Below are 122,472 nucleotides of genomic sequence, written 5' to 3' on the forward strand. Positions count from 1 at the left end.
ACATGTAGATGTTGGTTTTATTTTGAAGTCGACCACCCATGCGGGCTCCTTACTTTCCCTGGCTTCACCTCCACTCGGTCTCAGTCTCAGAGCTCGCTCGGCTCGCAGAGACAGCAGGATGCCGAGGGGAGCGCTCCGACACGTTTTGCCGTCTCCCGACGTCGTCCCTCGGTCACGGCGACTCTGATGGGCGTTTTTATCCTCCTTTTACCGTCTTCGACGCTCGGATATTCTCGCAAGCCACGAAATGAAGCGAATGAATGTGAGCAACAAGAAGTATCCCGTTGTTGTGCCTGTCTCCAGCATCACTCGTAGTCAAGTACTCTCTGTGGATGCAGTGCCTCAATGATGTTTTCTTTTTTTTGTTTGTTGTCTTTTTGAAAGAAAAAAAAGAAAGGATTTGATGTAGTGATCAGTAGTGGACTACCCAACTTTTCCCCAGCTTTTTTGTTGTTGTCTTTTTCGAGGTTTTCCGACTAAAGAAGAAAGATTTCAGGATAAAACCAACTCCGGAAAACCAGCGACTTGTCATCTGCTCCTGGCGGAATAACCATTCTTAGCGGTTATTCGCCTTTACAAGCATCTTCTCTGGGGTGGGAAATACGGCGGATGCTTGCACCCCCCCCTTTTGGTTTTTTTGCTCGAGTTTTGTCTCGTCTTTGTTTGTCTTGTTTTGTCCCACAGTGGCATGAAAATTCATGAATGCGTCCAAGGACATGTATACAAATTACGCATGCACCGTGACGGTAGTAGGCTGTGCGTAATATCATATTATTACATCTGTACATCATGAATGCAATCACAAAACACATTCAGAGTAATTTTCTGTGTTTGGGGGAGGTTTAAGTCGATTCATCCTCACTGGTTTGGTGTGTGCGCGCGCGTGTAGGTGTGTGTAGGGTGGGCGATGTGGCTATGGCAAGGTGGACGAATAATATTTTGAAAAAGAGAAAAAAAAAACATTCAGAAAACCCAGTTCAGACGAAAAAAAGTGTATCATTCTGCAATCTGGAGCAAATATGAAAACATCTCTTGCAAGTGTTCGCCAACATTTTGTGCTTCTAAAGTTGGCAGCAAATTCAAAACACATTAGAATCAGCTCCATGCCTCTTGCCATAATTAGCGCCCCTTGTGTGTGGATGGATCAGGAGACGGAATCTGCGCGCAAACATGCGCGTCTGTGCGCCATGTGCCGTGAGTGTTCGTGCGTCCTTCGTGCGCACTAACGTTCTGCGCGCGTGTATGTGTGTGTGCAGCCACGCTGGAAGTCGCCTCCCATGTGGCCGTCGGGAGTGGGGAGCAGGCAGCCCTGCCCGCGGGAGTCGGCGCTGCGCAGGGCGGCCGTCAGCGGCAACATCAACGCCCTGCCGCCGCACCACGTCCCCACCGGCCGCAGCGTCCGGGTCTTTATCTGTGCCAACCCCGACGGTAAGACAACCCCCCCCCCCCCCCCCCCCCCCCCCCCCCCCACCCACCTCTCCCCATCACCCCTCCTCGTTTATTCATATCACAGATGTTCCAACTTCAGTGAGGCACTTAAAATTATTTGCAGCGGAAAATTAATGTAGTGTGATTTGAAAGTGTGCAGACCCCCCAACCACAAGTAAAAATTGCAACATCAGCTCACACCTAACTGCTGTATTCTAGTGCAAGCTTGAGATATTGTGCCTCACTGTTGCTGTAGATCTCATTAAAAGAAAAAAAAACAAAGTCGCACTCACATGAAACACCAAGCCATGACATTTAAAAGTCCCACTTGCCCTCATGGTTGCATTGGAGGAAGTCCGAATTGAGATGATATGACAGCGAGACTACAATCATTTTGTGCATTTTCCGATGATGCAATGCATAGATTGCCCTTAACAGACAGAGCATGGCATGAGCAGGGTGCAAGACAGTGAGGTCGTGAGGGAGACACCCAGTTGCAGCTCTGTATTTGAATATGCCCTCTGGGCAAAGGGGTAAAAATAGTCTCTGTAAAACTGGAGTAAACAAGGAAGGAGAAGTAGAGTAGGCTATGAGAGACAGAGGGAGAGAGCGAGCGAGTGAGAGAGAGATGGAGGGCAAGCCAAGGTTTTTAAGGTTTGCTCTTGTCAATACGTCACTGTCATTTGCTTTCCCTCACTGAACAAATAACTGCGAATCCTAAAGAAAGAAATCAAGAGAAGCCGAATAGCTTGACCTCAGGTCATTGCACTGTCCTGTTCTGCAGTGGAAAGTGAGGAGTCTGTGGATTGTTTCGCCACCTGTAGCTGACTCAGTCATACAGACCGTCCCATCTCTGCATGAATTTAACGCTCCGGTCCACACGTGGATGGAAAAACCACGAGGGAGCTATTCCAAGTGCTTCATTTCCTTCCATTGGCACATATGGAAAGACACACAGCTCAGCCTCAGCTCCACTAATTATGAACTGCTGCTTCCAGTGAAATGGGCTGCTGGTACACAGTGCTGCGTCCTCGTAATGAAGCAAAAGAGGTGCAATCTGCCTGAAACTTCTCTTTGGGAATCGGAGATCATAGTTCGGTCTGTCAGGGACGTCAATGACATAACAATTTCCAATGCCTGCAAACTTTTCTCGTGACAAAACTCCAACAAACAAAACTTGCTCAACTATTAACATGACCTCTGTCAGTCAGCACTGAGCCGTACTACAGCACCGGTTTCTCCATGTTCACTAGAGGGGGCTGTCCATGCACTTATTAATACATTCACCTTACTGTACATGTACAATGTGCTCCAATCAGCCATTAACATGTATCATCTATCCCGACACTGTCATTGAGATCTCATCAGACTGTAAATATAGTGAAATAAGGTGACTTTAGAAGCTCCATCAAACCACATGTTGTTTGTTCTCGTTTGTTGTTTTCTAGAGGTTAGAGCAGCGAGCTTGCCACTGGAAGGTGAGGGTTTGAATCCCAAAGAGTGTCCAGCCTTAAACATGTATCAATTTCAAACATGTAAATCACTTAATCTGCTGCGGCAAATTAACATAATCCCTCAATTATCTGGTAAAACTCCTAAAAAGATGTTTATTACAAAGTGGATTTATTTCATCCGTTTGTCCTTAAAAGTCTCTACTGGTTATCTACAAATGGAAATTGTTTGTGTCAAAATACTGACATCTCCTGTTGTAATTTGTCATACTTCAACTTAAAAAGTATGAAATGGTGGATTTAAGTCATATCACTCTTGTGCGTCATACGAGTGGCTTTAGCTTCCAGTCTGTTCTTACTCCAGGTCTTGAAGTGTTGGTTGTTTACTCATAGCATCAATATTTCCATAAAGTCTTTTGAGCAGATTGTTTACAGGAACATCTCCATTACACTAGAGGTTTCTCCATGATTCATTTTACAGTTTGCTGACAATTACTTGATGGTTACACAATGTGCTTCCGGAAAGCCTTGCAACTAAAGTGGGGACTCTCTGACCTTTTGTATCCGTCGAGTATTTATCGTCTCACTACTTGTAGAATTCAGCATATTACGGAGTAAAATGCAGCTGTATCACACTTAAAAAGACTTGCTGAATGCCATCCAGGCTCACACATGCTTCTTAAGAGGAAGCAAACCGTACATTAATGGCGTAATTTCACCGTTTGTAACATGAGATATTAGAAAAGTGACCAAAAACTATTTGGAGTGATAATAGGATCAGTATGATTGCTCTTTTCTGGGGTCTCTCTCTAATACATGCAGGTCCCTGAATTGTTATAGTTTCTGAATAAAATGAATCAGAAGAAAGCTACTGTACTCTCATAAACCTGCCGGATTTGTTTGTACACTAGTAAAAGTCTTGACAGCAATTCAGAGGAAGAACATTAGATAAAATTGGAAGAGAAAAACCCCACAAAAACAAACCAAAAAAAAAAAAACCCTTTTGGATTTCAATAAAGGATACCAATGCCTGGATATGAAGCTCTGGCAAAAGCAGACTAACAGATTCAAGAGACTGGATGCATTCCTTCCATGTTAATGAATCATTGAAGCTTCTGGCTCAGGTGGATGTGTGTGTATCTGTGGATACAGCAGATCAATTAAAGAAAAAAACCCGGAAAAAAAAAACCTATCTGTTCTTGCCAGTAGCCAGACAACTGGGAGGAAAGCCTTATGTGATTTATTTTTCCGCGTTTGACTGCAGCGCATTATGCATCCTGTCTCATCTGTCGATATACGTGTGTCTGAGCGTTCATGGAGATCCATACGAGCATATCAAGACAACTCCATTACCTTGCTGTAGCTCCCTCGAGGTGGGGGGGGGGGGGGTCTGGCTCTGGCTGCCTGCTCCAGCCAGCCATTTGTATGCAAGCTCTCACTTAAGCTGTTTAAAGTTGATAAAAGCAGGAAGCCTGGGGGATATGATCCATGAAATCATCTAACCCTCCAACGCACCGTCATCAAGCCTATAGTATGTAACCACGGAGGCCAAGAATGACATTATGTTTGTGCTCACAATTATCCCCAGCATTTTGACAGACTCGTGTTTATCTGCTTTGGTTTGTATGTTCTAAGCTCAAATTTTCTTTACAAATCCGTCCCTCTGTCTCCATAATTATCCACTTCTTTTAATTGAGTCTGGCGAAAGAGAACAAAGCGGAGATTGAAAGCGATGGCAGGGAAGCGAGAGAGAGAGATGACAGGCGGGGGAGCCTGTGTCAGGGGTGGCTTTTGTTTTATAAATTGCCCCTCCTTGGCCAGAGTTCGCCGGGTTTTTGGACGAGGCCGGCCTCATTCTGCAGCAGGCGAAGTTTATGACGCGTGCTCGCGAGCTGATTTCTCCTCTCTGGTGGCGTCCTTGCGCCTCCTTGCCTCTCCTCCTGAAGGGAGACTCGCCTGCTCTGACTGGTTTGGCAGCAGCTTTTAGTGACCTCTCAGAGTTTTTCCCCGAGCGCCGTGGAGCAATCCTGCGGCCCCTGAGGACGTCCTTCTGAGAAATTCGGCGGCTGCCTCGTCAAACTCCCTGCGTGTTTTGAGCCATTCCATGGCGCCCGCTGTAGAAATAGCTCATCAGGGAGCGATGGTGAAGATAGCAAACAGCCCGCAAGGTGCACAGGAGCAGAATTACATAGTGATTATCGTCCTGTAATTAACCTAGAAAACTAGTGCAGTTTGCAAGTAGTATATAACTAATGAGAAATGTATTTTATATGCAGGTAAACGGCCCCACAGAGATGGAGTTTGGGGGCTTTTATTGTTAATCGACTTTGAAAACAGCCGCATCCAATGAATGTTTCATTCAGTCTCCGAAGATGTTCAGGCCTTTTAAAGATGCTTACTCTTATGTGAGTCATTATTCATTTTTATTAATGGACTTCTATCAGGATGAATGTCCATTCAAGTCAATGTCAAGAAAGAGAACCCGGATTAATGACCCCGGTGTGACTTGGAGGAATGGGGTTGGGGGGTTATACAATTTTTTTTAACCCTTTGAAAGACCCGATGTAAATTCTTGTTAAAGTTTTCTGATTCTGATTTCCTAACCAAGGGCATCCGAAAAGAGACGTGAAAGAAACCCTCGAAATTACAGCCGACCTGGAAACATGCCTATTGTTTTTATCTCATTGCTCCAGTGTTTGTATGTGAGAAATTTGTTTTTGTTTTTATGGGCACTCCGAGGGTCTTAAAGGAACAATAGTTGGGAAACATTGCTTTAATAGCGAAATTAGTGAGTCAAACATCTGCAACATTCGCGTCACACTGAGCAACAATGAATGCTTTCCGGAAAAAGTTCATGATTTTCTCATTCATTCTTTTGTCAAGTAACACCACAGCCTGACATATGACGGTTGTGGAGAACCTACATCAACACTTACTAGCTGTTGTATTACAGAACATAGCACTACGAAGAGTTGGCTGCTTGTTGTTTGCATGACTCAGGCTGTGCACTGATCCAACACTGATGAACTATTGTATCTCGGCGCGTTTGTAGTCATCCAGTTTTCAGGTTTAATGAAATAATGGCTGTCACTAAATAGCAAAAAAAAAAAAGTACTCCTTCAGTAATGGACTACAGGAGAGGGTAGAAACACAGTTGAGCAGACTGTGGCATTATTATAGAAAGAGTCATAAATTCACATCTTGGATGTTTTAGCTTTACTTTTGTACGATAAATAATAATATGAAAATATGTTGTCAATCTTTAATCTTCCGTTATAAGAGAAAAATTGGGGCAAGGGTATAGCATAGATCAGGGAGGGCCAATTTCCTGAGGATGAACAATTTCGACCAATGAGAATGCCCGTTTCATTTCACTCTTAGACATATTAGATTCAAGATTGTGATCACAGTTCGCTGGGAATGACTCCAACAGAAAGTCACAGTCGGGGTTTAAGTTGGGAAAAAGAGAGACACTTGGACAGTTTGCCGAGAAATGCGATGTGCCTGGGAAAGCCATTTGGAGTTTGGTTCCCGTGGCTGTGTACCGTTGTCAGATCATACGTTGAAAGTCGAGAAACATTCAGAAAAGGTGTCTATCATTGAAAACCTTAAGTTCATGATGTGAAGAAGTGTGGACTTAATGACGCTATAATGACATCAGAAAGACTAAGCAGATTATCATTAAATATGCTTTTTTGTTCCAGGTCTTATTATATTCTTCTTCTACAAATACAGCTAAAATGGCATTAAAATTGGTAGAAATTGCTTAAAAACCTTCCGCTGAAATCATTTTATCCTGTTGCTATTACTGATTGAAGACAGAAACAGTGAAATAGAAGAGTTTAATAAACTCAGCCACTATAAATGAAACACGCATGTTTTGATTGTAATTACATAGCAATATCATTCTACCTGACCAGGTCTTTAAAAGTAGCCAGGAGTGTTTTGTGCATGCGGCGCAAAAGAATGACTCAAGAACAAACTCGACAAAGAAGCTGCCTTTCAGGAGCACTTTTCACTGTGTTTATATCTCGGATTGAGTTGCGCTGCACGTTGGCGACGGTGCCGAGCGATGAAAGCATTCAAACAAACCGCAGGGTCACGTCGAGTGTAAAAAGCATGAATCGGTGGATGTAATCAAGGCAGATCCAAACATCCTGTTTGAGGCTTTGCCAGGAGGAAAAGGGGCTTGAATTACCCGATGACGTACAGTGTCCATGGTTACCTGCTGTCCTGTACGCCGAAGAGGCTGTCTGAGATCTTCAAAATCATCACTCACCGTCACCGAGCCGTAAAATGTCTTGTGACCAAACGAGTGCACGTTCAACCCTAAATGCCCCACTAGTCGTGTTTGAAGTGGCAGCTGGCTGCACAGCTGTTACACAATGAACTTGTTATACTCCATTTTTAATGTGAGGTGGACGAACACAAGCTTCACCGCTCTGTGTTATTCCATCACACACAAATTAAGTTACTGGCAGAGTAACCCCCCCCCCCCCCCCTTCCCCCCATTACTGTATTTTGCCCTTTCCCCTCCCTCCTCCACGCTCGTCACTGGGTACGGGTGGTGGCGCATTAACCTCTGGTGGATTTCCTCCGTCCTGAATCAGTGATATTCACCTAACCTGTAGGGTGCGGGGGAAACACAGGAACATCTGGCCTTTATGGATGGCTGGTTTTTATGCCGCCACAATTTGCCTCCAGCATCTTCCAGGTCATTCGGTATCGATTTGTTCACCGAGTATGCGTTTGCATGATTGCGGCACATTACAGACTTTAAGCTTTTCCAACAGAGATGGACAATAATGACAAAGACGCTGTCTGCTGCCGTTTCCACGTTTGGTGGTTCATTCCCGCCATTTTCTTGCTGCTAGTTTGGAGTCAATATCCCACAAATCTGCTTCATTTCACGACGTGCTGACTTCCAGAACATAGGGCAACTTCCTCTGAACCTAAAGAGTAAATCAGCCATTAGACTGTCTCAGATAGTGCTGATAAGCTCGGCTATAGTTCACAGCAACACAGTAATAATTCAGCTCCGTTCACATCAATCACAGAATTCCAGTGGAAGAAATGTATAAAAGGAATGCTTCAGTCACTTTCAATTTCCCTAAAGTAGTTACTTCATTTGTTTGATATAAAGTGTTCTAATTTTAATCAAGTACTTGCATTTATTAACGAACTCCATCCAGCTAATTGATGAGAGGAAGTAAAGAAACCTGTAAAGGCATCATCATGAGTCAGGATTTTATTCTGATCAAGCCAATCAAATGCCGCTGTTGGTTTTTCATCTGCGTCAGCTCATTAATTCCGTAAGAAAACACAAAGTGATCCCACAATTTTCAATTCAATCTTTTTTTTTTGTCCAGTCTCCATCTGTTCGTCATAGTTCAAAACACGCAGTTGACTTGCAGGCTGCGGCCACAAAGGCACAGAGCACACGTAGCCAAAGGAAGCAGTCGAGAGTCCAGACGCGACATGATGTCAGTCGCCATGATCCGATTTTCTAATTTAGGTCCCATTGAAGCAGGACGACATCAACACTGTCCAATCAGTGAGTTGCCTGTCAGTTTTGTCTGATGTGATGCTACACAGGCTTTTTGTTTGTCTTTTGGTGCGGCCATGAACCAGACCTCGGCTGTGACGCAAAGATAGAAATAGTTTGTTTATAACAGAGTAATACCTAGACTTTTTTTTTTTTTTTAATTTGTTTTCGGAGGCGAAATATTCACTTGCAATGTAAAACAAGAAAAAAGGTCCAATGTCAATTATTCAAATACACACAAATATCTTTTTTAAAGTAGTAGGGGGAAATATAAACTTTTTGAATCCAATAACTGCTCCATCGGTAAATTCTATTCTTAGTTTCTATGTTATACGAACTATAGTTGCATATGCCCTCGATGTGAAAAGTGCAGACGACAACAAAAATGGAGTTATGCAATTCTCCTCTTGATTCTTGCAAACAGAAAGTGCGGTTTCATTCTTGTCATTACAAATAACACATCTTTGATACATGTTTCAGGTTTTGGGGCATTTCTTCAACTTTTTTGTCCAGCTTGTTTATAATTTAGCATAATTTTACTATTGCGACCTTTCTGTGAACGATGTTTGGATACTCATTGTGATTATTCAATCAATCAAAATCCATTTGACCATTTCCCTTAATTGTCGCAGCATAAGATGAAGCCTTTCATCATGTTTGTTGACATTCAAAATTTTATTGCACGATCTATTACTTTAATACAAAATCGAATGCGTCTGAAATGAATGTCGGTCTTGTGTTGGCGCCTCAGCGCCGACACTACAGAGGCGGGTTGCATTATTATCCCGGGGAGCAGAGATTCCGCTTCCAGGAAGACGTGTTCCTGATGAATATTTTAAAATGTATTTATTCAGTACTGTCAGGACCACAAACAGAATTCAGCTGACCTTTATGGTATTGAGGTGGCGGTAGAAATCTCGGCAGCAGAGATCCTTAAATCCTAGGAAAAACCAAGCCTTCAAGCACCTCAGTCTCTCACACACACACACACACACTGTCACCGCATTGTTGTGTTTGCCAGGACACTCCTCCGGTGGACTTTGCGCGCTCCCTCTTTTAATCAAAGATCTCGGAGCAGTTGTGTATGAGAAGTGCCTCTGGAGTGTCCGTGATGAGAGCGCAGTGATTGCTTTGCCAGAGCCTCGTTGATGAGATGTGGAGAGCCCGGCTGTGAGGTGACCGCAGTGTGGAGGACCGGCAAAAGCCGCATCAGTCGAAAATAACTTTTAACGGGGAAAACTTCGATCAATTTTTGAGGGCCACAAAGAAGGATCATCTTCACGACCCGGAGAATGAGAGGAGACTTTAAGGAGGTGGGGCGACGGCAACTAATATAACAAAGAGAAAAAATAAATGACTGTATCTGAACAGTTAATCTGATAACCCTTTTCAAAAGGAACAGTATAACATTTATATCAACTGAAAGCGACTGAACAGCCTGAAACTCAGCAAAATGACACACTATGGCACAATTTGTTGCCTAAAATTCCTTTCAGTTCAATTTCTTGCTAGAATTCTCTGGATTGATTACACACAACCGAGTTCCACAGTCCAACTGTGCCAGCAGTGGGAGTATATATTCATTTTCAAGGTCACAACACATGAATTCGATATTTTTCTCCACATTTTTTTTTCTTTAACCATTAATCACCCATAAAACCAGTAATCTTTTTGGGTCACACTAAGCAGCGCTGGGGGCCACATGTGGCCCACGGGCTATCAGCTGTCTGCTTTACATCGTTTTCTTTTTTTCATTGTTTGATTCAGAGTTTTGTTTTGAGTTGTTTGCTGGAATATTTGAATACCGAGTCGGGCTGAGATGCAAAAATATCACCTTTTTCCAAGGTGTGATTTTGCAAAAGTTTGAGTCAGCCTTTTTTTTTTTCCTCACTTTTTCTATTTTTATCCACTCTGCCCAGTAACAGCTGGAGGAGTTGTGTCTTGAGGTTACATGTACTGTACATACCGTGTAAGTTTGTTTTGGTGGTCCATTTTTTTGTGACTGGAATATCTCAGTTTGCCTTCTAGTAACCGACTAACAGTATGAGAGTGGCGTCAGTTTAGTGCAAACAAATTTTTTGAAAGCCAAAAAGACAACCAAATGAGATTATTGTGGACTACAAGAAGAAGAAAACCAATATTTACCCATTTTCAGCCTCGCTAAAGAGAGAGTCTGGGATTTTGGCTTCCTGGGTGTGCACATTGAAGACTCACAGAGGCACTGCAGTTGAAGGATAAAGCACTCCAGGGGGTCGTCACCACGGCCCAGGTAATCACCGGCTGTCTTCTGCCTTCCTTGGATGAACTGTACGGCTCTCACTGCCTCGGGAAGGGACAAGATGTAATCAAAGACCACTCCCACCTCAGGCATGGACAGTTCCAACCGTGTCCATTGTCACATATTAAGAGGTCGATCCAAACCAACAGACAACCAAAAGTTTTTCCTGGAAGCAGCTGAAAACACAACTTTTTGAAAACATTCCGACTCCATTTTTGATGGAAACAACGGAAAACGCAGCTTTTCTGAAATGCTGCTACTGCGCATGCGCTCTTTGGCCATAGTAAATAGTATTTCTGCACACGCATGAGCAGATGGACAACAACAACAATGGCGGACTGTCCAGACCGTCATGACTCCCAGTCCATATTCTCCTGGGACTTGGTAGTTTTGTAGTTGAGAGTTACCCTGATAGTAATCCAACGATGCACATGTGTGTGTTGTTTCATTATAAAACGAACCAACAGCACCTACTAGTGGCCCAACAGGAAAACTATTATAGATTTCAACATTTCTGCTGATTCTGTGTAAATAAACATTGTTTATTCACTTCTAAATCTGTATGATTCTGCACGGGACCTGAAATTGTGTACTTTACATTAAGGATGATATGTTGTTTGTGACATGTGTGTGCTGTGTCAGTGGACAGATCTTGATTGAACTGAATCAGGTCCACAGGACTTGGTCCTATGTCTTCAAGACATTTCACTTCTTATCCAAGTGGTTTCTTCAACTCATATCGTTCCCTTGACAAGGCGGGCTTGTCCACTTGGGACACATGATTCAATTGAGAACATGTATGAACTCATGGATGGATTTTCTACTGTTATTAAACCATTCTACCTCAGAGACTACACTTCCCATGACAATAAAGACATTCAATTCAGTGTTTACATCATCATCAACAACAACAAAAAGAAAAGAAATTAAAGCTATAGATCAATAAATGAAACTAATGTGGCACAGTGGTCCTGAAGTATGTGCTGAACCGGTGGCATGAAATGAACACAGGCAAGGTGCAACTGTGGGATTATCTGGTCGTCGTACCTTTAAGCACTGGACCGTTCTCCAGACAAATCAAACAATTTGAAGACATCCTCACGGGCTTGTCTTTCTTTTTTTCCCCCCAGTTTGCACAGTCTTGTCCAACAATGATGGGCGCGTAAGAAAAAAAGACGAGAAGAAAAAGCTTTGAGGACATTTGGCTGTATATTTCTGTTCAATTGACTTCCCATTAGTTCCTCGGAAAAGGATAAGAGACGGCAGGAGAAAAGAAGAGCGAGCGAGAAAGAAAATAAAGAGAGCTGACAGGATGTATCTGAAAGGGAAGATAGATTGGTCTGCACTCTTGAAATAAACAGATTGGAAAATTGGAAGGAGGGACACACGCTCGGCGAGGGGAGCCGGCGAATGTAGGATCCAGTCTTTGTTCCCTGTGCATGTGGGTGTGCAGACAACGCGCACACACAGATACGTCAGGCTGCCATAACTCATCATCATCCCACAAAATAAAAAAAAAATTAAAAAAAAGAGAAGGAGAGAGAGAGAGAGAGAGAGAGAGAGAGAGAGAGAGAGAGAGAGAGAGAGAGAGAGAGAGAGAGAGAGAGAAGAGAGAGAGAGAGAGAGAGAGAGAGAGAGAGAGAGAGAGAGAGGTGTCTCACTGTTATCAGCACATTACAAACAACAACAACAGTTTAGTCTGTCAGGTCACATCCAGGCAAAGAAAAAAGCAAGATGCTGATTCTGATTGGACCCGTTTTTTGGAAGCGCGAGACAAAACCGCGAACATCTAAATTCCATAAACGCTGCCATTTTCCTGCGGAAGTGCCCCCTCGGTGTCGCCGCGCGGCACTATACGTTTACTGTAGCGTGATGCATCTCTGACAGAGTAGGGATGAGAGCGGCACCGATGCAGCGACTGCCGTTTATTTCATTTGCATACTATTACAGCCGGTCGGTTTTGATTTGACATTTCGCTGGGATAGCTGTGGGCGGATACATGCACGGTCACGGCCCAGAGCCTTACTAAAGATAGACGAGAGACGGATACGTCAGACTAAATTTGCGGGCTCCTCCACTCACGCCGCGTGTGACACGGTTCGCGGCTGACGGGGCCCGTCCGCCATAGGCGCGCGCGCGCATGTGCAAGTGCCAGTCGGTCGACTCGGCGGTCTGTCTCTGCTGGGCACGTTCTGTTTTTAACTATCCGTCCACACCCTTGAGAAAAACGGGAGGGAGGAAGAGACCGGGGCCTGTCAAAATACATTACAGTAACCATTTGGAGGAGAGTGAGAAAGTGATGAGGGGCGGGGGGTTGGGGGTTGGGGGTTGGGGGGGGGGGGGGGGGGTGGGGGGGACACGACAACAAGCCGTGGGCACTCGCTCTGTGACACCCCGGCTGTCCAACATGATCTCTGCCTTCCTGATGCTGGATAATCTCACGTTCTTCAACAGTGTTAGTGACGGACGATACAGCAGGGCTTTGCAACCTTCATGCCCAAATGAGACGCTTTAAACGCTTTTGTATTTTTTATTTTTCGCCTTTTAGCTTGTGGATCAGCATTTGAATCATTTTTGGTATTTTGGCTGTTATAGTTAATTTGGTAGTTTTGCACTTTTACCACTCAAATCCATATCGTGGCTAAAATATCTTTAACACGTAAGTTGTATTACCTGAGCCATTTGGGGTGGGGTTTTTTTTTCTTTTGCTATCTTTTTTTGGCCATTTTAACTATTTGTTTTAGCTATTTTAGGATTTTAGTCATTTCAGTCTTTTGATTTTGTAGCATTGTTGACCATTTTACCCTCCTTTCTTAAGGAATTTTAGCCAATTTTGCTGACTCTGGACCGTTTTTTTCCCCTTAATGTTTGTTCATCCTGGTTTAACCTCTTTTTATCGGTATTTCAACTTGATCTTTTTACCTCAGTTTAACCTGTTTAAGCTATTCTGGCTTATTTAGCTGTCTTAAGTGATTTTTGAATTTTTTTAGCCAGCCTGATCCATGTTAATGCTTTAAGTTATTTTCCCTTTTGTAGCGATTTTTGAACAGTAGGTTTGAAAATGAATTTGGCATCCAAATAAAATGTTTTGGATATAGTTTTCTGAAGCCATAACAGTGATGCTGAAAAAAAAAAGGGTCCTTTTTAAGAAACGTACAATTATTCAGTCTGTCTGTAAAGGCTTCCTGTCTGAATGATCAAGTCGCAGGTGAAGGCTGAAGTGATCTTAGAGGATCAATGTCACTTCTTTGCAGGTCCGCTTTGGTGCGAAGGCCAGCAGGTCATTCAGTGAGCAGAAAGCAAAATGTGCTCCACCTTTCTGTTTGCTGTTTGCATGCAGATGTGTTGGATTGAAATGTGATAGACATGCATGGCTTGTAAATCAGCAGGCTAATATTAGTTGACACAGATATTATTTGGATGTAACATATTCACCTGATTTATTCGGATTATATGGCTGTAAAATTCTCCATGTGCATTTAGAAATGTACTTGACTGCGTATATACAGAGCCAAGGTGTTAATTTGTATTTGTTGTTTAAGGAGCCATAACTAATCTATTGTAATGACTTTCAGATTTACATTTTTAGAAATGCACCATATTAAACCATTCAAATATTAACTTTAATATGAAATACAGTGAAAAAATAGACCACCATGATGATTAGCTGGATTTTTCCTAGGGGAGCTTGTGGAGACCAAAAATGGGGGGGGGGGTTGATGATTATCTTTAATTAAGATGTGTGACTGCTTAGGCAAGGCAAGCAATTGACAGTGCTTCACAGAGAAATAAAAGAAGTACATTAAAGTTTTACAAATAAATAAAAGTAATACATTAAAGCAAGCAATTACAAATCTTAATCTCAAGCGATTAAGGGTTTAAAAATATAAAACCTCATCTTTTCGGATCTACATTTTGGCTTTGGTTGCGGGTGGAGACCAAAAACAAAGCTGAAGATGAACGGCCTCCGATATACGAGTGTCTGCTCAAAGTTTGAACTGCTTTATGAAAATGCTCACACGTTTCCTGCCTTTCGCTTTCAGACACAGAAGCAGAGCGGAACGCACTGAAAGAGCACGTCTACCCCAAGCTACGAGACTTCTGCAGGGAGAACTATGGGATTGAATTCCAGGTGAGCGGCTGCATTCCCATTTCGCTTTGATTTACTGTATCGCTTGTTTTTACCCTCCTGCCGCTTCGGAGACTTGCAACTTCCGCAGCCTCAGTTTGCCTGTTAAGTGCCTCCAAATCTACACTGTGGCTTACACAGCTGTACAGTGCCGGGAGGCGAGCGAGCGGCGTGCAGAGGTTCCTGTCCCTTTAAGCGGACAGAAGGCCAGCGGAGATAAGGCTTCCATCAGTGGAGGCTGGCACAAATTTAGCTGTGGATAAGGCAGCATGATGCAAGGGCTTTCCCTTTGTTGTTGTCGGAGAACCGCTGCATTCTCCCCATGGTGTCCGCTGATCGCCATCATTTGAATTGCAAATCAGCGTCCGTGTACACAGAAAAGATTGCCATCAAGGGGTTTTGTTTTGTTTAACAAATCCAGGAGAGCCCTCAAGTCAGGGGGAGATCTCCACCATAGATTGTTCTTGGAAGGATTTGCGGAGATTTGTTTCCGATGGGGAGACTTGTGACCTCTGAATTGTTTCCGAAAACTGCAGTTGGCAGGGTGTTGGCCGCTAATTGTCATTGCACGCTAAGAATGTTTGGATCCCAAATTGCCTCGAGCACACAGCATTTCAAGCTTTTGTTGCAAGACTTTAATACAGGAGTGTTTAGAAAAGCTTTGTTAGATGCACGAGACTTTTTTTTTTTTTTTTTAAATTGACAGTAACACGGTAGATTCTGACTGATAGAACTGTCTTTTTTTTTTTTTTTTTTTTTTTTTGCAAAACGCTGCCAAAAAGGCATTGCTCAATTTCCGTATTTAACATATTACTTGCAATTATCTGTTATGTAATGTTATGTTATGTTATATTATGACCCCCAATTGTAATTAAAGTGTGATTGAAACTGGGCACATAAGGCGTCTAAATGGGAATCGTCTATCTAGGAATCGTCTATCTGGGAATCGTCTATCTGGGATGACACCGAGCAGCACGAGCACTGTGGAACTCTCCATTGTTGTTGTGCTGATCTGCTCAAAAGCGATTCACATGTGGAGTACTCCCTGTTTGAGAGACATTGAATTTACACGGAAGAGAAAACCGGTGCCTTTCACAAACGCTGCACTCTGGAAGCTGTTTTCAAAAGCGACTCCAGATGCGGTCTCTGTGTGGAAGCAAACATCCGAAGCACAACTAATGCTTACCATTTTCACTTCATGTGGCCCACTTTGGGCGCTCGGGCTGCACGTTTGTGAAGCCACAAACTGCTTCTCTAAAAATCCGGTTTTAATTCTGAAGCATCCACTCAGCGGTCATTTGGCACATTCTTAAATATCCATCCCCGCTGTTTCACAACCAGAACAGCCAGTTACCGAATAAAACACTTTATTTTGGCACTCGGAGCCCTCCTGCAAAAGCTAATTCGGCGCATGTTTTGAAAGAAACAGCAGGCCTATGTAATAATACCCACACAGCCAGCTGAGTACCTTTGCATGAATGTACAAGCAGAAGGGTCGACGGGTCAAAGGTGGATCCCCGGACAAAAAGCCACACCACTGCTCTCAGATAGCCGTGTGCAGTGGCGACGGGCGAGATAACCGAAGAGCCAAGCAGGGAGGTTTTTTGGCTCGGCCGTCTTTGGCCACGTGTCTGTCTGGTGATTCAGCTCGCTGTGATGAAGCATGAGCTGAAATGATTATGCAGAAGGCCTGGGAGTTAATACTATGACTCACTTACATTGCTCGCCATCCTCCGTCCTCCTCCTCCTCCTCCTCCTTCTTCTTCTCGTCTGCCCGAGCCCCTCACTCCTCATCCCCCACCCACACATATGAGAACTGGCACCTCGGTAAAAATTTACTCCAGCTCAATAGAAATTCTTAATCGTACATTTGACTCCACGTTATACGTCTTACAGTATATCTTTTCCCGGGTCGCATCCATTTTTCTGGCTTTGGTCTTTAATTCATGTGCAATCCCGCCTCCCCTTTTCACCACACGCATGGTGTCTCTCTCACACACTTCCAGTGACACACATATGCCAAGCTGATGAAACCCAATTCTCTCCAGTCCCTCATCGCTTGACTCAGTTTTCTATCCAGAACGTTCCCGTAAGAGGATGGAGGGGGATCGCGATAGACGGAGAGGAGAGGAATAGGGCACGGAAATCCTGCCCAGGGGCCGAGGGCCGCGTCCTCATTCAGTCAGCGCGCTGCAGCAACGAGGCGATCAGGCTCTGTGAATCATTTTTACCTTCTTATCCGTGTGCGTCCTGCTCTGTCTGGCTTTCATCACTCATTTGTCTGCTCGCGTTTACTTACGTTTGGAGTTTATTTGCAGAATGAGGACCACAGAGAGGATATATAGAGGATCGGGATCAGGCCAGGTCTCGGCACGTCTTTTATCCACAATGTTGCTCCAGTGAGAAGCAGCAAACTTCCTCCGCCATGTGGCGATTTTACGGTCGCGTCTGGTCTTTTAGGCATCCAGCGACCAAGTCACCACATTTCCTTTGAATCAAACCCAAATTAGCCGGCATGGTATCGGCATCGATCACCCAATTAGACGACGAAAGTGAGACCCGTGCTGTGTCGTAATCGCGTCAGGACAAAAGGATTTTCCCGACATGACACGCAGACCGTGGACCGTTATTTGCAGGATCAAATTACATGCATTACTGCTCCTTTCAACGGGTGGCTGCTCGTTAACAAGTCGGTGCGTCGTGTCACTGCCCCTGCTGCCGTTCTCTCACTGTTTGTTTGGACCGACCACAATGGCGCCAATCTAATTTGGCTTTAGCGTATTTACAAAGGGTTGGTGAAATGGCCAATAACGAGAGCAAGTCCCCGGTTTGGTTTTAAAATGATATATTGGCGTCGAACAGAAAGAACAGGCCAATAAAATCATGCTTTAATGATGTGGACGGGGATTACATCTGCAACTTGTAAAGTGGATCATCTCTGCCGTGGTTGTTGATCACAGGGAGTCTGTTTAACCCATTATAGACTGGATTTGGTACCTTCTACATTTCCTCCATACTTAGAATTCTCAATAAAATGTGAGGAATAAATTATTTTATATATAGTGCCTCTACATATAAAAGTGATGCAACATGTACCTTCTCTAGTGTTAACAATGCATCCATTGCCACTAACTGGTTACGTATAGGACACTTTATGCACACAAAAAACCCCACTATTATTACCTCAGTTCAAAAATGAATGTGAAGCCAATCTTTTACAAATGTCCATGGAGAAATGTTTTTCAATTTAGAGAAATTCTTAGAGTACAACTGCCCATTTTTGGTCCATTCACTGCTGCTGAACAGACAGTGTTTCACTATAATGGTACTCAAGGGTGTTTATCAACACAGAGTATATAAAGTTGTGTTAAAAATACTTAAGTTAAACAATGGGCTTGTAATTATGAGGCATTTCAGATGGGGCTCTATAAAGTTAATAAATGTATAATTTTTCAATCAACAGTGTTTTCTCCGTCTTGTCGTGGGAAGTTAGGGCCTATTCTAGCTGACTATGGCTGAAGGCATCAGAGACCTCGAATTAGGGTTGGAACTTTAATGTATTAGTTAATTAATCAAAGTGCAGAACATTCCTTAGTGCACCTGACAAAGTTCCTTTCAGTTCCTGTCATACCGATCATACCTATAATGTTCATTGTGTTCAGTGTCGTATCCCGTTATGAAAGGAAATGTTGAATGATGCCGCCTTGGTAGGCAAACTACAGCCATCAGGTCCAAAGAGTGTGTGAGTCTGGTGCGATTAAGGCCAACAGCATTTATTTTAGATTTATGTATTTATTGAAGAAAAGTTTCAGTTTGGAAAACCATGTGATGAAAGTGTGGATAAGGGCACAACCTTGTGCAAAATATGCAAAAGTATATAAACTGAAACATGTAGCTGAAAGCATGGACGCCCACATTAGGGTTATTTCCAGTGTTGTTTTTAAACAGCACACAATTGACAACAGAAGTTTAAAGAAACAAACAGACAAACTGTTGTGGGAAAATGTGCATTGATTCATTCATCTTCCCAAATTACTTAGAAATGGAAAATATTGCTTGGTTGTATAAAAAACTGGAACGTGTTTTTTCCAATATGATTCAATAATGATTATCTTGTATTAACAAAAAAAAAAAAGCAAAAGTTATTCTTTCGAAAAATAGATATTTTATCAAAGTAACCAGAAATTATATGAAAACATCTGACTTCTTTTCAAGGACTTCATTTATTCAAAGTTTTTATGTAAACATTTTCATCTCATAGCAGGGTTGTACTTAGTTCAAGGTTCATTTGGCCTTGGGGGAGTCTTTCAGTGTTTTTTTGTTTGCATGTTCTTCTTGAGTGTGTGTGCAGGTTCTCCACTCATCCCCCCCAAAAAGATACATTTGAGGCTAATGGATTACTGTGTGTGTGTGTGTGTGTGTGTGTGTGTGTGTGTGTGTGTGTGTGTGTGTGTGTGTGTGTGTGTGTGTGTGTGTGTGTGTGTGTGTGTCCTTGCACACACCGAGCTGGGATCTGCTCCAGCACTCCTCTAAAAGAGCCGCTATAGAAGATGAATGGATGACTCATTCCTGCTCTCGTCTTTGGTTCCCCAACAATAAAATTGCATTGTGGGTAATCCTGGCTTTTAGTCTTGTGATGATTTCAGTTTTGGTGATTTATCAATTGAGAAAATGTCTTAACAGGTCCAAATCAATTATACATATGTGGATGTATTTCTACTGTAGGATTTCTACATGTAAATATATATATATTTTTAATAATTTTTTATTTTATTATTATGTGCATCTGCAGCTCCCACCAGAAGTGCACTTTGCTGTTTAAGTCATTGCATTTTGTGCTTTTCTGCTTCTGATTTCTGACCTGAAGCCAGCTGGTTTGATGTAATCAATCGGATTGATCATCGGCTTATTTTGGTGAAAAGTTTCCTAAAGAGTAAAAGTTTTTCCAATGAAGCAGAATTTAATAATTCCACTTAAAAATGTAGACCCGTATATCTCAATTTTGTGTTACTTAGGAAATGAAAGTTTCAACAGATTTCTGCACATGATTCTATAGAAAAGCCGACAGAGCAGCATTCTTGACAGCACATTGCATCCAACGTTAGATTATTGACTGATCCCCCTACCACATGGATTACACTATAGATTTGCTTCTCGGTCCACTTTTTTTATTGTGGAAATGTCACTTTCTCGTCCCTCACTGCTCAACAATCCCTCGCCCCGGTCTCATAGCCCATCTTACATTTCTCGCACTCATAAATCATCTTACAACACAATCACTTCCTCCCACGTACAGGAGTTAAACTGAATCTCGGGGCCACTGGAAGCAGCTCTGTTAATAATGTGGTTCGGGTCTCACTGTGGTTGGCAAAACTTGCTGGCTGTCACTCACACACACACACACACACACACATACACGACGCTCATACACTGCGGCTCTAATAAAAGTTTCCCAGCCACAGTTGTGCAAATCTGCTCATCGGCTGTCACTCAGGCAGCTTTTACATCTCCAAACACATAATGGGGACACGGAATGAGAGGTGAACGACATCTCATAATGCTTAAGAAAAAAAAAGAAAAAGAAAAAAAAGACCCTGTTCATGTAATCTATTATGACTGCGCTTTAAAAGGATATTGTGAAAATACAAGTCAATATCTCATCACCTTCATAAATAATATAATAATAAACTGAGTGAAATATTTTTTAGTACACAAAGGGAGTGACCCTGCATGTTTTATTGGCTTTAATTATTTTTGGAGTTGCAGAAGTCATACCTGTTCAATCAACCCCTATATGTCTTTACTGTGACTGCAGTCAGGATTAACTCGCATACATACATAACCAGAATATACAGTTTGTAAAAACCAGAAAGCACAAGATTTTAAAAGGCACTGGTACACTCTTCATTACACATTTATGGACAATTTTACAGCAATAAGATCTTAAATCTAGTCAGTCTCGGGGTAAAGAGGACATGTTGTGTTTGTTGGATAATCCCTTTTACAGGGATCACCACAGGAAGCAACTTGCACTGCAGACTTGGGCCTCGTTTACAGGAAAAGGTTTCAAGTGAAAAGGTTTTTGAAAACAATGTCGAGTTACTCTTAAATGGCCGAAACGCTGGAAACGATGTCGTTCTCACGGTTTTGTGTTCAAAAAAACCTCACACATGCGTGCAGAAAACAACACGTCAAAAACATTAACAATGGCAAGTACGCGGGCACTCAATGGACAGACAACCAAGTTGGATTGATATTATAGTGACTCTCAACTGTAAAACTCAAATAAAGGAGCTTTTTCCCCCCGTTTTTCCACAGCGACAGCGCATTTTCCAAAAGATTTATTTTCATTGGCTCCAAGCGCTATTGTCGTGTAAACGGACACCAAATACACTACGGACCTACAGATGACGTGTTGTCGCAGTATTAATCTTATCTTGAAATTCAAAGCGCGAGTGCGGCCTCGGTTTAGTTGGATTTTAAAATAGGTCGATTTTAATGGTATATCCACTTCCCCTTTCGGCAAATCACAACCTGTAAACACATATTTGAACCAAAAACATTTCGCATTTAAAAAAAAAAAAAGAAGAAAATTCCTTCTCTTCTGTGTCTTTGGCGTACAAAACTTAAGAGAACGAATTCGAAGCATGGCTTGAAACCAGTTCGTCACGCTCCCATCTGCTCACCTGGCTGCCGTACTTCTTCGTTTTGTGTTTCTCATCCTTGCCTCAGTCTGTTTCTGTCGCTCGCTGGCAGCAGGCCACCGTCTCCATTCACTATCCGGCGCCCAGGCTGCTGTTCTCTCTGCTCACTCTCCTCAGAAACACATCAACATGCCCCAGCTGCCTCCGCAAGAACGGTGCGGGCAATCAAGAAGGATAATCAAAAAAAAAAAATCAAATAAGAGAAAACACATCTCAAGCTTCACTTACACTCTTTATACAGCCCACGGGAGAACCATGCATTCAATAAGGAAGGTGTCTCATTACTTCCACCACCACGCGTTGCATTTTCCCTCCTGTCAGTTTAGCTGTTATCAACGAAGAAGCTTCAGAAAAAATACATTTCTATCAAATCCGGTGAATGAATACACCCGTGAAATAATATTCACGGTAGAGGTTAGAAAAATGTTTTGATAATTGAAAAAAATTGTATTCGTCTTTACGTGAGAAGGTGTTTCTAATGAACGTGACCAAACTGTGAAATGATGAGGGTAATTACAAGTCATCTGACAGAGAGGCTTGTGTCAAGTTACACGTTCTTAATGCCCCACGCCAGCAGGGTCAGTGCGGTTAGGGGGAGCTGATATGGAGGCTGCTCACTGTGATTTCAACCCAGTCAGATGGAAGATCGACAATTGTGACGAAATGTGACTGGTTTGGTTCAGTGCACATATAATTGTCAGGAAGCAGGACGTGAGATCTGCTCAGCATCAGTTGTTCTACTTGAATGCGCCCGATGGCGAATAGTGGTCATTGTCAATGGAGGCCGCTTGCAGCTCAGTGAAGGTTAACATCGTGCAGTGAAATGTTGTCGTACCGAAGTTTATGGAATCCGATCAGGTTTGAATTGTACAGTCTGTAGAGGCTGTTAAAGAAGTGCTCTTTTAAGGATCCAGGGCGTGGGAAGTCGTTTTGTGTGAGTGAGCGTCCATTCTGCTTTTAGGCCCTGTTTATACGACGTTTTCAAGTGAAAATGGAAAGCTTCCATTACGTTTTGGGCGTTCAGTGTCCAGAATGTCCGTGTACTCTAAACGTGTTAATGCTGACAGCATATTGTTCACTGTGCATATGTGTGTAGTCGTATTACAAAAACTAAACAAGCAGTACTCACTCGTGGTCCGACATGACAACGACATCATTTCAGCATTTCTGCTGTGTCTTTATAATTGGACGTATTTTGTAACACGTTGCAGTATAAATACCAAACATTTCTCCATTGAAAAATGCAAAAACAATGTGTTTTCCAATGAAACGTCGTCGGGTAAAATAAAATCTCTGCTACTACAATAGTGTTTGAAATGATCTTCAAGCTAAACAAGCTTTTTTAACTGAAAAGCTGTTCATATGGCGTTCCATATTATGGACACAACCTGAAACTTGAGCACAATATGTCCTCTGGTGGTATTATTCCAGCGATAAATATAAACTGCAGACTTTGCCTTCCAAATGCCATCAAGTAACACCCACACTTACTCTTCTTCACTTCTGGCCCTTGAGCAGGCGGAGCTCTCTTCAGTCTTCCAGCACCAGACTGAGCAAGAGCCACCTTTTTTTTTTTCTGATTTTCTCCGCTGTCTGCAGTTCACTCACTTACTGAGAAAGACCGATGTTGCCCCAGCTATACACTGCAGGCAATGCTTCTCTGATTAGAGAAATGAACGGACTCGGAGCAACTGGTTCCCCCGAGCGCGAGCGGTGCATTTACACCGTTAGAGTCAACTTGCAGAATAAATGCAGTCGGGTTTCTGCTCAGTTAAGATGCAGAACAGCCTGCACGCCCCAGGATATCCAGTTTGTAAAACACTTTCCTTTTGAAAAAGCTCATATTTTAACTTAACGGTCTTTGGCGTCTTGTAGGAATGTCTACATTGATTAGGCCGTGGGCGCAAAGAGAGGAGATTATGCAGTTGGGCTGAGAATATATCAGTTCGCTGTCATTTTCAAGAAAAATCTCATTGCTTCTGGGAGTTTTAACTGAACAAAGAATAAAATTTGATCGTCCCACAGGCAATATTAGCTCCAGGGAAATATGTCTAATTTAAAGGCTTTTACTTAAACTCGGCAGTTTTTATTATGGCTCAGATTTATTTCTTTGTGCCTGCCTGAGGATGACTCTTTGTTTCAGCTCGTACTCAAGTTTTCAGCATCAGAAAGAAGTGGCATTACTCTTGTATCCCTACAGCAGGTGTATTGGATATCATAGGTCAGGCAGCCCACATTGTTCTCCTTTAGAAATATAATTTTTTGCTTTTTACAAAACCTAATGTGAACAACAAAGTTGCCAAATATTAAAATAGTATAAAGCCCAGAGGCTCGTGTTTTCAGCAAGACGAATTAACTTTAATTTCCTTGATTTCTGCATAGATTTCTCATAGAACTTCCAGAACTTCCAGTTGCAGGCTTAAGCCCTATTTGCGCGACAACGTTTTCAAGTGGCAATGGAAAACTTTCCGTAGCGTTATGGGCGTCTGATTTCCACGACAATGGTGGTCGCAGCCACTGAAAACACAACTTTTGTGAGAACGGCTCCCAAGGTGGAATTTTGGAAAAGCCTCAGACTCGGTGTAAGCTCATATTCTTCTCTCCACGCTTGTGTATCTGGTCTCGTTATAAAAGCAAACAACAATGCCAACTCGTGGCCTGGCATGCCAACTACTTTTCTGAAACGAAAAGGCAAATTGTGTTAACAGGGTCAAAGTTTCCTGTGTTCCCATGAACATCCCTGCCTTCGATTGTTCAGCTCAACAACATAGTGATGTGTTCTGTCCCTCCCCCGATGGACTAGTCAATAGCTGTTAAAGACTGATTTTGGCCTGAGAGCCTTAAATTCAACACCAGCTGCTCTACAGTCTGCAAAGACGGATATTGAGGTTTAGTTCACAATTAGTCACCAGTGTTTATTTTTTTGGGACTTTGGGTTTATTGGTTAAAAGGAGAATCCAAATTAGGCATGTATTCATTCAGCATTCAAGCGCCTCCATCTGCTCACTTAAGCAAACCAACGTCAACATCTATTTGGAATATTTCTGACAAAGCTTGGTGTCCAAGGCACGGCGTCTGGACCAATGTGAGAAATAAAAGTCTACACTTGGTTTGATTGTCTTCACACTCGCACTGGAATTTCAAACGTCAGATCAAAAGATGGAGAAAAAAACAAAAAACAGGGTCAGCTGTTGAGACTTATAATGTGAGACACAACTTTCACAACTATGGCTAAATGTGACTTAATGCATGTTGGATTTACATGGAGGGTTTTTTTTTTTTTTTTAATCAGCTAAAATACTCATAGCTAATAAAAACCACAAAAGAGTAGCAGAAATACGCCCCCGGGTTATCATTTACGATAACCCACAAAGCTGTGACACTCCATAAGTTCATGTGTTTGATCACAGTTCAATCATTCTGAGAACAACTTTTTAAGAGGTTTTGGCCTGCTTGAGCGATTCAACCGGAAAACCCGAGATGTTTGACAGCCCCAAACAGATCTACTGTTCTTCCCATTGCCCCATGCTGTGACAGCTTTTTCTTAAAGCCAAGCAAGTGAAGTTTCCTCTCAATCAACTTGATTAGATCCAAGATCTGAAGCCATGTCCTCTTAACTGAGCAGGCATCGCTTCTGAAGTAGACAGATTAAGACGCTTCAGGAAGAGGTCTCATATTAAAGTCAAACTCTGGGCTTAACCTCCCTCTGTGTGATCCACCCTGTGCTTGTGTTTGTATTTAATATCATCGCGGGCATTTCCTGTTTGGCTTTGGATTTGGTGGTAAAACCTGCACTTTCTTTAAGCAGCACGAGGGCAGCATTCATCAAACGTTCTTAGAGATTTACTACATGTTCTTAATAAAAAAACTGCCTGCAGTGGAGAGCTTAAGATATATTTATGTTGACGCTGGATCTATTTTTACTCTTGTTTTTTTTGCCTCTCGGTCTTTCTGTTGGTGGGGGGGGTTTTCCCGCTTGATTTCATGCCCTTTCTTCCTGGGCATCTTGGGCATAATCCCAGAGTCTAATAGTCTAACATTCAATATATATATATATAAAAAAAAACGTCTTCTCCAACATTTGACCCGCTATAGGCAAACGCCTTCCAAGGGCATTAGAAAGCTGCTTAGCAGAAGCCGCTTCGTCTCTTACGTAAGCAACGGCACCCTTCTTCCACACTACTACAGTTTGTGGGAAAGAGTGGGGAGAGGGGGAGAGTAATCAGAGTGAGTAACAGCAAAGACGGTGTTGGCGTGAAAGAAGAGAGAAAGAGGAGGGTGGAGAGACAGAAGGAAAAAGCGTCAGCCAAATCCAGTCCCCACTGGAGTCGTTCTGCTTCTCACTGCGCCTCCTTCGCGTTAAAGCTCCCCTTAACTAATCCCTGCCACCAAATACTTTCCTTCTTAACTTCATTTACGTGTCCTTGACTGTTTAGGATGAACATTCCTAGATCGTTCCTCCCCTCTTCTTTTTCTCTACTCCTTCATCAGCCTCCACCCCCCCCCCCCCCCCCCCCCCCCCCCCCCCCACTCCAGTGATGCACGGTGGGGGACGGGGTAAATTCCATCAGTATTTTCCTCCCACGCATATGCACGGGATAGATATGAGTAATGTCTTCAGTTAGCTTTTAATTAGCGTGCATCCTCCCAATCACCTGCTGAAACCCAGTAGAAACCCGCCGTAATCAGGGGCGCTCATCTCACTTCATTCCTCCTCCCGCCGGTCCTTGTCAACACAAGACCGATTTCAGTCCCCCCCCCCCACACACGTGCGCCTTGGAAGTAGATTAGTGACACTGATACACAGTGACTGATGTGCGAAGCAATGTTTTTCTCAACAGGCTGACATGAGGGATGCTTATCATGTGCGCACACGACTGAGTGTGTGTGTGTGTGTGTGTGGGGGGGGGGGGGGGGGGGGGGGGGGGTTCTGGTGGTTCAGGATAAGGAATAAAGATCTTTTAAGTTTGTTTAATCATGCTGGGTGTCATTTTCTACGTCATTCAGATCATCTATGATTCTGATTGAGGGGGTAAAATAAAGTTTACAAGCATCAAGAACCAACATAAACAGCTCAGCCAGAATTTCTATATCATTCATAGAATTACATCATGAACGTGGTGAAAGTCATAAAGTCTCACTCAGATCTCTCAAATCTTTCAAAAACAATATTCATAACTGTTGATGGCCTCTGTTGGACCAACATGCCAATATATATGAATTTACGGATGTCCTTGTTTCAAGGATCAATAGAGTACGCCTGAACATTACCTCTTCTTAAGGTTTTGGAAAACATTGTGGTTTGACTTCAGTCAGTTACACACGAATCTCTCTTCTCTTTAGCCTTGTCGATAAGCAAGAGAGAGTAGGTGATGTGACTTTGGGAGTGAAACATGGCAGTATAGCATGACACCACAACAGTCAAGCTCATGCTGCTCGTACCAACACACGAAGAGGCAAAATGTCTCCCAAGCTGTAAAAGTCGAGACGCATACTCCGGGCCTCGGTGCTGAGATGTTATATGGTCCTGCCACTCACTGCTGTCCTCTGCCAAACTGCGGATGTGTCAGTCATTGTGCCAGGCTAAACTCATTTGAACTGACTCGTCTGGTGAGCAGCAAAGCATGAAAGAAGGCAGCGGTCCTCGCTTGCTGAATCTCTTTGGCTTCACCTCATCTCCTTGAAAAACCTACTTTTTACTCCTGGAGCTCTTGCAAGCTTAGAGTCAGACCGGCTTGGAAAAATGCTTGCTGCTCGAAGAAGAAGAGGAAAGAATCATGTGATGATGCACATTATATATTTGGGGGGGATGAAACCTGAGCCTCCAGGCAGCAAAGGCCATCAGGCATGGCCATCCATCCATCTGTACTGATAGTCTTTATCCTCCAGGGCCGCAGGGCATCAGGCGTAATGCATCTTACTGTAAGCTATGTCAGGCCCCAGCCAGCAGGGGAACGGCCACTGAGACTTAACTGGCTGCCAATAGGAGGGCTTGTCGTCCCCTTAGACACACACACACACACACACGTGTTTTCTCTCAAGTTCCTTCTCCGATGGGAGATTCCCACGGTGGTGTTTTTACGGTTGGAATCATCTCAACTGCCAAAAGTTGTGACGAATTTGTGTGTCATATATATTACATATTATCTTTTTTATATTATTATTATTTAGCAGGTCATCTTATGAGTCAGTTCATCGACAATTGTGGTTCGAGTTTTAGCAGATGTTTAAGCTTAGTGGTTCCCTAACAATTTCAGCAGGCTTTTTTTTTCTTTTTTTTCAGTAGTTACGACAAATCTGGAAATTGAACTTTAACATAAATCTTAGTTGGAGCATGAGACATGAGCAACAACATGACCATGCGTCATGAACCAAGAAACACTACACATTATGTACAAAAGGAACAAACAAGCGGTCATCAATCCCTGGCGTGATAAAACATCTAGTCGCTGTCGATCCCTCTATAGATTCACCTACTTAAGGTTTTGCACTCGGTCTCTGGTTTTCAGTAGAAATCCGTTGCATGCATTTCCTCTGCACAATACACAACAACGTTACTCTTGTTTGTGTGTGTTTAGGTTGTGGACCTGTACTGGGGCGTGGATCCAGAGGAGTGGGACAGTCCAGAGCTGCAGAGACTCAGGATGAAGCTTCTGGAGGAATGTCTAAAGACCTCAGCTGGACCGTGCTTTGTAGTGAGTATCACACTGCACAGGTTGCAAGAAAGCAAAACAGGAAGCAAAAGATTCGGAAGAAGAAAATATGCTACTTAATAGCTTTCATGGAACTGTTTGAATATTCATTCATAACACTACTATAGTCCCACATGAACCCGATTGCAAATTTCACTCAATGTTGTTGTGAAAGTTAAGAATATATGTTGCAAAATATAGATCAGGAAACAAATATATATATATTCACTAGAGGTCAGGTTGCCATTAAAATTCATTATGCAGCAGGAAAAAAAAAAAAGCTCATCTTCACATAATTAAAAAGGCTGACCAAGTTATGGTTTACACTGAAAAATGAAGATTTTGAAGCAGATGATAAATTCTGAATCAATTGAAAAGTCCTGCACATGATGCATCTGCCACAACTACTCTATTATTTTTAGTGTTGTTGGTGTAGCTTTACACGTCCACCAACTTGTTTGCATTTTACATGCATTTGAAGATCTCACAGTATTATGACATCGCAAGATGATGTTACAAATCGAATTTTCATCACAGATCTGTCCATGACATGGTTACATTTAAAGAGTTCCTGCAGCCTTTCAAGTGTTTTTTGTTGCGGCGTTTGAATGCAGGATGTGTGTCCAAGTGATGTGCGCATCTATTCTGTCTGACAGTGGACAAGCGGATGATGCAGAGTCCTCGTTTATCCCTTTTCTCTTCTGACATGTACAGCCGAAAGAGAGACGAGCCTGCCTTTTGACAATAAAAAGCAGCGAACGAACAAAGAACAAAAAATTGCGCAGATGTGAAAGATTCTGCGTCATCCGTCAGTGCAAACGATAAGAAAGTGTCAAAAGTACAGAAAATCCACTCGCGTGGACTTGAGGTCTGCCGCGAGGTGAGAGGCTGTTGTAATTACAGTTGACATTTCAGTGATCTTTTTTTAGATAATTTCAGGCCACGTTAAAAACGGGGGCGAAAAAGCAGATGCAAGGCAAAAGGGATGAGGAACGGGAGTGTGGGGAAGAAGTAGGCAGGAAGAGCAATTGATGGTGAATTATTCAAATGGAACAGATCCGTTTCCAGAGGTTGAAATTGAGGTGAGAGATCACAGTGAGAAGTAATGCATTATGGGTACAACAGGAAGGCCCCTGGTCTCTGGGGATCATAATCCCCATCCCCAGAGTGAGTTTTGTATTTCCTCCTTTCTTCCACCCTGCATGGATCGCTGCCTCCTGCAATTCTTATTCAAAACTTGTTACCGTCCTTGTCGGTCTCAGGCAGCCACACAAATACACTTCGCTGTAAATAAATCTGCATCTTAATGAATCATTCTAGTTTATTTGCGGTGGGAATATCCTGATTTCAGATCTACATCATCGTGTAAAGAAGTCTGTTGCACTACACTGACACATTAATTCATTTGTCCCAAAAAAAAGCTGATTTGTTTGGCTGCTGTTCAGTTAAATGTGAACTCACACTCAACAAAGTGCATTCATAGTTTCTAATTTGGCATCTAGACGCCTGCATCATCACTCTTCTTGAGCATACACCAACCTCAGCACAGTGGAAGTTGGGGATTGAGCCAAAACGCCCTCATCTGCAGATGAGATGCAGTTAAAAAGATTTTCGAGAAAGCTTGTGAAGGGCCTTGTGAAGCTTCGGGTGTCACAACGAGCACCTGTATCCTGTATAAAACCACTCGTAAATCAACGGCTTGGAGACACCATAAAGCATCATAATCTTGAGAATGAGTCCAGTCACTGTAGGAAGCTGCCTCACATATTAGAAGGGAAAATCCTGCATGTACACAAGATAGATTGCAGGAACGTTCATGAGACGTGACAAACCACACAAGCAGATCTGCAGAAAAGACAAAAAAAAAAGCAGCCAGGGGCTTTCATTGATATAAACACTTTAGACCAATCAGCAGCACAGCATCAGTGCACAGATATCGGTGAAAGAAGTGTGTCTTCTGCTGCTCCCTGTTACGCGGAGTAGCATTTCATTACAAGTTGCACCACAGACTTAAACCAGATAACATTCCTGCCGTGAGCAAGATTCAAACTCAGCTCCCCCACACTCAAGGTCAAGACTTAATCCAGTGCACCAGCAGAGGGTACAGCTCACAGATGTTACTGTACAAGCCCCCCCCCCCACAAAAAAAGTTAAATAAATGCTTGCTCTTACCTTGTGCTGCAGCTAGAACTCTGGTATAATCCAAATTAGTGGAATCCCAGGTGGTAAAATCCCAGGAGTAAACTGTAAGGAAACTCCAGAAGCAGCGCCTGGATCTTAAAACGTTGACAGCTTCTTTTAAAGCTCCATATGGGGGAAAACTGCATTAGTTTGCAGAGATACACAGCTGACAGCACCTGACAGAGGGCCGCCGTTAGCTATGGGGGGGAGGTTAGATATCGTGTGCTGCAACAGGAAGCTGCCATGTGAGCAGAGCAGCATTACTTAAGGATTAAAAAAAAAACACCGTCAGGAGGGCAGTGAGAGCAAGGCCTGGTGCCCAGCTGAACATGATGAGCTGATTGGACCATTGTGATAATGCATGTGTGAAGGGAGCGACGCCATCATTCATTACATATAAATACAACACCGCAATAAAAATAAAGCTTCTCATAGACACGTATACAAACACTGTTTCTTGCTCCATCTTCAATTGTTTCACACGATTGATAGTGCCCAAGTCCCGTTATTGTTCATTGAGCCAACAAACAAACACGAAAGATATCCAGTGTCAAATTAAGCAATGCTTTAATTTTTTAGCTTAACTCAAGATAAAAACTGATACTGATATTGAACTGTTGGGTGTAAGTCCAAACGGGTCGCACACACGGAAACACTCAGATGGGAGTTGAAAGGAGGCGACACAGGTGCTCCTTTTGTGCTTCTGTTGAACATGGCGCACCGATTTAATTCATCCCCCCTTGTCCTCATCAGCCTTCGTCCCTGCTGCAATCTCACCATCTTAACCCCGACCGAACTCCGAGACAACAGCACACAACAGCGGATGCAGACGTGCATAAACACAGGAACCCGTGCATTTTGTTAACTTTCTTTTCGCACTCCGATCCACCTTTTTGTTCCTTCCCCTGCTTTAAAGCAAGCACTCATCCAGGAGCTTCTTGACCCGAGGTGTTTTCTCTGTGACTGAGATTGAGAGGTTGTATCAGTGAACTCTAACTAACTTAAGGGGGATACGCCGAGTCTTTAACACACAAGATGTCCATCCCTTCTGGCTGGTTAAATCTTTAATGACATATTCAGCCGGTCTGCTCTCTCTGGTGAAATGGAGGACTTTATGCTGAGGAGACCCACAAAAGCGCCACAGAATTAAGGCCCCACTCAGACTCGTCGGAGCCAGCTGCCGTGGTCCCAGTGGTCCCCGCTGCCTGCCTCCCTCGCCGCCGTCGTCAGTGCCACATGGGCCGGGCGGCCCCGTTTCCAGGACCGGGGAGCTCCGAGCGGCGGTGGCGGGTTCTTTGATCAGGGACTTGGATCCTCCTGTATGACAGTTCTGGGTTGTCTGGGCCATCTCTGAAGCCCCGTTGTTTATTTTTACTGGGTGGAAGACCTAGATTTATTTATATATATGTACATCTGTGTGTGTGTGTGTGTGTGTGTGTGTGTGTGTGTGTGTGTGTGTGTGTGTGTGTGTGTGTGTGTGTGTGTGTGTGTGTGTGTGTGTGTGTGTGTGTGTGTGTGTGTGTGTGTGTGTGTGTGTGTGTGTGTGTGTGTATATGTGTGTGTGTGTGAGTGTAAAATGTCAGCAGAGTTTAGGATCTTCTTGTTTCTGCAACAACATACAGTTTGTGTGCAGGCATCCGTGTACGCAGCTGTGTATAATCGAGGCGAATCGCTCTTGTGCATCCATTTTTCCAAATTTGCTTGGTTTAGTTTCGTCTCTGTCTTCATTGCTTTGAATTTAACTGGTTATGTGCTGCATGGGAAAACAGAGAGGATGTCCCCCCGGTTTCAAGACTGAGGTTTGGGCCTTGTCTGGGGAATCTGATTCTCAAAAAAACATCTGAGGTGAATTTGTGATGCAACATTGCTCAGAGGTGTGAATGTGAGTGCATGTGATTCCCGTCCAGAATGTAGCCTGCCCTCATCCACTGTTAGGTGGGATAAAGCAATATATATGGTGATGTGCTGCCCCTAGTGGTCTTGACACTTCATTACACTCAAAATATTACCAAGTACTTTTATCTCATTTAAAAGTGTAACTAATCAAAGAGAACCTGATTACACTTTAGAAGCATGATTAAAATAAATGTCGAAAGTGACAAAATATCTGTTGTGAAAAGATTAATTTGATTCGTATTTTAACTTTCCCTGAATTGCATTTAGCTCCTTTTAACTAGAAGGTTTGGTTTTACTCAAATATCCACTAGGAGGCAAACAATAGCTACAGCTATTTTTTATTCAAAACTTTAAGTAATAATAGTAGTCAAGTCACCTATATTTATATAGCACTTTAAATCAATCACAGCTGAAACCAAAGTGTACATAAATAGACACAGGAGCCTAAAAACATAAAGTGCAGGGAATAAAACAATAAAATGCAGTCAAAACAATAAAATAACAACAGTAAAAACAGGAGCGGAGCATTAATAAAAGATGAAACCGCCATAATGTAAAACTATAGGCCATTTTAACGACACTTTTTACCCAAGATATCAATTTTTTTATCTTGTTCCCAGAGGATATGGTTTTATAGGCCATCTGATTAGGAGCAAAAATCATTGAACTTGTAATAAGTTAAGTGCGCTTGAAATAAAGAAGAGAACATCTGGGATATATATCTGAAAAGGCAAACATTTCCTTGGAATTAGCTCTTCAGAAAACCTTAACCCTTTTGAGCGATATACTAAAGAATGAGATCTTCTCATCTTGATTGATGCAGATACCATATTTATTTATATCATTCATCCACTCAGTTAAAGTGTCACTAACATCCACATGGCTATAGGAGGAGGCTTGAAAGGCAGGCCACTCTGTGGGGTCTGCAACAGAGCCCATGAGCAATGAGCAGGGGAGATAAAGATAGAAGAGAATATCACTGAAAAGCAAAAATTTCATCTGCATTGATTATTGATGTTTCCGCCGTAGGGACACTTACCGGGAGAACAGAGGTGTGGGATTGACATCTCTGGCGTAGGTGTGTTGCTCGCTGTCACAATGAATCTGTGCAACAACAGGGAAACCCTCGTAAAGCTCCTCCGGGCGCGCACATTGCACTCCACAAATTATTCAGTGCTGTGCTGAGCTTCAGAATCAAAATCATAGCTTTGATATTGAGTCAAGGCTTCAGATCTCTTTCATGTTTTCTTACTTCTTGGTGAAAACTCTTCTTGTTAGGAATTCACAGCATTTTGTATTTAGAAAATAAAAATTTTCTCTCTGGCCATAGATTTCTAAGCACTCTTGCCTCACAGGCAGAAGATGCCATGTTCATTTCCAGGCTTGGTCGGCATTTCTGTGTGGAATTTGCATGTTTGGTTTTCTTCAGGTTCAACAACGAGCACTAAAATTGACTGGAGGTCTGACCATCTTCACTTTAAATTTTTTTATTTTATATTTTTTCTGAAAGTCAGACTCATTTTACTTTCATGCCCTGATATGTTTAAAAGCTTCCTTCACCAACGCATCTCACTCCGTGCATTTCATTTTACGCTTGTTGAGGCTCAGCGCCAAAACTGATTACTCCATTGAGAAGCAATAGTGAACCAGCGCTCAACTTATATTATTTCCATCACATCATTCTAATGTAAAATGGCCTAATGCATGCAAAGCAGTCTTTTGAATACTCCTGTTGGCACGTGATGTTATAACGATCACCCACAAACCAAAAGTGAAATCTACTGATATATGCATACGATTTACATGATCTTTGTATATCAGGCGCAATAGGCAGCGTTTGAAGATATATGAAAGGGTGGAAAACCAACTCTTTGCCCATATTTGTGAGAACGAGTGCTGTGTTGACTTAGTGCTCGCGTACAATCGAGATTTAGAGTTGTATTACTTCATGAGACGGTTCACGGTGAGATAACCCGCGTTATATTACTGGATGTGTCTGTCATTCTTTATGAGTGAGATCCAGCTGCTGCAGCGGGTGTCAATGGGAAGGCCTCACAGGATCTCAACACAGGTGGCGGTGTTGTTAAACACACACACACACACACACACACACACACACACACACCCCACACCTAGGTAAGAGGGGCTTTTCTCTAACCTGTCGATGCAATAAAGCCGGTTTCCATGGCGATAGCAGGGGTTGGCATGGTGATGGTGTCATTGACCCAGAGATTAAGCATGACAATGAGCCATGACTCTCCCCCCCCCCCCCCCCCCCCCCCCACCCTTTCTTTCTTTCCTTCCTCTCCTCTCATCTGCTCGCCAATAGTCTCGAGTTCCCTTGTAGAAAAACAGTAAAAACTTGATAAACGCCTCAAGGACGCGTATCGGCAGACAGTGCGCGTCTCTCCCAGCTTTGCTGCCCGTGTCGCAGCTTTACTTACTGGGTGTAAGAGGATAGCGAAGGATACTGTGGCTCTTCTTTTCCCTCTGCCGCTTCGCCTCCATTCACTTAACATGATGTAAGTGCGAACGTGATAACCCGGTCCGGCCGGTTAACGTCTCATCTCAAATGATGTTTGAAATTGTGTCTGCATGCCTTGTGCAAAGATTGCTCTAATTCAAGCGTTGCATCATGGAGAGTCTGAAAGGTTTATGCAAATCCGTGCTCCAAGCCCTCGTCTCAGCAACTTTTGGGCGACGTGGTGTTGAAACTGAGGCTTGCATGCATATTAAATCTGCCTGACCCGCCGTCTCACGATAAGAATGCTCAATAATAGAGTAACTCTAAAAAAGAGTGGCTGCTCGGGGTTTGGAAATCTTTGAAACGCAAAATTCTTTCTCTATCTCTTTGTCGGGATGAATACAATTCATGCTGCCCAATATCAGCTATTTTCTAGTCCATCTGAAAGACTTAATAAATCTGGTCCCATATGGGAAGTAAATCTTTGAAGGAAGTTTCCAACCTCATTTTTATTTTGAAAAGTGATTTTCTAACAGGAGGAATTAGATTTTTTGAAACAACAAAGTACACATTTCTGTCTCATTTTGAAATTAATATACTTAATTTTTGACTTCATAATTTAAGGATAACATTGTTTTAGGCACCTTCCGGGGCCTTTTACGTATGTGTAGCTGGGTCGTGTTTTTAGGAAGCCTGCCTTTCGACTGCTCTCGAACGCATGTACTGTAATTTGACACCAGCGTCCGGTGAACATCCTGGTCTCTTTCCTCAGAGAGAGACAGACGACACACTGATATTCACTCCTACATGTGAATTAAAGTCACCAATTGAACTCGATTTGGTGTTTTCATAGTGCAGTACAGGATGCATGTAATGCATGCACAGCAATAGCATACAAACTCCACATAGTTGAACTTAAACCGGGGATACTTTCACTGTGACGTGACAGTGCTTAACCACTACACTGCCTCGCAACCCAGATTTATAATTAATTTCAAAACAATTGCATGTTTTTTTTTTAATAACTCCACTGTAGTGTTTTCAGAAAACATCCCTCCAGTGCGAGTAGTTATTGGTACTTTTTTTGGGGGACTACTTCCAGTGTTGCATAAATACACATTTGTTGCTCCGGTGAGAGTTTACAACAGCACGGCGGTGTGAGAGGGACTGATATAAAATATACTGCAGCGCCGGTGCTCCCTGTAATGAAATAAAATGTCAACCGGTGTAACCACTGATGTGTTTTTCATGCTTTCTTTGCTACGGCGCTTGCTCCGAGGCACTGAGAAATATCCGGATTTGGCTACTCAGCCAGGACCTGTTAGACGGATCAGATTTGGATTGTTTGTGTAATTTGTTGACTTTAATTGGCAGCACAGGTCCTCAGAAACACTCTGTAAAACAGTGAAGTGTGCCGAATGCAAAAACCAAAAAGGCCTGATTGACACGTACGGGAGTGAAACTGAAAATCCAATATTTCTCGTGATCAGATCATCCGATTCTGCTTGGAGGCTTATTTCCATCTGCCGTGCCAAAGCTTATGCAGCAAATACCGAAACAGTCGAGTGTGTGTTCCACTGATTAATTGAGCGTGTGAGTGATTGATTTGTTAATTCATACTGTAGCTGTGTACAATATCTTATCAGCCTCTCCCAAATGGCTCATCAGATAAAGTGCACTTAGTAAGAGTATAACCCACCACACACACACACACACACACACACACACACACACACACACACACACACACACACACACACACACACACACACACGTAAGAAGGACGAAAAATCTGGCGCAAGGTTGGAAGATCCAGCTACAAACTAAAGGTGTGTTTCCCTGCTCTCTGTTTGCTGCTGTCATTTTCGATTTTATTATTTATTTCTTTGCATCGGGCTTCTGAAGTGTAATAAGAACTGCTGCAACCCCTTTAGAAATAAAGATATGCACATATACTGTATACACACACACACACACACACACACACACACACACACACACACACACACACACACACACACACACACACACACACACACAAGGGTGAAGTTCTAGCTTCCAGCTGCCATACAGTAATCCACTTAAGGTGGCCTCATTCCAGGTCTGCTCTCCAGCACAGGCAGAGTGCTACGAACCAGCCAGCAAATGTTTGGAAATTGTTTATTTTTCACAGTCTGTCTTCGGTAAGTCAAGTGGATGACAGAAGTGACAGCAGATTCGGATTGGCTATTGAGCGCCTGCATTTATTTATTTATTTTATTTTTATTTATTTTGCACGCTCGATTTTGCTGTTCTGATCGGAGGCACCAGTTAGTTTTATCCTGATCTCAATCGCACACTTACAGAGGCGAGCATCCACTCCATTCATCCATTCCGGCTGTGTCACCGCAAGGCGAGCTGACAGGGAGTTTGTCAGCGGCCGATCTCGCCTCTCTTTCCTCTCCCTCTCGGTGTTTCTGGAGTTCAGCCCGGTGGCTCCTTCCACTGCAGCACTGTGAGTCATGGAGGGCCGCGGAGGGGCTCGCAGATGGAGTGACCTGCAGGGCAGCTCAGCCTCCCTGAAGATCTGAGGCGCACCTGAACACTCGCATGTTGCCTTCGAGTTAGAAGGGTGTTATGCTGATGTTATATAAAGCACGGAAGTCACTCCCTGCTAGATTGTCTGCGGGGAAATCTGCAGGGAAATGTAGTCTGTCTTCATACTGAGGGCAGAATGTTTGGTCCAGTCCTGAGACAAACATTTGGTTTAGCACACCAGTTGTTACGCGTTTGCCTTAAAACACGGAGCCAGTTAAAAAAAAGCCAGTGGCTTATTTATGTCTATTTTACTAATTCTATGAAATAACCTGAAATATGACTAATATACATATTCAAAACCCCAAAACACAATCTAAAGAACAATAACATAAATGATGACACATAAAAAAATCTGCAAGGCCGAGACATTAGTTGACTTAATTTTCGCAATTTAATTTTTCAAAATTTCGAGTTCAGTGAACAAGTACATATAAACTGTACTTTTTCACTGTCAGCCAACAAATGTGCAAGGTAACAGATGTGAGACACGATGAAGAACTAATAGTTCATCGGTGGTTTATACTTTGAAAAAATTGCTCATTTAAATGTAAAGGAAATCTGACTTTCAACTATAAAAGTACCAAGTCCCAGGAGAATATGTGCTGGTAGTCATGCCTCTCTTTAAATCTTTTTGGCTATAGTGAGAGACACTTTTTTTTCAGCTGAAATGATTTTGCATGGGTAATTTGACGCCAGCCTCATTGGCTTGCGAGTAGATAGAAATGTTTCAGTTCCAATTAAGCCTTCAAACCATTCGGGGCCTTTTTTTTTTTCTCAGATTGTTCAGATTGACCTGGTTCATCTAAAGTTTGGCCATCCAACACCTGATATTGTTTGACGCCAGAAATTATGTTTCTGTAAGGATTGGTCCCGGAGCATCATATGAGGACGTTATAATAAACAATAGAATGTTGTTTCGTAGTTTTTTTCAATTGTGCTGAAGGTAAGATCAGTCACTGAGTCAAAGGCTCCCGACTGAAACAAGGAAATTAAACAAGCCTCTGTAAACGTACGCCTGGGAAATCTGAAAATATTAACCGACAATGAAGAAATGCAGCCCTTGATGTTGAGCTGTGATCACATTAATAATTGATTATAGACTTTTTTTTTAGATGATAACAATCAGAGGGAAATGACATTGCTTTTCCATTTTCGTATCAGAAACTCGTTAGTGAATGCCGTACACATGGAAATGCTGCTGCTGATGTCATAAATGGTAGTGACCGTACACTTTGTTGACACTGGGGCATTTCGGAAAAGTTTAACTCTCAAAGCCATTTTCAAAAAAGTGCTGAAAGACTCGCTACGGCGACGGTGAACAGCCAGTGAAAGGTTTTTATCACAGCCTGCAGCTCGATGCAGATCTTTGATTTCGGAAGTTCCCATTGATTAAAGGACAAAATCTAAACCCCCATTGAGCCAAAATACCCAGTTAATTATTTCTTTATTCAGCTCTTGACTCAATGTAGGTTAGAATCCAACCTGTGACATGAAGATAGTGAGTCGCCTGCTCTACTTACCTGTTAAACTCTTTATTTTGACAAGAAGAGAGCACAGGGAGTCACACACAGGGGGAATCCTCACCTTCTCTCTTCATTTGCAGCTCGCATTGTTTCTATCTTTTAAATATGCCCGACTTTTGTCTGACTCTCAGATTAGCCTCTGGCTTCTCGCTTTATTGGAGACGCCTCTCGTCACAGGAGTGCTTGTGCTTTTAATATCCAGCGCTCGTTTGTTTTCATCTCCATCCATTTCATTTTCTGTATTACTTTATTTAACTCAGGGAGCGTCCCGCTCACAATCAGGGAGAACATGCAAACTATTAAGGTTCTCAAGCCAGGGCGCATCGTTGAGAATTCTTATTTAGTTCTCTTTAGCATTGCAGGATTTTATTTGTACCGTCTCTGCTCCTAAATGTGCTGCACTGACCTTGCAAGTGGCACCTCCTCCTCCATAACAACTGATCCTCTACACGGCAAATGTCCTCTGGTTCCAGTTGAACCTTCAGGACCGAATTTTTCCGACACGGGAGTCGAAGCCGTGCGCACACGAGCGCGTCTACCGCGGGCGTTTGTGTGTTTCTCCAGACGAGTCCGTCCTACGGGGCGGCGCCACATGCCGTCCTCCGACTCCGCTTGTTCTCCGCATCTGTTCCCACCGCGAATGCCAAGCGAGCGGGCGCTTCCAACATGGAAACGGCTTTGAAGCGTCATTGCCCGGAGCGCGCCAGCGTCGCTTCCCCGCTCACCGGAGCTCTCGGGTCGTTCGGCCCGCCCCTCCCTCGCGCTCCGCGTCTTCGCCACGGGGCCTTTCGGCGCACGTGAATTATGACACATGGAGTAAAGATCAGCTGGTCATGTAATGAAGGGGTTCCACGCGTTCTTTTTATTATTTTTATAACCCCCCCCACCAACCCTTCTGCTTCTTTTGTCCTCCGATGTGACTGACGGAGAGCATCAAGAACCGAGCCAGGAAAATGGCCCTGATCGTTTCCAAGTGCATTCAGAGGCATGCGGCTCGCTGCACGTGGAGTGGGAGACAGTGGTGGGATGAAGGAGCGACCATTGGACTAATTATACAGCTGCTGCGTGGAGTGTTCTTCGTCCTCCCTGGAATGATTGTAGAGAGCGATTACAGCTTTTCACCTGATGTCTAAAACACGGTCGTGATTGTGATGACAGTGAGCTCAGCGCGCGGCACAGAGCGTACAGAGAATGCGATTTCACAGTCTTTTCACAAATCCACACATATCTCACTTTAATTAAAGCGTCAATTTCTTTCATTTTAAAAATAGCCCCATCTGTTCCGTATGAAAAGCAAATCTGCTTATTTCCTTAATAACACTGATTACTGAGAATTTGAAAATTTTTGCCAAGGCTGGGTGTTTTACATAACAGATCTTCTTTCTTTTTTTAATCATTCAAACATTTGCTTTGTAGCAACACAACTCTTTTATTTTCTCTCTTTCTTCTTGCACCCAAATAAAGAGCACAGAGACAGTCTCATGACGTTCTCCTCTGTTTCAGGTCAGATTTGGTTCAGCTTCAGTGGTGTGCAAAATCTAGACATGTAACTCATTTGACTGAGACCCGACCTTCAGCACAGCAAAATGGACAGAGTAGCGCCTCGGGCGAGAAATGCGGCATCCCTCTGTAAACTCTGCGAATTTGGCTCAGTTTTTAAAGGATTGCAGCTCGAGGTGGAACTATTCACTGACCACACAATCTGATTTAATTATATTTCCTCTGTCAGCAATTTGGAATGCGGCATGCAGACTGTCGGAGGATGCTGCAATTTACTCCAGATCCCCGAATGCATCATGTGCAGAGTATTAAGCAGATGAGTCCTTTCATGCAAATCCTTGATAGATGTTACAATTTACAGTTCAGAATTTGTGACTGTCAAATGCCTCCCACAATTGAACTGTAGCTGTGACATGTCCAGGTCATAGTTGGATGCTTCAAGAGTCCTTTAATGCCTCACTAGCAAACTATCCATTCATGCTCCAATTTACATATCTACAAGAAATGCCTCGCATTCAGGCTTTACTGATGTGTGACATGTGGACTTTCTGCAGATATATTTACATGTTTACTTTCAGCATCTCGTGATAATCTATAGATGACAAAATTCTAATAAGCCGATCCTGCACTTTACAGAAGTCACTAAAATGCTTCGTTCCAAGACTATTCTTAGAATCTACAACGTACAGAGTTCCGTTGAAGGCCTCTTATGTAGATACCTGATTTGCAGAGTTCGTTGATGAGCTTCACATAATGTCTGTTTGTAAATGCTCTAATTTACAGGTCTGCTTTGAAAGCCCCGCGTGCAAGCTCCGTCCTCTATTTTACAAGCATGCAAGCAGTGCACGTTTCTGTAAGTTGAGGTATACATTTGACATCTGGAGAAACAAATGAACCAGCGCAAACTCGGTTTCTCGTTTTCTTTCTCTCATAATTTGTCACCGCGAGCATGAATGTGTCTGATCTAAATTGTAAGCTGCACACATGTGCAGCTGAGAGTTGAAGCAATTTCCACAGAGCTGTCAGTAGGCACCGCGGCGTGCACAGAGCGGAAATTATGGTGGCAGCTACATCGGTGATGTCACAAACTGGCTGGTAGATGTCCCAACCGCACCGCAGACGCTGCGCCCGTGGCTTTGAAATTGCCTTAAATAAGTCGTGCTGTGTGCATCATTGACTCCACTATTCACCCTGTGCCACGGAGCCCTAAAACACCTCCGAACAGAACCCGTCTCTCTTTCTCTCTTTCTGTTTCTCATCGTCCTTGCTCTTCCTGCCATCCTCAGGGTCTGGTGGGAGAAAAATACGGCAGCATCCGAGTGCCGGGAGAGGTGGAATCAGCAGAGTTTGAGATGATCCTGGATGCAGCCGTGGAGGCAGGGCTGGACACACACATCTTGGAGGAGTGGTACTGCAGGGATGAAAACTCTGTGCCACCCGCATACTACCTCAAACCCAAAGCCCAAATGCTTAAGAACTACCAGAACTCTGTAAGTCCAACAGATGTGTGGTGAATGTATTTTTGCAGTTATTTAAAGAACTTATACACACATTCAACTCTGTAGCGATATTCCCGTTGCACACCATGAAAATGTGGATTGAAGTTGCACTCCAACACATTTTCAGCTCAAATAAAGTTCTGCTGAAGCCACATATTGGTTTTATGTTTTAAGTCTTAATTTCAGAAACTAGTCAGGATCAGGGAGGCGACTTTTCCCAGCAATATCTGGAGTAAAACTCATCAATATTTCATCAAGACTTACACCACATCTATTGAGAGGACTCTTTGTAAGTGTAACAGACGTATTGGAACTGCAAAATCTCCTATGTCAGCACTCATATCCGCAGTCTTCACACAAGCATGAGCGGCATCACTCAGTACATGAACCACAAAGTTCTCTCTGCCCCCCCACCCCCTTCTATTCTGCTCAGATGGAGTCAAGCAGTGCAGCCAAGACCAAGAACGACAAGGCCTGGAGGAACGTGTCTGAGGAGATCAAGAGGATCTTCCGGACGGCGGTGCTGCAGCTCCAAGAGAAGGGGACCATGAAGGCCGCTCAGGCCAAGAAATTCCTCTGCTCTGGTTAGTCTCGGCTCGACTTGTTCTCCCTTTTTCATCTTTTTTTTCTGACAGATCTCTTAAAAACACGTTTTCAAGTAGGAACATGTCCACTGGACCATGGCATATTTTTTAACCTTTCTCGTCTGTACTGGTGCTCTCTGAAGTGATTGTTCAGCTTCAAGTTGAAGAACTGATTTTTGTTTGAATAGAATTGAACACTTTCTGCTTGAGTTTTGTGAGATTATTCTCCGGATTTGATCATATATTCAATACGTTTCTCATAATTTATGATCAAAATTTCAATCTCCACATACATCACTGATAAAAATCATTACTTTTAAGCATTGATTGCTGCAGCGAAATCAAAAATTAAGAGAGGAATTTGCTACTTTACCTACAAAATCAACCTTAAACTACATTGCTGTGATGGTAAAAAGTGGAAATGTTACGAAATCGATGGAAAAATTCTTGAAATATCTTATAAAATCTTTTCTTTCACTTTTTCCTCACATGCAAAATGAAAAAAAATAGCATCTTTTATTATTCAAGTCATGATATCATAACACTTATGTCCATTTTCTATCCATTCAGCCACGATTTGCTGGTTGCGAGAGACCGTCCCAGCTGAATATGGATGAAAGCAGTGCACGCCCCGGACAGGCTGCAATATTGCACATGCCTGATGAAGGAATAGATCTGATGCTGAGTTTCACACCGACGATCGATTGTAGAGCCAGACGCACGGCGCACAGCAGCGATCATATTTGTAATGAGCGACACTGTTACAGGGTGTAAAGCATCGCCTCGCACCTGAATTGATAACAAGAGCTGAGATGTAATCAGGATGTCGTCTCGGCCTCGACAGTGATGGATTGATCACATTTTTTACTTCGCAGTTATCTGCCAGAGACACATGTAGCCATGTCAGGACCGAAGTGAATGTGCGCTCTCTCAAAGGAATAGTACAGTGACAGGGGTGGGTGTGGGGGGGGGGGGGGGGGGTCACTCTGTCACTTTGTTATTGATTAGACTTATATATGTTTAACCAGACATGCGAGTTACTAATGTACAAAACATTAAATTAAAAGGTTATCTTGCTTTTCTAGTTCATTGATGAATGAGTGAATTGCTCCTATTGCGTCCAAATGCCTTCTGTGTACAGTAGTTGGCATGTGGCCCTGGCACAGACTTAACTTTTTTTTGTTTGTTTGTTTTTTTTATAATTTTCTGCTTTTTTTTGGTTCATTTTGCAATTCCTATGTGAATAATTTCATGATTGTTATTCATGTTGGATGGATGCTCTCCAAATACGATCAAACACCCAAAGCTGCTATTCTCCTGATGTAGTCTGTTATTCCTTTTCTATATTTTCACTCAGTAAAGTTGATCTGATGTGCTCTGTATCAGACTGTGGAAAACTTTCCGTATGGGAATCACCCAGTTATGACTGAATTGTTTGGGCAGCGCTGAACTAATCCTTCAAGACATCTCCTATTGGTTTTTTTTCCTCTCAGACTTTTATTTATGGGGCACATTCCCGAGCGCCACACCACACAATGGAATCTTGTGACAAATTTGTGTTTTACTGGCCAGACTCTGCTCTCAGCCTTTCTAAATTGGAGAAAACCAGAATACAGCTAATTAAGCAATTGGTGTTGAAGTTTCATAATGGCACACGGTGGGGATGCGTCTCCATTGTGTCAGGAAACTGCCGTTTTTATGCACTTTAATTGAGCATGCGGGGCTTTAAACAGTGTTTAATCTCATTGTATGGAGGAAGTTGCGGCGTCTCCTGGAACTCCCACTTTTCCTTTCACACTTTGTTTCTTCCTCCACCTAATTAGTGGCTATGGTGTGAGCAAAAGTACACAGGAGATGCTGGCAGCAGTTCAGTCAGTGGGCCCCTTTTGTGGGAGAGCTTGTGATACAGTGCAGTTGTGCTAGATTATGTGTTTTTATCAGTTTTGTTTCTTATAAAAAAAAAGCTCAAGAGAAAAAAAAAAATCTAATTGGTGGCTTGAAGCTTCAAATACCTGTCGGTTCTGCACATGAAAGAAATAGATTTCCTGTTTGTTTTTCACCTAAAATAGTGAAGGATGTGTCTTAACTCTCATTTCAGCCTTGGAGGACGAGTTAGACTTTGCCCTTGGGAAACAAACTCCAGCCTTTCTCAGGAAATGTGTCTGCTACATTCGCAAGATCTCCAACTTCGACCGCTTCGCCAAGCTGCCCGACATGACCAAGTACATGGACATCGTGGTCAGCGGCGACCGAATCATGCGCAACCAGGAAGCCTACGAGCGCCTTCTGAAGGTTCGAGACGAATTCATCCCCACGGTGGTGGCCGCGTCCAACCTCCGCGTCTACTCCTCCGTCACGCACTGCGACATGAAGCTGGGCTACTCCCAGGAGGTGGAGAGTCACTACGTGGAAGGTCTGTGCAAACAGTTCTACGAGGACATGGTGGACATCATCCAGGCCACCGTCCAGCAGAACTTCGACACGGAGACGGACCCCTTGTACGACGAGATCCTGCAGCACCTCTCGCTCTGCAAGACCCACGCCGCCCTCTACGAGTACAAGACGGAGTCGCTGGATTACCTGCAGGAGTATCTCATGCCGTCGAAGGGGAGCAGGATGAGCCCGATGGTGGTGTACGGAGGACCCTGCACAGGAAAGACCCTGCTGCTCTCAGAGGCCGCCAAACAGGTGAGGACAAACGCCACCGTGGTATTGTTCTTCCTTTCGTGGGGGTCTCCCGGCCGCCTCTCTCTGGATTTGGCTCTGGCTGCGTTTTCACCGCTCGCGCTTGTCTGTTGGTCTGAACTGAGCATGTGTCCATCTTTGTACAACAGAATATGAGGGGGCGTGCAACTGTTCACCTCATCAAACGCTCGCTTGACCATCTGTGTGTGTCTGCAAAGACATGGTCCACTGCCATGCACACATGTCGCTAATGTCCTGTGAAGCCATGCAAATGTGTGCGTGTATGTGTGTGCACACATTACTTTTTAAAACATTTTCCTATTTACCGGTGAAATCCAGAAAGTTTGCCCAACACTGATTTCTGAGGAGACCCACGGGTACCAAAGTGTCTGTGCTTGTGTGTGTCTTAATGTCTCTGCACGTGTACCCAGTGCTCCGTTCACTCTCTGGCATTGTGTGTGCCATCTGGCTGCCCGGCGACATTAAGATCGCACTATAGCCAAGATCACACTGCAGATAGCCACACATCCACCGCTGCTGTCCAACCTTTGGACAAACCGTCACATTTTTCTTCCATGACACGTTTCATTCATACGTGACACAAAGCAAATAGAACAGTGAATAATCAGGAAGGATCCCCAGGGGACAGCGAAAAATTCAAAAGCGAATCTTGATATAAAGCGAGTGACGTGTTGATTTTAAAGGTCTAGCTTCAGATTAGCAACAATAAAATGTCAGATGTGTCAAAAGTGCACACATTTCTCACTTATGCAAGAGTTAGAAACTTCATTCAAAGATTGTAAAATTATAGATTTCCATAGTGCAGAAACAAGAAAGTATCTTCTTAAAGGACATTTCCTTTGGCTGTTTCTGTTCTTTGACATTTCTCTAAAATAAGACCCCAGATGTGAGATGGAATTTTACTCTGAATCTGATTTATTACAAAGCTGCTAGTTGCCCATGTTCCAAACATTGTATTCCATGGGTTTTCTCTACGGTTCAGTCTTTATCGTCATGCGTATAGCAAAAACAGCCATTTTCAATTCTGACAGAAGTGAAAGTAAAAAAAATTGGTCCAATATTTTTATTATCATACTTCCTAGTACTTTCATCATTAGGCAGTTAATTTTGACAGAAAAAAATCTCCCTGCTGATTGATTTCTCTGGATCAGAGATCCTGGAGAACATGAAGGACCTTCAGCAGGTGGTGAGGGAGGTCGATCAGAACAAACATCTTGAAGAACTAACCAGAATTGTTTTCTGGGAGAGAGATCCACACAACCTATAACCGGTTTGCTTGACTATTTGGATCTCATGTGAGACGAAGTCCACCCACCTTCCACAGGGATTGAAAGCGAAACTCACACTATCAACTACAAAAGAGCGCACCAATTTGTTTCATTTATTTAGATGTTTTTATTGTTTGTTTTTCTATATTTCTTTTTTTACATGTTAAAAAATAAATCAATAAACCAAAAGTGGAGGTCAGTTTGTTTGGTCCCCAAATGAATAACCTGCTACCCTCATACCCTGTTGGGCTCCACAACACTGCAGCTATTTAATTCATCTTCGTTAAATTTAATAAACATCACATTCACTTCCAAAAATGTTGAGAATATAAACACAGTTAATTTGGACTTTGAATGATTCCCATCAGTTATCCTATCTGGGTGCCTCTGTTACGTCCTCTCCGCTCCACTGTGTGCTGACCTCCTGTCTCCACGGCGGCCTCTCCGCTCTGACCTCGCCGCACGTCAGTGGAGTTTGGTGAAGGAGCTCAGGCAGAACACAGAGCGCAGCAGAGAGGCTGCTGCATAATAATAAATTAGACCGCAATGTTAATCGGAACAGATAACAAAAGTAATAATTTCAGAGTCTATTAATTCTCCAGTACATTAAAATTCAACCCTTGGGGCTAGTTGAGTGCTTGGTTTTGGTATTAGCTCCTTGCCACAGCAGACTGTAATGATAAACAGCTCCGATGAAGTAGTTCACCTCATCATTTAGTAAAAAGATTGGAGGGAAGGATCTGTGTCTGAAATTACATCTGCAGAATACAAATTCATGATTAAGTATTTAAGTCTGATCACAGATTATACGAGTTCTTTTTGACTTATGTTTTACCTACAATATTGTCCTGTGTATTTGCCTCCAGGCGTTTACTATGTACACAGAGTTCAAACAAAAAATAGTAGCTTAAAGTCCTTTGTGGGATTTGTGATTAAAGCTGTGCAGAATAAAAGCAGAATTGCTCTGGGACCACTCCTCACATCCAGAAGGTGTGATTCACACCTGGCCTGTTTGGTTTGACTCATTTGAACCCCGCAGCATTTCTGTCTTCATCTCGGAGCTCTGATCTGGTAGATTATATGAGTCTTTTTTCCTCCTCACGTGGGCCTGAGCTTTAGTTTGTTTGCAGCGTGAAATCAACACGGACCAACCACAGTATTTTTTTTAATTCAGCTCAGATATTTGGAACTGCTAGGACTTATAACTTAGAAAACCTTGATTTGGGGAGGATAATGGCAATATCAGAGTAAGAATTTATATTTTTTTTTTTATTTGATAGAGCATTTTATACAGATATAGATAGTACTTAGCAATCATAAGATAAAGACAGTGGAGATTAGTGCAAGACGATAGTGTGATAAAAAACGACTCTTAAATGTCCTGATTTGAAAACCTTAGCTACCTGTTGGGGTGTGTATTTGAAGTAACTGAGAAATGTAAATGGATGCCAGGCCACCCAGAGCTTTATATGTTTGAACAAGTTATCTTGAAATGGATTTGTGTTGGTAAAACAAAGTAATTGAATGGGAGATGCCATTACTAATGGCTAGTATTCATTTTTACACTTTCAGGCGCTTTGTGTTACTATCGTGCAAGAGTTGACCGTTTTGCATTTAATCAGTGATGGCAGATGTACAATCACATCTGCAGACTAAAGCTCACACTTTGATGTCCTTTTAAAAGTGAGTGAGGTTGTCAATTTTGTCTCTCAGTGTGCCCACACCGCTGTTAGAATAAACTTCACACCTTCCTCTCAGAAGTTTTGCTTTTGCTTTAATAAAATGTCAAGGAACTTTTTATGTTCTTTTTAATTGTAGTTTTAAAATCTCAGCAGCCCACCGCATTTGACTTCTATCCCCAGGCATCAATGCAGTTTTGTGAGTGTGTATAAACACATAAAACAGCTTTTCACATCATCAGCCAAATCAAACACAATTGCACATTAAGAATTAAAAAAAAAAATGATGTGGCGATGGTTAAGTTCAAGCGACTGTATTGGCACAATATACACAGGTTTGTAATGGTTTCCTAATTGTGCAAAGGCTGATTTAGCACAGTTAGAGAATATTGCTAATGCAGAAATGAGTCTTGAGGGACTCTGCCGAATTTGGGGACATGAAAATGGCTGCCATTCACTATTTGTGAGAATGGTTTTAATTAAAGATATGTGGACTTTCATTCATGGGGGATTTAAATAGTCAGAGACATTTGTCACTTTATGATCCCAACCATGATCTCAAAGGTTTCTAAGGGATTAAATAATACCAAATAATATCAAAAAGTATTGATATTACATGCAGCAGTTTGTTAAAATCGTGTTGGATGATGGAAAGTTTATATATATTTTTTTAACAGATGCATGCCCTTTCATATTCAGTTTTATAAATGTAATTGCTGCCATCATTTCTGGCAAACAGACTGAAACACCCATGTAAAATCTCTCTGAACTTGTGAATACTCTGATTCTCTCTTTTTACTCTCCCACTCTCAAACAGTCAACGCCTCGTACGGAGTAAGCGTCATCTCTGTTGCCCTAGAAGTGTCAAATAACATCTTAACACTTCCCGAAATCTCTGCTGAGCCTTTTAATGTATTCATGAATGATATTATAAGGTCAGGGTACACTCAAAATTAGAGTTGTTCTCATTCACAGAGTAAATCTCACGCTAAAGTAAAAGAATTGAAGAATCTGCATTCAGGACTTTGAGATTATTCAAGAACATTTAATAATTAACATCAGTAAATTGTATGCATGTTTGTGCATCTAATGAAAGTCAAATTTGGTATATTGCCACTGGTTAACTGGTTAGGATTGTATTAAAGCCCCAACTTTCAATGTCAGGATTCTGGTTAGACTCTTGTCCTGTGACCAGATTAAGAGAAATACAAGTCCATCGTCCTCAAACATTATGAAATGACGATTGTATTTACTTTGCATGTATGTATTACTTCAAGAAATTTTCAGTTTGAAATGCATGAACTCTAACCATGCCTTCTCATTGCTGTGTTTCAGGCCTACACATGGCTGCAGAAAGAGATGGGGCCTGAATCTGACCCAGTGGTCATCGTTCGTTTTATCGGCTCCAGCCAGCTCTCCACAGACCTTCGAACCCTTCTCCAGAGCATCTGTGAACAGATTGCAATAAACTACCGCTGCCTGATTCACTTTTTGCCTAACAAGATTCAGGAGATGAGGGAGCTCCTTATCAACCTCCTTGGGGAATCATCGTTCCACAGGCCTCTGATCATCGTCCTGGATGCTCTTGAGCAGCTCTCAGAGGCTGATGAAGCTCGCAAGCTGTGGTGGCTCCCCATACACCTGCCTCGGACAGTTCGCATTGTAGTATCAACGTTGCCCAACAAACACGGCATTTTGCAGAAGCTCCGTCAGCTCATCCACGATGAGGGGTATTACGTGGAATTAATTCAGAGAGACCGCAAGGTCTGCAGCCAAACCTTAAAACAGCAGCTGCTGGGGGTGAAGAGAAAGGTCACCTCAGGCCAACAGATCTATGTCAATGAGGCGCTTGCCAAGTGTACATTGCCAATGTTTGTAAACCTTATCTACAGAGAAGTAGTTCACTGGAGGTCTCACAAAGATGTAGATGACAGATCACTCTGCTCTACTGTGCATGAAAGCATAGAGCAACTCTTCTACTCTGTGGAGAACAAGTTGGGCCAGAGATTTGTCTTCAGAGCGTTAGGGTACATCACCATGGCCAAGGCTGGACTGACTGAGGTTGAACTTGAAGATATCTTGTCTCTTGATAACATAGTTCTTGGCGATGTAATTGTCGCAACTTACCTCAAAAACCCTCTGAGGATCTCCTATGACCTAGTTGCAAAGCTCAAGGAAGAGCTCGAAGGCTATCTGGTAGAACGACAGGTGCGAAACGTCACCTTGATGGTCTGGGCCAACAGGCACCTCCATCTCATAGCCCAGAAATTGTATCTCAGCAACGAAGAGGATGTCCACCAAATGCACAGCCTATTAGCAGAGTATTTCCTCGGGGCATGGTCAGGTGGCAGAAAGAAGATCTTTACATATGACAACAATCACTTCACTTCCCTGAACATTTCCCATCACAAAAACCCTCATCAGCAGCAGACTCATGAAAAGCCATCTTCTGATAAGTACTCCTATGACAGACAAACCCCTGAACAGCCTTGGGTGTTCCAGTGCAACCTGTTGGAGCCTGATATTTTCTTTGTCAATCACAGAAAGATGACGGAGCTGGTGTACCACCTCACCAGGAGTGGGCGCACTGATGATCTCATGTTTGGGGTCATCATGAACTTCAGCTGGCTATACACAATGATCAAGATTGGCCAGTTTGACAAGGCTTTATCAGACATTGACGTGGCTTACAGCTATAGTCAGGAAAAAGAGCTGAAGTTTCTTGCCACCACGCTCCGTAGCATCAAGGTGAAAGTGCTGAAGAACCCAGCATCGTTGTCTGCGGAGCTGCAGCAGAGGCTTCTGCCAGTCGTCACCTCCCTTCCAAAGCTCAGACACCTCCTCCTCGAGTGTGACAAAGATGGCCCAAAATACTGCTCTATTGTGCCTCTCCACTCCTCAATGGATGTGACCTACAGTCCAGAACGGCTTCCTCTTTGCGCCAGCTACATGCAGATTGTGGAGATCTTGCCCACTTTAGCCCCAAATATAGTCCTCGTAGCACTAGAAGACGGATCTGTCAGCACCTGGGACGTGGAGAGCAGACAGCTTCTTCGGCAGATCGACACGGCTAAATCGGTTGTGCTGGGAATCAGGCTTACTTCTGATGAAAAGTATCTGGTCGTTGCAACAACCAAAAATACACTGCTCATCTATGATAATCACAAGTCTTGCCTTTTATCTGAGGTTGAAATAAAGGGGTCCAAGCATGCTGGCATCACCGGTGGGGTTGCCTTTATCAATGGTTTCACTTTGTCCACCCATCATGCTTTGGCTTGGCTTGAGGCCAGCAAAGATGTCAATGTTATTGACCTCCTCTACGGCTGGCCTCTATACCAGTTTCATTGCTGGTATGAAGTGACTTGTGTCCAGTGCTCGCCTGATGGAATGTATGCCTTCTGTGGCCAGTACCTTAATACTGCATCCATCTTTCATCTGGGAAATGGAGACAAACTGGCCACAGTGACATCTGAGTTCTCTGGTGGGTTTGTCAAGTCCATCCTTGTTCTGGACACCCTCCACCAAATGGTGATGATTGACAATGAAGGGAGTTTGTCAGTATGGAACACCAAAGAGATCACCAACCCAAGGCTGATGGAGGACTATGATTGCAGAGGGGATGACAGTGAAGTGGTGGGCATTGAGCTCTCTGAAGACCAGCGCGCCATTCTCCTTTGCAAAGCAAGGAGTATCGAAGTTCTGGACACAAAAGTCTGGAAAATGGTAGAGAAGTTCAAAGCAAAACGCACCGAGCGCTTTGTTGCTGCTGTTCTCTCCAAAAATGGACAAAGCATTGTGGCCTCCATGGAGAACACCTCCTCCATCTTTGTCTGGAGAAGGGACAGTGGACAGTGCATGGCTAGCCTGATTGAGATCTCAGGTGCTATCGTTAAACTCATTAAATCAGTCCATCACAACCTGCTACTATCTGTCGCCAGCAGTGGAGTTCTTTCTGTTTGGGACATCGATATCATCACCGCCATGTCCAACATTGACAAAACAGGCAAGAAGATCCAAACCTTGCAGCTGTCTGGCAGAGAGGACTATGTGTTTACCATGGACGGCTCAGAAGCCGTCCACAAGTGGAACTTTGGCACTGGCTTCATTGAGACCGTCTTCAAGCACGAGGGCATAGTAGAGAACTGTGTCCTCACCTCCTCAGGGGATCTCATGGTGACTTCAGACGACAAGTCCAGCCAATACATCTGGCAAACTGCGACAGGAGAAAACATCTTTCGCATCAATGGACAAAGAATATCACAGCTGCTAATCACCCACAATGACCAGTTTGTGGTGTCCCTCTGTGAGCAGAATGCCTCTAGAGTGTGGAGGCTGGCCACCGGGCACAAAGTGTGCAACATCTTAGTCACTCTCCAAAATGCACTCATCACCACAGCAAACACTTTCTTGGTGGGAACATCCAAAAACAAGCTCCTTGCTGTCAGCCTGTGGTCAGGGAGTGTATCAAAGAAATTTGTCTGTGATGACGGCATTACCATCGTCAACTTCAAGCTCATTCCTGACTGTCCAGACTGTGTCGTCTTCATCACGTCCACAGAGACTGTCTTTATCTGGAGTGTTGCAGATGAGTCAGTGTGCAGGCGAGTGCAACTGCCAACCAACTTTCTGAAAAATCTTGAGGACTTCCAGATCTCACCCAATGGGAAATTAGGAATTGTCTCAAAAGGCGATGAGAATATTAATGTCCTAGACCTTCACAGTGGGAAGCTGAGGCTTGTCCACGCTGCAGGCATAATCTGGCGTCAGAAATTATCAAGAGACGGACGTTATCTTGTCTATGTCTGTTTCCGGAACTGTGATGAAGATGACGACGCCGGTGTAGTGTCCAATCTGATCGTGATGCGCCTTGCGGATGGTAAGAGCATTGGAACATGCTCACTTTACAAGACCCCCACCTTCCTGTCTCTCTCCCAGCGAGCACTGAACATCATCATTGGCTTTGAGGATGGCAGCATTGGCACATACACTGTTGTAGATCGAGTGGATGCCGCCCTGAAGATCAAGATAGCCACGTCCAACAGCCGACAGATTGTCAACAATGCCTCACAGAAAGTGCGACCCAAATGCGGAAACCATTCCTTTAAAAGTGTTGCCGACTGCACTTGGAGGGAGTCGACGGAGGTCTTCTCAAGGGACAGCCCTATCAATGTTTCAGACTCTGGAGAAGGTGAGTCAACAACGCCTACAAAAAAGACTGAACTGCTGCAGTCATAGGTGAACAATCGGCGGAGGGGGGTTGGTGGAAAGGGAGTGCGGAGACGGGACGAAGCTTTGAATCTCTGGGGTTGCAGTTGATTCTTGTTTACAGCCACGTGATTCAGCTGCAGATGTCAGCCCTCTGGGTAGTTAACGGGCCGACCATTAAAACGCTGCACTCAAGTTATGTATTACTTACTTCCAACTTGTGATACTCTTTGTTTTACACATGAAGACTGTTAGAAAAAAAGAATACTGTTTTTGAAAAGAAGAAAAATGTAATTTCTGTGAGTATTAGGTTGCCATTATGTGTCCTTTTTGCATTTGAAGAACAAAGTTATTATTCAAATGTCTCGGTCAAGCATTTTTCAAAGCCATTCCAGTAATTTTTGCCACTTTCATTGTACCCTATATTTATTTACGTTGTGCACATCAAGCCATAATGTTAGTCTTAAAAGAATATATTTATGTTTGTATGAACATCAGGCCGTACTGTACAAAAAAGAAAGAACTATGAACATATGTACATATCTCTTTTTGGCTGCTGCAATTTGTGCAACTCCTTAAAAATGTTATGTTGTGCTTAATGCAATCAAAGTGAGTGCCTGGAATTTTAAATGTTATTTATGTGCAGATTACAAGATTTATGAAAATGCAGGGACTTTGTAAACACAGTATACGCACCGGTACACGATACTTGCATTGACGTAAAATCTCAAGTGATCAGTGTGGAGTTCGAAATCCAGTCAACAACCCGACAGGTCGATGGCATTGCTCTTTGTAATGATAGCTGTAGGAATTTGTCGGAACAGTTTACGTGAGTCTGATGCGAACTTACCTGCGGTGGCATCAATATGTGTGCTGTTCGTTTTATGGGATACACCCCTATTGAGCATACAGTGTAGCATAGCACCATACACATTCACGCCTTAACCAGTGTACTTGCTTTAGGTTTAGTGTGTTCAAATGTTCCAGTATAAAAGGACAGAGTGATTCGCCGAGTGTTCCGCTGAAACAACTCGGCCATGTGACTATATTTAGAAGTTTAGACTGTAGGTGTAAGCACTTTATAAGTGGTTTGTGAGAACTTATTGGACTTATTTATATGAAACATTGTATAAATAGTTTGAAGTGATCTAGATTTGTCTTCAAAAGAGGTATTGGGTTTGCTTACAGAAACACAAAGGCCATCCAGGTACTTGCAGGCTACAGGTGACACACTTGAAAAGCTCCAGTCTCTCTACTATAAACCTGGCAGCAACAGGAAAAAAAATTTAAAGTTAAATGAAAAAATGAAGGTGCTGTCCTCTTAACAACCAACTTCAAAGATGAGCAATTCGGAAATCTTCGTGGCTAAAAAAAATATCAAGAGGGTCTCGACATTTTTAAATAATTTCAAAGCCTGCGGTTGTTTGTCAACCTTTGAAAAACAATGAAAAACAGCGAATGTGTGAGAGGGAAAAAATATATATATATTTAGATTAGGTTGCTTTTGTAACATCTGAGCACAGACTAAAAGCAGAAGTTGCATTTTTAAATGTACTTTTCTACATGTACGTGCACTTTCTGCTTCTATTTTGAATTCTTTGTCACTTTTTTCCCAGCTTTTTTTTTTTTCACCTCAACACAGTCACACTTTGAATTTCTCCAGTAGAGTTTCTTCACAGCTTTACAGAAGGTGATATACCACAGCGGGTTTTGAAATTCTCTCTCATTTCACAAGCCCCCGATCATTTTGACCCTCGTTTGAGCCGGAGGAAAACGACTCGGCTGACATTTTGACAGGCTGAAATTAAAGCTCTCAAGATCTGCTGACAATCTAAAGGAACACTTAGGAGGCTGTGAGGTTGTAGCCTTGCAGGTGCAGTGATAGATTTTCGTAAAGCATGCATGTAATAACCCAGAATTTAATTTGTGTTATACAGATTTGAGCTTATCATTTGGTAGGCATGTGAGAAAAAAAAAAAATCAACACAAATTTCACTCGGACATATACTTTATGAAGGGCTATTGCATCTTATTTTAGGTTTCCTTGTTTTCACCTTTTGAAATATAAGCCCTTGGATAATTTCAAACTGGGTAGCAGCACTGAGCTTTAAAATGCTTTATTTCCCTCGAAACTCAAGAGTTCTCAAAACAAAAAGGAAGATTATTATTATATTATGTAATTGCCAAAGTCCCAATTACAGTTTGTGTTATATTTTGTTGACCGTCTCATTTGTTTTTGAGGCTTGTACTGTAATTATATTGTTACCAAATTGTCTCAGTGTTTGATTGTGATTTATGATAGAGAAAATGTGCTATCTTTGCTAAAAAGTTTAAAAAGAGTCCTCTTCTAAAATATATTGGAATGCCAGTTTAAGAGTTATATTTGAATGTGTCCATATGGAAGCCAGTAAATGGTATTATTGTATGTTAAGTAACTTGAATGACTTTTAATAACTTACATGTTTGCAACTCATAGTTGACACACTGGTAATGAATGTTTCTATGGTATTCTTTGTATCGTCAGGACTGACTTACCTGTTTAGAGATTTATATTTTCATAAATGTTGTACTTACATTTTGTTACAGAGTTGTTTAACTGGGACTCAAACAGAAAAGAAACTTATGTCTGAAGCAATATGAAACTAGTGTGTATGCATTGTTTGTATGAAACATTTTAATGTAATAAAATGGTTCACTTTTTGCCTCCACCGCATTTGGAGTTTTTAACTCGGAACTCGAGATTTGTTCTAAAGCGGTTTTTCTGCTCCGAGACAGTAAAGTGTTTGGTTATATGAGAGGATGGAGGCTGATGTAGAAGAGCTAATTGACTACAATCAGCCCCGTCCTGAAGTACATCTCGATTGAAGTTAAGTTGCAGTGCATGCTTGGAAACCAGCTTTTTTTTCTTTTCTTTTTTTCCCCGAGTGAGGAAAACACTGACGGTGCTGACCTCAAGCACACACACACACACACACACAAACACACACACACACACACACACACACACACACTCACAACAGAGCTGTAAAATGATTTGATAGGCCAGTAATTGCTCTTCCGCGCTTGATGCCAGACAAGCGTGGTGAATATTTCTCCAACACTGGCTGACATTGTCAATATAATTAGGCGATGCATGTGCAAGTGCACCTGCACAAAGTCTTGTGCCAAACACACACACACACACACACACACACACACACACACACTTGCAAGGTAAACACATCCAGGATCAAGCTGTGATTGGCCAATAAAATCCTGTTGCTTTGGGCTACCATTTTAATTTCCCACCGGTGTCACTCTAAGCCCATCTGTGTGTGTGTGTGTGTGTGTGTGTGTGTGTGTGTGTGTGTGTGTGTGTGTGTGTGTGTGTGTGTGTGTGTGTGTGTGTGTGTGTGTGTGTGTGTGTGTGCGTCCTGTCTCCACAGCAACATCATGTCCACGGCAGTCACGGGCTTGGCCCCGCCCCTCATTGTAGTGTCGGTGAGCTCATGTCTGTTGGCTGTTGGGACTGCTTTGCTTTCCAGTCCTTAGGACAACAAGGGCTCGACTATCGCTAGCACATTCCACCTGCAGCGCCTGCACAGGCATATAATTACACCACTTGTTTGTCGAACAGGAGGTCTCCACAGGTCACACGGTGCATTTCTGTGTGTGTGTGTGTGTGGGTGGGTGGGTGCGTGTGTGTGCATGTGTGTGTCCTACAGTACGTACAGACTGACATTGCCTCTTCTTTAAACAGGCCTTAAAATAGCCGCTTCCCTGTCAGCAGCATTTACTCTATAAGCCAAACTCCTCCTTTTGTCATCTCTGGGCTTTTTTTTTTTTTTTTTTTTTTTTCCATCTGTAACCTGTGTTTTCAGCGTCGGGGAAGCCTATGACTCACCCATCTCTCCCTCCTTCCCTCCCGCCTTCTGTCCTCCACGCTCCAGCAGGCCAGATAAACCAGTCTCGTCTAAACACTTTAACTTTACTTGTAACTGGAATTTAAGGAAAAAACCCAGCACAGTATCACATTTAAAATAAAGATTTTTTCCTTTTATTTTTCTTTTTTTTAATAAAAGCCTCTGGATGCTTTGTTTGAGTATCCTGTGTTTGACTTCACTAAAAGCCTTTCCTCAAATATTGGATGTTTGCAGAGGGGAATCTCACCAATTTTCAGGTTTTTCTCGTTGCTCACGCACAGAGGGTTCATTCTATCTGCGGGGTGATAAATCCCACCAGAGAAGCACGCCAGATGAAGCCACCTCTCAACCCATCCCCATTAACTCGTGCTCTCTCCTTGCATTTCCCAGTCATGTTGACGCTTAGACCTCAGATAGGAAATGATAACTACCAACAAGACCTGACCTAATTCCTCTGAAGCATGCTGTGGGGTGGAGAGAGAGAGACGCTGATGCGTGAAGGCTCTCCGAGTCTGGCGCTCTATTTGGGTCTCGGGTTGAACAGGAGGAAAACGGGAAATGTTTTGGGGAAGATGTTTCCTCGTGATAGGTTAAAGGGATTAGAGGGCCCACTCTTTGCTTTGGGGTTTGATCAGCGAAGGAAATGAAGCATGGTGATAAGTAATTGACTAATCCCGAAAGAAAAGCGCCGGCGTAAAAATGATTAACTCGGGGTAATGTGCTCAAGGTTTTGTTGAAGATCACAACCAGGATAAATCTCCCTTGTATTCTCTTTAATACAACTTTGAACAACGGCTTTTATTTTGAGGTAAATACCTGTACAGCTGTGACTCAGTTCATTCCACGTACATTAGCGAGCGCTGACGCGTCACAGCCGAAGCCAAACAATGCAGATGTTTACCATGGGATCAGAGTTCTTAGTTTTGCTATGAAAAGCTTCACAAAGGCGACCTGACGGTAGGATTTAGCGAGCTTTGTTGTGCTGGAAAGAGAAAAAGGTCACAACCACAAAGTCGCCGATTTCTTGACCTTGGAAACAATAGATGGGAAAATAATCAAACCACAAGGGCTATTTTTTTCCTCTGACAGTGCAGCTAATAGTGGAATTGTCTCCCCATTCACTCTGGTTTTACCCTAAGCCCGCTGGATCAAATAACAGCTAAAAATAGCTGAAGGTGGGAGAATGAGCCCCGTTTCTTTTTCCTCTTCTCTTTTCTTTCGAAAGACATTTTGACCCCATCAATTCTCACACTGCACATACTTGGAAACACGCCATTCTGGGTTGAAATGTGGGCATGTGAATGTTATTAAGTGATGGGAACCAGCCAATAAAAAGCATATTTCTCGTATTATGTCGATGCTTTTCATTCGAAATAATGGGTAAGTATTGATCGACAGTCAGTCAATCGAACACTTCATCTCCATTATACCCAAACAATCTTTGTAAAAATATAATCTAATCTAATAAGATAATTGGAAGATTAGAATAATGGAAATATTCTACATTTTACGTAGTTTCAATACAAATTTGCCTGTTGTGGTCTGGATTCATCGCAGTAGTTTAAAAGGATCAGATCATCTTCGTCTCATTTAACATCCAAACTTGTTCAAATGTTGTGGCGAATGCGTTGATTTACTTGACAGACGTTGAGGTTTTAAGATATATGATTAGAAAAATTGAACTCTCCATGTCAGTGTCACTCTTCGCAAGAGCTTTGCCGCAAGCAAAATGGTTGAGTAAATAAAAGCGGGAAGCAGCGGAGTGAAAACAGACGGATGGCACCACTGGCCGTGTCTCCGAACACGCCGAGGCGGGCTGTTTTCCATCTGATGTGTCACATTGTTGTCATGTTTTGTGCGTTTTCCAGAATGTTAGATGCCAGCCTGTCAATTGCAGGGAAAAAAGAAACACCTCCACTCTGCTTTGAATTATATTCTAATCATCAAAATGCACACCTCCATACCCCCCCACACACACACGACTGCCATACAACTAATAGTACTTTTCTTTCAGTTTTTTTCCCCTCATTATTATTGTTTATAACATCTCTGAAACAAAGCTTCCCAAAAACTCGGCCATTGTTGTTTGACTTCAGGGATTATCTTGCTTTGGTGTATCTGTAAATAATCAAACCGGTTTTTTTGGTTTGTGCGTCAGGTGAGTGTTTGTGCACCAGATCGCACACGTAAGTCACCTGTTTGCGCTGCAAAAATAACACCGTCAGTCATTTCAGATCCGCTTAGAGACGCTTAAGCAGGATGGGATTGTTTTGTTTGAGTGACATTAAACATGTTCTGACGCAAGAGGTTCCATTCACAGAATAACATAGGGCGCTTCATGTGGGGAAATCTGTCTCTTTGGTCAGACTGACTCCAGGAGCTGAAAGTATCTACTTTTTTTTTTTCCTTTCCTTGTTGGACAGCTTTGTTATCCGGCTTTTGCAACGTGCAGAACAAGTGCTGAGAGGTTATTTCTCTCTAATAACGTCCAAGTCATATGATCAGCCATAGTGGTTATGAAGAGAGGCAGGTCGGGTTTAAACTGCGTCAAGACCGAGGGAGGCTGGGAGGTCAACACAGGAAAGTCGCATACATTAAAGCTGGTGTGGTGTTCAATCTTGACATTTTCCTTCAAAATTATGGCTTTTTTCCACAATAATCTGGGATAAAAATCAGAATTCAGATTTCACTCTTAAAATTTTTTGGGGCGGATGACTCTAATCGCTTCCATGACATATAATGTTATGTTATAGGTTTAAAAATGCGAAGGCTTGTAAATAAAAACAAGGAATGTACTCAGCATGTCAGAAAAAGACTCGAAATTGAACAAATCGTAACACAAAAACAAGCACAAGAGTAGGTGTCGTTTAACACGTTTTACTGTACCGATGAGTGCACTGGAAAGTTTCAAGAACTTTAAACTGATTTAAGACTAAGATCAGTCACTTTCATCAAAATACAAAAAAAAAGAAATCATGACAACAGTTTGAAATAATCACAGCCGGTTACAATCGTTCTGAATTGTTTATAATAGCTTCATTTCTATGTCTTACCCAGCAAAATCATTGTGTTGCTATGTTGCTGTGATTAAGATGGTCAAATTGGAAAGTGGAAACTTCCCATCAACTCAACTAATCCCGTTCTGTCTTTACTGAAAATGAAAATGATGATGAGCTTGTCAAGCAAGAAGTTCTAAAAAATTGGGGTTTACTTCTTTATATGTAAATGACTTTTTTTTTTCATTATACTTGTTAATCCTTTACACTGCACTCATGAAAATGTAATCCCGGGATTATTTGAAGGGTATTTCAAGAATCATTTTCTACTCATTGAAGTCTTTTCATCCATATATCCTTTTTACATGACTCTGAGCAAAGAAAGACACATTTCTCCAGTTCATCACAGGACAAACACAATAACGAGTTATATTTTGCACAATCTGCGAGACACACCCAATATTCGATATTCATGAAAAATAAATTGATTGTGTGTGTTCTTTTTGTTGCACATCTGTGATGTAGTGTTGTAGCACTCCAGAGCACATTTTCAAGGTCATGCTCTTGAATCAGTTCCTGTCTCTTAAAAGCTTGATCTTGTCTTGGTCTCAGGATGCTGCGGTCTTGGTTTTGACGGTCTCGGGTCCTTGAAATCGTGATCTCATCTCGGTCCAGCCTGGGCCTCGACTTGGTCTTGGGTTTGGTGGTCTTGGCAATAACACTGCTGTAAGGTGTAATGCTTACAGTGGCCCATTCACGGATCAGCAGCCACAGCTGTTTTTATACATGAAAATCTTTTTAGTCATGGTGTCGCAGTGTTTATTGCTCTCGCCTCACAGCAAGAAAGTCTCGGTTCAAATACTGGCTGGTCCTCTCTGAGTGGAGTTTGCATGTTTTCTCCAAGTACTCTGGTTTCCACCTTTAGTCCAAAAACATGCACAATTAGCCCCAATTTGCCCCTAGGTGTGAATGTGAGTGTGTGTGTGTGTGTGTGTGTGTGATTGTCTGTTTCTCTGTGTTTGTCCTGTGAAGGACAGGTTACCTGTCCAGTGTGTACGCCACCTTCACCCATAGTTATCTGGGACTGGCTCAAGCTGAGCTGAGCAACACCCTTGACCTTGACCCAGTGTTGTGTATGTGTAGTTAAATGGGTTAAAGGCATACGAATAATATCCCCAAGAAAGATGGACAACGAATACAAACACTATAATTGAATGTTGTGTAATTTCATTAGTTCATTAGATTTTCAATATAAAAGCAGGAGTCAGCTCAACCTGTGTGATCAACGACAACTAATATTTATACTAGTCCGAGAAGTTCAGAACAGAAGTGCCACGGCTTTGTCATGATTGACACAATGAAAAAATAAAATTAAATAAAACGCTAAATGACGTGAGATGTTGGGGCGTGCGAGGGATGCGCGGAGTTTTATTGTGACGTCCTCCGCCGGAAGCAGCCGTGTCGCGCGGCCGCCACTTCACCGTGGTCCTCCCCGCTGTTCCACTGTCACCTCCCACCGGCAGACCGCGGCCGGCAGCGGGGACATGGCACCGAGGAACCACCGGGACGGGGGTACTCTTCCCCTCAAGCCACACCGAGGCAGGAGAGCCGCTTCCACCTGAACATGTCGACCACCTCCCCCCCCCTCTTACCCACGTCGTGACATTTAAACAGCGGAAGAGAAACGACTTAAATGACATCCAGGCGTTTTTGATACCTGCGGCTAGAAGTGCCACACCTTCCCCCGTAGCTCGACAGGTAGGTCCAAACCCTCCGGTCTGCTTCTTAATGATTCCACTATTCTTCAGAGTTACTTCTAAAAGTTGTTAAAGTGTGGTTTGAGGCTTTCTTCGAGCGGCTGATCGCAGCGACAGGTGGAGGTGAGTTTCAGCCATATGGCGTCCGCCCGCCTCCGAAGAACAAACATGGAATTGTTACAGTCAATAAAACACAAGAAAAGTCTTTTATTTTTATTTGTATTCTTTTTTTTTTTTAACCATTATAATAAAACAGTTTCCCTCTGACACAGCAAGTTGTGTATACACACCCTGTTGCACGTATAAAAAGTAACAGAAACTACACTAAAGTTGATCCACATAAAAAATACTTGATAAATAAGTGATGTATTCCCCATCCATCTTTCACTAAAAAGTGAATAAAACTCGTGTCTCGTGTCTGATCGCTGTTAATGAAGTCAACATAGAAAATCAGGGGTGCATGATGGCTTTACAAATATTTACAAGCTTTAAGTTACTCGAATTCAGGGGTGGAAGTAATTACTGCAATAATACTTATGTACTCCCGTCAATACGTTTATTCTGATCTTCCAAGGTGTATTTTTTTTAATTAATTAATTTATTTTTGTCTACACCTGGTTGCTCTTGAGAAAAAATGTGCAGGTGAATTAAAGTGAGTGTCTGCTCGTAACATTGTTATTACATGTTATAGAAAGTAAATTCTTTGTGTAGTTTTATGGAAAAGTACAATCGAGTGGCAGTAATTTGGAGTACATTTTTCACCACACCTGCTGTCATTAGATATATTTATTCTACTTCTATCATGACAGTCCAGAGATCCATGTTATGTAAGGTATACTTAAAACATTTGTTTGGCCAAACAAGAACAATACAGGACAGAAATAATGTCATTTAATAAAAAGAACTTTACAATGCTAAATATTTGAAATGTGTTTGATAGACTTTAAATTTCAGTTTATTTAAGGCCAGATTTTAGGATCAGTCGACACTAATATAATCGCTTTGTAACATTCATTTGAAAAAAATATATATATTTAAACTTTAGACATTAGTTGATTTTAGGCCAAATTGTATGATTCAACGCTAGTATCACTCCAGAAAAGGCTTTAAATGTTTTCTATCCAGAATGTATTTTCACTTGTTTCATGTTTTGACAGCATCAATCCTACCAAAACGTTTAAAAGAAATGATCAATCTCATGATGTGTTGTTGTTGATGGCAGCTAGATATTTCCACAACACCCTGCGCATGTTGTGCAGGTGGGGTTAATAAGTTAATGGAGGCCTGTCGTTGTGGATGTTTGCTCGCTCTCTCTCTCTCTCTCTCTCTGTGGGTGGGAGGTGGAGGTGGTGGAGGAATAGCACGAGCGCTCCTGATTGGGTTGGCTCATGCACGCGGCCTTGGGCTGTGTTTGCACATGTAACACGCTGCCCGGCTGAACCCCCGGGGTCAGGGAAGTCGAGGGGCCTGCAACCCGTCTGTCATGTCCAGCTCTCCTCTACATGGCGTTGACGGCCACCTGCGAGCAGCTGCTGATAAACCAGCGTGTCATATGTACCTGTGGGATTTACCACATGGTGACTGAGTGACTTCCACCCCGTGCACAGCTGTGGTTTTCTTGCCTTCAGTCGCAGGCTCCGCCCACTCGGCAGCATCGTTAGACAGAACAAGGCATTACAAAGTCTATGCAAATACTATTTGCCCATTGGCCGAGTTCGCTCTGCACCAGAGCTGCTGGAGGAGAACACCTGAACCAGGATGTGAGCGTATGAAACGGAGCTCCTGCTGGTGTTCTACTTTACAGGAGAGAGAATCACTGGTACAGGTGGTCTTCCTCCTTAAATAGTTGAGGATGTGTTGCTCTGTGAAAGCGTTTCTTTAAAAAATTAGGACTTTGTGGTTGGCTTTATTGAGTCTGTAGTGATATTTGTGTCTATTTTATCCCTGTTTTATGTTTCCAAAGGAATATATGTAGCAAAACACTAGTTTTACAATACAGATTTGCGGTGCTGTGTAATCATTCAGTTATTTTTCTTTAATAACGGCATGATTAAAAGGTTATATGATAGTTTTATAATGTAGTAAGAAAGCAAATGGGGTGATAGGAGTGGATTAAATGAAAAAATTGTTTGTTTAATGGTAAGTAAAAAAAAATTTTGTTTAATGGTAAATAATTACTAGAGAAGTAGAATGACAAATACTATTGAGTGGTAATAACAAGGGTTCTAAATGTTATGCATTTGATATAGTTATATACACAGTTTTATAATAATAATAATAATAATAATAATTTTAGAATATGTAATATGTAAACATATCCTTTCAGTCCAATAAACAGTCATGAAATAACACTTTAATCATCCATTTACTTTTATTCATATTGATTATTTCAATCTTTTGTGAATAATACAACTTCATATAAAAGGATGCCGATCTGGCTGATGACCCTGCAGCTGACCGGCGGGCACTGGAGGGAGCTGTGACAGGCAGAGATGCCCAGCAGGAAATTACACCCTACCTATATGTTTACTCAGTCTTTTGTGAATAATACAACTTCAAATAAAAATCTGCCGAAAGAGAAAACAATCTCCTATCTTATCCAACCATTTCACATAAATTCAGAACATCACTTGCGCCATTAAGTTTGCTGAATTCCTATAATATTCTCAAATGAACCATATTGCCACGCAGTCATCCTTTCTAAATGCGGTCGCAGAGTAAAAAGTGCGACTCCGGGAGGAAGAATGAACATTTTCTGCAGGCTGATAGTGGCGCTGGTAAACTTTGGACGTTAGACGTGTGAAGATGTTTGCCTTTTGAAGAAAAACCTCTTTTCTTCATCTTAGGAGTTTTCTGCCTGTTAAAGATGAAGGGAAAAACGCAGTTTCCCGCTATTTAAAGAGAAGAGAGAAGAAAAAAAAACCAAAAGTCTTCTCATCGGCTTGTTTTCTCGCTCAAGTAGAATCGAAGGCTGGTGGGTCAGGAGGATTCACGGGAGGAAGACAGCAGCAGGTCTGTTTGCAGAGAGAGAGAGAGAGAGAGAGAGAGAGAGAAAACAGGGGAGAGAGAGAGAGCTATTGATAAGTGCGGGCTGCTGGGTAATGGAGAGAAGACAGAACCTGTTTTCATCAGACTGCTGCCCAAGGCCATCTGAACAGGGATGCTTTGGACAAAGCACATCATATTACACACACACAGAACTGCCATGAACAAACACACACACACACACACACACACAGAGCGAGCTTTACGACAGGTGAAATTAGAGAAGGCGTTACATGCAGTGATTAATAACTTATGTAATGACACGTTAGAACGTTGAAACTGCCGATGCTTGTAAGACTTGGCGAATCACGCCACCCTGATTCACCTCCGCGCGTTAACATTACCCTCATAAGGGGTGTGAATCCACAGTTTCGGACCGTCGCCGGTTCTCTTGCCTCTTTGAGTTGTCACCACCCGGTGAGATGAATGGCTCCAGTGTTATCAGGTGTGGCGGGTTATCTCATCTTCTGTATATGCAAGTTATGAAAAGTGGGACCAAAGCTGCGATTGTGACGGCAGCATTTTTTTTTTTTTTTTGCAGTCATTCAAGCAGCTTTGAAAAAAAAAAAAAACGTGTATTGACATTTGGGCTGGATTGTTAAAGCCTGGGAGCTGATAAGAGGTCTAAATTGACCACCTTATCGAGTGCTGCAGTTCTCTCTCAGCACGGAGACGCAGAGGGTCACACCACGAGGAAAACCCAGCCAGTAATTGCTTTGTTTTTCTGTATTACTTTGAGATTGTGTTTTAATTTAACGAACGCCGGTGGAGATAAAAGCCCGCCTCCTTGTTGATGTTTAGTCCCTCTGAAGTCCCACACAGACTGTGAAAACCGCAGCCTTATTAGTTGCAGTTGTTTTCTGCGATTTGCGCACGCTGGTTTTGATGAACTGCACAGTACGTTCGACTGGATCGACTGGTGAGAGAACCCATGCAGAATCATCCCGGACGTCATCGACATGGTCCTCTCGGGACTTGGGGAGATGAATTAACAACGGAAACAAAGGATTGAGTATGGAAGAAGAGAGAGAGAGAGAGAGAGAGAGAGAGAGAGAGAGAGAGAGAGAGAGAGAGAGAGAGAGAGAGAGAGAGAGAGTTTGACGGCTTGACTTACGACTTCATTCATCCTTTAGTCACCATCCATCTTCTGAAATGCTTCATCCAACTTGCTGAAGCCGTTTTCTCACTTTCATTTGTCTGAAGACTTGTTTCTCTCATCGGCTCCCATCGGTCGCAGTTTTACTGGTGCCTTTGTATTAAAATCATATTGATAAATTATGTAAATATGCAAAAGATATTGAGCCTATGCTGAATTTCCATAAAAAAACATCCGAGTGGAAGGACTTTGAAATGGATTATTATTAAATTCACAGGCCTCCAGACACACAGGGAATATATTTTGGTTTCTATTTGTGTAATATTTCAGTTTCGCCATCAGTCTGGCCATTATTTTTTGTCCTCCCTCCGACAATAAAAACAAGATATTGAGTTTGCGAAAGAAAGAACTCAACAAGTGTGTTGGACAACACAAAACTTTTTCTTTTTTTTTTATTATTTCAGCAATCTGTCGTTCATGATGCACTAATCAATTAAACGCTTCTTCCCCCTCCGCCGCCATATGCTTTAATGCCATGTCACCTTTATTTATCTTCTTCAGCGGGACTCTGTTAAGCTGCAAAGTTGAGGCGATAAAGTGGTCATTTCTATTTCACCTTCACACCCCTGCTAAAGCTGACAATCCGGGAGCGGCTCTGCAGTCACAGTTCAGTCTCATGACACACACACACACACACACACACACACACACACAAACACACACACACATCTCTCCAACTCCGGCTTTTATGTTTGAAATAAGAGGCGAAAAAAAAGTTCATACAGTTTCACACACAAGCTAAACCAACAGAAGAAAGAAATTCCACAAATACAAAAACAACGGCTGCAGCATGTGTAAAGCAACTTAAATAACCTTATTTAAATCAGTCTGTTTAGGCTCTACTTTGGACAGAAACGTAATAATTAAAATAGGAACTTAAGTACTTGTGCAGCGACACATTCCTTATTTGTCTTTGCTGGGAGATATTCAAATATTGAGGAGATGTATCAGCCTCGAGCTCAATCATTGCACCGGATATTTCGGAAAAACATAAATTTTTCCCACTAACCGAGGTGAAATTTTGAACTTCCTTGTTGTGCTTCACGTAGACACAAAGATATTATTTTTAAGCCGATGAAAGAAATTGGGAGGCTGGCGATCGTCACATCTGAGGAGCTGGCAGCAGGGTCGGTGTGCATTGACAGATCGATTCATCCTGTCTGGTCCAAGATTGATCCTCCAAAGTACAACAACAGGAGTGCGTCGAAGTAGAACATCAGAAAATTTACATGAAATAAACCAAATAGCTGAAATATTGATCGTGAATGACGCTGCTGCAGCGTCTTGGTCTGTCGGTGAAGCACGTGTGACAGAACCCACCGTAGAAGGAAGAAAAGGATGAAAAACACATGAAACAGCAGACGGCGAGCTGGATGTCAGACCTGTTGGCCCACTTTTCCATCACCACACCCTTCCCCTGTCACCCACATGAACATGACCCCCCCCCACACACACACACACACATAAACTCCGCAGTAATTGCCAATTATATAAATCATGACTCCTACACTGTGACACGCTGCTTACATAAACCAAACTTCTGTTTGTTTTAATCAGGTGACCGAGCCGTTGGTGAAACAAGCGACGCCTTTGTCGAAGCCTCAAGCAGCCGCTTTGAGAAACTTTATTCAGTTGCAACCAGCAGAAAAAGGCGAGGGAGATTTTAGTGTTTTTGTCTATAGCCCTGGCCTGCCTGTATTTAGTTTTGAAGTGTTGGTATGTATAATATTTGGACCAGCAGCTCAGGCCCACAGTCAGTATCGGGCACGCAAGAAGAGGTGGAGGAGGGCGGTTGGTTATATTGAAATGTCATTAGCGGTCAGAGATCAGGTCGCTTTAGTTTCTGTCACGGTATCAAATACCACCTTAATATAATATTAGAGTTGATTTGAGCTTTTAAAACATGTTGATCTTGCACGCAAAGGTGTGTGGAAGTGTCTGAAAGTAACACAATGAAGCGTATTTGGATTCACCAATATGCAAATGCGGGGAGGAGAGTTTACGCTCACGGATCATCTATTAACATAATCGCATGTCATTTAGCTTTATACCGTATCTCAGCAAACCAGGCTCTTCGTTTACCTCTGGCTTGGCTATGCCCAATGGTTAAAAATAACCTTCTCTTAGTAACAATGGCTGTGATTTTTTAGAAGCTGTACCTGTGGGAGGTTTACCAGAGAGAGCAGCGGCGCAAAGGTTTAAAATAGCTGACACCTTCGTGGTTAACTTGCTGTACTGCCTGGATGATGATGATGACGATGATGGGTTCGCTTTGGAGACAGATTAAGATGTCAATTTGAGTTGTTTTGATCCCCGTACCAAACGCTTTCTTGTTATTTACTAGACTAGATATGCGGCTCCATTACGTCAAGCCAGACCTCCCTGAATGAATAAAGCAATTATTTAAAAAGTCAGAACTGAACGGTTCCAATAACCTCTAACCTCCTGAATATCATTCAGCTTTTTTAAGTGTCAGCTATTTAAGTTTGTTGCGGTTGACGTTGAATCTATTGGAATAGTCTATCATTATGCAGTTTAACTGTAACTGCAGGTGATTCCGTCTTTAAAACTGTGTCACTTGTTTTTCCACCGGCCGTTATGGTTTCCCGGAAATAGTCTCTTATTCATACTAGTTGGTTGTCTGCCCTCGATTCGAGCTGGAGTCATTTTACAATTGCTGTATCATCCACTCGTGTAATGAAACCCTTCATTTAGTATTGTTACGAGAACAACCGCTCCGACCACACACACACACACACACACACACACACAATAGCTCCTGATCCCAAACAAAACTAGATGCAGGTGAAATCGCTTCTGACCGGACTGTTTCCAGGGGAAGAATTATTTTTGGCCCTATCTGTTCGGGGGAAATTCTCCTCCCGCAGCATCCACTCTCCGGTTCTGTGGGTATAACCCGGTCTTCAATCCATTCCACATTTAGAGGACACTCCACAGCAATCTCACTTTTATTGCACCTGTTTCTCCAAGATGAAATGTTTCAATTTCCGACGAAGAAAACTCCGAAAGTGAAAAAAAGTGGGAGGCCAGCCAAGCTGCCGGCACAGAAATAGCTCTTCCCTTCAGTAATCGTTGGGACCATCTTCCCTATCATAAAAAAAGACTGGGGCAATATATAATATATTGAATGGCACAGAGAGCAGATAAAGCACAGTTATTGCCGGGCCAACAATGGCCAGTATGTGAATGAATGATAGTCATTTGACGCAGAGATTGTATCTTTGATCTCATTACGAGTTTGGAAAGTCTCCAGGGAAACAACATGATTGGTCATTTGGATGTTCTGATGTGAATCTCGGTGAGCTGCTGCTGGTTACAGTAAAGCCTGCAGGAGGCTTTCGAGGCTGACAGAAAGCGCTCATTACTGACAGGTTTGCGTTGCAGCACTCACTGTCACGGACTGTCTCGAGCACGCAAAGCCATAATGTGCGCTCGGAATCAATTCCGCTGGTTATTTACGTATCTGTGCGCCTCAGCATGTTGATTCATGGTGTTTATTTAGTGAAATACAACATAGAACTTAAGCAGTTACAGTAGATGCTGCGTCATTTTCTCGTGTGAAAATATAGATTTTATCACGTGCACTCTGCACTACGGCAAAGAAAAACTTTCAACCTTGACCTTAAAGGTTATCATGGCACTATTTTACCGGTCTTATCCACTCAAGCTGAAATTCAGCCAAATGTGCCTCCTGAACTAAAACGTGCTTGACACACCTCTTGTAGCATATTTTAACTCGTCTCAATTTAAAGTATTTTAATCTGTGAATACATCGTGTTTTGTACTTTGCTTTTGATGATGAGTTTTGTATTGAGCATTGAATCTTCCAAAAAATCTAAGTACAGTAGTGTTATTGGAATATACTGTGTTCTCTTTGATAACAGTAAAACAAATACATAGCCATAAAGTTGTGATAGCGCACGTGTTATCAGGTGCCGGCTACTATTCAGTACACGTGCAGACTTTTTGGGACTTTACAAATACAACTGAAGTCAGATGTGGAAATCTGTTTATTTCTCTTTGTTAAGTCGATATTCAGCAAGTCACAAAATACATTTATTTAGATTTATAGTTCAACCAATCAGTACAGTTGCTGACTGTGAATTCACAATAGTAGATGCTCACAAAAATATTTTACCCGCAAAAAAAGGTTGTTTCTGTGAGTACATAATTACAACACTTTAGACTAATTACCTTCCATTGTTAATTCTCATTGATTCCGTGACTATTTTAGTAAACTATATATTTATGCTTTGCTGGATTGTAAGTAATTACGCTATGATTAATCTTGGTCCAGAATGATCACACACTGGCTCTCGAGAGGCTTTCGATGCATCATAGTTTCTATTCTTAGAAATAAAGGGGTCTCCTCACATCTCCAGCCAAATAAAAGTTACCTATTAGCTCAGGAAGCATGGATTCAGAGAGTGGAAGGCAGCCAAAGTGCTTTGAGAAAAGCTACAGAGACGCGGTGGTACCTTGCCAGCTGCTACACTACACAAGCAGGGCTCTTCATAGCACAGTAGTGGTTGATGCCAATCTGACGTTCTGCCTCGCCGTGTGCTGAAGTATCTTCTAGAAAGTCACTGAGCTCCGGGTTGCAGCATGTGTGTGTGTGTGTGTGTGTGTGTGGGTGACTGGATGAATGTGACTGACCATGCAAAGCACTTTCAGACTGATAAGGTGGATGAAAAGCTCCACATTAGTCCCTAACAACCAATTAAAACCGACACACTGTGGCCCCCGAGGTCTAAATATTGATCATAGCGACTTCGAGTCGTCTTGTGGCGACAAGTTATTCTCGTCCTTCATTCTGGCAGTGTGCGGGGGAGTCGGGTCACTTGTTTAGGCCTCTCTAGCCGGGACTGTGCAGAAGTACATCTCGATGTACTTTACAGGAGAATAATCCTTAAACAGACAGCAAAGGTTGGGTGTTCACCGCACTAGTATGCAGTTCTCCTGTTTTTCTCGTCTCTGTGTGTATCTATGGCTATTTACTCTGCTAACAGAGCAAGTCAAGTAGACCAACTGGAGCCAGAACATACATCAGCCTGCCTTGTTGGGCGTATTTGTCTTGTCATTTTCTTTAAGCTGAGTCCTTGGGAGTTGCCTTTGAGTCTTAACATGGTTGCCACTTAGTTTATCGGAACAGTGACGTAATGTAAAGAGCCGGTTAATCATTTGCCCCCCCCCCCCCAGCTGCTTGGAGGAGGTCAGTTTTCGGTTTTGTTCGGGCCAAGACGATGCCTTATCATCTCGGGCCCGCGGGACCGGTTCCCCTCTGACAGCAAGAGGTTTCTGCTGACCAGCTGCAGGATGTTTAGGTAGAACTACAATCAACTTGTCAGCGCTCAGACTACACAGAGCCAGTTTTTGCCTTGCAAATTTGCAACCTAACTCCATTCCGATGCAAACGAGCTTTTATTTCCGACTCTTGTCAGCCAACTATTGGCCTTTCCACTGCTGCTGTGCCGTCACTGGATGAGATATACATCAAGGAAAACACAGCAAAATAAGTAGTTTGTCTTCTGGATTCCTTTAAATTATTAAATTCTAATAAGGCTAGGGGGGGGGGGGTGAAAGGCCTAAATGTCTTATATTTTAACCATTTAATTGATGTATTAAAATTATCGTACAAACATTTGACATAAACACTAATGTCAATTTGAATATTATATTTACTGACCATTAAAAAAAGTAAACAGCATAAAAGTTACAAAACTCTTGTTGAATCGTCTTGTTGAATTTTTGAAAATAAAGCAGTTTTGTGTCGCAGTACTATCCGAGGAATGACCGAGAGTTATGTAAACAGCGCCACTGTCCATTTGCCGCCGTAATATTTAAACGGTTCTTTGTATCGTCTAATTTTGCTGAGCACAACCATGTTTTCCAGCGTTCAGCTTCTTCCAAAGCTTGTTCAATTCCCATGATTTGACACGCGACAGAGAAAGTCATGAGAACAACTTGAGGGCAAACCATGAAAGGATCCTCTTCTCTTTGGTGTGCTCACGCTTTTGTGTCCTTGTACCCATCCTAACTTTATAAGTAAGGATTTTGTTTTGCTTGTTTATGTCTTTGTCAGCAAATAGAATCAATGCTTTTTTTGCTCATACCCACGAAACGAATGCTCGGCAGAAGGGTCGACTGCTAAATGGATCGCTAAATGCAAGTTGAGGCCTATTGTGGACTGATTTCTGTGTACAGTATAGGCTCATTAATCTTGTAGTAAAACTATAGATCAATGCTTTTGCAATTTCATTACACAGCTGATGCTTACAGATCAACCATTGTCATCAAACCGGTTGTTAAGCCCTGTTGTTCTTGAGGAATGATGAGTAAATTTGATGTATTTATTAGGGCCCAGTGCGGACGCACAGTAAGAAAGAAAGGTGACGTGACGACTGAGACTCTTTTCACTCATCAGCAGCAGTTAGAGCTTGATGAAAGATAGATGGAAACATTAGTCATTAGGGCGATATAAATAAAATTGTTGTCACCTGACTAACTAAAATATACTGTAATTTCTATTGACATTCTAAGCCTATAGCGGCTGAACTCGAAAATGCTGTTTGATGACCTGTACCGGCTTTATTCTCAAATAGAAACATTTCAATCTTTCAAGTAAGGACCGTGTTTGCCTGCCGAACTAAAACTAGAGGGCTGGTTTCACAAGATAAAACAGTCTGAAAACAAAGTGTTCTTTGATCGTATGGGACTAACAGCTCTAGCCTAGCGCGGAGATAGTGAACAGAGACAGACTAGCCTCAACTAGACACAGGAAAAACTACCAGACAGGACACCAGAACTCGGGGAAACCATGACAGAGACGCCGGGAAATCAACAGAATCAAGAGTCATCCTGAAGTTACTTATTGAGTCAGAACTTCACTGCGACAGAACTTTTACTGGCGCATAGTTTGTTTGTTTTTTTTAATCAGGAGAGAAAACCTGTTTTCAGGAAGGAAGCAAACCTGCTCATGATTTATTCCAAATCAATTATGTCAAAGGGCTTAGCAATAGTTGCAGCAAATAAAAAAGATCGCCGTGTTTTGGCAGAGAGTACTCTCAGTTTGCATGTGGTCCCCAAACAAATCCGAGCTGCCTGCGAGGCTCGGAGACCGGCCCATTAAAACAAACCCGAGGGCGCACACGGGGCCCACAGCAAAACGCATCGCCGAGATGTGGAATATACACGAAGCACGAGGACGGAAATGCCGCCCAGCGACGAGAAAGCAGGAGGCAGCCCGAGTGATCAGCGGACCCAGATCTTGTCAGATGATTATTGACCTGCAGGAATGTGAACAGTAATTGTAACAGTCGGCTGATAGTGACGAGTGCAGGGTCTAATACGGCCGCTGCATTAATGCCAGAGTTCCCTGGGCCTGCTGGGAAATTACCTCCCCTCTTGCTTCCCTCCTGCAAAGATAACGCGCCCTTCGGCTGGGTGGGTGCTCAGCGGAGCAACAGTGTGTGAAACAAGGTGCTCTTCCTGAAGCGCCGCCTGGACGACCCTCTCCTCCTCTGGAAGTTGCACTTGGCGGGGTGCGCGTCTGCCGGCCCTTTTTCTGAAGTAGGTGTCAGTGGATGAGACGCTTTCGGTGAAGAGGATAGTGGGCGCTCGGAGACGAGAGGTTGTTCAGTGCGTTTTCTTTTTTTTTTTTTCTTCCCTGCCTCCTTCGCCCCAGCTCCGGCTCTGGACTCTTATTTTGATGCCCTTGCGCTCGGCAGCAGACCTGTAGGAGGATAATTAACGTCTTGGGAGAGCCTAAGTCATGCTTTGTTGCTTTCCCACAAATAATACAGGCTTTCATGCTGGGAAAAAAATAAATAAATGTGACCTGGCCTCAGAAGGTTGTGTACAGACTCGGAGTGATAAGTTTGTTTGTACAGCTGCTTGTTCATTTATATCTATATATCTCTGCAGATCTGAGGACTTTTTTTTTAATTGATGCTCACAGGCGGAGCAAACTATCTGTTCCCACATGTATATTTGATTTATTCTTTAAAGCGAGCCCTTTCCCCCCTCAGGCGGAGCCCACCAGGAGCAGTCAGCTCGCTCCCTCCGGGATTTTACACAAAGATGGATGAGTCCCACAGCAACTAAAACCCCTTACATCATAGTTGCCGGGCTTTACTTATATAGAGTAATGGATACAGATGACTGCCCACACATTGATACTTTCTTTAAATCATAGTTCAAACAGATTTGCATAGACGGCACAAAAACACATCTCATCAATAAAAGGATCCCACTGTGCCATGGAGCCATGTGGATCAAGAATAAGTGAAAAAAACATCATTGATCGATCAATTCTTTTGTGTGTCTATAGTCCCCATTCATAATTTCCTCATAAAGTTCTCTTAAACTTGCTTTTACTCCAGTAATATACCTTAACAAAGTGCTCTCTTGTCCCCGTCTGGTGTATTTTTTACTTTCTTCTGAGCAATATTTGGTGAGCTGCATCTGTTTCATGAGACTCTTCAGCCCAGAGATTTCAAAAGCAGACTGTTTTATAGCCGGCCCGATAAACTGAACATGGAAAAATATGTTACGTTTGTTTTCAAGAGAAGATCACATAGAATTGCCTAGAAGTGCGTAACTCAGTCAAAGAAATAGTTCTTTTGGATTTCCTTTTTTTTTCTCTTACGGTCCATCAGTCAAAGGTTTTGTAGGAAAGTAGTTCTGAACTCCGATTGTTTTCTATTGTGGGTTTACTTATCGTCAAAGAAAAACCTGTTTTATGGCCAAAGAATGAAGGTGACCTCCTAAATTCTTGTTTACATGATACATCTAGAAAGCGTTGATACACTATAATGAAAAACAGGAGGAGTGTGTACAAAACAAGAACTGTACACTTCATAAGAACAGCTGCTGATTTCTATTTTTTGTTTTTGCAGTGTTAGTCCTTATAGCGTTTTCAGTATCACAGAAAAACGTGGAAGAAGACACTCATATTCGAGAAATCCAACCTATCGCCTTATTAAGCCGACCGTGCGTCAGTGGCTTCTGCCGCTCGACGTGGAGCACGACGTCCGCCATTGTTGTTGTTAAGTGACGTCGCGGTGGGCCGCGGGATTATCGGGTCGGGAGGTGGGGCGACGTACATGAAACGACGTGGATACACGAAACGTCGTTCTCGTGTGGGCAGGCCCTTGCTTGGGTTCAACGAGAGGTAACAATGTCGCCCCTCGACTCCTGGCCACTGTTCGGCCAGGGCCCTTCGTGTCCCGTCCCCCACGGGGTCAGTCTTCGCCACCTGGGCGGTCGTTGTTGTTGCTACAACAACCCCTCTGACTTCTTTTCTCATGCGTGTCGAATAAATGCCGGCTTCACCTGGCTTCAAACCTTCTCTCAGGACGCATTAACATGAGTTAATAAATAACTCCACCTCGCTTCATTTGACAAAGTCCTGTACTTCCATTTTAATGAGAATGATTTGGAATAAAGCATCTAAAACTGCCTCCTGATGTGTGTTTGTATAATCTTTTTTTTGAGCCGATTCCCGTTCTGATCCAATAGTCGGCTGGAGGTAAAAAAAGGAAGTCCCGCACAGTCAAAGGGACTGTTTTGTTTTGCGGGGCACACACCATTCCCCGTCTTCCACTAAGAGACACTGTGTCCTCTACCTCTGTCGATCCCTCTTTCTCCTTTGCTTTCAGACAAGCCCATTCAAGACTCAGTGATTAATTATTTACCCAGGCAATGAAATGCCAAAGCCGAGAGAAACACACCACCAGGAGAGAAAAGGTCACTCCCATCCTGCGCATAGATATACACACACACACACACACACACACACACACACACACACACACACACGGTGATTGATGGCAAAAACATCTTTATCAGTGCTTCAGGCAGACAGAGTTCTCATCCTCATGTCCAAACACACTTGGGACCAAGGGCGAAGCAAAAAACTTGACCGATGAGATGAGATCTTCAAGAAATCCTGAGAAAAAGGAAGAAAAAAAAAAAACCTGCTTCATTTAAAACCCATTCAATTGTCAGAGGTGGTGAACTGTTTGATCAATAGCGACTCTTGAACTGTGTTTGCTGCAACCTTTCCTTGATGAGTGAAAATGTCACGGACAGAAAACGACGCGAGCTTTGTGGCTGGACATTTTTGGCTGCGTCACTTAGTCAATTCTGTGTGTGCGTGCGTGCGTGTGTGTGTGTGTGTGTGTGATTAAACTTTAATGGTTTTTGTTCATGTCTCTCCGCAGCGCCACACAGCTGGCCAAATGGGGTGCCGATGCTGCAGGATGATCAAAAGGTGAGGAGTTTTTTTTTTTTTTACACATTTCTTTAGATTCAGTGCATTAACACCCTCGTTTCTGCGTTTTCCATCGTATCCATGAAGGTTTTTTTTTTGTTTTTTTTCATCTGTTTTGCCCAATTTAGATTTCTTTTCACACTGTTGCCCCATGACCAACAATGTCATTTGTCAAGTTTAGCGGTTGAACAAATTCTCGGAGGACATGTGGGCCTACATAAAAACTTTAAAAGGCAAGCTCTTGAGAATTCAATTTGTTGTCGCCCAAAGTAAAATGTCCACTCTTGCTTGTAATACCACTCTGTACAAGACGATGGTGTATAGTGAGCCATGAAGCGTCTCCTCAGGTGAAGAGGAAACCACAATGGCCGAATGTTGATCATTTGGAACCAATCTAAAACTGTCAAGTTCATTAAAGATGGTCTGAAGACTTAAGGAGACTAAAAGGAGAATTATATACCAGTGCAGCCAAAACTGAACCTTAAGAAAAGATGCTGCAAACAAAAAAACTGAAAATGCACATTCAAATATGTAGAAAAGTTCTAGCGTATGACTAATGAGGAATAAATTGCAGTCGGGTTTTCTCTCTGTTATTGGATTGAAGCAATTAAAACACATTTGTGTTCCCTTGTACTCCCTCAAACTCTTTAGTCTCGCAATAAATCTCTCCCCCTCTCACATGTAATCACATGTAGTGCTCACAGGCAAGAGCGTTCTTGCTCAAAATATAGTGAGCTGTGTGTTCTTTTGTTATTTGGGTTTGCGCATTTAATATTCATTACACTCAGGCTACAGGGGGGAAAAAAATGGCGTAAATGATCATCAGCAGTCCTATTAGGTTATATTTATTCAGATTAAGCCTAATTTTATTCATAAAACAGAGTTTATTTAGCTCAAAATTACTCACCCCTTCAATCAAATGGAAAATAAAACATTCCTCGCCCTGTAATGACTTATTATACAACAACCCATATTCCCTCTTATCTCTTTTCTTTTAGCAGAATATTTTTATTTGATATGTAAGTATGTACATTCTTAATTTTGTGTTTCGAGATGGAGCGTTAACATTCATGCTGGGGGGGGGGGGGGGGGGGGTGATAAAACACCTACAGGAGCTTTGAGCTCAGCTGTAATTTGTGTCAAAGTATTGTGTTGATAAAACATGACAGTGGGATGTGGTAAACGGACGACCCCCCCCCCCCCCCCCCCCCCCGTCACTTTAAGCTCATTAACATATCAATTTTAGCATTAACTCTGACGATCAATTTCACGGATCATAGAGCATTAGAAATATTTTTTTTTTTTAAAAAAGCTGTTCTCAAAAAGTTTGTTTATTTGTTTAATAAAAAACTTGGGTTAGTTACAGGATCTTCAATCAATAATTAGCTACTTGGATGAATTTGACCACGAATGAAACTTGGGGAAAGCTTCCCTCGCGACTCGCATCCTCCGACTATCGACTTTCTTACCTGTCGCGCAGGTAATGATTTTTCTGTCTCGTTTCGCGCAGACGGTGAAAGGTGCATTCATAATAAGCCTCACGTTGGGCTCTCAGTACAAACTGTGGGTCAATATGCCAATACCCATCGCCCTTGGTTACTGTATTTCTTCGCAGGACTGTCTGTTCATTAAAGGCCTCCGAGGCGTCGTTGTCCGGGGCTCGGCATCGCCGACAAGTAAACAAGAAGACGAGACGCGGCCGCGGGAAACGAGATTTTGATTGCGGATTAATGAAAAGGGCACGCTGTGATTCGCATACCACAGTTGTAATCCTCCCCCCCCCCCCCCCTGTGCGGTTTTTTTTTTTTCTTCTTCTTCTTCTTCTTCTTCTTCTTCTTCTTCTTCCATGTCAGAGACACACATGTGAATGCTCGTGGCACGCACACATACCTCCCTAATTGTCTGGAGTGTCACATTTCTGGGATTAGCGGTGTTTGGGGTTTGGGCAGGGTGGGTCTTTAGGTTACTGGGTCAACCGTACAGCTTCAGAGTCCCTGGGCCGGCACACGGGAAAACTTCTCACGCCATGTCATTCTTATTCGTATCATAATATATTTAAGTCTGGTAGAATATAGTTTAAAAAAAAAAAAAAAAAAACATCGATCTTAGCATGTCGACCCACAGCCTATTTCTCACTCTACCAACAACTTTCAAAGCAATATCACAGCAGATACTTCAGAAATTTCAACGCCCCCTAGTGTTATGGCGCTGAATTGCTGACACAGAACTTCAAAAAGTCTTTGTAACATGACTAAAGGCCCCTGCATACTCCCTTTTGAACCCATAAGAACAAGAAGAAAATTCGGCAGTGACGTCAGCCAGCAGCAGAAAAAAAAAGCTTTTTCGGCAGGACTGTTCATACTCCGATAAGAAGCTGCCAAACTCGCAGGCCACGCCCCCTCACAGCAGGCACAAGTCTGTGAAGCGGCGTTTAGACTTTTCAACTGCACAGTTTATTTCTGGCCTCCAGTGCTTTCAGAAATACATTTCTCTGAACTTTTTCAGTTATAAAAAAGTTTTTGTCCGAGCGCGATGTTAGTCCAGTTTTAACTCCAGGAGCTGACAGCTGTTCGATATGCGTTCAGGTGCATCACGTCAGCCTACACTCCGACATTTTAACGAGCTGCGGCGCTCGTACAGCAGCGCTGTTACAAGCTAAATATTATTAAAATATTATCGATAGTCATGAGCGAACTAGAACACGCATGCGCAGCACACGGCAGTGCAGAAGTTTCGGCAGTGCGGCTCCTACATAGTTCGGCCAGGGTGGTTGGCACAGCCGAAACAAATTTGTTCGGCCGAAGGAAATGACGTCATTTTGTTCGACAGGACCCTGCACTGCCGAACTTTCGTCTTGTTCTTCTGGAGTATGAAGAGGCCTTTAGTCTTTAGAGCTCCACGATGTTGTTCTGCAGAACTTTCCAAACTTTCCAAACAGCAACAAACTCAAGCTTTATCTTCCTCCCACGGGGTAGAAAAAGTTCCACCAACTTTAAAAGGACAGAGCGTCTCGAATTGAATGCAAACATTAGGATGTTCATCGCAAGTCTAATGGCGTTGGCGGCGTTGAATCCATCGGCGAACTCGCGCCCATTGTATTTTAAAACAGATGTAATCAGCTTGAGTCTCTTGGTGCACCAGAAGCGAGTTGGCAGTGTGGTCACATCACGCGGGTGAAGCCGGAGGAATCCTTTTCATTGCTCTCAGTCAGTGGCAGACCGAGCCCGGCGCCTCGCACAGCTTCTTGACCGGTGATCCCTGGATGCAAATAAAAAAAAAAAAAAAGTGTGACATCCAGGATTGGAGAGCTCCTAAGGAAAACGTATTGCATAAGCACGGTCCCACACCGAAAGTAGGGATTCCCAAGAATCAACCGCGACAGTTTGTATGCAAAAAAAAAAAAGTCTTAGCTTGTTAAAACCCCACTGCTTTGCCTTCGTCCATTTGATGGTAAAATCATGAGGTGGATTTGAATCTTTTGTTTGATTTCAATCTGGTTACCAAAGGAACATTGTCACATTGCTTACAGCCGTTACGTAAAAAAGAAAAAGGCTTATTATTCAATCACAGAAAAGGCTGGAGGGATTATGTCCTTGTATTATATTTGCCTATGCCTGTTTATGTATCTATTGCAACCATATTATCATGACAACTGGAAGAATTTCCCTGAAACTGGCCCAAAAAACATGGAGGGGTTAAATGGACAGTGCTTTATCTATCTTTGTATGGGATTTGATGGACTTCCGGTTTTGGTCTGAGGATATTTTAGTAACCGTATTTTATTTTTTAGGTTACTGTACCCAAGACTGCAGTCCAACCATGAATATATCAGAAAAAAACTAAAAAAGAAGAAGAACATTGAAGCTATTTGTTTGGTTCTTTGAAAGATAGAGTGTCTGGTCTCCTGCCGTTGATCAAAATACAGTTTCACTTTCCCATAAAGCTTTTATCCCGCTTTATGAATTATTGCTCTCTTTTTTTTTTTTCATGAGAAAAAAAACCTTGTGTGTCTCTCTCTCTCTCTCCCTCTCTTTTTTTTTTTTTTTTTTTTCCCTGAAAACGCGCCTCAAATTTCACCTTGGCATCCAGGACGCTGCGGCGGCGCTGCCCAGGAGCGAAAGAAATAGAAAACATTCATTTTCTCAGCTTTCCGCTGTGAAGAGAGGGCGACGGGGAGGATGAGGGGTGAGAGAGGGTGAAGATAAGTGTGCGTGTGTGTGTGTGTGTGTGTGTGTGTGTGTGTGTGTGTGTGTGTGTGTGTGTGTGTGTGTGTGTGTGCGGGTGACCTAATTGTGCCTGCTCACTGTTCGAGGTAAAACAAAAAAAAAGACTGCTCTGGAATCAATCAATACATTACAATACATCGACTTAGTGTTTTTATTCCGTTCACCAATGCTGAAAGGGGAGAAGTGAAAATACAAAGACACAAATGAACAGGAGGAGGAAGAGGAAGAGGAAGAGGCAGGAGGTGGAAAAGCGCCTGAGGGAAGACACTCAAATCAAGGAGAAGTCAAGTGCAGGGGATGGAAGCTGCGGCTATATCACAGTTGGCGGGAAGGGGGGGGGGGGGGGGGCTGTTGTGGAGGGGAAGCACCTGGAGAGGCGCGAGATGGAGGCCGCTCCGCCGGGGCGACAGCGGAGGAGAAAACAAATGAAACCTGCGAAAAACAGGAGAGGCGCGAAGAAACATGAGGGGTTCGCAGCAGGCGATGTCTGACAGCCTGTTACACCGTCCGTGATGGAAGCCCAGCGCTGCCTTGGTTGCGAGAGACGGGACTCGTGCCCTTGTGAGAAAATACTTCAAAGTGGGAGCGTCAGACAGTCGCGACGGCCTGCTCAGGGCTGCTTTAAGGTATCGGCCGTAATTAGTCTTGGACCTTTATCAACCTTCAGCGCCGCAAGCAACCCGGGCATCCAACAAATCTCCCCGAGAGCCCGTGGTTTACATACTGAAGGGGTTAAATTTCACAGCCTCCATATTGCTGCGTTACGTCCTGACATTTTATAATTGTTTTCCAATTGCAAAGAGAAAACGTTATTAGGCAGCTGTAAGTACGTGGCTTTTCTTTAAGGAGCTGATTAAGGAGTACGGCGTATAATCAGGGCTCTTTGTTATTTGCAGCGTTTCCGCAAGCAAACTCAAACGATCATTTTTAAAGTTGCTGTATCGTGATTATCATTCATTCGTTTGTTTTGCTGATTGTTTCTAATCAGCTTTCTTCAGCTGCGGCTCCCGAGTTTGCTTCCAACTGGGGAGCCACGTGGCCTGGCAGGCAGAGAAATGCTGCCAATCCTCCACAATCAGAAACACAAGAAGCAGGATGCAGTGCGTCAGAAAGTAACCCGTGATATATTTTTATTTTATATTCTTACTATTACACCCTTACTATGACTATTGCACGAGGACGAGGCGGAGTAACGGACAGAATCCACAGAATACATGAACTAAACACAGAACGACGCCGCCGCTATTTTAAGTTGCTTGTGTCTCCGCCGCTTCTGAAAATCGTTTCCTTTTGTGCAGTCAGGCCTGTGCAGCCGTCCTCGCCAGAACACTCTGCATAATATATCTGACGTTCACACGGGCGGCGCCGGCTCGCTGCAGACTGGTGGAGAACACCGTTTTGCACGCACGCCCGCCCGGGGTGTTGCGAGGTGGTATTTGTGGGGAACATCTGAAGCCCAGACAAAATGATGGGAGAGAAGAAAAAAAAAAAAATGAAAAAGAAATAGAGAGTTTATCTGTCATTCTTCCTGCTTGTTCCTGTGGGCAGTTTGAATTGTTTGAAAAGTGTCGAAGCCGGCTTTTATACCAGACGAGGAGAATTCCTGGAGAGATTACAGGGGAATTGCTGCCGTCGTCGTTTGAACTTTTGTTTGCTGATTAAAAAGTCTGAAAAGTGGGTTTAGGTTCACACGAAGTCACGGTCATGTTTTGGGAAAAATGCTCTGCTTTTTTTTTTTAGGATAAAGACATTTATGCTCTCAACTTTTTTTGAATGAAGAGGTTTTTGTAATAAATCATAGAATTTTTTTATTTTTTTTTCACTGTAAAGCCAACACAGTTTTTTGGGGCCTCAAACAGCAGAAAACGTGCCACAAGTGGTAAAATGCACAACTTATGGTCAACTTTTCAAAACATTGTCTTAAAATATGTGTAAATATGGGTTAATTAAACAGTGACGCTCAGAGCCGCTGAAAATGCAACTTTTGTCAAAAATGAACAACAGCACCCACTAGTGGCCCAACATGAAAATGACATTTTCACAGTTTCTGCCGGTAAACGGACATTGTTTTGAGTTAGACGTCTCGGGCGAATGGCAGCGGGTCGTGCCGGGTCATTGTGGTAAGGAATTATGTTTCATACCTTAACTGGTTCAACACTGCAGCTTTAGCGACGTGAGGTTAATATACAAACACGTGTGGTTGTTCATTACTCGGGTGCAAGGTGAGCAAGTTTCGAGTTAACGATGTTCGGTCTGCCCTCTTGTCTCCGACAGCTACATCTACGACCCCTCGGTGGCGGTGGATGTGAGGAAGACCGACTCCCTCTACCAGCCCCACCACCTCCCAGGGGGGGTCCCCGGCGGCGACCCGCTGAGCCCCCACCGGAAGCAGAAGGAGGGCTTCCACAATCTGGGCTACAACAGGTCCAACGACAGCACGCTGCGGCTGGAGGCGGACAACAACCACGTCAACTACAAGCTGCACGCCGCGCCCACGCCCGTGAAGGAGCCCTACCGGCAGGGCGGGATGCCGCCCCCGCCCGGGGAGGGGGGGCTGTACATCATCCAGCCGGACGCCGTGGGGCCGAGATGGGCGATGCAGGAGAAAGTTCCCAGCCAGGTGCCCGTCTACCCCAACATACGGGATTATGAGACCCAGATGCGCGGCGAGCGAGACCACCACGACGTGAGGAACGGGTGGGGCGGCTCCGTCACCCAGTGCGAGACCACCAGCAAGAGCCTGTCGACGGACGAGCTCGACGAAGGCGTCGGCGGGACGCCGGAGTACCCGTGCGACACGGGGGACGAGGGCAGCGTCCTGTCTGTGGACATCCACACCAGCACCACCAGCCTGTCGTCGGCCGACACGAAGGACGAGCTGCCAAAGACCCCGGACGTCTCCACGTTGGAGAGCGGGATCTCTGTGGCGAAGAGCGAGGACGAGGCCAGGGTGGAGGCGGACGAGGTGGAGAGCGTCACGGACTCCATGGTGGCGGAGGCTCTCGCCGCCTTGGAAGCCGCCACGGCGGGGGAGGAGTGTGAGTGACGGACCTGTGTGTTTTCTCTCGTCACGGGAAATAAATGGGAAAAAAAATAAACTTTGAAAGAACATCTTAAAAAAAAACACCATGAAAATTCTGCCACAATTCTGAACAATCATGGACTGAATGAAGGAAAACTCTTGTTTACAAGAAAAGTACAGATGTATGTTTGAACAGTTTCTTTTTTTTTTTCGTTGATGTGGTTACACTGACAGAAGACAATGTCCGCCTTGTGAAGGAGGCTACTCCCCCCCCCCCCCCAAAGCTGCAGAGTCTGCGTAAAAAGCCACAACTGTCAAGCCACGAGTGTGCCGACTGGGAATCGCCCGCAGCCTTATCCAATCCTGTATTTTAACACTCCACGGTTCGAACGAGGAGCCTGCGTGTCCCGACCCACTGCTTCGCCACGTTGGCCGCGCTGCCCTCGAGCACGACGACACACGGCGCGTTGGCTCGGCGAGCTCTTTGCTTTTCTAATATTTATATAAAAAAAAATCCCAGCTTTGAAAGGGCTTTGATTGAGATTACATATCCCGAAAAACGCCCATGTATACTGGAGTTGGATCGACAGCACCTCTTTCTATACTTTTTTATAATCAGACACATTGAAATCTGATTTTTTTATTAGTTTTTTTTAAAATCACCAAAAATTGTCCAGTCGGCGAAAGAGCACTGATATTTGAGATCCTGAAGCACATAAACATAAAACATATCGATAATGTCATGTTTACCTAATGTCACGCAGCCTTAATCCTGGTACACAACTGCTCTACGGGGGGGGGTGTAAAAGTGCCTTGAGCTGATTTTGTTTCTCATTGCAAAAAATAAATAAATAAACAAATGGTTTGAAAATCAGGAAGTAAACGTGAGGCGTGTTTTGGTTATGACGAATGCTAATGCTAAAGGCTAACACATACGCTTCCTTTTTTTTTTTTACACTCGTCCTTTTGTATTTGTAATCTTTTCTTATTAAGCCGATATTTTTTATTATTTTTTTTTGATACGTCTGCCACAAAGATAAGATACGATAAGATTCGATTCTGCGAAGAGGAGGAAGAGGAGGAGAGCCGCGCTTACTCACATGCGTGTCACGTTTTCGAGCGTATTATCCGCCGGCACATAAAAGAAAATAAGAATCGCGGTCGCATACCATGTCAGAGGTGTTCCAACGGTGTCAGACTTTAATTTGAATTGTGGCGTATAAAGGCCGTTTGGATGACGTGTCGCTGAGGAAAAACTGAGACCTGAAACAGTTCCTGAAGTCTTCGCCAGACCAGCGAAGATCACCGAGGGGATCGCGATTCTCGTCCGGCCTGTGACTTTAGTTCAGCTGCAACTGAACTAGCTGAGGCTCGACGACGCAGGAGAAAAGGACCAGAGCACGTTTGAAACGCTGACGACGCTAAATAGAGTGAATGTGTGTTTTGACCGCATCTTCCCTTTTCAGTCGTCGTTTTTTTTTTTTTTTTTCCTGCCAAATCATTTCGACTCATGTTTGTATTGTAAAATTAAAAAGAAGTGCTTTAAAAAAAAAAAAAAAAAAAAAATGGTCTGCTTCGATTTGTCGTTTGTTTTCACCCAATGGCGGTTTTCAATCAGGTTGAAGGCCAAAGTCACTTTTGAAATGGCGTCAAGAGTCGTTTTCAAAAAAGTTGCACGCTCAGTGGCTCGGAGCGTCGTCGTGTAGAATCAAACTCAGCACACCCCCTGGTGTTTTGTCTTGTTTCTGTTCAGAAAAAAAACAATCAGAAACGTGTTTAAACGTTTATTATTTATATTAAAACGCTTGTTTACGACTCTCTCTGCTTCACATCCCTTCGAATCACCGCGGGACCGGGCGTTTAATCTTCGCCGTTTGCGGCAGTCGGAGCCCCGGAGGGCATCGGGCTCTTGACTAATGAACACCTTTGGGTCTTTTGTCCTTGACACACACGCACACACAATGCCACACACAGTGCACTAACACACACACACACACACGCACCATGGAAACTTCAACTGCAACAGAAAATGACTGGAAAATGATTCCGATCTGCTGACGGTGTCGGGGCTGGTGCGCGCTGTCCTCAACAAAACAATGAGTCAATGAGATGATATCGCCTTTTTTTTTTTAAGATGGCACCGACAAGCTCTTTCTCCCTACACCAGGAATTGTCAGACCTATGAACTTTGAAAGTGTCATTCATTTGGTTCTGCTGTATTTCTCAGAGTATTGAACATAAAAAAAAAAAAAGGCTAAGCTTGGACAAAACAGTGAAAACTGCTATGAAATGGCGTCGGCAACTAAGCCAGACTGTGACGGGGGAATTTGTGAAAACGTGCTGAAAGCTGCAGGAGTTGTTTTTGCAACCGAGAAGCTTTTTGGCCCGTACGCGGCCTCTGATCTCAAACCGGTTTTGACACCCCCCCCCCCCTTGCTGTATATAGAAACGCGACCATAACCGCCTTTGTTTGGCACACACGCAAACTTGATGTTTCGCCGTCTGTTCGCGGCTCCAGGCGCGATTGATAAGATCGCAAGAGTTTTCGGAGCTTTTCGACTCGCGATGTGCTGAAAACTCGACGTGTCTGTATGAGCTGTGCGGGTGTGTCAGGTGCAGGAGGGTGGAACTGAGCCCCATTAACGCCGAAACGGCTCCGTCTTTGGACACTCGTCTATTCGTCCCACCCCTCCCTCCGTCTTCATCCCTCTTTTGTGGCTCCCTCTGTGCTCGTTTTAAAATCCGGAAACTCATTTCTGTCTGGAGCCGGACGCCCCGGCCTCATGTCACATCATTTAAACATGTTTTACAGCCCTTCCATGCGCACTTGGCGACAACAAGGATCCGTTTAATAAAAGCGGTGACTCATCCGCTCATCAATGCGTCGTCTCACAGCGCAACAACAGGGCCCAGCCTTCCCCCGTGCGTCACCGGATTACTTTGATCCTTTCAATCAGTCGGAGGATAGGTAGATCTATACGTGGGGGGGGGGGGGGGGGGGGTGCGGATAAATAACAGCCGGGTGGCTTTGGTTTGACACCAACAGCAAAGTCTGAAGATGGAAAAAAAAAAAAAAAAAAAGGGAGTGATGGAGGAGGGGAACGCAGAGAGACGTTTAAAACCTCTGATCCCCCATCGTGTGCAACTTCAGTCGGATTAAAATAAAAAGGCGTTTGAGCGTCTCGTCGGGATCCGACGACTCGCAGGATTCCGAAAGTCGCGTCAAGGGACGCAGGGGAATCGTGACATTCATGTTGGTTAATGGTTGGATGAAAGCTCCGGTGTCTCCTCGTAGGTTCGATTTAACTCCGTAACCGCCGGAGCGACACGTGTGTGTGTGATGGCGTCAAGTTTTAAAACTTGCGAGGAGTCCAGAGTGAGTAGGAGTCTGCTCTCCCTACAGGAGCCCAGAGTGGACAAATTATCGAGTTGTACTACTTCCTACCCACTTTTCAAACATACGACACACACATTGTAAAACTGGAGTGATCTCTGGATTACTCATTTGGATGAGTCTCTTTTTTTGTACAAGATTAAAGAAAATGTAATTAAATTATGGATTTCAAGAGGTTCCGTCGGCTAGAAAAGGGCGAACCTTTGTTAACAAGTCCTTCTCACTGGACAATTTCTAAAAACGAATAAATGATTTTCAAGCTCCGATGAGAGGAAAGTCATTTTAACCCCATTTGAATTTTTACTTAATTATAAGATAGAAATTAAAATGTTAACAAATTAGCGGCTGTAAGTCCAACATGCGCATGAGATGGTGGCGCTCCGTCAAAACTAGGCCCATCTGGTAGCGACTGATTTCTTCTTTTAGGAGTTGTGGTGCATATCCACAGTTTTCACCGAGTGTTGTGGCCGCCGTAGGTTCTCCTAAACATGCGTTTTGTAGCCACCTATAGAGGCATTCAATATCATTTACGTGTGTGTGTGAGTGTGTGTCTTTGCACGTTTGAACCCAGGCAACAACAGCAGCAGCTGTGAACTACATTCCTCCCGTGTGTCCTGGCGGAGGAGCACAGGTGCTGTGTTTGGTGTCATTAGGCCTGCCTCACCTGGACGAGCACAGCTCGTTTCCCAGAGCCCAGAAAAAAAATAAATAAATAAAAAAATCACCGGGACGCACCGGGAGGTAACACCCAAGACGGCCCGGGATGTCATGAGACTAAATGATTTGTTTGTACACGGCCGGCGTTAACCGCGACAGGGTTCCTGGAAACTGTCTGAAATGGTGAGAAAGTAAAAAGGTTCGACCGAAGCAAAGGACACGAAGACATTTTTTTTTTTCCCTCACAAATTGAATCAGGGGAAAAGGACTGATCCCCCTGCTGCTCCACCAACCCTCTTTGAAAACAACAACGATTCACTTTTAAGACGTTTTGACCGTATTCCCAGGAACGAGTGCACGCCCGCAACATTTTGACTCCTTTTTGTCAAATATTTAACTGCAGTTACTTGGATCATAAGTAATCCGATTAAGTGCACTTACAGTTACACTTCAGACAGTATGTATTGTGACGGGGAAAGAGTGAAATAACCACATCCTAGGGACGTTTAAAAAAAAACCCAATGATAATGTCACCACTTCTCACACTCTGCAACAAAAGAAAAAACCTCCCCAAACTGTTTCTGAGTCCTTTTATCCCCCGAGCTTCTGATTGGCCGGCCAGTCAGGCAGCGCTCTGATCAGCTCCCAGGTGATCTCAATCTCCCTCCCAATGGCGCTGAGGACTTCACTTGTGCTCTCCGCCTCAATTTATTGAGGGAGGATACTAGTTGTGCTCCCACTGAACAGAATGCGCACAAAAGTCGTACCCGTTCGTAAAACGCGGCACGTGAACGCGTCAAAAGACGTTTGAATAGTCGAAAAGCTCGAAATAGTCGCTCGTTTAACTGTGAACGCACGAGCAGCTGACAGAAAGTACGCAAGTAATCAGATTAGAAAGTGGGACATGTAAACACTTCTGTCAGATTAGATTGTCGCCGAAAGGAGGAACGGATCGGGTGTCTTTTATACGGCGTTCCCCAGCTCACACGTCACGTGTGGTCTGTTGGGAAAAACGGTCGGCGAAGGACGACCCTGCCAAATCATGCAAATTTAAAAAAAAATAAAATAATGAAGTTTGTGTCGTCCTTACGTCTACCCAAGATTATCCTTGGAAAATAATTCAGACGTAAGTCAATCTGTCGTCCCCCGACTCTCGGTAATAATCTGGACTGGCCACCAGACACAAGCAGGAGAGTGGTTGAGCGACGAGCTCACTGGCGTCCCGGCCCTGCTGCCGCGTCACATTCCTTCGCCTTGTTTCGGAGCGGGCTCCATTAGGCAGCTGGCTGCAGATGTCCCCCGAGGAGCGGGCGCTCGCTCGCTTAACGTGTTTGTTTTTCTCCAGGCTTTGTTGGAGGTAATGATGTCACCCTTAATTGTGGCACACAGACACGCTTTCCTCGTCCCGGAGGAAAATCGACGGCCGCGTAAGTTCAAGAGGAGACATTTTTTTATTCGTTCTATTTCAAACCGAGTCGAGAATTTTACTCGCAACTTCAATTCACAGCTTGGAATCCACTGTATTCATTTTATAATCTCATGGACTTGAAGTAATGAGAAGTAGTTGTAAGTACTCTTTTTTTTTAAGTATGTAAATAATTTTACTTGTACTTAATTCACACCATGTAATCTACAGCCATTTTATCATAACACTCAGTCATGTTATCGTACTTTTATTAGTTCATTTAAAATTAATTCACACTCTTTAATCCACTCCTGGACTTAGAAATACTCAATGAAATAAAGTAATATTGTGTTTTCACACCATGTGATTTTTTTATTTTTAAAGAAAAAAAGATAATTTACTACTTTTGTGTCACCAACTTGTGAGATCAAATCAATGGTAAACATGCCGGTTGAGAAAACACTCGGAAAGAGTCGCTCCTCGAGTTGGAATCTGCCCAGCAACCTTGGAAGTCGGCTAATGTTTCACCCCGGTTAAAGATTAAATGTGTAACGCGGGGGGGGGATTTTTGGGAATATTTCCTTTAAGCTTCACAGTAATGTATTTATGATATTTATACTGCTTGAAAAAAAAAAAAAAAAAAGGTTCCATAGTGAGAAAGAGTTAAAATACTTTGAGTAGGAGTGTGTTCATTTTGTCCTTTTGTGTCAATGTTGTGAAATGAACCCTCTGGGTCGGCCGTTTATTTTGACACCCGTTTTCAAAAGTGTTGCTGGGCAAACTTTTCGGAAATGAAAAAAAGCAAAACGGAACCTTGGGGTCGCTTACCTCTCAAATCTTTTTTTTTTTTTCTCCTGCGGAGGAGGAAGCGTTCACGTCCCTTTTTGTCGTTTCAGCCTATGGATTTTTTTTCCCCCCGCTCAATCATTGTCGGTAATCTCTCAGCTATTAAACGTGAGAAAACAGACCCAAATAGTCGCCGTTCTGTGGGAAACCGTCCCGGATGCTTGCTGGGGTTTGCTGATGCCCGCTAATGTTTAACTGGAGATTAAATCTTCATGCAGACTGCACTTCAAACCTTCTGAACGGACCTGAAAGCTGAATTAATATAGCGTACGAGGACACAGGCGCTCCGAACAAAACAATGAAATCAACAATCAAAATAGTGACGAGTGTTTTGCGTCTCCAACTCTGGGGACGTTACAGGTCCCGTAAACGACGGCGGAAAAGCACCGTCGGAGGTTAAACGAGCCCATTTCAGCGGGTCAGTGTGCTTCGGGCCCAGACGTGGCTCGGAGCTGTTAAACATTGACTCCGCTCCTCGACGCCTCAATAAGAAAATTGGAGATTAATGAAGAAAAACCGGTTTCCACCCGACTCGCGAGGCGGCCGCGGCGCCGTCCTCTCGGCTGATAGCGGGAGACAAAGATAAGATGTGGGGGGGGGGGGGCATCGGCATGGGAACCCCGTCGCCCGGGGGGCCTGAATAATTCAACGCCGGAGATAAATCCACTGCTTATGAAGTCCCGCCGCAGTTGTGCTATTATGACCTGCCTTTACCTGCATGCCTGACGTGGGCTTCATGTGACAAACGTCAAGCTGAAGCGGTGACACCGTTTTTTTTTGTTTTGTCACTCCGAGTTAAAGAGGTCAACATGCAACGGGAGTCAATATTTGATCTGCTCCGCTGCTTTACTCACGTCCCGCTCTTTCAATCACCCTCCTTCTGACCGGTTTGACGCCCCAAAGCCTCCTTAGGCGTGTTTACCAAAGGCACGCTTACACTGCGGCGGCAGTCACGGCCGATCTGCAGGTTGTCTTTGAGTGCTGCCATCTTCCCCCCCCCCCTGCATGTACACGTCACCTCGTCCGTGGCCGGCCAACGCCTTGAAAGTCAAACTCCACTCTGTGTGGAAAATAAAAGACGGTGGATGAACCAGGATGAGAACCTTGACGACTGAATCGGGATGTGCTACCGGAGTTTTCCCATCACCTTGTTCCTCGCCGTCGTGTTTGTTTTGCTTGTTGCCAGCTTGATGATCCGCTCCTTGCTCACGTTTACCGTTCGCGTTCATTCAGTTCGCCTCGCCTTACCGTTGCTCGGCTTCTCGGAAGATCTCATCTTTGTCTAATTTGACTTCCTCGCGTTTCTTCTCCGTCTTCGTCCCGATTGTCTACTTTATCTTCATCTTGTCATGCGTCTTCTTCACACCGGCCTCGTACGTCTGCATCTCGTTTGTACGGCCATCATTTTGTTATCGGACATCTTTCCTTTTCTTCTTCCCACTTTTCTTCCTGGGCTCGTCTCATTTCCTGCATCTTGTTTGTGTTGACGTTTGCCTTCATCTCAGCGTTGCTCATCTTGTTTGCAACAATCTTGTCCTTCGTCTCACATTCAACCTGACCGTCCCCATCTTGTTCGACAGTCGTCTTATTTGTCTACCTTTATTTTCTTCTTGTTTTTGTCCGTATTGTTGTTGGGTTTTTTTCTTTGTGTTCATCTGGTCGGTCACCATCGCCTTCATCCTCGTCTCGCTTGTCTTTTTTTTTTCCTTCATATTTTTCGAGAACACAAAGCTTCATTGTCGAGTTTGACATTACAGGTGTTTTTTGGTTGTTTTTTTTTAAATCACAAACTATATCAGAGCTCCATGTTCAGAAGCCGTACTTAATGGAACCACTTGGACACCTGGTTATAACAGCGAACCAATCACCTGAATTAATCAAATTCCTATCTTTCTCCTTAAGGTCAGGGATATTTAAAAAAAGAAAAGTGAGAACCTTTGCCTGAGTGAACCCGATAAGATTCGGAAGGTCAAGAGGCGAGCGGAGGAGTCAAGAGTACGTCGACCTCTGTCCCCGTGCTCAGAACGCCTCTCCGTCTCCATCTCATCTCCATTATCTGGAAATAATGTGACAGAGAGCCGGAGGTCGTCGGACTACCTACTCAGGATGAATAAGACAAATCATCTTTTCATTACGAGGGAGAGGAGCTCCGAGGAGGGCGGACGGAAATGAGGGGAGAATGGGAATATGAAGACGGATGGTGGAGTCGGACGAGGGAGGAGAGAGAGACGAGAGCCTGCAGGTCAGCGGGGGGCGGCTTCTTATCACCATCAGAGAGGCGCCTGTTTACAGGGTTGGTCCTTCCTATTGTCCTGTACGTTATGAGACGGCTGAAAGACAGCCAAGCCGTCCTGGAACGACATAAACGGTGTTGGATGGAATGAAATTCACAAAGCTGACAGACACGTTCCAGATATTCCGTTGTAAAACTTGAACAAGGTTGTTTTTTTTTATTTAAATTGACTTTAAAATTGCTTTAATGTCACACCTTTTTGTTTTTAAGTGGAAATACACTCTAATGAGTCACACTTCCACATCGGTGATATGAAGGACGTTAACAGATGAATCTTTTTTGTGTTGGAAAAACGTAGGCGACTCCCAAGAGCAGCTTACTTAAATTTTTTATTTTTTTTTTTTTTTGCGCCATAGCTTTTTCCTCTTATGTTTAATCTAATACCGGGGCTCAAAGGAAATAAGGCAGGGATCTACTTTATTAAGGTTGTGAACATATTCCCTCCTGAGGACGTTTCCGAGTGCGTTTAGAGCTCGGAGAACACGAGCTCAACTAAATGAAAGGTACAGATGAAACCTTTTTGCGTCAGTGTCATCAGTTGTTTTGTTTTTTTTAACACAATAAGTAAGACACACACACACACACACGCGGACATGAAACACTCAATAATGAGATTTATATCCTGCTGGAGCAACTGATAAGAGAAGATAATCCGAGGGGGATAGAATCACTTGTACAGCATCGGCTCGTGACCCCCTTCGCAACAATGATGATGAATATAAAGGCAGCTTGAGCTACGGGGTGATAAATCCAGGCCGAGTTCGATAAGCGGCTTCGGCGGGGTGAACGCGAATTCCAACCCGAGACAATAAAGACACCACGAGCCTCATGTGAAAGAACAATTTAAGTTAGTTAAGGTTTATTGTGTCAAAATGTTGTCTTACATCTCCGCGAGCAAACTAAAACACATTTATAAATTACATTTGTGCTCCTCAAGGATAGTTTGGGTGAAAATACATGTAAACAAAGTGAATTGTGGGTAATAAGGCAGCACAATTTAAAGCTGCACCGTCCAATATATATATATATTTTTTTACAATGGGTCAAAATATAAAACTTTTTTCTTTCTTTTTGACTTGACAAAAGCATTTCCTGCAAACTTTGCAATTCTAGTTTCTTCATTTCTACAACTTTAATCTTTTATTTTCACTCTTGTCACTTTAATGGTGATTTTTTTTTGGGGGGGGGAGGATTTTCATTAAAGTATAAAAAAAAGAGTTTATTAGCAGCTAAAATGTCATATGTTCTTCGAAAAGGATGGTGGTGGAGACCGAACGGAGAGCAAACACTGCACTCAGGCGAATTGACTCGAAGTTTTTCTTCTAAAAATACAGACTCTTATGAGGCAGCGAACGCGACACATTCATGACTTTATCTGATAATCGATTGGTTGTTCCACTCGGAATACTGCAGCTTCTATATAAGAGGTCAGGTTGAAATGACACAAAGATTATCACACCGGGGGGGGGTGTTCAACTCATCCCGAGAACAAGGCACACGTGGACATCGCCTTTGCACGAGGAGACATCTTCCCGACATGTGCGGACGCCGGGCGGGGGAAATGCTTCCGTGTCAGGCTGTTCCTTCAACCTCCCCGCTGTTTATCCCAGGCTGGCTGTACCTGCTTCTTTATGCAGGGGGGGGGGGAATTACCCAACTCATGCCACGCAAAAAAATTATCATAATAATAACACTTTCATACATCCACGTATAAAAACATATGTACATAAGTCACGAGTCACGTCGGCATGTTGAGTAATAAGACCTTCGTCTTTGGGAAAAGCTTTGGTTCAAACTCCCGTCCTGCTGTGAACAAGGCACTGCTGCCACACTGGAGTGTATTTCTAACAACTCGCCCTCGTCTACCTGCAAAATAACCACCATCATCATCATCATCAGCGTCAGCAGCATCGGAGCGTTTCACTCCATGTGGAGAGAAAAAAAAAGTAAAAAAATCATTCCTGGATCGTCGGCTCCCTCCTTTGCTGATGTTTTTTTGAGTTTAAAAAGTGTCCAGACGTTGATTTTCCTCTCTCTGGGAATCTGTAAAAAAAAATAAAATGTAAATATCTACGTATATATTGGAGGCAGATGAATAACAAATGCAGAAACAGCCAATAGAAACAAAACGTCTTACCAGGACTTCTGTGGTTTCTCTTTGTCCAAGTTCTCCGTCTGCTCCTGTGAATGTAAACAATAAAAAACACTTTTACACAGTAACTAATCGTGATTCAACGGTCAATACTTTTAGAAGGTTGCAGCCTTCATTTGGGTTTTTTTTCCTCCTCCTTCTGTTTGTCTTCGTCATTGCATCCCCCCCCCGGCTCAAAATCTCAAAGTCAACAGTGAGAAATGGAACAAACACGGATGTTAATGTGTTTGTTTCATCTCTGAAACATGAGCGTCATGTCTCTCCACCCTTAAACAAATTTGGTTAAGACATCGATTCAGCAGCTATTGCTGGGGGGGGGGGAAACAAAAAAAACACCACACACACACACACACACACACACACACACACACACACACACACACACACACACACACACACAGACAGCCTTGTACTAAAGCTCAAAACAAAGACTCTAGTCTGTCACGTTACCGACCCTGAATTTCAGGCTCTGTTTGGGATTTTTCGCGTCACAAAAAAAAAAAAAAATAAAATAAAAAAAACACTTATGAAACTGTGTACAGGCTAATTTCTGCTTTCTTAACAGAAAAGAATATTCGAAGAAAATCAGGTTGCCAAAATGTCACAAATATATATATTAACAATAAATGATGCTGACCATTTATTGCACTTTAATTACCGTGGTGACAAATCTATTTATAGATCTATTGAGTTTTGATTTCTGCCACATTCAGACATGAAAGCAACATGAAAACGTGGATCCATCCTGTCTTGGATCGCATCTATAATCGCATCTTAAATCACAATATTAAGGGAAAAAAAAAAAATCGCAATTAGATTATTTTCCAAAATCGTTCAGCCCCAGTGTGTATTTAAAAATCTGCATTTTATCATCAGAGGGATGTTCATGAGAAGAAGCAGGGGCACAAATCAAACACCGTGACACACTGAAAGGTTTATTTTCTCATATCCTTACTGCCTGCATAGATAAGCAGCACTCACTTCCCCACCTGCTTTCAGAGGGAGTAGAAGCACATGAAGTTTCCATCGCACTGACCTGCTGGGACTCCGATGTGGTTCGGCTCTTTGGCTCCGCCCGTGTGGGGGACGTGGGGGACGTGGGGGACGTGGGGGACGTGGGGGACGTGGGGGACGTAGGGGACGTAGGGGCGCTCCCGTTGGTGTCCGTTATTAGCAGAGACCGCCGCTCTCTGGCCAGCTTTTCACACTTTGTCACGCGGAACCTGAAAATGGAGTTAAAGCTTTCAGAACACACAGAAGGTTTTGGATGTTTTCTGGAACTCAGAGGGAGACTCGCCGCCTCGTTACAGACTGAAAGACAAGAAATGGAGCGCGGAGATGAAGAAAACGCGGAGGATACGAAGTCAGCAGATGATCTCGGCTGTTGATTTTTCCCTTTGTGAACATTACATTAATATAACATAAGTAAACCACAGAAAATGGCTTTTTAATGAATAATACTGAGCATTAACTCAATGGGATGTCAGCTATTCTCATTTGTGCCACAGCTGGCTTCTGCCTCTGCCTCACTGATAAGACACACACACTCCCTACGACTCTCACTCACCTACACATGACACCTCTCTCATCTGCGAATACAAGCGCACACACACGCGCTGCACAGCTTTAATTAAATCAGGAAATGAATATTGGTATCCAGGTCATGCTGACCCTCTGCGAACGCGACCATTCATCTGGGTGTGTAAATGAAAAGCAACCACTCTGCATCCCAATCAGCTCTCAGCGGGACATTTAGGATGAGGAGTGGTGGAGGCGACGGCCACGGCGCTCACCCAACCGATCAACTCTACCCACGATGCGGCAGGGCAACTTTCACACCAAAGATGATTTAACTCACACCGTAGGTTTTTCCTCGAGGCCCGCCAATGTCTTTTATCGACACAAAACGGAGCAAAAAGAGTCTTCTGCCTCCGCCTGCTTTTAACACAGAGACGCCATGATGCTGTCTGACGCCAACACTGCTCAACCCCACAGAGACGCCGCATCCCACAAGTATCGACTGTTTCCACATGTAAACACGTCTCGGTCTTCAGAGGAGGAGACTGTCCTCATTCCATATTAAACTGGATCATCTTAAAGGGAGGAGGGATGGAAAGCTCCGGGGGGCAACACGGTTGACGCATTTTGGCATTCTAATGCGAGGCTCAATTTGCAAAGCCACACAGCTGTTTTATTTCAATCGAATCCTTAATTGGTTCAACAGAAGTAAAATCAGTATTTGTTAACTTCTGTGTTCCCAACAGCTTCTATGGATATAAGCTTCTCTGACGTCTCCACATGGTCACTCGCAGGCCCTGCTGGTCTTACGCAGCTTTCTGTCTGTTTTGAGTTGATGATCTCTGTTGAAAGCTGGTTATATTCAGATAGTTAGTGTGTGCTGAGCTTTAGATGTAATTTGTATTTGCGTCATTTTCCAGACTATAATTCACACGTTCTCTTGTTAATTGGTCATGTGACTTAAAATATATATCGTTTCATACCATTTACGACCACTAGATGTCACTGTATGACGAGACAAGGCTGCTATAGTACCACAGAAACTATAAACCCGACATGTTTGATTAGCAGGAAATTAAACCAACTTTTTTTTTTTTTATACTCTGCAGTAAACTGAAACAGAACCGCGGAAGTTTAGATAGAAAATGTCTTCTTGTTTTAATGACTCACACACACACTCACCTGCCCACTGCCAGGACAGTGACTTCCCCGTGGTGACTGCGGCGCTGCTCAACCTTGCGGGCCGACGTCTTCCTCATCAGCGGCCACCTCTTCTGGCTGCAGCGGGTGCAGATGTTCTTGTTGCCGCCCGGCCCCCCGATGGTGTGCAGGTGGTTGCAGGTGTGCTTGGCTGCTCCCGCCGGCGCCCCCGGTGACGTGGGAGTCATCGGAGGGGTCGGCGTCCCGGGGGAGGTGGGGGTGAGGGGAGGACTGCGGGCAGAGAAGCAGAAGTTACAACCATGTTCTTTGAAGGGCTTTGGACAGAGGGTTTTTTTTTTTTTTTTTTAAACCCTCCGACCGTCGTGAATTAATTCTACATTATTGATACGGGCGTGCGTGTAATCAGGCCTGCGGACGAATTACCGTGGCGCGTTATTACGAGTCGAGCCCCCTGAGCAATAATTATGTGACAAAGAGAGAACTTTAACAAGGGATCTCTGCATGTGTGGGAACAGTTGCTGAGCTATCAAACACACGGAGCAAAAAACATTGTGGAGCTTCAAGTCGCATTCAGTCCCTGAATGTGTGTGCTGCTTCATTTATCACAACACTGCGGCGATGACACATTAATATTTCATACTTCCAAACAATAACGGACTATTTTTGAGGTGAAGCTCTTCATCAAGTCAGGTTTTGGACTCCGAAGCAGCCCTGTGACTGACAGAGAGCCAGCGGCAGACAAAAGGACAAAAAGGAATCGCGGCTCGCATCGTTCCGTTCTGCTTTCATACACTATTCATCTCCGAAGTGTGTCAAGAGGCAGTGATTGAGGTCAACTCACTCATCTTTTTCGCTTTTTTAACATCTTTTTGAAGAGGGGGTGTGTGTAAGTGCATATCTTATGACCCCCGAGAGCAGCTGCTCACATTGTTTACACACAAAACGTAGAGTAAATAGTGTCTCTGTGGGCCGACATCCACATGTCATAAACATTTCATATGTATGCGTGCGAAGGGACGGACAGGATATACATTTTCTTTCATCATAAGACCCTGGAATAATGTGCTTCTGATACAACTAAAAGGGCCAAACGTAGGAGGACACTTATAGCTGGACCCATGTGACAAAGATGGAGGCTTTCCCAGGTACATTAGTGAGGTGGAAAACGTTCGAGGTGCACAAAAAAAAAAAAAAGAATTATGTTGAAAATGGAAAGTCACACAATGTTCTGGTTGCTGCTCTTCCAATCACTTTAGCGTGTTATAAAAACCTGTTAGAGATCATTTTGGACTCGAGAAGTTGTATTAATCTAATAATTGCATTGAAAGAATATAAATTGCAGTATTGATACCGAGGTGTAACTGAAACATTTGTCATGCCAACAATTGCAACTCATGTTATGCAAATTAGCCTCTACATCTGCTTTTGATACATACATTTAAAAACAGGGGATAGGAGTTAAGAGTTAAGACTTTCTCCCAACGTCAGCAGGAAATCCAGCCACAAACATTCTCATTTATTGAGGATAAATCATGTCGGGTGCTAAAATCCTTCCAATAACATTTAAAAGAAGTGAGAAACCAGCAAGGAGGTCCCGTGTTGTGAGAGGTCACTGGTCAGTGAAGTCGAGGGGTGTGTGTGTGTGTGTGTGTGTGTGTGTGTGTGTGTGTGTGTGTGTGTGTGTGTGTGTGTGTGTGTGTGTGTGTGTGTGTGTGTGTGTGTGTGTGTGTGTGTGTGCGCGTGTGTGTGTGCGTGCATGTGAAGGGCAAAGTAAGAAATGAGGAGACTGCGGGCGGCGGCGGTGCTGGTGGGGAGAGGTGAAGTTAAGTACAGAGTCTGGAGAGGCAGATAGTGAGGCCTGGCCACACAACAGTCACTCTCCCTCCCTGCTTTCCAGCCTCTCCTCTCTTCCTTCCTGCCTGTCTGTCTGTCTCCCTCCCTCCCTCTCTTCTAAGTATCCAATAAATTACCCCCATGAATACCCCTCTCCCCCCCCCCTGTTCCACCCTCTCTAAGTGATCCACTGGCTGGCTGCCCATCCTGGCTGAAAGAGAGGGAGGAAGATGTGGACTGGAACGGCAAAATCAAAAAAGTAAAGGGGGAAAACACAAGGGTTTTGTAAGATGTGGGGAAGGAGATTTTTGGAGAGAGTGTGAAAGAGAAGAGACACATTAAAGAGACACTGTAAAAATGTGTGTGATTGCAGATTTCTGCTGTGTGTTGTTTTTTTTTGTTTGTTTTCATTTTTTTCCCCAGGACACCCAAAGTGACTGAGCAGAATACCTCAGATACCTAATGCCTGGCAGCGGCGAACGCCACACTGCTGCTTCTCCAACAAAAAGAGAACATCTTTCCTCTCTTTATCTGCCGTGCGGAACAATATGGAGCGGGGAGGAAGAGATGACAGCGGCGGAGAGCGAGTGGGTAGGGGGACATACTCTACTAACTCGATTTACTTACACTCTCCTGTCACAAACATGTCCTCCCCCAACCCGTCTTCCTCTCCTCGCATCTCTGAGCACCTTGCTTGTGGGATGACGGAGGGGAGACGCGTAACGCGAGTCAGCTCACGCCGTCGCCTTCCAGTCACTTGTCACTCCACATCGGATGCCTTTGGCCTCGGAAATACTTGTTTGGTGCCTTTTACTGGATTTATTAGGACTTTATAGCTGTGGAACGTGTCGACACGAAGGCACACTATTCTGGTTTTTGATATGTCTGGAGATCACGAACAGTGGAGGAGATACGTGACTTCATTTTAATGTTCTGATCAGCACTTTATGACGCTGTTTTCATCGCGGTATTGCACAAAGCCAGAGTTGGACTCATTTCAGACATTGCTTCAACTTCAGCACAGTACTGTATATTGGTTAAATCTAAAAGATTATTTGGATTAATGCAGAGAGGGGGGAAAAAAATGACCAGAGGGGAAATGATAATCCAGATAACTTTCAATGTGAGCCTGTTTCCCATCTCAGGGCTAAAAGAGGAAAAGAGTGTCTATTTCCAGCAGTGTGTGTGTGTGTGTGTGTGTGTGTGTGTGTAGTGTTTAGCAATACAGTCCAGAGAACCTGAACCTGTGCTGGGTAAAGAAATTAAATTTCCGTGAAGTTTGGATGTTTCTCCTGCACCTGGGAGAAACCTGGGAGGTTTCAGAAGGTTCACGGATGCGGTGAGGCGTTTGCTTCTTTTCTGGACTCTGACAGCAGCAATAAAGCAGCACTGCATGACTGGCGACCATGCTGCTTGTTTGTTGTGGTAATATGAACACTGTTGACTTTTGAAATTGGATTATCCCAGTTTCCAGCTGCATGAATGCAGCATCTCGACAACCTTATTTCTAACATCCCTTATTATGTTTGAGTTGTTTGTCATCAAGAAATGCACATTTAATCTACAAAAGGCCAGAAAATACCAAAACAAAAGCCCATTCTGCTGGACCCTGTAGGGTAAAAAGTAAACAAAGAAGCAAACCCTCACATGTGAGAAACAAATATCTCATTTTTGATCGATTAAAGGACGATCAATTTAATAAAGTGGCTGAAAATTTAAGTTTTGATGATAAACTCACTTGTTAATCTACTTATTCCAGCTCTCATACCGGCTACTGTAGTTCTGAAGCTTTTGAAATATTCATTTCTTTCCTTTTATGTGAAGTCACAGTGGCACTCCATGGGCTCTGGTGGGGAATCCAACAAGGAAACACGCCAACAACTCCACTCGGCCTGCTTTAATATTCCCACCATCCAGTGATATGTGTGCCACGTATCACTGGATGGTGGGAATATTTTTACTGGAGGCAGTTAAGGAAAGATACCCAGCTGCTTGCCCTCAATTGAGCCTCTCCAATCTGGAAAAGTGTCACTGGAGAAGTGTGGCCTGATTCAGCCACTTCACACTGACACGTAAACGCTGCTAAAGAAGGCTAATGGTGCCACCTGGTGGACGAGACTGTACACTAACTGGTGTGTTCTGAGAGTTGTTCTTGTCTGTATCTGGACGATCACACCACAGAGGTCCTGACAAACAAGTTGCTCTTTAGCATCAGTGTGCAAAGCTCGATTTCTGTGCTTTCTCTGCTTCTAATGTGCCTTTTTCCTGATTTATTTTATTCTTTGCAAACTTTATTTCATAACTATTTATCTGTTCATACTCTGCTCCTTTTTTATCTTTAAGTTTGGTTTATCTTTTATCCTGTGGGGAGGATGGGGGACCAGCAAATTAAGTTTTTCATTGTACAGTGTAGATGTCTACCTGTATATATGGCAATAAACATCTTGAATCTTTCTGTGAGTTTTTGAAACTTTCAAATTATCTACACGTTGAGGTAATGAGAAGTGTGCATGCCAAATCCTGTCATTGGCAACAGCAAAGGAATAAAAGCAGAAAAAGATGAATTGTTCTCATAAGAGGACACTTACCCATCTGAATCAATGCTGTTTTCATGGACCATAGCTTTCAGGGCGTCCGAGTTTGCTTAAGAAGGCGAGGGACAGAGAGAGAGAGACAGAGAGAGAGAGAGAAACCACGTTACACTCTTACAGAGAAGAAGAATGGAAGAGAGGAGGAGTGGGAGATAAAAGTGCTGCTGGGAATTAGTGAGCGGGAGCGCCTCAGTGACTTCAAAAGCACATCGCTTACTGAAAGATGGCGCCGACAGATTAACTCTTTAACACAATTAAAACAGCACATCTCATGCAATCACTGAACGCGTAATAAACTATACACAGAAACCTCTGGAGAGCGGAGAACTGTCCAACGGAAAGTACTGCTGGAGGAGAAGTGGAACTTCTGTAATGGCAGATTTGGACTTCTTTGGACAGACATGTAGAACGACATCCCAGCAGACTAAAACCTTCTCACGGTATTGTGGAGTTTAGATCATTTGCTCCCAGAGACGTGTTTCTCGGAGTCCATTTACTGGCTGCACCACAGGAGGAGGAAAAGATGGGGAGATGTGCCGAGTGGCGGTGGCGGGCGTGGGGACGCAGAGAAGTGACTCATGTCGGTGAATGGAAGATTGGATGTTATGACTCAAACCACTGTCCTTGGGATTGAACCAAACATTTTCTCTTCTGACGTACAATCGAGTATTTGCTTTGGATTTAATCATTTATTTCACATTCTGAATAAATGAAAGCAGAAATCAGTTTTCCCTCTTTTAATTATTTGAATAATCAGTCTTGCTTTGCTCCATTTTGATCCCTAGTTTAACAAATACAATTTCATTCATTAAAAACTTTGTTGGGAGTGGGAGTCTGATAAGAAATAATAGAGAAACACATCCTCACAAAGAAGAATGGGAGTAAAAAGGCTGCTTCCTGTCATGTCCTTTCACAGATACTTTTGATCCTGCAGACACGGGAAGAAGCTCCCAATACTTACTTTGGAGACGCTGGTTTGTCCTCACCAATGAATCACCTATAGAGGGCAGTCTTTCCTCAGCCGAGTCAAATAGAAGAGTACATGCTATTTAAGTAATACTTGTTTATTTAAAGACATGGCTGCTGGTGGCGGAAGAGCTAAATCCCTGATTTAACAATTCTCAATGAAGTGACACCAGGATAATCAGCTGCAAAATCTTCATTATTTTGGAAGAGGAAAAAAAATAAAAAATCTAGCATACATTGTGGTAAACGAATATTTAAAAAGTTTCTGATTTAGTTTAGAGTCATAATATCTCCCACTAATACTACGATACAATTTTTTTTAGATTTTCAGGGCAAAGCGTCATTGGAGTAAGACAATTCTTCACTGAATCGATTAACTGAATTATTGTTAGTTTGGAAGCAACAGAGAGGAACGAGAGAGGGGTTAAGGTGAACCAAACATCCGTTTCATTCACTAGAAATAGTCACATAATGCTAGAATTCTGAATATGTTCATGTGAGCTGGATTGATAATGAGTCACAGCGGGCTCACTCCAGGTCCCGGGGACCGTTTTACTATGGAAGCAGTGATGAGTCAGCTCACATCACGCCTCCTGAGGAAGGACAGAGAAATCAGCAAACATCCGAGGACGACGTCACCATGACAGGACAATACCCGTGACGTGTCTCGCTTGTTATTCATCGGGAGTCGGTGTATGAGCCTCAGCTTCAAAAGCTTCAGCACAACAAATGAAGTGCTATATTTAGAAATCCCTTTTTTTTTTTGCAACTGGACGACGTTTATGACTTTGTTTTGTTTTTTTAATGAAAGCGGACCATCACCAGAACGGGTTTCCTGAAGATCTATTATGCTGATTACCAGGCGAGCCCTAGGCTTCATGGCTTTACGGTGGGAGTTTGCATGAAAATATACATTAGGAGGTTTATCACCCAACTTTCCAGTCTCACTTTTTCAGTTAATTTTGTTCAAAGAAGCAACTTATATATTTCGTGCAATAAAGTACGAGTGCATACGTAAACCATAATGAATACGCTGAATTTTCTTTATATAACAGTGTAATCTGAAATGTTTATCGACATTGCTTCACTTGAGACACAAACTCATCGTATAGATTTGATGCTGAGGCAGCGAGTCTTTACTGAGGGATAGTTCTACAGTCACCATTGAGATTTTCAATGTACTGATCATGTATTTTACTCAAAAACGGCATTCTTTTGCGCCATATAAATTAATCTCCAGGGCTGGATTTAGACACTCCGATGGGCTAGTTTTGGGACCGTAGGTTTCGAACCCCTGCCTCCCACAGTGCTCATACTCTGTCTTTATGAAGTCATTACTGTTGATGGAAACAGGACAAAGCCCTAAACCGGTCTTGTTTCAAAAGTGTAATAGCTCTAAAAGCAGAGATACATAAGGCACAATGTGCAACTAAACTTGCAGTTTAATCACCTCCAATATCACGCCTTATCTAATAATTATCTTTTTTTTTTCTTATCCATTGAGCACAATGCTGTGCTTCAGTGAGTGAAAACTATTTCCACTCCTCAGTAACTTTTTTTAATCTTCACCTGCCCAGACAATCACTAGAACAATGAAGACAATCTGTACAGTTCGGGCTGGTTCATTTCTCAAGTTATCTGTTTCTGACGCCGAAGATGTCGAGGTAATAAAAGTAAAGCAGCTGCTGGGAACATCTCCCCCCCAAAAAAGCCCCCAAAAATTAGCCAATAACAGTAACTAACATTGTTCCAGTAAAGTGGGAGAGTGTCCATTTCATGTAAACATCAATTTCATGATCAAAGTAATTGTTGCTGGTCTTATTTTCCTGAAACGATCATGATTAATAAGGAAATTAAATCTGCTGCATTCTCACGAATCCTGCCAACACAATAGTACCTCTGAGCTAAATCTCTCCTGTCGCCGCCAACGAATAAAACCGAACAAGGAAATGCAATTAAAGAGCACAAAGGGACTCCTGTGACTTACAGTAAATTCATGTTCCAGCTCAGGCAAATTACTCCTGGGCAAACTTTAAGGCAAAGAGATAATCAAAGAACAGTTTTAATCTCTGGCGCAGCTTCCCATAGGAAGCAGCGACGTGAGCGACGGGCGTTATGTAAACCTCTGTCATCACAAATCACCCGCAAGGAATTCCACTACAGTCGCCCTGGACGTGAACTTCCACCAAACATCTTTGCTCACGAGCCAAACTCTTCCGAGAAGCGTCACGCGGAGACTCAAATCGACTCCGAATCCTGCATCGCCTTCCTTCCTGAGCGGCCTGGAACAATGAATCGCTCCCCGACAACGGTGACCCAGTGGGATCCAGCTTTTACGATGAAACTAAATACCGCCTCCTCAAATAAGCAATGTTAGTATCTCGGATTCATTAGTTGTGTTGGACACGTACCTTCATTTTTCATGATGTAGCGAACGATCTGCCCGACCGTGTCATTGTTTTCACTGAAGGTGTCGCCCATCTCTGCAAGAGTACAAAGAAGTTTTTTTTTCAAATAAAACACATTCGCATTAGCAAAATGACATTCAAATGCATCAAGCCTGAAAGCTCCTTCAAGGAACTCCTGGACGAATATAGTTATGGCTTCCTTACTAAATGTTTGCTCCAACCGTTTAACATGCTTTTTCTGAAACTGTAAAGCAGAAGAGGAGCAGGCTGAAAGCTTGAGTGCACCTGTGTTGTAGGGATGGAAACACTTCACAGCCAGTCTCCCCCATAAATTAGCGTTTAAGAGCACTTGTTTGAACTACCACAAAATGAAATGACTCCCTCGTGTTTTATCGCGTTGCACCAACGGGAATGAAAACAATGAGCTTCATGAACTCAACTGTCGAGAAAGCCACAGAGAACTGCGGTATAAATGTGTACGACGTGACCAAAGCCTCACAGCCGCGGAGAATTTGTAGGCCTGTGTGTGTCGTTGTTATGTATTTAAAGGTTTTTAGTGTCAAGCTGGATCCAGTCTCCACAGCCGCGGAGTTTGTTTCAGCTTCCTGAACTCCTGAGAGGAGGATCAAACCTCCAGCTGCTCCAGTCGCAGTGTCATCCTCCACCAGCGGCTTCTTTTCTTTGTCCGCCTGTTGTTCTGTGCTGCTCACACACAACATTTATCTTTTACTAGAAACAGCTGCTTGTTGCAACTGAACTGTACAGTAAATAAAGCCCTTTCAAAACAACTTAAACAGCAGAGGTTCATGATGCAGTACACGTTTTATTAAAGCTGCCAGAACGGACCAGTGCACGACTTTATAACCCATTTGGCAGGAAAAAGATGCTCTGTTGAAAGCCTTTGTTATTTGTAATAACAATAACATATTGATTTTTCATTTCAGTCTCTTCTAAAGCCTTCATAAATTATTCACATAGCCACACTTTCATGCTTTTCACACTCTGGCCCAAAGCCTCTGCACAGCACACACCCCTGCAAAGCACTTCCTGGAGTTTCCCTGTTGATAACTTCCCACGTTTTTCCTCTCCGGTTTGATCAGAGAATCATCAGATCAGAAACTGAAGATCGGACGGCTCACGCGCCGCAAATTTGGGAAAAATTTCAATTGAAAAAAAAAAAATGGCTGAAAGAGAGGAAGAGCAATGACGAAACCTGATCACAGCGAAAGAAGAGACGGCTGAGCGAGTGAGGTCACAACACAAAAGATTTGTGACAGAGAAAGGGTGGGGCTTCTGAAAAAACAAACACACACAGAAAGACAAACGCTGCGGGGGTGAACCCCCCCTCCCCCCAAAAAAAAAAACCTAGCTCACATGGGGTAAAACCGCCTCCGTTGACGGACACATTAAAAGCATCCACCAACATTGGAAAGAGTGAAGTGCAATGTACGATGACAGATCTGTGAGATAGACACGTGGCGCCAACTGGAGTAAACACTGCATTCTTTCCCAAAACAATTCCTCATGCATGTGACATGAAACCAGACAAATCAGTGGCTTCACGAGGCGGTCCACGTATTCGTGCGGTGATCTCCACTCACTCGTATAAAAGGCATAACAATATTATCAACTGCAAGAATGCATTGTGTGCACACAATCGTGAGCAAAGTGCAACCGGACTGGCTCTCTACGTAGACTTTTGTTTTTCACCTGGCTAAACACACACCTAGTTGTGTCAAGACATGAGTGATACGAATGCCAAGTATCTTCCTGGTTCCTATAAGCCTCCACGCCTTAAAAAAAGAAAAAGACACACTCATTCCTTTGAAAAAGACCAATACTCACAGGGGATTTTCAAGAAATTGCTTCACCACTGCGCCTCATAAAACCACGGAGCCGTTTGGCTTTCCCGCGTCTGCTGGAGCAGCATTGCGGGAGGCACCGGTTATAATATTGAGGTGACATTTACGGTCACGCCGTCTATTTTTATCCACGCGCACAGTCAGTACCTGGAACTCGCGGCTCATTCGATTCAGGAATGTTGTACGAGAACGTGAATGCCGGACAGCAAATGACAACGCGTGATGCAGTTAATTTGTAACAAGGCATAGGATGTTTCCTGGTGAGGTGCAGGCCTTAAACAAAGACGGACTTCAAGTCAAATGACAAATGTCACAAACAAGCATAGCAACGTTAGGTTATTTTCTCTCAGTCTCGACTGTTTTCACCGCAAACTTTCTGATTTGTTGTATACTGCGTGTTGTGTGGACAAACTCTGCTTACTCCAAAAATGTACAAAGTACTAATAAGAGAGCCACTAACACCAGATACTACTGTATTTAAAAATGGAGCCTCTGTGTTTCATTAATATCCTGTTTTATCAGCCGAATCTGAATGAAACCACGGGTCTATCCGCACATTTTAAAGTGTGGATCCATGACTTGTTGGACGTAATACTTTACGGCGTGACACACAAAAGCACAAATATACTGCAACATTATGACAAATCAGGAGCAGAAACATAGCGTACAACAGTACGCACTGATGAATCAGTGATAGGAAACTGATGCGGTTGTTACAGCATAAATACAACTGATATGAGGCTCTGATGTGGTTACATTGCCCCTTTCGCAACATTACCAATAGCATGAGTTTTTTTTTTTTTAAGATCAGACTGGCCGCACAGATTAACAGGATGCCTGTTGCTCATGTTATTGAGTGAATTAATGAGAAATCACCAAAAAGAGTCAGGGTGTCCCCATAGGAATACCGGGAGCACTAATGCTCATCAATACATCAGAGGTTACAAATTCAGCCCGGAGCCAAAGTTTCACAAAGAATCATCTGAGTAGATGCTGGTTATTACTGTACAAGATCAAATTGAGCTGAATAAAAGCTACATGCTCCTCCATTCTGTCTACGATCTAAATAACAGCTACAGTTATAGACATTTTATAGGCGCGCAGCTGCCTTGGGAACCCCCACGTGTTCTTGTTGATGTTTCTCGCTTCTGAAACGACTGCATAAAAAGTCTATGTACTTTCAGGGAAAGTAAATGTTCAGCACAACTTTTACAGCGCTGAAATGATGCAAGATGAACCGACTTTTGCCGTGGAGCAATCACAGAAAAAAAATACAACGTACGTATCAGCTGGTATAATCCATCATCTGACTGACCTGCCGTCAGTCGCAGTGATTAATTGAACATGAAGGAGCAACACCGGTGTCACCGCATCAATCATCCACTGACTTCAACCATTCAGTCTGATTAGTCCTCTTCTCTCGTAAGGCTTGTCTTCTTACATAACTGGACACTTCCTTCACAGGTGACTGTCCCAACCTTTTCATCACTGTGCCGATCAACGGCAGCGTTACGTTATGAATTCAGCAAGTTGAAGGTTTCTTATCTCCGTGACGCTGTTCTCTCCCTCCTTGTTCGGATTAAAGGGAGTCTGGCTGAGCAATGATCGCGGGTGTGTTTTGTTTACACAGGAGATGATAGATGGTGTTAAAAAAAAAGGTGAAGCAACCAGTAGATAAATCTAATAACACCAGTGTAACCCCAGGTGCCAGACGATGACAAATATCTGGGAGACTGCGATACTATTTGAACACCTCGGCCACCTCCTCCCTCTTTCACCCGGGCGCGATTACCTGCATCCAGTTCTGCGTCTTTGTCCTCCTCTTCCTCGCACTCCTCGTCATCCTGGGCAGTGGTGCACCTGTAGCCCTTCCTCTTCAGCACGTGGCAGATCAACACTCCCAGCAGGCCCAGGAAGAAGAACACTGGCACCAGCACGAAGGCGATAAAATCGGGGTTCTCCCCACTCGAGCCTCTTCCAACTGTTGTCGCTACTGTAGTGTGAACCGCTGGGGGATGAACAGAGAGGACAAATAAGCAACGAGAGAATGACTGTCCAAGCGGGAACAGAAAACACTAGATATCACAGGTCATTACAGCGTCCTTGAAGGCAATCTGATATCCACACTGAGCCCGAGGGTACACACACACACGCACGCACGTGAGCCGAGCAGCTGAGGGGATTTAAATCCTATCAGCTGCGACACGGCGAGAGCTTTCACGCTCTTCTTCCTGGATCAGTCAAGTCCGCTGCTCCGTTTGGCCTTGAACCGCACAGTGTGACGTCACGCCGAGGGCCCATTCGGTGGGAATGGCAAAAACAAACCAAAATTTGGATTTGTAAAGGGAGGCATTGGAAAGAAAAACAGATGAGTAACTGTGTGAGGCATACGAGGAACGTTTCTGAGTTCTCTTATTTTTTCCCCCCTTTAATTCTACTGACCGAGACAAGACAGCCTTACATTCGTTCATTCTACATTAAATGAACCTTTGTTCAGCAGTCTTACTTATATCTTTATGTCCGCAGCAAAAACAACAGCAGGATCATAAACTTTTACTACTTTAGCTCAAACTTCCTCTGCTTCCACTCCTATCTGCCCACCCAGTCAAAAGTCCAACGTGTGGGTTCTGCAGGCCCCCGCAGGTCCACATACTGTAATCCAAGTTCAAATGCTCACAACTCACGTCCTGCCAAAAACAAGTAGGAATACTTGAAACATAACTCCATAAACAGAAGATTCATCTTCTATGTTTTATCCAGATATCCAGACGATAAAAAGGAGTTCCCAACTTTTAGTTTGACGCAAATCAACATATGTCAAAGACACATAATAAAATGATTACAACCTAAAGCTTGGACATTTGTGGAATGCACTGGTAAGTTTAAAAAAAAAAAAAAAAAAAGGTCAAGACCAATTGGGTGTAGAAAAGAAAGAACTGAACAAGACACAATCGATTAATCCACTGGCAACAGTAAATCACTTTGAACCTTCAGGATCATCAACATCATGGCCATAAAAACAGCACGTATGTTTAGGAACATTTGTAAATATCAATGCAAATTTAATTCAGTTTGAGAGGTTCTGTCAAACATTCAAACCGATTTTTGTGTACATTGGAAAGTGGTGCGTCAGTTAACAGTCTCATGACGACTCGACCTGCATGAAATCTTTTAATTCCAGACAGGACGTTCATTCTACAGGCAGATAAACATTCACCACTCAAGACTTTGGAGTGTCTTTGACAAAAGGAGGTCAGAGGTGGATCCCCGAAAACCCTCATGAGATTCCTTGAAAATGGACGTTGAAGCCGACAGCGTCTTACTTCCGTGGACACAGATGATACCGTTTGGACGTCATGTCCCGATCAGAGGCTAGACGGTGACCCGCGGTCAGCTGTACGCGGAACGCTTTCCGTGGCTCCTGCCATAGACGCACCACGTGAGGCATTCCAGTTCCGACACACAACGAGGCTTTTGTCCGGTTTCCTGTTCACATCGGAGCGTGTGCGACTTGGTGAAAGTCAGAGAGGATGACAAGGACAGACACGGTGACCGTTCCCGTAGGATTTGACTCGCGTCAACATTAAATGTCCCCCTTCATTCCAAATAAGTCCCTCTTTGGAGAGGCGCATATCTGCACACCTAACCGTGTGGCCCCTGATGCACTGACGGAGGCGATTGTGCGCCTCCATTGTCCGAGTTCCCCCCGGCGCATCGGGCTGAACACACTGATCATTGTGTGCTCACTAAGTCCCCGGTGAACAAACGTCTGTGTGCTTATGTGAGGAGGTGACGATCGCGACGGGCGACCTGGCTCGGTCCCATGCCTTCGCAGCAAACGCTCACGGGCTGATGAGCGGCATTAATCACAGAGGAGAGGAGCGTTTGCCAGTGAGCCACACTGAGACCTTAAAGAGGATTTAAGGTTCATCCAAAAATCTCCATGAATAAAATAATGCCGTGGTGGACGTCCCGAGGGGGGAAAACCAAAAACTGGATCTGGTACGCGAGGCAGGCGTGGGATCACGCGTTAATGATGATTAATGCAGTGAAGCTCTTCAGATGAAAAGGAAAGCAAAAGGATTTTTTTTTTTTTTTTTAGCATGTTGTGGGTGTTCAATGCATGTCGGCAAGCGAAGGTCACTTTTATTATCCTGTTTAATAATTTGTCAAATATTTTCCCCTAAATAGGCTGGCTTTGTACACGTGTCAGGAGATGATGGCATATCAGATCATAATATTATGGCAGTTTGTTATGTACACAATATTGCCGTAGGATCAAATGGAAGAAAACTGACTGCAGGAAATATGATTCATTTATTCTGAAACTTCAAATCCGAAGTTGAAATTTGCAGGGGAATTGAAGTCAATGGAATGTCTCGACCCCTGCAAGGAAGGGGTTAATATCCTCGAGACATTCAGATTCAGCCGTGTGACGGGTCGTCGAAGTCCACGCTGCGTCGTTCACTGAACGACTGAACGCGTGAGGCAGAATTAAACTCCGGCGCAGAGATGAACTCGGGGACATCGACGACCACGGTGCCAAAGAGCGGCTCGGGAAAAAAGAGGATGTCGCCGTTCCTCCTCGCTGAGATCAGCAGAAAACTTCATGACCCCAGCAAACGTGTTTCTACACAGCCGGATGCGTCTCTGCAGACTTGCATTCGTCGATGGCGTAGTGAATCATTTCCATCATTTATCATGACACCCTATAGTTGGTGGAATGTATATATTAGTCATCAATATTATTGACGTGCGGGGAGCAGGAACATACACGTGCAAACGTGAGGATATGAGAGCGGTTGGTCCATGAAGGGCTCAACTTTCAGAGGTTGAGTGACGTCCTTGTCTCCGTCCGCAGTGGATTTTGAACAATAATTAGACTAGTCATAATGTTTTGGTGGATCACTTCATCTATAGATCTATGGCGAACTGCCACATATTCCTCCTGGGACTTTTTGGGGGAGCTAAACTGTCCGGCGTCGGAGCGACTGACTCACACTGTCCAGTTCACGCCCTGCATACCCCAGGATTACGTGAAGTCATGAGGACAGCTGTAACCGTCCCAAGACGCGGACTTGGCCTGCACGCACGCACGCACACACACACACACACACACACACACACACACACACACACACACGCAAACACACACACAAATACATTACCGGAGCGTTTTCCTATTTTCAAAACAGACACACTGGATGACCCGAGTGTAATCGAATTCAGCTTCGGCCTGCTGCGAGCCACAGACTCGTGGAAAATGGAAGCCAGACCGGCTGGAACTAAAACAGTCTCGGGCGGATTACTTCGTTTTAGTTTGGCCTGCCTGAGGACGGCATCGCTGCGGACCACTGTGACGAGACATGCACAAGAAAACGCTGTAAGAATACTATTTACTCGGATAATATACCTTAGGCAAATACTTCCACTGAAGTTTAAACCTCTGTCACTTAAATACAAAGCAGAAAAATGCTGCTCGCATGAAAAAAATCACTGACCTCCAGGCATACAATCTCAAGAAAACTTAGTCAAACTAGTTTCACACTGAGAACTGAAATCAATCTCTTGTTTTCATCGTCTGTTCAGTTTGTGACTATTCTCTTGGGTAACACTTTCAACCTGTCTCCGATTCATACTCCTCGTAACTAAAACTAACAGGCCATTGATCGAACGCGACCAGACAGCAGAGACATAATGAGATATTTATAGATGTTATTCTTCATCAAGGACTGCCACAATCACCGACCACATTCACATCACATATTTGCAGCATGAGCCCCTCAGTTAAAACGTACAGTAACAGTAGGCTTGGAGAAAGTATTTATTATCGAATCAGGACTGTCAGCCGATTAGAAGGTATTAAATGTAACGGAGACAAATAGATTTCATATGAGAAGCTTTTGTTCCACGTTATAACAATTCTTCAGAAATAAGTAAAATAACCTTCATGGCAGATGAAGACGAAACACTTGATTGGTCCGAACGTAAGGCCGAATGTGAGGTCGTCTAATATTCAGGCACTAAGGAAAAAGTACTGCACCGGGTCGGGGTAACCCACAGAACAGCTTTGGAACTGGTGGAATAACATAAATAGGGTAAAAATATTCTAAAATAGTTTTTTCTGTGCAAACAAACATCTTGTCGTTCTATTCACTCCTTTTCCTTTTGTGTTGTGACTCGAGTCGCATTTTGTCCTTTTCATTTCTACACCAGTTTTTATTTTGTAAAAGCGTAGCTGCCAGACAACACTGGAGTGTGTCGCATCCCGTTAGGAGCTACAAGTTGCCGTTCCTGATTGCACACACTATAATCCATCCATCTTCTTACAATACAGCGTCGTCATGGGCGCTGCAGCCAATCCCTGATATGGATGATAGCAGGATACACCCTGGACAGGTCGGCAGTCCATCACAGCGCAAACAAGGAGACAGACAACGACTCACGTTCACGCCTGAAGACAATTTTTCCTGGAAGGACTGTGTTAGGAAACACCTTGAACTCATGACATTCTCGCTGTGAGGCAAGACAACTAATTTATTCGTTCGTAAAATACAGTTCAGACCTGATTTTGAAAAAAAAATAAAAAATAAAAGATTTTTGCACAAGCAGAAGAATGAATCACTCTGAAGTGAGTCATTGCAAGAGGCACAGTTTTGCTTTGCGGTTTAGACATTTATAGCACGAGCAGATTTTTGTATTGAGCTTTTACGGGGAGAGGTTTCATAGATCTCCATCATGTCAAGGAAAAGCATCCCTGACATCCAGATAACGGTGAACCCTGCGCTTTTAAAATAAATAAATAAATGGAGCAATGCAGCGATTACCTGCAGAAAAACTCTTCAAAGGTAGGTCAAATTAATCAGCTCCACTGGAGGATGGCATGAGGCCTATTTCAAGCTGATGTGAGCAATTTCAAACAACTGTCAAAGTGAGAAGTCTTGTGTTATAAATCAGAGGAAAACACACCCACACAACTGGAATCAAAGGAAGAAGGGAAAAAAATAAATACACAGGAAACACACAGATCAGTGTTTTTGTTTTGGTTGGATTTCACTGTGTAAACAAAAACACGGACTGATCAGTGATGTTGAGGTCCGGTGGCAATGAGAAGAGCGTCTATCCTGTTGCGCGTCTCTCTGCAGCTCAACTTCTTCTGTAATGTCCTGAAGCAACAAAAAAAAACTAACAAAAAAAAAAAACCTCCTCCAAAAGAGGCCAAAGAGCTGCAACGGAGCGCGTCTGACGTGTTAACATGTTGATTTCTTCACACATGTCAAACTTATCCCGTTTAAAAATATGTGCCAATATTCAGTGTGCACTTTTTACCGCCCAACCACACAGATTGAAAACAAATTAAATGACAGAAAAAAAGGGGGAAAAAAAGTCGTTAGAAATGGGACGAGAGAAAGGCACGCAGTGAAAAGTGGGGTAAAAACGTACGTGTGTCGGCGGTGGACTCGGCCATGGATGTGCCGGTGGGGGGGTTGGCGGGGCTGACGGCAGGCAGGCGGCAGACGGGACGTCTGGTCACCAGCGGCCAGAGTGAAGCGACAGGAGGGATGTCTCACACACACTGAACGTGTTTCCTGATTCCCCGTGAGCAGGAGACGCCCTGCGCCCGGAATGGTACTGCCTCCGTCAAAGAGCCATGGACGGCGCGAGAACCGAGAGGAGTCAGTCACTACTACTTCCGGCTTCGCTCGCTTCTTCTTCTTCGCCGGTTGGCAAACAACGTGGTGCATTACTGGTATGGAGTGCGGATCGAAACGACTTATCCCTCCCTTTCAAAACATTTTTTAAATATTATATCCTCCCCAGTAACCTGCTGTCCCGAAGAAACGCAAACATAAACTGATATCACTTACTCCCTGAGTGCTGCTGTAGAGATTAAAAGGTTCCTTATTATTTCTCAACTTAATAAACCACCTGTGTCTTGCTGTTTCGTATCCCTCACAATGTACCATGACATGTTCCACTGTTTCAGGTTGTCCACATTTCCCACATTTCGCTGTATTATCATGTTTCCCTATTCTGGCTCCTGTATAGTTCAGTGCAGCCTGTCTAAACCTGAGTCTAGATATTATTGTTTATTCTCTTCTGTTCCGTCCTGTGCTTCGCATTTCCCCCATCTTCCTTTGTATTGTGTCGTACCACCATCCCAACTTCTCATCCTCCCATTCCTTTCGCCACTTACTCTTCTTTCTTTGGTTATACGCTTGATTTATGATTTACTAATGTCGGCTGCCATATCAATTGCCCCGTTGTCTGCTCCCTCCTTCCCTTCCACCCCAATGTGTGCTGGTACCCATAAAAACGCCACTGTGATCCCCATCATTTGAATTCTGTATAATGTTTGTTGCACCTCTATCAAAATGTCTGGCCTGCTGTTTGAGTGGCTGTACTGTAGACTTCTTAGTGATGTACTTGAATCAGAACAAATCACTGCTCCTCATGGTCTTGTCTCCTCCACCCACTGTGTTGCCAATAAAACCGCCACCATTTCCCCAGTACACACAGACGCTTCCCCACCAAACACCTCATCACATTTAAAACTTTTTTACATTTGTCCACCACCTCTTTGAATATGCACTCCCCATGTGAATTTCTCATCAAACCAAATTCCTAAAACTTTAGAAACTTTCGCCCTCTCCAATTCTTGATTGTATAAATTCAATTTAACTGTGTTCCCAATTCTTTCCCTTGTAAAAGCTATCACCTTTGTCTTATCCACTGAGAATTAAAAACCCCATTAATAGGACCACTCCACCATTTTTGAGATTGCGCTTTGTATGCTTTTAACAATAACTCCCTGATTCCTTCCCCTCCCATCTGCAAATAGTGATACCCCCATCTCATTTTCTAACCCCATAAATATATAATTTGTCGTTATAGAAAACAACAGTGGACTCACTATGCTCCCTTGAGGTGTTCCATTTTCAATCATAATTTCCCTTGAATATTTATTTCCTATTCTCACTTGTATACATCTCCCACTTAAACAAAATCCTTGACCCACCTGTACATTTGACCTTTAATCCCTAATTTCCAAAGTTTTACTGATAAGCCCTCCGCCCACATCATATCATATGCCTTCTCTACGTCCAAGAATACTGCTACCACACTTTCTCTGTTAACTGTTTCCCGACAGAAAAACTGCGAAACTAGAACTGTTCTTTAATTCTGTTGTGTGTTCTTTTATGTCAATGGTTTTCACAATCTCAATCGTTTAAGAATAAAATTCTTTGTTTGTCTTTCTTTGTTTTATTGTCTTTCTTTAATTTCCTTGTAAGACACAGTAAATTGCCTTGTGTCGGCATGGCGCTATAGAAATAAATTCCCCTTGCCTTGAGTTTTAAAGAATTGTTTTAACTGTAAGAACGGTTTTCTGCACTGGGCAGGTGCCCACTTCGCCCATAGCAAAGTCACTGACGGTTGTTTTTGTAATAAAACCACACACACACACACACACACACACACACACACACACACACACACACACACACACACACACACACACACACACACACACACACACACACACACACAGACACAGACACAGGCTCTTTTTCTGGAAAAAACTGTTTTGATCACTCAACAGTCATCAATAACTCATTCTATATTGTTCTTTCTTTCCTTAAGAATGGACATTTGAAGCCGGTTTACATCTTAAAGTTTTTTATTTAAAGGGACAAAGTTGCAAAATCAGAGGGTAATTATTCTTTTATTTTTATGATCACCATAGATGTGGAGAAATGTTGTTATTTTTTAAACTCATATTCATTACTCATCACCAGAGAGAGAGAGAGAGAGAGAGAGAGAGAGAGAGAGAGAGAGAGAGAGAGAGAGAGAGAGAGAGACTATGTGACATCAGATCGGGCTTTCATGACATAGGGGACATCAGAGTCACAAAGGTCTTTTATGACATCACCAACATTGGCGCTATAAAACGAAGCGTTTCATGCGTTCCTTATTCTCATTTGTGAACAGGACTTGCCAATCCTTCACGAGAAGCATTCACTCTAGTGGTGCCTATTGCTGCCTATTTTTTTCCTATTTTTGACCGTTTTTTGCGAATTTTTTGACAGTTTTTTGCGAATTTTTTGACAGTTTTTTGCGAATTTTTTGACCGTTTTTTGCGATTTTTTTTCCTATTTTTGACCGTTTTTTGCCTATTTTTTGCCTGTTTTTGACCGTTTTTTGCCTATTTTTGACAGTTTTTGGCTTATTTTTTGCACATTTGTTGGCTAGTTTTGGCTATTTTTGGCTAATTCTGCCTATTTTTGAGTTTTGTGAGACAACCAACTAACCATGACAACTTCTGCATCCTTCGCGTCCCCTTCCGCCTGGACTGGAAACAGCCACAACCGTCAGGTCAGTAAAGTGGATTAAATTTTTCGGATCCGAAGAATTAGATGTGAATTATTGCCTGGAAATAGAACTTATTACGGCTTTATGAGGTCTCGGCAGAACGTACACCGATATTACCGTAATTCCCGGTGTAGCCATCGACTGTCAGCTTCGCCCCGTCACGTTCGACGTCCCCTCCCGTGGAGGTTGTTGCAGAGAAAAGACAGAAAAGTGTGAATATTGTGGTGATATCAGACATTATAAAGACTAGACGCCGCCGCCATCTTGGTCCGGTCGCCGCTCCGCTCAGTCTGGTGCAATGCACAGATATTTGATCGTTGAAAAGTAATATGAACACATTATAAACTCATGTGTAAGATTATATGTAATTTATTATTATATTTAATATATATAATATATTTGGTCAGGAGAAATCACACTTCACAGTGGTGCTGCTGTGTTGTGGAGATCCTTTCCTTTCCACATTAAATATCTATTCTTGGTCTTGGATTTGGTGAAATGAACTTCCAAGTAAATGCAATTTATGTTGTTTTTCTTCTTCTTTATGACACATATTTTGACTGATGTGAGGTAAAACTCCATACCAACTTATTGTCTGGAAGAAATGTTATAAATCCTCGAATACTTCAAGCTCCAACATTTAATATATCAAATGTTATAGTCCTTATAATTAGCAGTAAGGTCTGTTAATACAGAAGAGTATTAGGGCCACTCAAGAAAACAAATACAGAAGGTAAAGAAAATGTCTTCTTGCTCAAAAAAACACATCTCAACATTGTATTTTGAATTTTCTTCTCTGAGCCCACGATGCAAAAAACATCTACCGCCCATAATTTTCCCCCCTCATGAGTGGTCCTAATACTCTTCTGTACACTTATGTGGAGGAGAGTTCATTATATTATGACTTGAGGAACAAACCAAACATTTACTTCAAATTTGTTTAATTTTCCTTTTTTGTTTTTGCGTACATTCAGTGTGTATTCTGTCTTTCTGTTGCCTCCACAGGGGATGAACAGTGGCAAATTGCGGACTCCTCCCAGGAGGATCATCCTGAACATGCCATCACAGGATGTTCAGTTGAAGACATCAGCAAATGCGTGGAAGCCCGGTTTGAGGAGGCAGAGCCCTGTGGTCGATCCAAAAGTGCAGAACACAGAGGTATGGGCATAAGTTCACAAGAGAAACACACTACCTGCACCACACTAGTATTCCTGAATGAAATGTGTTTAATGAAAGAGTTAATTGATTAATGATCTCAGCTTTTAACCATTTCTTCAAATTGATTTCCCCCCAGGAGCTCCTCAGGAAAGTCCGGAGCCTCCTGAATAAGATGACACCCGAAAAATTTGACCGTCTGATGACCCAGATCACTGATCTGGACATAAACACCGAAGAGAGGCTGAAAGGTGTGGTCGACCTGGTGTTTGAAAAGGCGATCGCAGAGCCCGTCTTCGCTGGGACCTATGCCAAGATGTGCTGCAGCCTTGCCACCGTGAGCATGATTTATTCATTTTTGGCTGAAGAAATGTGCATGTTCCTGTTGGTCTGCTCGCTTTCTTTGTCCTGTATGAAAGACAAAATAGCATTTTAGACCAAGCTCTCTGGAAATCGCCACCTTGGACAAGCTGGGGAAATTAGTGCTTTACGAAATGTGTTAAACTGTGAGGATGAAGCAAATTAATCCATAATGAAAGCCCCGATTGTGTGAATCCGATGTTTTAACCAACCAATGTGAATAATCCTCTCAGAAAAAACTTCTGTAAGAGTACTTTTAAACTGCATGAAGGTGAGAAAGTCTCCTTCCAAAAAAGAAGATGGATGACTGAAACAGTTCTATAAATGTAGAAATGCTTCGGGCCACACTGCAGAGAACGGCCCTCCAGACACCAGTGTGGTGGGGGATTCGATATTACGCCGCTTCTTCTCCTAACCTCAACCTCTGTCTGTGGTTCACAGTTGAAAGTCCAAATGGAGGACGATCCGAACAACACGGTCCCATTCCGCCGCCTGCTTTTGAGGCGCTGCAGAGCTGAATTCCAGCGAGAAAAAGAGGGCGATGCCGAGCTGGCGAGGCAGCAGAAGGAGCGAGACTCTGCTGCATCGGTATGCATTAATTCAACTTCAGACTTTTAGTACAACTCTTGCAAAGACGGAATAACTTAACAAGGCTAATATTTAATTAATATTCATTGTTGCTCGTCTTGTTTTCTTTAGTCAACGGAGCGCAAGCGGGTTGAGGAGGAGCTGAAACAAGCTCAGGCCAAGGCCCGGAGGTGCTCTATCGGAAACGTCACCTTCATCGGCGAGCTGTTCCGGCTCAACATGCTGTCAGCGGCCATCATGTTGAGCTGTGTGGAGAAGCTCCTCAACAGCCACGATGAAGAGTCACTGGAGTGTCTCTGCAAGCTGCTGACAACAATAGGCAAGGACATCGACTCTCAGGAAACCAAGGTGAGACCGAAAAAGCTGATTTATGGATTCGGCACAGTTTGCAGAGACATTAGTGAGGGTTTCTGTTGGGAGTCGATCCGCTGTTTGTTGTTATGAAACAGAGAAACCAAACTAAAACTATGTCTGACCTTCTCTGTGTTTTTTTCCATCAGCCTCAAATGGATCATTTTTACATTAAAATGGAAATGATCATTAAGGAGCGCCAGACAACTTCTCGAATTCGATTCCTTCTCCAGGACGTCTTGGACCTGAGATCGGTGAGTGTTTGGTTTAGATGTTTTCCAAGAGTCTGACGTCCTGCAAAGCTCATGCTTTACCCTACATTGATTCATTTTCTTGATTTCTTTAACTTCCTGAAACACAATATTTGTGAACTACTCACATTTTGACTGTCCATCTACTTGAAGTCTAAGTAATGTTTAATTCATTTGGAGGAAAAAAAAAGTGTGATTGGAGACAATGCAATGTAAAACAAACAGACACCCAAACAGTCTTTTTGGGATATTCCAATTAGAAATATTGACGAATCTTGAAAAGTTGGGAACATTTTCAGTCATTAGAATACAAATGTATGATTTCAATAGAGCCATCTGTGCTGTGAAATACCTGAAAGCCCCCTTAAGTCCGACCCAACACAAGCTGAATGTGCTTTGGTATCTGAATTGAAACTGCAGAATGCGACACATTGATTCACGTTAATAAAAAAAAACATTTGTTTTTTTCAGCACAACTGGGTCTCCAGGAGAGCCAGCCAGGGTCCTAAAACCATCCAGGAGATCCACATGGCGGCTCGGATGGAAGAGCAAGAGAATGCGAGACAAGTGAACCAGAAGCTGCTCTCCACGGACAGAGAGAGAAAAAGGGAGCAGCAAGTGAGAGGGGAGAAACAGAGAGAGCTGCGAGAGAGGGAGCAGCAAGAACGAGAGCAGAGGCAGAGAGAGGAGCAAGAGAGAGAGCAAAGAGAGCAGCAAGCGATAGAGCAGAAACAGAGAGAGCTGCGAGAGAGAGAACAGCAAGAACGAGAGCAGAGAGAGAGAGAGGAGCAAGAGAGAGCGCAGAAACAGAGAGAGCTGCGAGAGAGAGCGCAGCAAGAAAGAGAGCTGCAAGAGAGAGAGCAGCAAGAAAGAGAGCTAAGAGAGAGAGCGCTGCGAGAGAGAGAGCGGCAAGAACGAGAGCAGAGACAGAGAGAGGAGCAAGAGAGAGCGCAGAAACAGAGAGAGCTGCGAGAGAGAGAGCTGCGAGAGAGAGAACAGCAAGAACGAGACCAGAGAGAGAGAGAGGAGCAAGAGAGAGAGCTGCGAGAGAGAGAGCTGCGAGAGAGAGCGCAGCAAGAAAGAGAGCTAAGAGAGAGAGCGCTGCGAGAGAGAGAGCGGCAAGAACGAGAGCAGAGACAGAGAGAGGAGCAAGAGAGAGCGCAGAAACAGAGAGAGCTGCGAGAGAGAGAGCTGCGAGAGAGAGAGCTGCAAGAAAGAGAGCTAAGAGAGAGAGCGCTGCGAGAGAGAGAGCGGCAAGAACGAGAGCAGAGACAGAGAGAGGAGCAAGAGAGAGCTCAGAAACAGAGAGAGCTGCGAGAGAGAGAGCTTCGAGAGAGAGAGCTGCATGAGAGAGAGCAGCTAGAAAAAGAGCTGCAAGAGAGAGAGCAGCAAGAAAGAGAGCTGCGAGAGAGAGCGCTGCGAGAGAGAGAGCAGCAAGAAAGAGAGCTGCAAGAGAGAGAGCAGCAAGAAATCGAGCAGAGAGAGCAGCAAGAGAAAAAGCAGGGAGATCAGCGAGTGAGAGCGAAGAGAGGGAGAAGGCAGAGAAAGCAGCGACAGAGACAGAGAGATCAGAGAGAGAGCGGGCAGAGAGAGCAACAGCAGAGAGAAGAGACCTGCCACTCTCAGCCAATGTCAAAGAGCAGCAGGTCCATGGAGCCCAGCAACAATCCACAGACCCCCAAGGTGAGACTCACTGCAGGAGGAGCTTCTCCTCTCAGTCAAATCACAGCAGCCGGATGGAAACTAGAGACTTTTGACTGTTGACCACTCGTGACACTGACCTCCTCCAAAAATGTATTTTATAAAAGCATTTCACACTTTACAAACATTGAATGGATCCCACCAACATTAGATAGAAATAGCAAATCCATATTGAATTTCTTTATTTCGTTTGTGACAAAAAACATGACATGTTAGGTCAGAGGGGGCGGGTCATAAACATCTGACCATGGGCCTTGATTGGCTCCAGACCCAAACTTTGGACACGCCTGATCTGGACACACCAACTGATGTGACGCTCCTGCTTCATCTCTTTTGTTTTTCCTCACATTATTCTCTTCTCTCATCTCAATTCCCACAGAAAATCAAGCTGAAAAGCTCCAGCCCCGCCGCCGCTCCGTCTGCAAAGACATTTCCGGAGGAGCTGCGCTCTCAGCTGGACAGACTCCTCCTCGACAACACCACCACTGACCGGCACATCTTTGACTGGGTCGAGGTATGAACATTAACCTTTCAGATATCTCATAAAAACAGCTGCAGAGAAGATATTTTATTGATTATTTGTTATGATTTGTTGCTCATCAGGCCAGTAGTTCACTCAGCAGATGACAATGATGATGATGATGATGCGGATTATAATTTCTAATTTTCATTTACATCTATACATATATAACGCTCTATGACCCTTTGTTTTAAAGGATGTCTGTACTTACCACTGCTCTTCTTCCTCTCGGCTCTGTTTATCAGGCGAACCTGGACGAAGGTCAGAGGAGGTCGGCGTCCTTCCTGAGGGCTCTGATGACTGCTGTGTGCCGCTCAGCAGTTATAGGTAAGCTCGCCACCGCCTCTTGTGTTCTGCTCTAATAGCAACGCCGATTGAAGTA

The 122,472-nt window shown here is 43.4% G+C and overlaps 3 protein-coding genes across 3 annotated transcripts; 2 read left to right on the forward strand and 1 right to left on the reverse strand.

The window, feature by feature from the left end:
- Positions 1-247: 247 nt before the first annotated feature.
- On the forward strand, positions 248-53,339 carry nwd2 (NACHT and WD repeat domain containing 2; the record flags this gene model as incomplete). The annotated part of the gene is made up of 8 exons (XM_080485825.1): positions 248-262; positions 1,257-1,428; positions 14,746-14,834; positions 28,114-28,230; positions 41,655-41,858; positions 42,301-42,451; positions 44,550-45,139; positions 49,440-53,339. 8 exons carry the CDS (start codon positions 248-250, stop codon positions 53,337-53,339), a joined length of 5,238 nt encoding a protein of 1,745 aa, XP_080341951.1.
- An 8,392-nt stretch (positions 53,340-61,731) lies between these two features.
- Positions 61,732-85,251, forward strand: LOC308124037 (uncharacterized protein). Its single transcript, XM_080486817.1, has 3 exons — positions 61,732-61,965; positions 76,410-76,459; positions 82,960-85,251. The coding sequence occupies exons 2-3, from the start codon at positions 76,428-76,430 to the stop codon at positions 83,729-83,731; spliced, it is 804 nt and encodes a 267-aa protein (XP_080342943.1). The 5' UTR covers positions 61,732-61,965; positions 76,410-76,427; the 3' UTR covers positions 83,732-85,251.
- Positions 85,252-92,649: 7,398 nt separating this feature from the next.
- rell1 (RELT like 1) lies at positions 92,650-114,402 on the reverse strand. The gene is made up of 8 exons (XM_080486116.1): positions 114,237-114,402; positions 108,586-108,801; positions 104,935-105,006; positions 101,555-101,609; positions 97,155-97,403; positions 95,491-95,677; positions 94,440-94,483; positions 92,650-94,345 (listed from the first exon to the last, which is right to left on the reverse strand). Coding segments are annotated over exons 1-8 (849 nt in total). The 5' UTR covers positions 114,262-114,402; the 3' UTR covers positions 92,650-94,344.
- Between the last annotated feature and the right edge of the window lie 8,070 nt (positions 114,403-122,472).

Source organism: Lipophrys pholis (assembly GCF_963383615.2).
Source record: "Lipophrys pholis genome assembly, chromosome: 18".
NCBI lineage: Eukaryota > Metazoa > Chordata > Actinopteri > Blenniiformes > Blenniidae > Lipophrys > Lipophrys pholis.

Bases quoted from the DNA above. Each gene is read 5' to 3' on its own strand.
- rell1 (XM_080486116.1), bottom strand. From the start codon at position 114,261: ATGGCCGAGTCCACCGCCGACACAC. The intron at 95,678-97,154 runs GTGAGTGTGTGT...CTCCATTTTCAG, and splicing joins ACTGTCCTGGCAGTGGGCAG to GTTCCGCGTGACAAAGTGTG. The intron at 94,484-95,490 runs GTCAGTGCGATG...TTACATTCACAG, and splicing joins CCACATCGGAGTCCCAGCAG to GAGCAGACGGAGAACTTGGA.
- LOC308124037 (XM_080486817.1), top strand. From the start codon at position 76,428: ATGGGGTGCCGATGCTGCAGGATGATCAAAAG. The intron at 76,460-82,959 runs GTGAGGAGTTTT...TGTCTCCGACAG, and splicing joins TGCTGCAGGATGATCAAAAG to CTACATCTACGACCCCTCGG.